This window comes from Coregonus clupeaformis, unplaced genomic scaffold, assembly GCF_020615455.1.
Source record: "Coregonus clupeaformis isolate EN_2021a unplaced genomic scaffold, ASM2061545v1 scaf0765, whole genome shotgun sequence".
NCBI classification, from domain to species: Eukaryota; Metazoa; Chordata; class Actinopteri; order Salmoniformes; family Salmonidae; genus Coregonus; species Coregonus clupeaformis.
This window is the reverse complement of record NW_025534220.1, coordinates 118701-248726: the sequence shown is the minus strand read 5'-3', so window position 1 is coordinate 248726 and position 130026 is coordinate 118701. Positions and strand designations below refer to the sequence as shown.

Genomic DNA, 130026 nt, shown 5'->3' with positions numbered 1-130026 from the left:
CATTGAGCCAGGCCTTGAAAAGTGGCAAGGTCATTAACTAGGAGAATGGAAGTTGGCACTTCTCAAGGCTTTGCTGCTCGGTCTGATGGGGACTTGGAGATGATCCATCCAAATCGTGACACGACTCCTGACTAACGTTAGAGGTCAGAGAGTTGCTTTTAGACCAATCAGAAACAAGCTACTCAATCTTCCTATTTTACACAGTCTGATGTGAGATCAGAGGGGAGCGTGGAGGGGACCAGAAGTAGAAGTTGAAACCTCAGAACTTCCTGGTTGTGGTCAGCGGTTAGAGGTCAGGAGACACTGACAAAGGAGAGAGGGGGAAAAGGTTTCCCACAGCTCATTCCTGTAGTTGATGTCACACCATCCTTTGGAAAGAGCCCCATTTCCAGTTGCCTTGGCTTGGCTTGGCTTGCTACCCCAGTGCAGTAAACTGAGGTCACCCTTCAACATCAAACACATTACCAGAGTCTGTCACAGAATGCTGAAGACCGCTTTAGGGCATCAAGAAGAGTGGAGCCACACATCAAACGTTGAGCCTGATGGAAGCAGTCTACTTTAGCATACTTAGTTGTGATTGCCTGCCCCCCGCCACTCCTCATCTCAATGGCTAATCTCACCCAGGCCTTGGGTTTAATTTACTGAGTGATATGGCTCCTCCAGACAGACAAGAGCCACGGAATCACAAACATGTCGATGGAGAGGGAAGGAATACGCCTGTTCAGTCTAGACCACACCTCCAGTCAAAGGATAGCATTTAGCTTACTGTAAAGCTATTGTAACATTGAGTCCTTACAGTTCTTCCACCACTGACCACCAGGGGCTCCCCACTTAATCTATCACTAATACATAGTTGAGTCTGAAGATGACACACATTGTACAGTATAAATGAGGCCAAATTATTTGTTTTACTAGTCTCCGTTGTTCCATGAAAGTCTAATATGGATGATATATTCTCACACAAATGTCATCCGTTTCTGTAAACGGTACAAGTAGCTCTCTTGGTTTATGTTTAATGTATATGTGTATGTGTGTGAGATAGTGTTTCCATGGAGACTGACCGGGTGGGAAAAGATGCGTTTGCAGCCCCTCACGCTGTCAGCCAAGACACAGCCAATCTGTAGCTCTGCAGCAAACCTTCCCCTGAGTGTGTGCTTGTGTGTGTTTGTGTGCACGTACGTTTGTGCAATAATGTCAGAGAAAGAGAGAGCAGTAGAGGGACTGCTGTAGTCTAAATATATTGTTTCCTCTTTATTAAAACAAAACCCTATCTCTATAAAAACAATGTCCCCTGTATCTCTGAACCAGTGGAGGCTGCTGAGGGGAGGATGGTTCATAATCCAGAACGGAGCAAATGACATGGCATCAACCACCTGGAAACCATGTGTTTGATGTAATTGATACCATTCCACTAATTCCGCTCCAGCCTTTACCACGAGCCTGTCCTCCCCAATTAAGGTGCCACCAACCTCCTGTGCTCTCAAGTATATGTGTGCGTTGGTGTTGGCTATATGAGTGTGTCAGTGTGTGTTGGTGAATGTGAGAGTATTATGAGTTTTGATAAGAACACGAGGAGCTCCCATGTGAGGAAACGGTCACTTTCGGTCAGCTATCTGTCATCACTGTGGCAGACAGAACATGCTCTGATGCTATCAGCTATCACATACAAGTACATGACATTGGCAATGTCTGTCTACATTCCATGTCTACGGCTATGAAGGAATCTGAACCAACACTAAAGTCTGTTATTATTGGTTTGATCATGATAGATAAGACTGACGTTCACCTGAGCCCTAGTCAGAGCTCTCAATTCCCACTTTAATTATGCTTAATACTTTAATTCCTAAACACTCATAACACCTCAATTAAACTCTGATTGACATCTACAGTAACATTAGATCCACAAGGAACCAGCTCAATGTGATTAAATAATTTTCCTTCTCTCGCTTTTGACTCCTCCACCAAGGCAGAGTGAATGGCTATCCTCAGGGGTGTTCACCACTCAACCTCTCCCGTCAGAACAGGGCCTTTTCAGAGGCAATGCACATAGCTTCAAAGAGGAATTACTAAGGAGTGAACCACACAAAAAAAAAGCGATCATTTTATTTGTTTGAGTGTGAAGAGCCCATGTCTTCTATGATTGCCAACCCTCTCCCCCACAATAGCTGCAGCAGCAGCAGCATTATAGTTTGGCTGACTCCTGGTGATATTCAGCCCAAACTCATTCCCTTTCATTCTCCACAGCTCACACTCAGGACAGACAAGACGAGATTGAAGAGGGATTGGCACATAGGTAATGAGCCCTGAGGGGCAGTTAGAGTGATGTAAGGACCCACACGGACGCACGAACACACACTTACACACACGCCATTCTGTGTGTGTGTCGCCAGCCTGTCTACACTACCTGTATTGTGGCGTGTAAAGCAGAGCAATTGGAATCTCGGTATCAGATTGAACCGTCAGTCAGACGGGTGATGGATGGTTGAAGGGCCCACCCATCTCTGCAGGCTCCCAACAAAACACAGGCTGCAAGGATGGAGGGATGGAGGGAGGGGATGGAGGTAGAGAGGAAGGGGAGATGGAGAGATACTGATTGGCTGGGAATTAGATAAATCACAGGCCAAAGGTCAAAGGGACATCTGGAGGACCAGAACATGCCCAGAGGAAAGCAGAGCAGAGAGAGGGGGAGAGGCGAGAGCGACAGAGAGGAATTCAGCAAGCTGGAAACCACTCACTACTGCCACCTCTCACTGAGACAACCACCCACCTTCCACACAGCACATTTACTAATTAAGCCAGCTAATTAATTCTCATTTACTAATGGTACTTCCATCAAAAGAGTGAGTTCACTGGTCAGTGGGGAAAGCTTGCGATCTACTGCTGTATTACAGGGTTACAATTAAGATTTCCAGCTTGACGTGAAAATGATTAACAGGTCTGAAGACTCATTGAAATGCATGGCACATTGTGAGCATCAAACCATGAAACCATACACTGCCATGGGAGAGAGTGAGCTGCTTGTAAAACCACTGCTTTCTGTTGACATCCAGAGTATATTGTGCTTCGGGAAGTCGAATAGGATATGTTGAAAGGGTTATATAGAAACACACTTGCTGAGCCCAATGGTCTTATTCTCCGATGAGTTCAACATCAAGGCATGTTATTTTTCTATCAAATCCCAAAACGTGTTCTGACGAGTTTTCCAAAGACAAAGGAACAATCCTCCAAAGGCTTAAACGCCTGCAGATACCTTGAACAAAAATGAAATCTGGATATCTTTAATTACATTGTTTTGTATTCTAGTGAGACAACGGGAAGAGAAGGTAAGATAATGGCCCAGACAATCAATTCACACCAGAAAACAAAGGAAAAGCTCTTTGTTACATCCAGACAAAGGACTTTGTCTTCTGTTTATATGTAGATGTAATATCTGTACTGTCACTGCTGTCAGGCAATATTTAAATATGATAATGATATTGAACTGGTGAGACAGGTTCTGTTCAGCTGTACTGGGCGCTGTACCATCCAGGTCCATATCACACAGCTAATCATAAATGGCCCTGGTAACACTTCTAGCATGGAGACCTATGGCTAGGGCCACAAAGAGCAATGGCTTTTGCCCCTAACAACAGTTCTAGGATTAAATTAGCAGTGGTTAGGAACAACTTCTCACCTACTCTGACTATGTCCTCCTGTGTAGTGGAGGCCCCCCCGTCCCTCTCTATATCCAACCTCTGACCCCTGTGATGTAGTGGGAGTTCAGACAGAGAGAGGATCCTCTTACAGCCAGACGCCACACTAAAACCCACTCTTATCCCATGCATGGTGGAAGTGGAGCCATTCCCAAGGCATTATGGGGCATAAATCATGTCCTGTCCTCACCCTCAGAAAACAGCCAGCTCATCTTACTGGCTCTCTCTCTGGTGATGGAGGGAGGATGGCTCATTGTAATGGCTGGAATGGAATGGATAGAACAGTATGAAGGACATTAAACACATGGTTTCCAATTTAAACTCCAGCCTCTACTGGCCTCTCTACTGTAATACACCCCCTCTACACTACCAGGGGAGTACAGAGCCTCAGCCTGGGTATTAGTTCTGCTACACATAGCCCCTCTCCTCTCTCTCCCTGGATAATTAGTTACTGATTGCAGAGCTGTGGAAAAGCTGTAAACATCAGCAAACACACTGAGGCTTCTTAATTGGAAATGGACCAAGTCACTATTATTCGAATCACAAGCAAGTCTCAAGTCACAAGGTCCAAGTCTCAAGTCACAAGGTCCGAGTCTCAAGTCAAGTCTTAAGTACAGTGATGTTTTGGGGCTGTCGCTGGGCAACACAGACTTTCAACTCCCTCCAAAGATTTTCTATGGGGTTGAGATCTGGAGACTGGCTAGGCCACTCCAGGACCTTGAAATGCTTCTTACGAAGCCACTCCTTCGTTGCCCGGGCGGTGTGTTTGGGATCATTGTCATGCTGAAAGATCCAGCCATGTTTCATCTTCAATGCCCTTGCTGATGGAAGGAGGTTTTCACTCAAAATCTCACGATACATGGCCCCATTCATTCTTTCCTTTACACGGATCAGTCGTCCTGGTCCCTTTGCAGAAAAACAGCCCCAAAAGCATGATGTTTCCACCCCCCATGCGTCACAGTAGGTATGGTGTTCTTTGGATGCAACTCAGCATTCTTTGTCCTCCAAACACGACCGAGTTGAGTTTTTACCAAAAAGTTATATTTTGGTTTCATCTGACCATATGACATTCTCCCAATCCTCTACTGGATCATCCAAATGCACTCTAGCAAACTTCAGACGGGCCTGGACATGTACTGGCTTAACATTTACATTTACGTCATTTAGCAGACGCTCTTATCCAGAGCGACTTACAAGCAGGGGGACACGTCTGGCACTGCAGGATTTGAGTCCCTGGCGGCGTAGTGTGTTACTGATGGTAGGCTTTGTTACTTTGGTCCCAGCTCTCTGCAGGTCATTCACTAGGTCCCCCCGTGTGGTTCTGGGATTTTTGCTCACCGTTCTTGTGATCATTTTGACCCCACGGGGTGAGATCTTGCGTGGAGCCCCAGATCGAGGGAGATTATCAGTGGTCTTGTAAGTCTTCCATTTCCTAATAATTGCTCCCACAGTTGATTTCTTCAAACCAAGCTGCTTACCTATTGCAGATTCAGTCTTCCCAGCCTGGTGCAGGTCTACAATTTTGTTTCTGGTGTCCTTTGACAGCTCTTTGGCCTTGGCCATAGTGGAGTTTGGAGTGTGACTGTTTGAGGTTGTGGACAGGTGTCTTTTATACTGATAACAAGTTCAAACAGGTGCCATTAATACAGAGTAACGAGTGGAGGACAGAGGAGCCTCTTAAAGAAGAAGATTACAGGTCTGTGAGAGCCAGAAATCTTGCTTGTTTGTAGGTGACCAAATACTTATTTTCCACCATAATTTGCAAATAAATTAATAAAAAATCCTACAATGTGATTTTCTGGAGAACAAACATTCTCAATATGTCTGTCATAGTTGACGTGTACCTATGATGAAAATTACAGGCCTCTCTCATCTTTTTACGTGGGAGAACTTGCACAATTGGTGGCTAAATACTTTTTTTCCCCACTGTACATCCAAAGGTACATCTCCAATTGCCTCAAATGATGTCAGAGCTTCTAAAGCCATGACATCAAGCTATTTAAAGGCACAGTCAACTTAGTGTATGTAAACTTCTGACCCACTGGAATTGTGATACAGTGAATTATAAGTGAAATAATCTGTCTGTAAACAATTGTTGGAAAAATTACTTGTGTCATGCACAAAGTAGATGTCCTAACTGACTTGCCAAAGCTATAGTTTGTTAACAAGACATTTGTGGAGTGGTTGAAAAACGAGTTTTAATGACTCCAACCTAAGTGTATGTAAACTTCCAACTTCAACTGTAGAAGGGGTCTAGTCTTGAGTCAAGTCCAAGTCGTGGCATTCTAAGACAACGTCAAGTCGAGACACGTTTTTTTTCAAGTCAAGTAAACAATTAATCTATACATACAATGACAGCAAATCTTTGTCTATTTATTGAGGCTACCAGACAGCACTTTTTATACTTTTGTCTACAACACATTTAGATTATGTAATTATAAAATAGGGACCTTGTAGCAGTCGTAAGGGCATGACATCAGCAGAAGGCAAGGCAAGTTGACGTGCTCAGTGTAGATTTATTTACAGGTCTTGGTGATCCAATGGTGAAAGCACCATATCATACAAATATACAAGTAGATTCACCAAATATACACATCCCAAAAGAAATAGCTTCTGTATTATGCATAACCTGTCCTATCTGAACAGACACAGGTAGCGGGCAAGACTACGCAGCCTCCCTTGAGAAACCAAATCGAATCCATCTAACAGGAGCTCAAACAGGTATATATAAGCACTTGACCACTCCCAGGACCATACAATTACCCAATTGGCAATTACAACCAATAAACTGGTTCTACAATGTAAAAGGCAATTTCCACATCCATTGTTACTTTAGTACATTCGTTTTAATCAGACTTAATTATTACTAATTCAATCACCATTCATACATGGAACAATCATTTATCTTATTCATCCAAAGCATGGCGTGCAGGCCACGTAGCCTATTTCTATGTGCACTGAGGCACGCTCGCTCCTATTACGCACAACCAGAATGACAGAGACATAGGACACAGACAAACGGAACTCGGACATAACCCGGGAAATATGAACAAAGGAAGCCATACATTGAATTAAATAAACAGAACTTCTACCTCATGAGTCTTGCGCACATTCATGTGCATAATGAACTTTGCGCCCACTCAGAGGGTAAGGAATGGTAAGGTAAATGAAAATGGATCGTATCAAACATGAAACAGAAATGTCTAAGTGTTGCAATAAACGGTACGGGACGGAATGATGAAACGCTAGCAAATATTATAGGATTAGATGGAATATAGGTTTAGCACATATGCATTTTAACCTGTGAAAGCAAGAGAACAAAGCATTCTCCACTGGGGGGAGTATGGAGAGCTCAAGTGGAGAGACGAGCCTATGGTGCGTCCTCGCCACAGTAATAATTCATTTTAACAAATTACAAATGCAAGCTTCATAAGTAATTGATCAATTTCAAGCAATTTTGACATACCAAATGACCAGTAGGCCTATACTAGGTCTAATTGTTGCTTGATGCCCCATTGCTGGTGAGCTTGCAAAGTAAACAGTCAATATGCTTGATTAACAAACTATATTTGGAGCTGCATATTTATCATGGCAATCCTCTCCCTAAAATGTGCTGTTTGCGCTGCACCCGATCCTATAGCTGTACAGGAAATCAGTAATCTGTTCACTAGCGCACCCGACCTTTGTTGATTGACAGTTTGCTGGTCCAATCAGAGGGCCAAGTGTGCGTTTCACTAGCCAATCTGTTGCATGTTTTTTTTGCAAGGGCGATGCTGCGGCTACTGTCTCAGGCTGTGTGGAGCGTAATCTACGGAGATTGTGCCACAAAATGAGTGACAAAAAAAACATAAACCCTGGCCAGATAATTTTAAGTCATCAGTCTCAAGTCAAAGTCGAGTCTCGAGTCTCCAAGTCAAAGTTATTTTATTTTCTATCAAGTCGAGTCTCAAGTCATCAAATTCGTGTCTCGAGTCCACAACTCTGGAAATAGGGTTATTATTTGGTCACAGAGCATTATAAAAGCAAGGTCAGACACTTTGTGGTACATAGATGTTCTCACCAAAATGAAGAGAAGTAAACTTGGGGATTTCAATGGGTTCTTAATCAAGGGTTTGGTAGTATGAGCTATAAAGAGCAGTGGGCAGGGGGATGCTTGCCTTGGAACACTTATGTCTATGTTGACAGTAGCATTAGGGGTCACCTACACTTCCAATTACCCATTCAGAAGGCAATTCAGCGGCATTAAAAGTAATGAGCCTTCGTCCACACAACCTGGACTGGTGCTAGTGATTTTCTGCCATATATAATCCAGATGGAAAAGGGCAGTTACTACAGAGATAATGTGAACCGTCAAACTGATTAAAAAATATACTGTAGAGCTGATCAATCACTTCCTCCTCACTCAATGAGGTCACACATATATAACTGTCTGTTACTGTTTTCACATGTTGTCATAGTGAATGGAATGTTGTCTTACAACTGTATGGTATGTAGTCACCCACGCAATTTGTCATTTCTCAACTTCAACAGACAGTTCACCAGTACAGTACCCTATCAGGGAACAGGATGAAGAGGAAGATGAGCAATGGAAATTAGATATGGAGATGGCAAGAGAGAGGCAAGGAGACATTGTTGATGAGGGACATTGGATGAGGGTCTCCGATGGTGTTGGGATGGACAGACAGGACAGGGACAATAAGACCCACCATGGTGGTGCTGGTCACAGCCAGTGTGTCCAGGGGAGTGCTGGGCTGGCTGGGGGCAGAGCGGGGGGGTGACTCCACCCCCTCCAGCAGGGCCAGGGGAGGACTGTGGTTGAGCTGGCCGACAGGAGGGGGCCACGGCAGGTCCTTGATCACTTTAATCTCTACTGCAGGCAGCCCAGGTCACCAGGACGGAGCAAGAGGGAAGGAGGGGAAGAGAGAGAGGTAGAGGCAGAGAGATAGCGATAAGAGAAAGAACGCGAGAGCGAGGCAGAGAGAGATAGGCATAGAGAGGCAGAGAAAGATCGAGATAAAGAGAGAGAGAGAGATGAGGGGGAAAGGGGAAAACAGAAGAGAACAGAGTAAGAGAAATGAAGGACAGTAGCATCCCATGCAGGTACAGGTCAGGTTAGTATAGCACAGCACAGCACAGTCAATGGAACAGCAGGGAACACCAGGAGAGAGCAGGACTGAAAAGGAAGGAATATTAGTTGACCTGAGAGAGACAGACTCTGCTCTTCGACCTCTCCACTTTGCCTCTACGTGTTTCTTTGATGTTTTACAAGGAGTCAACCAGGGGAATTTTCAACTGCAGGTCAGAGTCATTAATTACGCTCTGGATTTCGCAGGGATAGTGGCTGAAGAGAGCTACTAATGAGGTTTTTAAAACACAAAATCAAAGACCCGAGTGGACCTGAGCATGACTTGGCTAGTGTGAAAAGCCTCACGGACAACATAAGCTCTGGTATGGCTCATAACAGAGTTAGAAAGTCTGAAACTGCCTTCATAATAAGAGGGGCAATATACAAGATTCTCTACTGGAGCCAAACACAGTGGAATCCTTTGTAATGGTGGGGGGCACCCGGCAGACCTAGCCCCTCAGTAAATGTATCGCTCATGTCCAGATGGGGGTATTACCAGAGTATATCGAGTGCTGGTGCGCCGTCCCATCTTTCACCGGGAATGGCCCCCGTGTTTAATAGCACAGGAGGCTCGATAAATAAGGGGATGAGAAGGGGAGTGCATTTCCCTATCCACCAGGGAGCTGCGGTTCTGTTTGCTGCAGTGGCTAATAAAGAAACATGGAGCACCGGACTGGCTGTGCAGGAGGGAGTTCTACAGCCAGGAATGACATGTTGCCTGTCAAGTCCCATCGTTCTCTGGATAAATGAATAGAGTCCTGATGTTATGTTTCATCATTGAATTTCCCTCATAAAATAGTAGTAGCAGGAAGATGCATTGTAGAAAGAAGAAAAGAACACATCACACAATGGCTAACTCAAAAACATTCCGATCAAACCATCATCTCATTCAACCCCTATTCCAAGATATCCTTTCGTATCCTCATGCCAAGTAAGCCATTCATTTAGAATCACCCACCTCAGGCAATGGAGTGACTGTTATTTCCATTGCTGATGAAAAAAGAAAAGCTGGGAGTTTGTTGACTGCCGCCTCGCTGTCGCTAGGTTTTATAGGCTGGTAAACTAGCTTTTCTTCTGTGAGCTGAACGGACACATTATGAACATGTCCTTGGTCTGGCCTGCAGGAAATAGCTGGGGTGCAGAACATGCTGATGAGGAGGGGGGGAATCAGCTCAGCAGATGAAGAGGGAAACCAGAGAATATTCAGTTGGACAAGCAATTAAAGACCTCAGCCTTAGTGCCGTGGTGGCAGGGTGAGAGTAATGTGGCTGCAGGACTGTTGATATGACAAGGGCTCACATGAGGAGTCCTCGCCATGAATTGTGTCCTCGGAATGAAGTGTCTTTAATGGTATCCTCACAAAGGATGGTGTCCTTTCACTATGACAGCCAATAGGAGAGAGTGTTATCCCTGGTTCTCAGACAAAGGCAAATGAGACAGAGATATAGGGTTAGGACAGAGGTTAGAGCTCTAGCAGCTAATATATTAACTTCCTGCCTTGGGATCCCTCACCGCTGAGCGATTATAAGTCTAATTCTCATTTCAAATTCCAGGTTAGCATGTAATTGTTTTGGGAGTAGCAGGCATTGCGGTGTTATGCAGCCTTGCTCTGAGGATGAAAAGCCAATTCTTACAGGTCGGTCTCAGCTTAGCTCAGCTCTGCTCAGATGCACAGTGCAATAATGAGGTGAGCTGTCACACAGCTACTTCTAAAAGGAAGGTAAACTGATTCAAGTGACAGAATTACAGTGGCAGTCTTCAAACCTCCAGTTGTTTGATTTTTCCCTTACCCTATAACCTGTTTCAATTTGCTGTCAGCCCAAAGGCCTTTTCGGAATAAATCTTGGATTGGATGTTATGTTGCGGCATGGATGAGTGCATCTTAAGGCCTCGACACGTTGCTCTGAGACACTGTGTGAAGTGACCTGCCTGGGAGCAGAGGGTGACAATTCTTTATCCTCATTTGTCAGGCTGAGGTGATGAGAGAGGCTGAAACACAGCGGAGAATGCACAGAGCCATTTTGTAGTTTGAGTCTGCACTCTATCCACAGCCTATCCAAGTCACACATACTGCACAAAACTGTGTGCCAGATAGAAATGTCTGTGTGTATGACTGGGCTGGCACAGACAGACGTCAGGTCCTTTAGTTGGCACTGCCTCACCAGTGACGTGTCCCCACGGTGATCCATGTGTTTTGCTTTGGGAAGAGGTGAATCATTGGTAGAAGGTTGTTCTCTCACTCAGTAGGACATCCCGTGGGACTCAGTGACAGTGGAGGTGCCTTGAGCATTAGGAGGAAGACACAGAGCCCAGCTCACCCGATTCTACCAAACCCCCAGGGTGTACTCTGCCCTACACTGTCTCTCACAGAGTCTCTCTCTCCAACTATACAGTCCATTCTACCAATTTTTTATCTCTCAGTCAGGACGAATGTTGATGTCTCGAGGGCATATTGGATGCAAGCAGCAGACCCACATGAAAAAATACTATAGTATGCTATGGTATACAGTGCATTCGGAAAGTATCCACATTTTGTTACGTTACAGCCTTATTCTAAAATTGATTAAATGTTTTTATTTCCTCATCAATCTAAACACAATACCCCTTAATGACAAAGCAAAAACAGGTTTCAGAAAATTTTGCAAATTTATTAAAAAATAAAAAACTGAAATATTACATTTACATAAGTATTCAGACCCTTTACTCAGTACTTTGTTGAAGCACCTTTGGCAGCAATTACAGCCTTGAGTCTTCTTGGGTATGACGCTACTAGCTTGGCACACCTGTATTTGGGGAGTTTCTTCCATTCTTCTCTGCAGATCCTCTCAAGCTCTGTCAGGTTGGATGGGGAGCGTCGCTGAACAGCTATTTTCAGGTCTCTCCAGAGATGTTGGATCGGGTTCAAGTCTGGGCTCTGGCTGGGCCACTCAAGGACATTCAGAGACTTGTCCCGACTTGTCCCGAAGCCACTCTTGGCTGTGTGCTTAGGGTCGTTGTCCTGTTGGAAGGTGAACCTTCGCCCCAGTCTGAGGTCCTGAGCGCTCTGGAGCAGGTTTTCATCAAGGATCTCTCTGTACTTTGCTCCATTCATCTTTTCCTCAATCCTGACTAGTCTCCCAGTCCCTGCCGCTGAAAAACATCCCCACAGCATGATGCTGCCACCACCATGCTTCACTGTAGGGTTGGTACAAGGTTTCCTCCAGACATGACGCTTGGCATTCAGGCCAAAGAGTTCAATCTTGGTTTCATCAGACCAGAGAATCATGTTTCTCATGGTCTGAGAGTCTTTAGGTGCCTTTTGGCAAACTCCAAGCGGGCTGTCATGTGCCTTTTACTGAGGAGTGGCTTCCGTCTGGCCACGCTACCATAAAGGCTTGATTGGTGGAGTGCTGCAAAGATGGTTGTCCTTCAACTGTGGGACCTTATATAGACAGGTGTGTGCCTTTCCAAATAATGTCCAACCAATTTAATTTACCACAGGTGGACTCCAATCAAGTTGTAGAAACAGCTCAAGGATAATCAATGGAAACAGGATGCACCTGAGCTCAATTTCGAGTCTCATAGCAAAGGGTCTGAATACTTAAGTAAATAATGTATCTGTTTTTTATTATTAATAAATGTACAAACATTTCTAAAAACCTGTTTTCACTTTGTCATTATGGGGTATTGTGTGTAGATTGATGAGGGAAAATTTTTATTTAATACATTTTAGAATAAGGCTGTAACGTAACAAAATGTGGAAAAAGTCAATGGTCTGAATACTTTCCGAATGCACTGTAAATACTATAGTATTCACTGTAGTCTTTTTGCTGACTTTACTGTAGTATTCACTGTAGTGTTTTTGCAGACATCATGGTAGTGTTTTTGCGGACTAATGTCAGCAAAAACACTACAGTACTATAGTTAACTGTATACTGTAGTTAACTATAGTACAATTAACTATAGTATAAATACTGTAGTAAAAGAAAACTGTAGTACATACTATAGTAATTCATGTAGTGTTTTTGAAGATTGTTGTAAACTGTAGTATTTACTGTAGTGTTTTTGTGGACATTACTGTATTATTTACTATATTGTTTTTGTTTTATTATCTTTGACATAGAAGTGGAGTCTTTCTCCTTGAGGAAACCTACTGGAGAAATACTAAAAGAGCAAATGTTCCATAAACTGTAGGTAGGTAGTACTGAGGTCTGAACGAATAGTTCAAGCTTCTGCTCTTTTCTGTAACGTGTAGAGAACACAATATATGGTCTATAGTTGGCATGTACTTTTCTCACTTATTGGTTGCAGAAATTGGGATATGGGGGAGGGGAATGAGCAGGGTATATGCAAATTAAACACTGTAGTATATAGCAAGTATCCTTGCACAAGCCTTGGCATGTGCGAGTCATAATGGCTCATAGGAGCAGGAGCGTGAGGCAGCTTGATGGACAAGTACACCCCCTGGACAGGACACTAGTCTATCGCATGGCCTTACCCCCAATCTATCTCCTTAATGCTGAGTATCAAGCAGAGACGCATCGGGTCCAATTTTTACAGTTTTGGATTTCATTCGGTCAGGGATCAAACTCCCAACCTTCCAATCTCAGGGCGGACACTAACCACAAGGCAACTGAATTGCAGTATATACTAAAGTAAAAAATATATATAACAGTTATCCTGTTGGGCACAATCCCATTCTAAATCTACAAAGCTTCAAACATCCAACTGACTGAACATTGGCCAGAGCCAGAACTTGTTGGACTCTTAGAATATAATGGAGATGACAGGAACAGGAAGACACAATGACATAGCCTCCTGTGACGTGACATTCTGGTACTGTGTCATCTGGAGTGTTCTGTCTTGTGCCAGTCTATACTGATGACGAAGAGAGTGAGAGAGAGAGAGACAGACATTCCATAAAAACTCCAGATATTTTTTTTTTTAGAGGTCTCTACAAGAGGTATTTGTTTACCTTGTTCTTTTAATTAGGCAGCGCTACTTCATCAGTGTAAACAGCGATGCCACATAAATCACTGGCCCACTTGTGCCATTTCATTTAGTTCTGCTTAATTTGCCCTGCTAATTGCATGCATATTCAAAATAAGTTAGTAGATTGCAATGTTTATGGCGTTTATTAGGAGCTGGAGGAGAGCTCAGAAAAACAAAAATTGCTTTTGCAGATGCTCTCATATCACCATCACCAGAAACGAGTAGTTCACGGCTGATTGTGGAAGAAATCGCCAAATGCCACCTCATAGGAAATGCACGTTGTATCCATCGCATCACCATCCACCTCTCTCTATCCCTCTCTCCCAACACTTATCTGTAGTGAAGAGAATCTGTTCCTATTAAATATGAAAGTGGAGGTGAGCAAGAGAGTGATTGAGGGGAGATGACAGTGTGCCCGTTCTGCCTAGCCTCACAGCTGGCCACACAGCGGGGCTCCCAGGGCAGAGAAGAGCTACGGTCAGGCTGGCAGAGCGCCCGCTCTGTGCAGGGGGAGAGAAGGTGGGGGTTAGGGCTGGGGTGGGTGGCCAACGTGTGTGAGGGAAGATAACAACAGGCAGCGTGATGCACGTTCAAAGGCAGCGGAGACATTTGAGGCTCATGAAAGAGGCCTGTCAGGGAGGTTATCAGCATTGGAGCAGCGGAGGGGAGGCCAGACCGGTGGGGATGAAGCACTGTGGAGTGACAGGCCATCACAGAGAGAGAGAGAGAGAGCGAGAGAGACAGAGAGAACCATGTGGCCAGGGCATGGACCAGGCTCACCAACCAGTCTGTTAACTCCTCTTTAAACACACTGCAATAATCACTACTGGAATGAAACTGATTCAATTATTTACTTAAGAATAGAAGAGTTTTGTGCTTCAGATTTCTCTGGGTCATTAAGTCCTTGAAGAGTCATTAAAAACCCATAAAGCGGTGTGTGTTGCTCCTCAGGACCTGCCTCAGGGCTCTGACAGCATCTCCTGTTATCTCGCCTGCAGTAAGTTCACTGGGTTACGCTGGCTAGCAGCCAACTTAATGGCGTTTAGCAGCCAGCAACACAGGGTCTACAGATGAAGTAACACTGGCTCTCTAGCCAGAAACAATGAGGCACTACTCAGATTTCCAATGGCTGCCTGTTCAATGTCTGGATGTATTAGTGTGTGTGGTGTGCATATTGAACATGAACACACACACATACATACATACAAGTGTGTACCTGTACACACACACACACAACCCCTCACCGTACACTATCCCCCACCACACACCAACCTCTTTCACACAGAGGCTCTCTTCATATGGCCAAACTTGAATGGATCTTCCTCACTCCTCAACCCCCCGTCTCATCCATCACAAAGTCAACGCCTGAGGGAGAAGGGGGGACGAGCGGCTAGGATGAGTGATTAACCGAATGGCATGTACACAACCTCCCAAACACCCTAACAAGGGAGGGAATTTACATTCCATTGCATATCTGTCAAGAGATAACCCAACAGTGAATAATAAGCGAGGGCCTGTAAAACCAACGACATGTACTGTGTGTGTGGATGTACTAGACAGGGAGGCAGGCAGCCCCAAGCGGCGGGGACAGCTAAGGAGAGGTGGTGGTGTACATACAGGGGGCATTACAGTTCTGTCCCTTATACAGCTCTAATGAAGACAAATAGTGCTTTATTCAGATGGCATTACAGTGTTCAGCTAGGGAGAGATAAAGGTAGCTGCATTATGGTGTTTAATACCTCTTATTCACCCACTCTCCTCTATTTGCGGGGTGCATATTTCTTCATTACCCGTTAATATTCTGCGTGCTGACACTTTAATTCAACATACCAACGTCTAAATATAAACAGCATCTATGCTGGAAACCGCAGAGGAAATCTGAAGAGTGAACAATATCATTATTCATCTATGCAAATAAGAGTTTAAATGCAAATAATTTAAATTCACCAACAGAATATAAAACACATCATATACACAATATCTGAAGCTAGTGTGGAAAGTTCCTTCCTAACACACCCAATGGTCTGATGGTAACAGACGACAAGTCATTAAGGGGACAACCAGAAGAAAGGGACTGGTCATCGTCCTGACCCTTGGCCTGGGTCGATGACCTGTCCTGAGTGATCTGAGACTTCTGGCTGAGCATGAGGTACTGGCTCATTCAGCCCCCTGTCTCTATCGGCAGTCGCCAGGGTCGCATAATGATGACACACTTCTTATAGTGCTCTGACAATGATGATCCAATCTTCAAACAGCCTGGATATAGAAGATAACGTGTAAGGTCTAGGTCTACCAGAGCTGTCACCTTTAAGACCTAGGTCTACCAGAGCTGTCACCTTTAAGACCTAGGTCTACCAGAGCTGTCACCTTTAAGACCTAGGTCTACCAGAGCTGTCACCTTTAAGACCTAGGTCTACCAGAGCTGTCACCTTTAAGACCTAGGTCTACCAGAGCTGTCACCTTTAAGACCTAGGTCTACCAGAGCTGTCACCTTTAAGACCTAGGTCTACCAGAGCTGTCACCTTTAAGACCTAGGTCTACCAGAGCTGTCACCTTTAAGACCTAGGTCTACCAGAGCTGTCACCTTTAAGACCTATGTCTACCAGAGCTGTCACCTTTAAGACCTAGGTCTACCAGAGCTGTCACCTTTAAGACCTAGGTCTACCAGAGCTGTCACCTTTAAGACCTAGGTCTACCAGAGCTGTCACCTTTAAGACCTAGGTCTACCAGAGCTGTCACCTTTAAGACCTAGGTCTACCAGAGCTGTCACCTTTAAGACCTATGTCTACCAGAGCTGTCACCTTTAAGACCTAGGTCTACCAGAGCTGTCACCTTTAAGACCTAGGTCTACCAGAGCTGTCACCTTTAAGACCTAGGTCTACCAGAGCTGTCACCTTTAAGACCTAGGTCTACCAGAGCTGTCACCTTTAAGACCTAGGTCTACCAGAGCTGTCACCTTTAAGACCTAGGTCTACCAGAGCTGTCACCTTTAAGACCTAGGTCTACCAGAGCTGTCACCTTTAAGACCTATGTCTACCAGAGCTGTCACCTTTAAGACCTAGGTCTACCAGAGCTGTCACCTTTAAGACCTAGGTCTACCAGAGCTGTCACCTTTAAGACCTAGGTCTACCAGAGCTGTCACCTTTAAGACCTAGCTCTACCAGAGCTGTCACCTTTAAGACCTAGGTCTACCAGAGCTGTCACCTTTAAGACCTAGGTCTACCAGAGCTGTCACCTTTAAGACCTAGGTCTACCAGAGCTGTCACCTTTAAGACCTAGCTCTACCAGAGCTGTCACCTTTAAGACCTAGGTCTACCAGAGCTGTCACCTTTAAGACCTAGGTCTACCAGAGCTGTCACCTTTAAGACCTAGGTCTACCAGAGCTGTCACCTTTAAGACCTAGCTCTACCAGAGCTGTCACCTTTAAGACCTAGGTCTACCAGAGCTGTCACCTTTAAGACCTAGGTCTACCAGAGCTGTCACCTTTAAGACCTAGGTCTACCAGAGCTGTCACCTTTAAGACCTAGGTCTACCAGAGCTGTCACCTTTAAGACCTAGGTCTACCAGAGCTGTCACCTTTAAGACCTAGGTCTATAGACAGTGTTAGAGCTGAGGCCCTTTTATATAAAGTTCTTGAACTTTCTCTGAGCTTTTTGATGATCAAGACGTCTGGAACAGAGCCAGTCGCAACCAGTTCTTCACACGCTGAGAGAAAGAGAGAAGGGAGGCGTTCTTCTTTCAGAAAGCTCTGTTTAATGACAGATTGTCAGAGGAGAAGTCTCTCTCTCCACCAAACACTGGGATATCATTATGGGCTGAATGGAACATAAAAAGGTTGAAGACATACAATAAATCAAAGCACTTCTCCAACTCCAGTCTTCCTCTTTGAAGGACAACTTCAGCACTCTTATCTCTGTTCTCCCACAGCAGATGTCACTTTGACATCCCGAGCAAATGAAATTAATCACCATCAAAGGAAATAATATGAGAGGAGTGTTTGTAAATAGCATCCTAAATAAACTCGCCTTAGTGTTGGATAAAAGACAAAATCATGAGAGGAAAGAAATGAATGAAAGAAACCAACATCCGTTTGTCCTAACAGCTGAGAGACAGCACACATTTACTGCAGTATGAAACAGAGAAACATAGACCAAGTAAATACGGACAGAGAGAAACAGACACAGAAAGAGAGCCCAGCCCAGGTGGTGTGTGTCAGTGGTACCTGTGAGGGATTTAGAGGTGTTGTCCTTCCTTGTCTCTGGTTCTGATCCACTGCCACTTACAGAGCCCTTGTAGCTAATGCAGTCAGAACAGAGCAGAGCTGTTCAAAGAATACAAAAAAGGAAAAGAAAAAAGGAGGAAGAGGTAAAGAAAAAAACCCTTTAAAGGATTCTTTAATATTTGGTGTAGTATCGTTTCAAATCGAGGAAAGGTGTTGGTTTTTCCACCGCTCTTTTTGTTTGTTTGTGTTTGTCCTGGAACTGCCCTGTTCAGTTATGGCTGTGTTAGCTATGCTGGAGCTCTCTAAACCCCAGGTGACATTCAGTAAGACTCAGACAGAGACATTGAGACAGACAGACACATGCAAACACACACATACATGCACACATACACTGAATGACAAAAAGTATGTGGACACCTGCTTGTCGAACATCTTATTTCATAATCATGGGCATTAAAATGGAGTTGGTGCCCCCTTGCTATAACAGCCTCCACTCTTCTGGGAAGGCTTTCCACTAGATGTTGGAACATGTTGGAGCTTTACACCACTCCAGCCGACGCTTGGCATTACGCATGGATCTTAGGCCTGTGTGGGGCTGCTCCGCCACGGAAATTCATTTCATGAAGCTCCCGACAAACAGTTCTTCCAGAGGCAGTTTGGAACTCGGTATTGAGTGTTGCAACCGAGAACAGAAAATGTTTCTGTGAGCTTGTATGGCCTACCACTTCGCGCCTGAGCCGTTGTTGCTCCTAGACATTTCCACTTCACAATAACAGCACTTACAGTTGACTGGGGAAGCTCTAACAGGGCAGAAATGTGACGAACTGACTTGTTGGAAAGGTGGCATCCTATGACGGTGCCACGTTGAAAGTCACTGAGCTCTTCAGTAAGGCCATACTACTGCCAATGTTTGTCTATGGAGATTGGATGGCTGTGTGCTCGATTTTATACAGTACACCTGTCAGCAACGGGTGTGGCTGAAATAACCGAATCCACTAATTTGTAGCGGTGTCCACATACTTTTGCATATATAGTGTATACCGTATATGAACGCATGAGAACACGCAAACACAGTCATGCTCCCCTACCCACCATACACCATAGGTCTCTCCCAAGCTGCAGGTTGACGTTTATTGTCATGAATCTTGCCCTGGAGGCAGAACTGAGCGATTTCTGCTAGATGGGACAGCTGCAAAGTCAAAATTGGCTATATCGTAAACATTTATGAAAACTAAAATCCTAATTTAAGTTTAGGGTTAGCAGTGTGGTTAAGGTTAGGGGTAAGGTTAGGGTTATGTTTAAAATCAGATGTTACGACTTTGGTCACTAGCTGGCACAACCACACTCTGCAGAGCTGCCTCCAGGGCAAGATTCATAACAATAAATGCCAAAGACTGAACAGACACCCAGAAAAAGGCCCCACTCACCAGACCTGACACCTGCAAATTAACTTACTGTTATGCTTTACCAGAGGGGGAATGAAAAATAAGATGATAAGATACCGGAAACCATGAAAGAAGCAGTAATCACATTGGTTAGTGCTGGAAAAGGGTACCTGGGCAATTAGTGGGATGGAGAGGGACAGCAGCACAGACACAGAGTGACAGTAATGTAGGAGACGTAGAGCAGGAGGAGAGGAGTGTTACATACGTGCTCTCGTACCTGCGAAGGCCTTGGAGATGCGCTCCTTCTTCCACTCCCAGGGCTGGTCGTACTCCTCCGGGGGCCTCTCGTCATCCTGAGGCAGCCGGCTCTCTCTGGGGCAGCGGGGACGCTCGTCGTCCGAGTCCCCTCCGTTCTCCGCTGGCTCGTAGGGCGTGTCGTACAGGGGCAGCGACCTCAGTGACCCCTCCTTAGGCCCCCGGCCACCGCGGATCTCTGGCAAAGGAGAGGAGGGAGAGGAGGGGTTAGATTAAACAGACTGTCAATGTGGATGTAAAGGTAAAACCATACGAAGGGACTGTATATGTGAATATGTATGTGAACAACAATCCAAGCAACATAGAAAAAAAATAAGACAAGCTATTATCAGCAGTTTCACTTCCAAAATCAGCAGTATCACTTCCAAAATATCATTTTCTCTACATACAGCACTAAGACAGCCATGTTCCAAGGTAGACTAAATGCAGCTATCCTTGGGCAGCGAGATCCAGCTGTCTCTTTACATACCCACCCCCTGAGACCCAGGAGAGGGAGAGGAACCAGACATGGGACACCAACAGGCATGTTAATTATTGCTGTGTGGATCCTAATCAAACTCTATACCTGTCAACAGTGATTAGCATAACCAAGCAGCACACACGTGATCAGGAAAGACAGCTACAGATGCCTGTGTGTGATGGAGACAGGTCTATAGGTATCTGTGAGTATCAGCCGGTGTATGTTGATCACCGTCTGGCTTCATAATGTTAAAGCTCCAGTCTCAGACTATGACCCATAGTGAGTAGCTGTAGCTCCAGGTTTAGAACTATAAAAGAGGTGTAGCAGAGCCTCCTGTGTGCATGTTGGGAGCTGGGTGTGATGAACGCCTGCTCTAGCTGATGATGAGCTGACAGAGTGTAGAGAGAAAATAGAGATGAGCGGAGCCTGGGGCCCTGAGCACCTGTGACTGTGCCTGCCTGGCTGACTGACTGACTGGCTGTCTGCATGCAGAACTGCGTCATCATCATTACAGCTATAACCAGCCTCGCCTGGGGCCCCACACACCACGGAACAGAACAGAACGACAGGAGAATCCCCTTCCCCATCTTCTCACCTATATCTCCCTCCCTCACCCTCTTAGCGCCACTCCATTACTCTCAACATTCTCCATTCCTCTCTGCATCTCTCCCTCTCTCTCTGAGATATTTATGAACGATATAAGGCAGGGTATACATGCAAATTCTATGCAATGCTGTATAGTGTTCACACCTATCCAGTGAGCGAAGATAGCAGCCTATCATGCCCTTGAGAAGTCTCCCTCCTCTCTCTTTTCCCCCCTCTCATCCCATCTCCATGTCTTTCCAGTAGTATGAAGCCGTTAGCAACCAGCTCCCTTCCTCCTGGGCTGTATGAAGCTTTTAATAGCTAACTCCACCATAGAGTAATGCAATGTGAGGAGAATGAAATATTATGCCACACCACTGCATAATTGCTTTGAAGCCCAAGGGAGCTCTTGCGGAAAAATGAGAGAAGCATGGAGCCTAATGGAGCTACCCGGTAGGGGATGGCAGAAATCCTGTTCTAGGTAAACTCTCACCCTCTTTGATCTCACAGTTAAAAGTCTTGAATCAACAGCAATAGGAAGGAAGGAAAGGGAGGAAGGAGAAATGTGGGATGGAGAGGTGGCTGCCGGAGGACTGAGGGAGGATGGGGGGGGGAGTAGTGTTTAGGGGTTTGGTGGGGAGTAAATCTTGCTTGAAGGACCCTTTAATTGGGAGCGTGTTGCCTTGGATAAACTGCCGAAGGGGTATTAAGACTCCCCACCAGGCCTATGAACAAGGCTTATGACTACTCTGTGTGTGGTTGGGAGGGGGCAGATTTGAGGCTGGGAGGGGGGCTGCGGAAACCGGCAAGAGCCTTCTGACACGTTGCCTCAGTGTTATCCCAGCAGGACTGCATCCCTCCCTCCTCCCCTGCCTCTCCACCTCCCTCTCGCCTTCCTTCTTCCCCTCTCGCTCTTCATCCCTCCCTCCCTCCGCGTTGAGGCATGCTTTGTGAGCGGGGTGGGGTAACATCTGTCTGTGTAGATTACCGTGATTAGCTTGATGGTGGAGCGGAGCTACAAGTTGTTACGCAGCTGGAGCATAGCTACCTCTACCCTCTGACATCACTGCCTCCGCTCAGGGTCAGGGGTCACCCACCACACCCCCCTCCCCTTCTCCTCCCCGGATGTGAGAGTTCCTCTCCAGATGGCACCTCCTCCTGACCTCCTTCTGTCGGTCTGAGACCACTCTCACTACTAGGTAGTCCAGAGTTGGCCTTTGACACCCTCCATTCACACAGTAGTAGACTGACTAGACTAGAGGACAGGCTGCTGTGTAGCAGACTCACTAAGGAGAACAGAGGACACATCTACAGTGAGGGAAAAAAGTATTTGATCCCCTGCTGATTTTGTATGTTTGCCCACTGACAAAGAAATGATCAGTCTATAATTTTAATGGTAGGTTTATTTGAACAGTGAGAGACAGAATAACAACAAAAACATCCAGAAAAACGCATGTCAAAAATGTTATGAATTGATTTGCATTTTGAGGGAAATAAGTATTTGACCCCCTCTCAATCAGAAATATTTCTGGCTCCCAGGTGTCTTTTATACAGGTAACGAGCTGAGATTAGGAGCACACTCTTAAAGGGAGTGCTCCTAATCTCAGCTTGTTACCTGTATAAAAGACACCTGTCCACAGAAGCAATCAATCAATCAGATGCCAAACTCTCCACCATGGCCAAGACCAAAGACCTCTCCAAGGATGTCAGGGACAATATTGTAGACCTACACAAGGCTGGAATGGGCTACAAGACCATCGCCAAGCAGCTTGGTGAGAAGGTGACAACAGTTGGTGCGATTATTCGCAAATGGAAGAAACACAAATTAACTGTCAATCTCCCTCGGCCTGGGGCTCCATGCAAGAGCTCACCTCGTGGAGTTGCAATGATCATGAAAACGGTGAGGAATCAGCCCAGAACTACACGGGAGGAACTTGTCAATGATCTCAAGGCAGCTGGGACCATAGTCACCAAGAAAACAATTGGTAACACACTACGCCGTGAAGGACTGAAATCCTGCAGCGCCCGCAAGGTCCCCCTGCTCAAGAAAGCACATATACAGGCCCGTCTGAAGTTTGCCAATGAACATCTGAATGATTCAGAGGAGAACTGGGTGAAAGTGTTGTGGTCAGATGAGACCAAAATCCAGCTCTTTGGCATCAACTCAACTCGCCGTGTTTGGAGGAGGTGGAATGCTGCCTATGACCCCAAGAACACCATCCCCACCGTCAAACATGGAGGTGGAAACATTATGCTTTGGGGGTGTTTTTCTGCTAAGGGGACAGGACACCTTCACCACATCAAAGGGACGATGGACGGGGCCATGTACCGTCAAATCTTCGGTGAGAACCTCCTTCCCTCAGCCAGGGCATTGAAAATGGGTCATTGATGGGTATTCCAGCATGACAATGACCCAAAACACACGGCCAAGGCAACAAAGGAGTGGCTCAAGAAGAAGCACATTAAGGTCCTGGAGTGGCCTAGCCAGTCTCCAGACCTTAATCCCATAGAAAATCTGTGGAGGGAGCTGAAGGTTCGAGTTGCCAAACGTCAGGCACAAAATCCCTCCTAAGATGTGTGCAAACCTGGTGGCCAACTACAAGAAATGTCTGACCTCTGTGATTGCCAACAAGGGTTTTGCAACCAAGTACTAAGTCATGTTTTGCAGAGGGGTCAAATATTTATTTCCCTCATTAAAATGCAAATCAATTTATAACATTTTTGACATGCGTTTTTCTGGATTTTTTTGTTGTTATTCTGTCTCTCACTGTTCAAATAAACCTACCATTAAAATTATAGACTGATCATGCCTTTGTCAGTGGGCAAACGTACAAAATCAGCAGGGGATCAAATACTTTTTTTCCCTCACTGTAAGTCAGGGAGATGAATAACCATGCACTGCTGACTGCACAGACAACTAAACGCTAAAGTCAAAGTCAGTTAATGCCTCAACTCAGGTTCAGAACTAGTGACAGAGATGGAGAGAGAGAGAGAGGAGAGGGAGGGGGTGAGAATGCAGAATCTTCCTTCCTTTCGCTATCGTCTCTGGTTCGTGAAGTAAAGGGATTAATTATATTGGAAAGAGATCAAGATATTGCTTGCCATAAATCCAGCGAGGCTCTTTTTCAACTTACTCAAGGAGGAGCCCTCTGGGCATATTAGCATGGCTGTACATGGGGAGCGGGTGGGAGCGGGGACGCTGCTCTGGATTAAATCAAAACTATTCTCTTAAACCAGCCTGGCAGCCAGGAGACCTGACCCATCACCTCCCTTTCCCTCCACTCGCTCTCCAACCTGACACCGTGAATACATTAGACAGGAGAGGATCTTAGAAGTTAGCTCACCACCACAGCATCTCTCTCTCGATCAAAGATCAGGGCATCATATCATCACATAAAAAAGAAAAGAGCAAACAGATATGGCTCTCTGGCTGACTATTGGCTGACTACTGCCTGGACCGCCCACTCCTATAGCTCCAGAGAGGATTTGCTACTATGAAGTGCTTGGAAGGGCTATAACAGTCTATCTTCCCTGTACTAGTGTGGGATTAAATGTGATTGACTTTACAACCCTGGAAAACAATGGAGCGAAAGTACCCAGGCTTCAAGGATTTGGTCTTTCGGCTCCTCTGAAGATTCATTCATAAAGAAATCTGATACATCGCCTACACTAGGATGTATGGTGTACTACACACTAGTTACATAGCACAGTGTGTGTTCATTGCTTTGATTGTCTGATATTCCAGAGAAAGTCAATACTATTCAGTATGCATGGGGATGAATATTGTTAGGGCAGCAGACAATAGTCTTCACTAACTAAGATTCTGCTGTCCCCCACTGAAGAGGTTAGTCAAGATGGAGTGGTACTAGAGTAATAGAAATATTGTAGCCAAATCAAGTCGCTTTAAAGCATGATGTATGGAGCCAGAAGAAAACTGCTTTCTCTTCCCAACAAGCCGTTTTTTCAGTGAAGTCTTGGCGTTCAGCTGCTTATGAATGCGAAGGAAGGCTATTGAAGACTGGCCACCTGTAACAAAGCATGCAGTCGAGCTTGTTTAGTGACAAAGAGACAGCGAGCAAGAGGTTGATGAACAAAGCTCCCGTGCCAAGCCGTGTATCTAACCGTAGCCAGCGGATTTTCTACAGCGTTTAATTTCAGTTTCTCATATCGACGTGGCCTAGCTGTGAACGCTGAGCAGAGTAGCAGACTATCAAGTGCTGGCAGTGGCACCGAGGGCTTTGAGTTATCTGCGGTCACCCAGAGGTATTGTGTGTCAGGCTGAGAGGCTGAGCGCTGGCTGACAATTGGAGGTGTATGCTCCCTGACCTATGTCGGCACACTTCAGAGATGCGCTTGGCTTAGTCTGCTGTGTGCAGGGCTGTGAGTGCTAAGAGGTCTCACTGCCTTTTGTTCCCCAGACCCCATAGAGAAAAGACACATAATGGAGTCCGTCTGGATAGAATGGAACCTGAGACTGGAATGATATGGAGGGAACATGGGCAGGGTTCAGTTAAAGAGGTAATGCATTATAACGCTTATATGTTACACCAATTTGACTATAATTTCATATATCACTCATGCTGTAGAATTACTGCAAATGATACATTGTCTTTGTCATACCCGTGGTATACGGTCTGATATACCACGGCTGTCAGCCAATCAGCATTCAGGGCTCGAACCACCCAGTTTATAATGTCTACTATCACATTCCAGGGGTGGAGTTGGAGGGGAGGAGGTAATGACAGGAGAAGCAGCTGGACCAGCTCATATCGCCATGAATCGCTCCACAAGACGGTTTTTAATGTGCTCTGCAAAATCAGATATGTCACAAATGAGCACGATTTGAACTTCAATCAACTTCATGCAACAGCCAACTACATAATATTCCATATCATATTGTGTGAATAAGTGTGTGACCTCTGTAGTCAGCCCCTCTCAGTTTTAAAGGATCTCTGTATGTAGCTGGTCACTTTTCTGGGATACAATAGGGACACTCGCTAGACGTGTAATCAGTACAAAAGAAAGAGAGTGCAATTGGAGTGGAAATGTAACAGTCTACAAAAGCAAAAAAGAAAGGGGGTAATTACCATTTATCTTTGTTCGTGTCTCTCAGAGAAGCAGAACTATATTCAATATTTCAATATTTATTTTCTTCTTTGATTCCAAATTGGGAAAAGACTTCTGAAATCGATAAGCTGTGAGTCACTGCTCCATCAATGCCTGTCTGATAAGATGTGTGTGTCTCTGTTGGTCTATCAGTCAATGTGTGTGTGTGTGTCTCTGTTGGTCTATCAGTCAATGTGTGTGTGTGTGTCTCTGTTGGTCTATCAGTCAATGTGTGTGTGTGTGTGTCTCTGTTGGTCTATCAGTCAATGTGTGTGTGTGTGTCTCTGTTGGTCTATCAGTCAATGTGTGTGTGTGTGTCTCTGTTGGTCTATCAGTCAATGTGTGCGTCTGTCCTGCCGCACAGCTACTGCGTCTCCTTTATCTGCCTCCTGCAGAAGGAACAAAAGCAGCCATGCTGTCCATCCTCCCTCTGCTCCTCACTCACACCGTGCCAAGCTTGCGGTAGGTAGCCTACTCACAGGGCCCCTGCCAGCGCCTCAGACATACTTTTGGGAAGGCTGGAGGCAGATTGAACCAAGCGTCCTATTCATTCGCAGCCTGGAGAGGAGTGAGTATTTTGGGTCTTGCTGCTCTTTCGTTGTGGTGTGTGCTTCCTTGTAAACATGCCTTGCTGCAACTGGAAGCCGTGGCCACTCGTGTCTCAGCTGAAATATTATGGAATCTTCACTTGGCAATGACTATTTGGCAATGACTATTTTGGGCAGAGAACTGCATAGCTATAGAGTCATCTGTTTACTCACAGATAGGATATAGGCATTCAGAATGATGACACATTATGCCTATCATGGAACCTATGGCTTAACCACAGCTAGTGCCATACCATGATCCTAATAGGGTGCTGGTGGAGAAAGCTAATCATAACATGGTCATTTGAATGTGGGTTGAATAAAGAATAGCGCAGGCAGTCACAAATAATATCCTCTCTTTTTTTTGCGAGTGTGTGTTTATTTTCAGCTTCCCAGGTGGCCAGAGGGAAGGTAAGAGATGCTGAGGAGGAGATGTCTTCTCCCTGAACGCACTGACATGTATATAGATTCACTACCTCAGAGAGCCACTGGCAGAGATGGGAAAGCTGGCCTGGAGATGTACACAGAGAAGAAAATAACAGAGGAGAAAATGACAGAGGAGAGAGGGGAGAGAGGAGAGAGAGAGAGGGGGGATGGGAGTTGGAGAAAGAGAAAGGGAGAGTGAGAAAGAGAGAGAATAACAGTAAAAACAGTGAAGGATTCACCATGTTCCACCAGTCCATGAGCAGCCGTCACCTAAAGGCTCAACACACCACTGATGAAAACAAATGCGGAATGACTTTTAAAGCAATATCAAGCTATCGTCTCTTCTACTAAGTTTGCCCAAAGACAAACATCTCTCCCAGCGCATGCAATTGAGTGTTTGTTGAGGTAAAAGTTCCTTTCATATCCTAAAGTACAACGCATACTATATCATCCTACAAAGGCATGAAAACAGCAACTCTTAATCCCTAAAGAACCTTTATTTTTTTTCCTCCACAGGAAGAGAAAACATATTGTATTTATTTACTGTTGTTTACCCTCAAACTGTTGATTCACGAAATACATCAGAGGACAAATAAAACCCAGCAGGGTTCACACAGCACTCACTGTCCAATGTAACACACTGCTGTACTCTACTCCACAGCTTTTCATCTAAAATCCTAACATCACAATCCATCCAGCACCACCAGAAACCACTGTCAGGTCAAATCCCCAATACAATACAGATAAGCCAAAATGAAGAGTCCAATTATTATGAAAGGATTGTTAGGCTTATTACCAAGCAACGGCACCAATCAGTAATTAGCTCTGGGGTTAAGCATGGGATGATGTATTGAATGTCAGAAGTAGCGTTTCATGGTGGGGAAGACAACACAACAGAAAAGCACTGATCCACTGATGCTTCCCTGGCCTGTTTAACAGTCTGTCCCTATCCCCCTTTATGCAAATGACCATCCAGTCTCCGGCCACAGCATGGACAGCAGCATTGATTCCTACGCGGGGCACAGCGGCGATTACAGCTCGTTAGGACTGTGGTGAAGGCTCATTAACATGAGATGGATGGGATCCTGGGCTTGGAAAGGTGCCCTGTTTAGTCTACCTACATCAGGGTTCCTCAAATGGCATCCCGCGGGCCGTGGTTTTATTTGGCCCCCCATGTTTTCTGAGCAAAACTTTGTTTTTTTACATTGTTGGACATAAAAGACTGTAAAAACACCAGGAATTCAGCTCCAAGTGATTTTAACTTTGGAAATCTGTTCCCAAGTATTCCCTTGCATAATAGAGAGATACATATGATCGTATACAAATGTAAGCGGTTTGAAATGATTATGTTTTAGTCAAATATTATATCTGTTTGGGATTATTGCGGTCAATTTGCAGTCTACAAATTATTTGTAATTATGTTCCGGCCCCCCGACCATCCGCTCAAGAAAAAAAATTGTCTTCCGGCTACCTGACATACACACCCGCAGCCATACAACCGCCAGATAGACTGTACTGTACATCACAATATGGACAAAACAGTAGCAGGTACTGTGGAACCCTGACTTATGTTTTTCACTGGGTTCATTGCTGTTGATTTGCTTGCCTCCTCCACGTCAAAAGGGATTACATTTTGATGTCAGTGAAAAGCTAAGAAGCACTGAGCTGGGTTTACAGGGATGGAGAAACCAGGACTTATAGAATCAGTGACAGCCAGTCTGAGCTCTGAGGCAGCCTTCCTGCCACCACACTCTGTGGGCTCTACAGTTGCTGGAGCAATTTTGTGAAATTCTCCATTCTGAGTAGCTGCAGGGGCTGCCTGCCAATCTCTCTGTGTCTATTGTTCCTGAGCTGAGATAAGACTGGCTCAGGATTAGAGGAGAGTGCACCCAGAGTTCAGCTCCTGTGAGAAGGAAGGAGGAGGCTGGGCTGGGACCAGGGAGCAGAGTGGAGGAGAGTAGAGGAGTGGAGGAGCAGAGGAGTAGCCCATGGCTGAGAGCAGTGCGAAGGCCAGTTGTGGTTTTGCTTGCTAATCTTTCCCTGTGATCAGCCAGTGGAGGACACGAGGCCGGATGATGACACGTGGACGTTGCTGTGATGAATAGCCACTCGACCCCCCCCCCGGGGGTCAACAGCCCATTAGTGGTGACGGCCGGGTCTCCAGCAACAGTCAGCCAGTCGTCCCCCCCCCCCCCACAAAATAGAGAAAGAGCGTGGTTGGGAGGATGAGGGAGAGGTCTCTTCTAGCCCCAATCTCTAAACACTTCCTTTGACAACCATCTGCATCGTTCAGAGCCAAATTAACCCAAACCCCAGCTGGACTCTAAATGGGAGTCTCTCTCTCTTTGTCTCTGGCTGTGGCCAGGAAATGGCTATTCTTTAGCAATTGGCAAATGAAATATCTTTCTCCTTATTGTGCGTTAATCCGATAATCTCTGCCTCCAGCACAACAAAGCAGGCAGCAGCGGAGAAATCTGTGGGATATTAAGCTTCATCACCTCGGTACTGTGGTGAGCAGACAGACTGAGAGACAGACAGACCAACAGAGAGATAGAGAGACAGTGTTGTCCTCCTCAGGCTGCCTGTCTCTCATTAGTCTAGAAGCATGTGGAAACGCTGCCACTCTTTACACTCTCACAATCACACACCCGCTGCTAGTACCCGTGGCAACAGGAGGAACAGAACCACGCCACCACCTTTCTTGCTGACCTCCAGTCAGCTCTAATAATATGTACCTCAGTTATAATGGCCCATACACACCACATGAGGAACTGAAAATAGACCACTACCACAGACATTCCGGAATTCATGCCATTTCTGAATGATATTTCTCATGCTAGCGCACTCATTGTCCACAATAACATTGGGACCGAATTGTAACAAGTCAGAAAAGTAACATCAGTGTCTTGCTCATTAGGTCACACCATAGCGATACGTTTTAATGTTCGTAACAGAAAACGAAAGAGAGCATTTCTGTCTGTTTCAGAGCTTTTTCTTGCATTTTACCTACTGAACACAGGCCACTTCAACATTTGGGTCCATAATGAATCATCAGTGAACCAGAAAACAGGAGCAGTTGAACCCTGGGAGGCAGATATGAATCCTGGTCAACACAATGCATGGTATTGATCTCTCCCATTTATTGGAAAAGGCTCTTAGTACACAACCAGTCAACAGTGAGACCTGTTTACCAATACTTCCCCTGTAGATAGATAGAGGACATGGACGCCCTCAGGGGAACATGCATTAACAGAGCTCTCTGACAACGCAAATAGTTACACAGCCAGCCATTCAGTCAATGACCTCACTCTCCCAGCCCTGTGTAGGCTGAGTCGACCTTCAGCATGTCATTTAAATACAGTGGAGGTGGATTACCACGGTAAGCTTCTTGCTGTGTTTACATCATGATGTGATCTCCTTTGCCCTTCCCTATGGCGGTATCAAACAAAACATGACCGCCAACCGATGAAACAGTAGGATACAACTTTAACAGTCTTTCTGGAAGCAGAGAAAGTGAAGCATTCTCTGTGTGTTCAGCAAGTCCTGTTAGACTCACAGATAACCCCTGCTACACTTCATAGGGTTCTGTATCTGTCTGTTCTAGATTATAGCTCTGGCACCTCTTCATCAAACAGTGGACCATATCACCTTCATCTCTATAAATGATACATAACATGCTGCCAGTCAAATGGCTCTCCTTCCATGTTGTTATATCTCCCGAGTGGCGCAGTGGTCTAAGGCACTGTATTGCAGTGCTAGCTGTGCCACTAGAGATCCTGGTTCGAATCCAGGCTCTGTCGTAGCCGGCCGTGACCGGGAGACCCATGGGGCGGCGCACAATTGGCCCAGCGTCGTCCAGGATAGGGGAGGGAATGGCCGGCAGGGATGTAGCTCAGTTGGTTGAGCATGGCGTTTGCAACGCCAGGGTTGTGGGTTCATTTCCCACGGGGGGCCAGTAAAAAAAAAAAATATATATATATATATATATATATAAAAAATATATATAATGATGTATGCACTCACTAACTGTAAGTCGCTCTGGATAAGAGCGTCTGCTAAATGACTAAAATGTAAAATGTAATGTAAATGTTATTTTGGCGGCCGACCTAGACAGTTTTTTCACTGGACCCAGTGGTGGTGTTGGTGTTGTCCCCTTCTGCTCCCATGAGATCAGGCCTGGTCTGGGGAGGGCCTGGGGAGAGGCTAGCGGAGGTTGGGGAGCCAGAGCCAAGCTCCTCATCTCAGCCCTGCCTGATTGCACTTGACAGAGGAGAAAGTCTCAACCAGGACTACAGTACACAGGTGATTCACTGGTCTGGTCCATCTGTACCACCAAGCACTCATATTATCAGAGAAGGCGGTAGATAAGCGTGGTCCCAGCATAACACGAATGATGCCACACAAGTAAGAGAAAGGCATTGTAATCACAGAGGATAAGAAACTACAAGAAAATCACTGACTGATGTTGATAATAATCAGAGAGCTTTAGGGCTTTTAGATTGCGTGGGGAAAATACATTCATCAGTTACTGCTGTAACTCCCTCCTGAGGAGCAAATCAAACAAAAACAATTAAAAGGAGGAATGGGTTTTTCTTTTGAAAAGTAGTGAAAGCAATTCAGGACTTCCGACAGTCACTCATGAATGAATAACATTTTGTTATTGTTCTCCTTGGTGAGAGACCATAACACAGTGACTTAGTTTGTTTTTTAAATCAGCTTGGGAATGGAGATTGAGAAGACAATTGAGTAGACAACATCATGTCAGTCAAGTTCATAAAGGATGCCTACCCCCAGATGAACCTCCTTCCTCCTCCCACTTACATATTCACTCTATTTTCATATTGATGGGATGAGAACATAAAAGAGAGCTCATTTCCCTTAATGAGAAAAACACAAAGCAAAAGTCAGGAAAAGTAAACAACAAAATGCTAATGGCCCCTGAGGGTTCTCTATGCACAGAATGTGCTCTTCTTGTAAACAAAAGTCATCAACCAACAAATACCAGGCAAGTCCTATGTAAATATGAACATTTAACTTTACTTTTACCAAATGAAATAGTATAGGCTAGACCTAACCCTTCACTATACTGTTTTAGTTGGTGTGACATAATGCATGTTTGTATAGTTCAATATACATTATAAGTGCAGGAGCAGTCCAGAGGTAGTCGATTGATGGGCTTGAGTACTGTACAGTCCAAATGACAGGGATTCTAGCTAAAGATTTGTCTTATTCCTCTGTGACCTGGGTCAAATCACTTATTGTCATCGCTGTCATGCCAATCAGAGCCCCAAATGGAAAAGTCGTTTTCATTAGCATATTTAATTCAGCAGCCCAGAAATTCATAGCTCTGCTAGGAAATGGGTTCTCACTCTTCGTTTCCTATATTAAGATAGAGCAGGAATCTCATCTAACACCACAGAACTATAGTTAGACATTCACACCCACATTTCCTATGAATTACATTAATACAGGCGGTATAAAGCAGAGCAGACTTTACATTCACAAAGGCACTGTTAATCATGGAGGTGTGCCTTAGCATATTTTTTTATCCATTTAGTAATAGGATATGTCAAAAATTATAACTTTATCATTATTCTAGTATCATATAAATCCTACTAAGGCTGTAATAATGAGCTAACAGAGTGTAGAAGCTATAGTATTGCAACAGTCTGCCTGCCATGCCATGCTAAACCCCATGCTTGTGTTTTACGATGCCTCTGCGCCTAGCTGGCTGGGCACCAGGGCTGTGGCTGCAGCCTGCCACGTGGGCCTTGTCCTCCATACTACAGCAGGAGGCTGGAGCTCTGCATGGAGGAGGGCTCTGCCATTCATCAGTCAGCACACCATTGACTTTTATAGCCCAGCTCCCAAAAAAACACCTCTAATGAAAGTTTGGGCCATTTGGGTCGGGTCGACTCTGTTCCGCTCTGCTGGCATGTTGTTTTGGAAAGGCAATGTCACTCGCCACACTCATTAACATCAGCCACATCCATTACCATCAGGCTTCTGAGTCACGTGGTGTTGAAACATCTGTCCCCTTAGAGGACCAATGAATCACATTACAATAAAACAGAAACCCTATCAATAAACATGGATGATGCTGAGTGAATAACCTCTGTCTCATCCATTCCTGCCAATGTGGAAAAACACTGAGGGAGATGGGAAGAATGGGACACAATCCATGTGGAGATGTAACTTCAATGATATCATGGAGGTTGTTAATGATGCCATTCATGGGTAGAATCCGGTAGCGCCATAGGTCAGGACCTTATTTTTATTTAATATTTTTATGCTATTATTAATATCATTATTATAATTGTTTTAGGGGTAGATCAGATTTAATATTGCAGATATATATATATACATACATACATACATACATACATACATACACATACACACATATAAATACATATTCCTATTATTTTTTAAATATATTTTCCTTTATTACTTTCCAACCCCACCACCCCTCCCCTAATTGGAGTAAACTAGTGAAAAACAATGCTTAGGTCAGGACCTGTTAGTGAATAGTATTTACATTTACATTTTAGTCATTTAGCAGACGCTCTTAATCTCATTGGAAGTCATCCTACTTCTGTATGCAGTCAGTAACACACACATCCCTAACCGGTCTCAGCCACTGCAGCTGTCACTGGGGTAAATATATGCATCCATTAGAAAACGTACTCTCTGAAGAATGCTGACCTGACAAACTGAATCAGAATCAATGGTCTGATTGCAGTGTAAACCTGTCATTGAGACTGAACATGTAGAGCAGTCAGGAGGGAGAGCAGTAGATGGAGCTGATCAGGAATGGACTGGAACTGCAGTCAACAATGACAGAGACTTATCAAAAGACTTTGAGAAAAGAGATGGTAAACTGAAGGGAGTTACAGTGAGGGAAAAAAGTATTTGATCCCCTCCTGATTTTGTACGTTTGCCCACTGACAAATAAATTATCAGTCTATAATTTTAATGGTAGGTTTATTTGAACAGTAAGAGACAGAATACCAACCAACACTCTTAAAGGGAGTGCTCCTAATCTCAGTTTGTTACCTGTATAAAAGACACCTGTCCACAGAAGCAATCAATCATATTCCAAACTCTCCACCATGGCCAAGACCAAAGAGCTCTCCAAGGATGTCAGGAACAAGATTGTAGACATTTACATTTTAGTCATTTAGCAGACGCTCTTATCCAGAGCGACTTACAGTTAGTGCATACATTATTATTTTTTTCATACCCCCTGTAGGAATCGAACCCACAACCCTGGCATTGCAAACACCATGCTCTATCAACTGAGCTACATCCCTGCCGGCCATTCCCTCCCCTACCCTGGACGACGCTGGGCCAATTGCACACCGCCCCATGGGCCTGGATTCGAACCAGGATCTCTAGTGGCACAGCTAGCACTGCGATGAAGTGCCTTAGACCACTGCGCCACTCGGTAGACCTACACAAGACTGGAATGGGCTACAAGACCATCGCCAAGCAGCTTGGTGAGAAGGTGACAACAGTTGGTGTGGTTATTCGCAAATAGAAGAAACACAAAAGAACTGTCAATCTCCCTCTGCCTGGGGCTCCATGCAAGATCTCACCTCGTGGAGTTGCAATGATCATGAGAACAGTGAGGAATCAGCCCAGAACTACACGGGAGGATCTTGTCAATGATCTCAAGGCAGCTGGGACCATAGTCACCAAGAAAACAATTGGTAACACACTATGCCGTGAAGGACTGAAATCCTGCAGCACCTGCAAGGTCCCCCTGCTCAAGAAAGCACATATACAGGCCCGTCTGAAGTTTGCCAATGAACATCTGAATGATTCAGAGGAGAACTGGGTGAAAGTGTTGTGGTCAGATGAGACCAAAATCCAGCTCTTTGGCATCAACTCAACTCGCCGTGTTTGGAGGAGGAGGAATGCTGCCTATGACCCCAAGAACACCATCCCCACTGTCAAACATAGAGGTGGAAACATTATGCTTTGGGGGTGTTTTTCTGCTAAGGGGACAGGACAACTTCACCGCATCAAAGGGATGATGGACGGGGCCATGTACCGTCAAATCTTGGGTGAGAACCTCCTTCCCTCAGCCAGGGCATTGAAAATGGGTCATGGATGGGTATTCCAGCATGACAATGACCCAAAACACACGGCCAAGGCAACAAAGGAGTGGCTCAAGAAGAAGCACATTAAGGTCCTGAAGTGGCCTAGCCAGTCTCCAGACCTTAATCCCATAGAAAATCTGTGGAGGGAGCTGAAGGTTCGAGTTGCCAAACGTCAGCCTCAAAACATTAATGACTTGGAGAAGATCTGCAAAGAGGAGTGGGACAAAATCCCTCCTGAGATGTGTGCAAACCTGGTGGCCAACTATAAGAAACATCTGACCTCTGTGATTGCCAACAAGGGTTTTGCAACCAAGTACTAAGTAATGTTTTGCAGAGGGGTCAAATACTTATTTCCCTCATTAAAATGCAAATCAATTTACAACATTTTTGACATGCGTTTTTCTGGATTTTTTTTGTTGTTATTCTGTCTCTCACTGTTCAAATAAACCTACCATTAAAATTATAGACTGATCATGTCTTTGTCAGTGGGCAAACGTACAAAATCAGCGGGGATCAAATACTTTTTTCCCTCACTGTATGTACCCAATCAGATCTCTCTCTCTCTCCCACCGTATACACTGTTTGTAGCAGCAGTACAATCATCCTCCATGTAGTTTAGCCCACTCCATCACTTCAACAGGAATGTCTCTATCTGTGCCAAACTGCCTTTCACAAAACGTAAATACAAGCAGAACAAAAAGAAAGAAAGGATGAATAGAGTTTTGGTTGAGAGAGTACGGTGGTTGTATTTTGGACTTATGCTTGCATGTTGTGTAAGTTGAGTAAGGGAATGCAAATGTTGATTGAAGCCGTCTGCTGCCTACGTCATGATACGAACAGAATACCACATGACATGATACTACACACACCCTATCATATTATTTCATAATAAACAAACCTAAATACACACACACACACACACACACACACACACACACACACACACTTCACCTCAGATGATAAACCCTTCCATTAGAGAGTTCTAAAATACCATGTCATTGCCCTGGTGTCCTGACCTCAGAGAGGCAGGCTGTATCTGCTACTCGCCTGGTATTCAGTGAATGAGAGGAGTGGCAGATGGAGGGGGTGTTTTGGATTCCTCACCACTAGGTCTGTACTGTGGGCATCTATTCTCAGCTGGCCAAGGTCCCGGTGAAACGCCCCCACTACAACCACAGCTGGAAAGGCAAACACACTTGCAATCACACAATCTTGGTGCACACACACACACCCTCCCCATTTCTCCACCCACAGTGTGCCAGGGGTGGGCTGACAAGACCCATCCCGCTCAGAGCTGCTTACTAACACATTCTTCTACCTGCTATCTCCCTCCTTCCTTCATTCCCTCATTCATACTCCCTCGTTCATCTATTTTCTTCGGGGGATGCAATGAATTCCATACTGGTGAGGTGGCAAATTATTTTATATTCCTAATCAGAGCAGAGTGGTATGTACAGTTGTGCTTCTAACTATAGACCAATGTAATCCTAACTATGTTCTCTCATTCCATTAATGTATAAACCACATTTCACTGTGAGAACGCCTCAAGTAGCAGAGAGGATTTTTTTAAAAATAGAAATATAAAAAGTAGCAGAATGCAGTACTAAGGAAGCTCTGTGTGCCTGGTAGCATGTGCTTTTGATTCATGGCGAGTAATGGAGGCAAGCAACACTGAAGCATGCATGAGAGCACCAGCTGTTCCAGACGACTGTGTGATCACACTCTCCGTAGCCGATGTGAGCAAGACCTTTAAACAGGTCAACATTTCCAAGGCCGCAGGGCCAGACAATTACCAGGGCGTGTACTCAGAGAATGCGAGGACCAACTGGCAAGTTGTCTTCACTGACATTTTCAACCTCTCCCTGACCGACTCTGTAATACAGTGAGGGAAAAAAGTATTTGATCCCCTGCTGATTTTGTACGTTTGCCCACTGACAAAGAAATGATCCGTCTATAATTTTAATGGTAGGTTTATTTGAACAGTGAGAGACAGAATAACAACAAAAAAATCCAGAAAAACATGTCAAAAATGTTATAAATTGATTTGCATTTTAATGAGGGAAATAAGTATTTGACCCCCTCTCAATCAGAAAGATTTCTGGCTCCCAGGTGTCTTTTATACAGGCAACGAGCTGAGATTAGGAGCACACTCTTAAAGGGAGTGCTCCTAATCTCAGCTTGTTACCTGTATAAAACACACCTGTCCACAGAATCAATCAATCAATCAGATTCCAAATTCTCCACCATGGCCAAGACCAAAGAGCTCTCCAAGGATGTCAGGGACAAGATTGTAGACCTACACAAGGCTGGAATGGGCTACAAGACCATCGCCAAGCAGCTTGGTGCGATTATTTGCAAATGGAAGAAACACAAATTAACTGTCAATCTCCCTCGGCCTGGGGCTCCATGCAAGATCTCACCTCGTTGAGTTGCAATGATCATGAGAACGGTGAGGAATCATCCCAGAACTACACAGGAGGATCTTGTCAATGATCTCAAGGCAGCTGGGACCATAGTCACCAAGAAAACAATTGGTAACACACTACGCCGTGAAGGACTGAAATCCTGCAGCGCCCGCAAGGTCCCCCTGCTCAAGAAAGTACATATACAGGCCCGTCTGAAGTTTGCCAATGAACATCTGAATGATTCAGAGGAAAACTGGGTGAAAGTGTTGTGGTCAGATGAGACCAAAATCGAGCTCTTTGGCATCAACTCAACTCGCCGTGTTTGGAAGAGAAGGAATGCTGCCTATGACCCCAAGAACACCATCCCCAACGTCAAACATGGAGGAGGAACATTATGCTTTGGGGGTGTTTTTCTGCTAAAGGGACAGGACATTGAAAATGGGTCGTGGATGGGTATTCCAGCATGACAATGACCCAAACCACACGGCCAAGGCAACAAAGGAGTGACTCAAGAAGAAGCACATTAAGGTCCTGGAGTGGCCTAGCCAGTCTCCAGACCTTAATCCCATAGAAAATCTGTGGAGGGAGCTGAAGGTTCGAGTTGCCAAACGTCAGGCTCGAAACCTTAATGACTTGGAGAAGATCTGCAAAGAGGAGTGGGACAAAATCCCTCCTGAGATGTGTGCAAACCTGGTGGCCAACTACAAGAAACGTCTGACCTCAGTGATTGCCAACAAGGGTTTTGCCACCAAGTACTAAGTCATGTTTTGCAGAGGGGTCAAATACTTATTTCCCTCATTAAAATGCAAATCAATTTATAACATTTTTGACATGCGTTTTTCTGGATTTATTTTATTTTATTCTGTCTCTCACTGTTCAAATAAACCTACCATTAAAATTATAGACTGATCATGTCAATGTCAGTGGGCAAAGGTACAAAATCAGCAAGGGATCAAATACTTTTTTCCCCTCACTGTACCTGCATGTTTCAAGCAGACCACCATAGTCCCTGTGCCCAAGAATGCGAAGGTAACCTATCTAAATGACTACCGCCGGTAGCCATGAAGTGCTTTGAAAGGCTGGTCATGGCTCACATCAACACCATCATCCCAGAAACCCTAGACACTCCAATTCGCATTCCGCCTCAACAGATCCACATATGACGCAATCTCCGTTCGCACTCCACAAAAGGAACACCTATGTGAGAATGCTGTTCATTGACTATAGCTCAGCGTTCAACACCATATTGCCCACAAAGCTCATCACTAAGCTAAGGATCCTGGGACTAAACACCTCCCTCTGTAACTAGATCCTGGACTTCCTGACGGGCAGCCCCCAGGTGGTAAGGGTAGGCAACAACACATCTGCCACGGTGATCCTCAACACCGGGGCCCCTCAGGGGTGCGTGCTTAGTCCCCTCCTGTACTCCCTGTTCACCCACAACTGCGTGGCCAAGCACGACTCCAACACCATCTTTAAGTTTGCTGACGACACAACAGTGGTAGGCTTGATCACAGACAACGATGAGACAGCCTATAGAGAGGAGGTCAGAGACCTGGCAGTGTGGTGCCAGGACAACAACCTCTCCCTCAATGTGAGTATGAGAAAGGAGATGATCGTGGACTACAGGAAAAGGAGCACGGAACAGGCCCCCATTAACATCGACATGGCTGTAGTGGAGCACGTCGAGAGTTTCAAGTTCCTTGGTGTCCACATCACCAACAAACTATCATGGTCCAAAACACCAAGACAGTCGTGAAGAGGGCACAACAACACCTTTTCCCCCTCAGGAGACTGAAAAGATTTGGCATGGGTCCCCAGATCCTCAAAAAGTTATACAGTTGCACCATCGAGAGCATCCTGACTGGTTGCATCACCTCCTGGTATGGCAACTGCTCGGCATCCAACCGTAACGCGCTACAGAGGGTAGTGCGTACGGCCCAATACATCACTAGGGCCAAGCTTCCTGCCATCCAGGACTTATATACTAGGCGGTGTCAGAGGAAGGCCCAAAAAATGGTTAAAGACTCCAGTCACCCAAGTCATAGACTGTTCTCTCTGCTACCGCACGGCAACCGGTACTTTACTTTACTGACTTTATTGTCGCCGTGGGGAAATGTTGTTGCAGTGTCATGTACACGTTTAAAGTGCCGTTTTAAATACAAAACAAATTGACAATACAACTTCCATAACAGTTACATACCAATAAAAAGAGACTAGCCTGCTGGCCTTCCTGGGTCGATAGGACATTAGCCCGAGCTATTTAGGAGGGATATTACACCTGGCACAAATGATTGTCTAGTTCTGTTTTTCCTACAGAGGGGTGCCCTATACCTGCACCCAGAGGGGAGTAGTTCAAAGTCCGGGTACAGGGGGTGGCTTGGGTCTAAAATGATTTTGTGAGTCTTGCGGAGGGCCCTGACCTTAAAGATCTCATTCAAGTCTGTCTGTTTGACTCCAAGTACCTTGCTTGCTGTGGTGATAATCCTTCTCAGCATTTTCCTCTGGCTGACAGTGGCATTGCCAAACCAACAAACAATACAAAACGTTAAAATACCCTTAATGAAAGATTTGTAAAACAGAGTCAGTATAGTACAATCAACATTAAAAGATCCCAGCTTTTTGAGAAAGTACAGTCGGTTGACTCTTTCTGTACATTTACTCCACTGAAGCTTATTGTCCAAGAGGACACCCAGATATTTGTATTCCTCTACAATCTCTATGTTCTGACCTCTGATAGATGTTGCAGAGGTAGGTGTTGTCCGCTTCCTGAAGTCTATGCACATGTCTTTGGTCTTGTTGGTATTGAGGACCAAGTATGATTCGTCACACCACTCTACAAAGTAATCTAGGACCGGGCCATGGTGTTCCTCATCATCATGCAGTGTCATCAGCGAACTTAACGAGGTGTCTGTCAGGATGGGAACTAGTACAACTATTAGTGTACAAGATGTACAGGAGTGGGGACAAAACACATCCCTGAGGAGAGCCTGTGTTGGTGGTGCGTATGTCCGACACGTGGGGACCTACTTTGACCCACTGTGACCTCTGGCTCAGGAAGTCCAACAGCCACAAAACCAGCCCCCCATCTAAGGAGAAGTCCCTAATCAGTCTCTGTGCCAGAATGTAAGGCTGGATTGTGTTGAAGGCAGAAGAAAAGTTAACAAACAGAACCCTGACATGGGACTTGGCGCCCTCTAGATGTCTATAGACCATGTTGAGGAGAGGAAGAATGGCATCAACTCTTCTGCTGGGCTGATAGGCAAACTGAAACAGGTCGAGGAGCTTCTGGGTGGCACTGAGAATATGACTTTTCACAATTTTCTCAAAGCATTTCATTACTAAGGATGTCAAGGCAACAGGGCGGTAGTCATTCAGCACAGAGGGATTAGATGCTTTAGGAATGGGTAAAATTATTGCGTTTTTCCACAATACTGGCACATGTTGCTGGTTGAGCGAGGATTGGAAAATGTCTAAAAACACCAGCCAATTGTTCAGCACAGTGCTTTAACACTTATTTTGTCTGGGCCTGGGCTTTTGTGTGCAATACATCCCTTGAACAACTTCAAAACATCAGCCTGTTTAACAACAACCCTCTCAAACATATGTAATGATGCTTCCATGTACCGGAGCGCCAAGTCTAGGTCCAAAAGTCTCCTTAACAGCTTCTACCCCCAAGCTATAAGACTGTTGGAACAATTAATAAAATGGCCACCTGGACTATTTACATTGACCCCCCCCCCCCTTTGTTTTTAACACTGCTGCTACTCGCTGTTTATTATCTATGCATAGTCACTTTACCCCTACCTACATGTACAAATTACCTCGACTAACCTGTACCCCCGCACATTGACTCGGTACCGGTACCCTCTGTATATAGCCTCGTTATTATTGTTATGTAATTTCATTGTGTTACTTTTTATTTTTTTACTTTAGTTTAGTAAATATTTTCTTAACTCTATTTATTGAACTGCATTGTTGGTTAAGGGCTTGTAAGTAAGCATTTCATGGTAAGGTCTGTTGTATTCGGCACGTGACAAATACAATTTAAAATTTGATTTGAGTATGTATGACAGTGAATGTGCTTACTAGAGTGCAGTTTTCACATGAAGGTGTAGGTGTGTGTGGTGTGTGTGTCTGTAGAGTGGGCTGGGCCTCCAGTCCTGTGGGTGTGTAGATGAAAGACTCCACTGACTTCTTGCACTTCCTGCTGAGACACAGGAAGCTCCCAGATTCCTGTCAGGAAGGGGAGGGGCCAAACTCAGGAATCCCAACTCAGATTCTCTCTCTGTATTCCAACAAAACCCCTGTCACCTCCTTGTTGCTCAAAGGGGCCAAAGAAAATGGTTTCTTGCACCTCTGAGTACACAGAGTTACTTTTTGTGAAACAGGTCAAACCTTTTACACAGTGTACCATGGACGTTAAATCTCACAGAGGCAGTGCAGAGTGCCCTTGCCTTTTGATTATCATACTCTCTGTGTAATGACATTTTCCTCGTGTTGTCTGAATTCCTGTGGACACACAGCAAAGGATGTGGCACCAGCAAACACAGTCGTAGCTGCTGAATGATGGCTGACCTTTCTCCAGGCAATATGTGAGACATGAAGCCTCAGGATAGATGAAAGGGAAGGACTAGAGTGGCAAATATCACTGGAAATATTGATGATTAGACCAGCCAGGGCTCGTACTGAACAATAGCATGGATCAAAAGATGTGTGGTGCAGGTCTGGGTCTGTTGTCCTCTCTACATAAAGCATTTCTTGTTCCTTTAAAATAGCCTGGTCTAAATGGCTGTCTCGTTGGATTCCCACTGCACATTAATAACCTTCATTAGCTATTCAGGGTCCATTTGAACAGAATGAAGACTGAAAATCTGATACACTCACATGGACCATGTAATGCAAACAGTGCAATTCAATTAAGGCAATGGCATTTGATCACTCTGAATAAAGAGGGTGGCTCGGTCTAAAAGGCACATTTATCACCATCAAGGACTGTCCTGTGACAACGGGGGAATTAGGTCTCCTGACTGTTTCCAAGAAGTGACGCATCACAGCTTCCTAGAAATATGAGACATGAAGCTGATTAGAAGCAGTACGTGCCTTTCCTAGAGAAGTAGTTACACATCATAAGATAACGGAGATTACTTCTACTTTTTACTGTTTCCTCATTGAGGGGGACCAAGAGGGTTAGCAAAGCCCTTCACACCATCGTAGATCCTGTAGTCTCATGACTGAGAGAAGGAGGAGTCTATCTACATTTCCTTTTCAAGCCAGACCTAAGACTAGTTTCAGATTCATCACAACCGTTTTGTCATTGTACAAAGACAAAAAAGGAACAATCATATTTTGTCTCCACTCCAGATTCAATTTGTACTGATGGAGACAGTGCCAGTAGAAAGAAGGTCGGGAGAAAGATAGTGAGAGAGAGAGAGAAGATTGAGAGAGTTAGAGAAAGAGTCACAGAGAGAAAGGGAGGGAGAGAGAGGGAGGGAGAAGGAGAGAGAGCAGCCCTCCATATTGAGCAGTCATCTGCCAATTGACCCACTGGCTCCCATTCTGGACTGTGACTGTGGCCCTCAGCTGCTCTCAACAGTACACAGGCACACAAGGGGATCTTGGGTAATTTGGTTGCTTGTTTGGATAATCCACCATCTGCCATACTGTGGGCTCTCAAACTACACACCAAACCAAACCAAACCATATGAGGACAGATTACAATGAAGCCGGTTCAAAACAAACAGAAATAACAGAAGAACATTCATCTGTAGGAAAACAATTATATGAACACAGTGGGTTTAGAGACTTAGCTACAAGACACAATGATAACTAGCTCTCATACTGTCCTCTGTAGCTCAGTTGGTAGAGCACAGCGCTTGTAACGGCAGGGTAGTGGGTTCGATCCCCGGGACCACCCATACACAAAAAAAAAAAATTTATGCACGCATGACTGTAAGTCGCTTAGGATAAAAGCATCTGCTAAATGGCATATTATTATTACTGTAATAGCTGTATAGTTTAATACAGTCATAAGTGAGCTCCTGTTATGAGAGACTGGGCTGTCTGCTTAATAAGCTTATTTCACCATGTCATTATATCAGTATAGGACATGTGTATCAGTGTGATCCAACAGCTCGCTCTCTGTATGTTGAGGCCAATAACACTCCTCCGTCTCTTTTACAAGCAGCATGTCACATAGTTAAAGATGGGAAGTCTATATGAAGATCTCTCTCTCTCTCAAGAACTCTTTACAGCCTGCCGTCACTCAGTCAGTCAGCCGCTGCTAATTTCACACCCTGCAAAAGTGCCAATTAAAGGTGTATAACATTATTGCTAAATATAGAAGGTGCACTCACTGGAGCTGCTCTTCTTCCATCTGATAAAAATGACAATTATGCTTGTGGGTTTCCTGTGACAGGAAGACATGGCTGCCTGCCAGGATGGAATCACCAGTGGAGGGAGTGATACCCTGGTATTGTTAGCTCCTTTCACTCATGTCACTATCCTTCACTATCCTATCCCCAATTAACATGAACATGTCCTCTCCCACAGGGTTTCTGGAGCAGTATGGAACATGCATGCAGGCAGACACACACAGGTCCAATGCAACCTTACTAAAAGGATATTTGGAAACCCGCTGCAGAATTGCAGGAAGTCAAACATTGCTGGTGAGTTTAAAATGTGTCACTGTAGTGTGACTGTTAAGTGAAGTAGTACGCTGCAGTATCAATTCTGAAACGTAGAGAGCTTTGATCCCATCATTTCCACTGGGCCTAGTTATAGAGATCCTGTTTGCCCACCCATCTATCCATTACTGACTGTAGACAATTAACACAGCCTGTCTCTTTAAATCCATCCCCTTTTATCATCAAACACTACCTTCATCCTTTGATAATGTATAACAGCTTCAAACTTCTACTGATGATCAGGAGAAAAACCAGATGAATTAGTCAGAGCAGTTTAATGGAACTAAGTATGTATAATGAGTAGAAAGTAGGTATATGGTGGCTCAATAAAAGGGTAGCTAGGCCTCCCGAGTGGCGCAGTGGTCTAAGGCACTGCATTGCGGTGCTTGAGGCGTCACTACAGATCCGGGTTCGATCCTGGGCTGTGTTGCAGCCGACTGCGACCGAGAGACCCATGAGGCGATGCACAATTGTCCGGGTTAGGGGAGGGTTTGGCCGGCCAGGATGTCCTTGTCCCATCGCTCTCTAGCAACTCCTGTGGCGTGCTGGGCACATGCACGTTTCCTCCAACACATTGGTGCGGCTGGCTTCCGAGTTAAGCGTGTAGTGTGTCAAGAAGCAGTGTGGCTTGGCAGGGTCGTGTTTCCGAGGACGCATGGCTCTCGACCTTCGCCTCTCCCGAGTCCGTACGGGAGTTGCAGCGATGGTACAAGACTGTAACTACCAATTGGATAATAGTAAAAAGTACTTTAAAAAATAAAAATAAAATAAAGGGTAGCTAAGCAACCTTGCCAAACCCAGTCATTTTTCTCGTCAACTCAGCGATCTCACCACAGAATTACATTGTGGATTATCATACCATGGGAAAATCCATCTCAAACTTCCACTCTGCAATTCAGCGGTCATATATCATGAATCATACGTTTGATTTGTTGCTTGTTTATGCCCGGAGTCAGTGATACCAGTCACATGGGAAGCTTCACCTTTTGAATGATTGGATTTTTAAGTGACCTTTAAGAATTCAGGAAATAACGTTAGGATTCAGAATAACCTTGTGGGAGTGCAAATGAAAGCAAGGAAATAATACTGAATGATCAAGGATCGAAGAGGGTCCGTGTGAGAGGGAGAGAGGCTAAAGGTAAGAGCAGACGTCCACCAGACAGCTAGCCTTTCATCTTCCATCCTCCCAAGACTATGTGCTATGACCCAGGGACAGAGGGCCAGGGACGTGACACACACACTTCCAGTTCATAACGCTATACATGAGGTCGTCCCTCCTTCTCCTCTATTGTGTTCCATTCTATATACGCTGTGGCTGAGAGCACTCTGTTCCTGGGAAGTGTGCTTTCAAAGAAGGCTTTGAAGTGTTCTTGAAAGTCCCCATGAGAGGGCAGGGAGGTACAGTATTGTCTAAAAGAAGGAAGTGATCTGTCCCAGTCACAGGTCAGTCCTGTGAATTAGCCTGGAGATGATGACAGCACAGGGGCTGAGGGGTGAGTAATTGGGAAGGAGGGTGGAGGGAGGAGGGTGTTGCCGGGCCGCCTGGCTGAGCACCACAGTACAGCCACCAAGACCAGTCATGGAGAACACCATGTAGCCACAACCTCAATCTAATGACGACATTTAATAATATGTCTAGAGAAATTCTGGTCATTTTTTATGACAGCTGCATCTAAAACAGGTATTTGAGTAATTAAATTTACATTTTCAGAAAGTTTGATGTGTTTGAGTGATGATTGAGTTTAGAGGGCTTGGCTAGCACTGTAGGCTACTTCAGGGACTAATTTAACACAGCTTGGACCAGTGCAGAATGAGCATCTGCAGAATAATACTAACGCAATCTCCTGAATGCTGGAGTGCAAATTGCTGTAATGAAGCTATTTCATTACCGAGACGACAAGCATTGCTGAATAAACAGGAAAAACAACTCGTAGTTCTTCATGAGCCATATGTGGAGGTGCTTTGGCAAAGAGTGCCGCAGTGTTCACAACACTGATGACAGGAGGGACACAGAGGATGTCTACTAGAGTGGAATAACGTGCTGCTCCAACATCCCCCTATCCTACAACGTCATTAACGCAATGTAATGCACAGTAGGGGTGGGAGTTTGCCAATATTTCAAAAATGCAGATACTGGATTAAGGCTAGATACTGTATTCATATGTTCCAAGACATAGAGATTTGAAGTATTTATTTATTTTTTATTTCACCTTTATTTAACCAGGTAAGCCAGTTGAGAACAAGTTCTCATTTACAACTGCGACCTGGCCAAGATAAAGCAAAGCAGTGCGATAAAAACAACAACACAGAGTTACATATGGGGTAAAACAAAACATAAAATCAGAAATACAACAGAAAATATATATACAGAGTGTGCAAATGTAGCAAGTTATGGAGGTAAGGCAAAAAATAGGCTATAGTGCAAAATATTTACAATTAGTATTAACACTGGAATGATAGATGTGCAAGAGATGATTAGACTCCCGAGTGGCGCAGTGGTCTAAGGCACTGCATCGCAGTGCTAGCTGTGCCACTAGAGATCCTGGTTCGAGTCCAGGCTCTGTCGCAGCCGGCCGCGACCGGGAGACCCATGGGCGGCGCACAATTGGTCCAATGTAGGGGAGGGTTTGGCCGGCAGGGATGTGGGTTCGTTTCCCACGGGGGGCCAGTATGAAAAAGAAAAACACGAAAACAAAACATGTATGCATTCACTAACTGTAAGTCGCTCTGGATAAGAGTGTCTGCTAAATGACGTAAATGTATGATGTGCAAATAGAGATACTAGGGTGCAAATGAGCAAAATAAATAACAATATGGGGATGAGGTAGTTGAGTGGGCTAATTTCAGATGGGCTGTGTACAGGTGCAGTGATCGGTAAGCTGCTCTGACAACTGATGCTTAATGTTAGTGAGGGAGATAAGAGTCTCCAGCTTCAGAGATTTTTGCAGTTCGTTCCAGTCATTGGCAGCAGAGAACTGGAAGGAATGGCGGCCAAAGGAGGTGTTGGCTTTGGGGATGACCAGTGAGATATACCTGCTGGAGCGCATACTACGGGTGGGTGTTGCTATGGTGACCAATGAGCTAAGATAAGGCGGGGATTTGCCTAGCAGTGATTTATAAATGGCCTGGAGCCAGTGGGTTTGGTGCCGAATATGTAGTGAGGACCAGCCAACAAGAGCGTACAGGTCACAGTGGTGGTTAGTATATGGGGCTTTGGTGACAAAACGGATGGCACTGTGATAGACTACATCCAATTTGCTGAGTAGAGTGTTGGAGGCTATTTTGTAAATGACATCGCCGAAGTCAAGGATGGGTAGGATAGTCAGTTTTACGAGAGAATGTTTGGCAGCATGAGTGAAGGAGGCTTTGTTTTGCGAAATAGGAAGCCGATTCTAGATTTAACTTTGGATTGGAGATGCTTAATGTGAGTCTGGAAGGAGAGTTTACAGTCTAACCAGACATCTAGGTATTTGTAGTTGTCCACATACTCTAGGTCAGACCCGTCGAGAGTAGTGATTCTAGTCGGGTGGGCGGGTGCCAGCAGCGTTCGATTGAAGAGCATGCATTTAGTTTTACTTGTGTTTAAGAGCAGTTGGAGGCTACGGAAGGAGGGTTGTATGGCATTGAAGCTCGTTTGGAGGTTTGTTAACACAGTGTCCAATGAAGGGCCAGATGTATACAAAATGGTGTTGTCTGCGTAGAGGTGGATCTGAGAATCACCAGCAGCAAGAGCGACATCATTGATATACACAGAGAAAAGAGTCGGCCCAAGAATTGAACCCTGTGGCACCCCCATAGAGACTGCCATAGGTCCAGACAACAGGCCCTCCGATTTGACACATTGAACTCTATCTGAGAAGTAGTTGATGAACCAGGCAAGGCAGTCATTTGAGAAACCAAGGCTATTTAGTCTGCCAATAAGAATGCGGTGGTTGGCAGAGTCGAAAGCCTTGGCCAGGTCGATGAAGACGGCTGCACAGTACTGTCTATTATCGATCACGGTTATAATATCATAGTGTCACCTCTTGCTCCTAATCCTTTGCTTTACCATAAACACTAACAGAGATGCACCCAATTCTGTCATCTGAATAACATGACATGGTTTGACCTAACATAACCTCAGCATCTACACAATGGACTTCAGCTACGAGACGCCAATCACGTCATCTAGTTAGGGAACACTATAGTTTTGAGAAAGTTCACCTACACCTCTGTAGAGAAAAGTAGCCTGTCCAGACACATTAGTTAGGTATAATATATCTACTGCAGTGTGCTGGATCATTTCCTCTGTGTGTAGATAGATACTTCCCAGCAGGCAGCTGAAACGCTGCTAATGCTTATAAAAATAAACTGACTTCCTCAGCATGAAACAAAGCCAAGGTTTCTTCTTAAGACAGGAAGCTAAAATAATTGAAAAGCCCCAAACTTCTGACATGTCTAAAATACACTCACACAGCACACGATAGAGGTAGATTCGTGACTCCAGAACTCCAACAGATGTCCTTTGATAATTCAACAGAGAAAGCATCCTTCATCTATCCGTTCAAGCTAAAGTACACATTGAAAAAAGCCCATGTTATATGCTGGGTTTGGGGACTTTGCTGAGAGAAGAAAATAGGCATGAAAAGCTGGCCCACTTACAACACGTCTTACAAGAAGCTAGGTTTGAACAGAGGCCAAGTGAGCCTTAAAAGTGTACAATAATTTCCTTATGGTGGGTGAATGCAGTTCATACACTATGTTCAGATGGATGTAAACGACATCTATAAAGAGGTGTGAGACGTGTGTAACTTGTAATTTTGTGAAATTGAGGCAGCCCCTTTTCCTTGAGCTCTGACAATGACAAAGGATATGCCAGGCATTCACAAGAGTGATGGCGTTGAGTTTGACATCTGAGGGAGAAAGATTGTCAGCCAATTTAACCCGCTAGCAGGAAGCAATCCACATGGTTGAGCTAAAAGGAGAAAGGGACATGTCTGACTGACATTTTGTGCAGAAAGACTCAGAATGACAGCCTTGGGACCAAATATGAACAGCTAAAACTATGTGAGTATTTTTCCATCTGTATAAGTAGCATGAGTATGACTCATAGAGCGAAACAAGTGTTCAAGATTACGAAAGCGATACATTCCCTCTATGATATTAGCTACTATTGTTCTCGGTAATACTACAGATATGCTCATTTTCATGCAGTGAATCACTTGAAGAATGACAAAATCAGCACAGAGTCATGCTCTCTAGACTTGTCATAATGACTTGTCTCCTGACATTCATTAAGTGACATGCTGATTTTCCTCCTCCTTCAATTGGGCCTAATTGACTGCTTTTAAAAGCCAAGCTAGTTCCTCTATTAGGACAAAGCAGATGGCTAATTGCATCAGAAATGAAAAAGTGTGTGCGTCGGCTCTGTTGATTGCGGTAATGGACTTGGGCAGCTTGTCTCATCCGAGCTGCCATCCCAATCAGACTGATGGAAACCAGACTGTGGTGTGGCTGGTCACACAAGCCGTCTTTTCTCCCCATCTCACTCCTAATGATCCTACTGCACACATTACACCATTCTGTCCAACACTGAAGAATTATGTTCATTCACTAAGAAATGGGAAGCGCGAAACAGTTCTGTGTGCTAAGAGAGGAAATGAGTGACAATCAAAATGCAATGCAAAATCAAAAGGCACCCTTCGGTTATGTTAATTGCAGTTGCATTTTTATGTCTTAGAATTATGAGGGGAATATCACTTATTTGGCTGTCATCACTTAGTCTATTTGCAGTTTCAGTAGACTGATTGTTCCGATGGGTCTGTAGAAGAATCTGACTAGGAGACCAACAGGAGGGCTAGCGTCCACACTCCACAGGGTAGGTCTCTACTAGGTTAAACGTCTGACTGGTGCCTGTGGGCTTCTTATTCACATGCCAGGGACTGAGGGTGACCTCCTGATCCCCATGCCACCTGCAGCTCTCTGGGAGCAGACAAGCTGCTCTCCCCTCCCAGCACCTCCTAATCAGAGTAGATGAGCATCATGGAGGAGAGGACTGGCACTGACTATACATACACACACACACACACTCATCAATCATTATCGTTTAAACTAGAATAGAACACCATGAGGTTCAATGGAGGGAACCATGGGAAATTAGAACCCACTTCTGACAAAGTCCCTCTCAAGCCATTTTGGGCCGAGGACTTTACTTCAATGGGCACAGTGCTGGTAGTATGCTTTATGAGTAGTCCAACATGAATACATCCACAGACTCTGTTGATATCCATGATTCTGTTTTTAACGAGCCATAAATAATGTTATTGGTGTGAATTCAACAATCAAAATGCACTGGTAGAGTTTGTGGGTTAGGTGAATTATATTGCATCCTGGTTAAAGACCTAGACTTTCCCTTCAAAATAGTTAATAGTTCTGCTTTACAAGCCAATAAAAGAGAATGTAAATATTCCCGTTGTGGGAAAGAAGAGTTTAATCAGGAACACATTTCCCTCTTTGGGCAGAACGGTTGGTAGAGCTGTAGTGGAATGAGCAATACCAGTGAGGCTGACTGAGGACAGCCTATCATTTCCCCAAATGAGTCTGCTTTTATCTGTCAGCTTCATGGAGTTTAAACAGTGATTAGGTCCAGAGACCCAACTCTGTGACACATCTCAATTAGACAATCCTCACCCAGATGATGTTAAAACCCACTAATTCTTTGTTTTGCCAGCAGGGGACACGGGTCGCTGCTTCTCTCCCCTCCATACGAGTTCAGGCTCCAAGAGAGCAGAAACTCAATCTAATTCATTTCAACTAATCTCAGCTCTCCGTTTTGTTTGGGATCCTATTGTTCATTCAGAGCACCTGGCCACAGTCATAAAGCGCATTAAAATGTCATTTTCACTGTAATAAAATACGAAACATTTTAATTAAATGTCAATTCACTGGATAGGTGCGTGTCATTAGAATGTTAAGTAGATGGGATTGTGTTGCTTCTCTCAGACACAGTAATTGGAGTTTTAATTGACCAGGGGTTGATGCTGCTGAAGGATGGAGGGAAGGCCAGGGTAATGACAGTACCTTCCTTCCACTGCACTCTTCTCTCTGTCCAAGGCCTCTTAACATCCCACTTCAATTACCCCTCTGAGGCTGGCCTAAAGAGCATTAATCTAGAGAAGAAATATATTTCTGCTCTAGACATACTAGCTAGAGAAATATCTTTCTAAATACAGCCACGTGTCGTACAAAGTTTAGAGGGGATTCAGAGGACATGTGTAGATTAGTGTCATTTGGAGGCTCTAGGCTGTGATGTGTAGCATTACACTGTCAGTTCCATGTTGTAATTTTGTGGCAAAGTCAGTGAAAAGGTGATTTATCAGTCAGTTGAGGGTTGTGCTTTTTTGCTTCATGACCGAAATGTTTTCCGTGGCATACGTCTCGGTGAAGCAGAGCTGATAACATGCTATGGTTTTCAAGTTGGCTTTACAAGCACTTCAACAGAGCTGGCAAGGGCAAACTTTCCCAGATATGAAGCCATTGTTCCTTTAGGCAGCACTCTGGAGCAGATCTACTGTGTTGGTTTGGGGTCAATGCCAGCTGCTGCATTCGGAATGGAGAGTTTGAAGAGTTGAATACATATTTTCTTTGTGTTGACAGGTGTGATAGACAGTGTACCTCTCACAGTTGGAGAGCTGAGAGCTCAGGTTAGAAACGTTTCAGAGAGAACAGGAAGACAGGAAGACATCAGGAAGACATCAACACCAAAGACTCTGCAATGCAGCTCCTCAGGAGTCTGCTACAGTAGGGATGGTTTCAGGCAGGGAAAACTAGTTTCACTCTCCCTCTCTGTGTGTAATGTACCTAGCAGTACACACAGAGAGATACGTGAGAAAAAGTAGGCAATCATTAACAAGAGAGACCACAAAGCATTTTGTACTCTTTTTCAATGGTTACAATGCTTCCTTGTTTTTGCAATGACCATGACATGTAAAGCTACAAAAGGACTACTATCTAAATTGTGTTTATCAATCTCAAACACATCAATCACATACAGCTTCCCTCCAAGACAAACACACAGAAATAAAACATGAAAATGTAAGGTCAGGTGACTGCAGCTCAGCAGAGAAGACTATGAATATACGAAGTGAGGGGAGCTGCTGCCTGGCCAAGCAGCTGACATAAGGACACCGCATGTTTGGCCAAGTAAGGTAGGGATGTGCAGACCATGTGCTCTCTCTCACACAGAGCAGCAGGAATGAGTGTGTGTGTGTGTGTGTGTGTGGTAAATAGCTTTGTAATCTCACACCATCTTCTGCTTGTGGGACCTACCTTGAGTCTCAACTGCTGTACTTTGTCTGCTTATGGACATTATCATAGGGAAGCTAGTCAACATTCTAACCCACTTCCTCCAATGTTGATATTTTCCTGAGACAATGAAACTCAAGGCCAGAGGTATTAGGAATAGTCTTAGAAGACTGCAATTCAGCCCCATCAGCACACTGTCTGAATCATAATATCTGAGCCTGTTGATCTGAGAGAGACAGACAGCCGTGTCAGGTACTGAGCCCTGTATACTGAAACAAAGAGGGAGAGACAGGAGAAAAAGCTGGGCATCTGCCCACTTGCCCCCATTTCACATCTGAACCCTACCTTTCCCCACCTCCCTTTCTTTAGAATACTGCCAACTTTTCAGCAAGGCAAGCATTTTCCTCCCCTGCACTTTGCATCCCTATGCAACTCTGATTCAACACTTTGCAGGAGCCGCCTTTAGCTCGCTTAGAAGATTTGAATTATGCATTAACTACTGATCAAAGACAACTAATAGGCAGCTCAGCCTTTTGACTTTGCCAAGGCTCTTATAACCTTGTAGGCCCCCGTTTTCTCCTGAATAAATCATGTCTCTGTTGGATCTCATGTGACTGCTGTCCGGTGTTGTGTGTAGAGACTGATAGGACTGCTGCGTGGATTACCGTCTACACTAAAGACACCTGCCCCTCTGGTTTCTCTGGAGCTCTCTGTCTGCAGCCCTGCACTAGCTACCGTACCCACATCCCAGAAGACCTGATAGCCATCAGCTGCTCCAGATCCTGTGCCACTCCGGTCATGCTGCCAGTATCCGGGAAACCCTATTAGTGCACATCAGACAGTGTGTTGGCAGAGATATAGAGCTCAGGTCAGGATATACCTGGAAGACCATTGCAGGCATGGTTTGGACTCTAAAAGCCAACGTGGATGGGAGGTTATTCTGAGAAGGAAAAGGCTGGATGGATACATCCAATATTGTGGAACAGATGCTTTGGTTTGTTATCAGTATTAGTTAGGCCCATACTTGTGTTACAGCGTTATGCGTCAAACACTCAAAATGTGTCCTAAAATGTACTTTAATTGCAACACCTGTCATCTCCACTCACACTAGCTACTTACACTGATAAATACACAGAATACATACACATCCCTAGGGAACCTGACAAGATAAATGTGAACACAAACACATTACAAGAACACATAATGCAGCTCTAGCTTTTCTACCACTCATACATACCCAATATTCTGCATTCACTGCACCATGGTTCAATGTTCCTGTTGTTTAGGTTTTTACACAAGGGAGCAATTTATTGCACATTATTTCAGCAGCTACTGTTCACGTCCACATAAAGCGCCTCTGGCAATGTAACTCTGTTAAGGTTGAAAATAAGTACCTCACCAGAATCATTACAGGAACTTTAGAGACAGGCTGTATGTCAAACTCTCCTCTTTCACATTGTTTTAAGAACCTGACCTATTTCCTCTGACTTCCCTGTGCATTTCGTTTTCCTTCCCCTGGTACATTTCCGTGCTATCACAGAACGGGGACCTGAATAGAAATGGGAGTTTTCACCCCGGATCTCCTTTTCAATTAAACTACCGCTTGCCAGAAGAGGTCCAGCGCTTATGTAATCACAAGAACAGGGAAGGTACGTGGCACAGAGAGACACAGACAGACAGAGACAGAGAGAGATAAATGAAAAGAGTGCGAGTGGAAGGGAGGGAGGGCCGGTCCTTAGATGTGTCTGGCTCTGTCTGACTCTGTGAGTGTGCTTCCTTTATCAGGAAGCCGAGGGGGGCGGGTGCCTCTGCCTCTACCCGCCTGGGCCTACAGTCTCTATTGACATCCTCACTGACACAGGGACTCAGTCGCCTCGCCTCAAGCCTCCACACAGCCCAGTAATGGTGCCATTCAGCTGGTTAATAAACACTCTGCCCACCTGACGTCACAGCCCCATGCATTTCAATGGCCACGCAGATGGATCCCTTACAACAGTCACAGTTTCCATCTCCTCACGGCTATGGAGGCCAGGCGGGGAGATGTGAGTGAGATAAAAGTTGGCCACGGCTGGAAAACTCTGAGAAAACGTTGATAAATATAGGACAATATTGATCTCTCCAGGGAGCAGGAGGGGCTAGAGTGGAAATACACAACAAAGGAGATCCAATAGGCCTGCAAATATACTGCAGTAGCTGGATGTAGACAAACCCTCCTCTTCTTCCACCCCCATCCTCAAAATACACAGCCTCTGCTTAAAATAGTAGGTCATCCAGCCTTATTCAGGCTTGAGGCTGAAGACTGGAGACAAGAGTGGTGGTTTGTTACAGTGTAGAGCATCAGCATTCACGTCCCAGAGAGTCCAATTACAGTACTCTGCAATGCTTTTGCATGTTCCTTAGATTGGTAAGGGACTATAACCTAGACATGTCTGCACTAACAAATACGGGCAACCCTCTTTGTTGAACGCCAAAATAGATAAATCTATATGAAAAACAAGTTACATTTATCACAATGATAAACTGAAAAGAGTAACTTCCCTAACCTAAAATGTCTAAGAAGTGAGTCATGCCTGAAATTTCCAAGAACGGTAGTGCCATAGAGCTGAGACATAGACATGTCACTGTGGGTTGGCTACAGTACAGTGGCTGTCTAATCCCTCCACGCACACACAACACATTGCCTTTGCTGTTAGCCTGCGGTACTCTGCATAACCACTACCTCCATGAAGAAATATTCCCCCCTGAACAACCACACTGACTGGATCTCCAGTCTAGTGGGAGAGCTAGCAGGAGTTGCTGTTGCCGGAGAGAACAAGCTTCTAAGTATTCTGTGTGTTTTTCAAGTAATAAGGAGGTGGTCCAGTATGGAGGGAGGGGTAGCTTTACTGTAGAGAGGGAGTATACAAGTCCTATCTTTGAAATAGCTTTAAGTAAAGTTATTGAGTAGAATTTGGGCAGAACTGTGAATGACAATTTCACGCCGTATCACTACTCATCAAAACCCCTTCCCACCCAAACCCTCCCAAAGTCCTCCACCACAGAGCTGCTATCATCCCTATTCTGACGTGGCTGTAATCTCCTAGCCAGTCTCCCTGCGTGCTTACTCACACTAAACAACACAATGGTGTTTATGTCCTTCAAACTGGTGAGACACATGAGAACGTTTAACAACCCTTCGCTGAGGTCGTATTCGGACAAGCACGCAAAAGACAACATCTGGAGGAAGATGTCACAAAATTAGAACACCGATACTGATATCAAAGAAACATGGAGAAAAGGATGAAGTAGACGAGGGGCTGCCCCTGGTGTGTGTCCCACTGATTGTTCGACAACTGGATTGGCTTCATGTTCAAGTGAAACATCGTCAGACCGACACTATTAATATGCCAGATACGGTATGTACTCGTGTACAGTGTGGGTGTTTGTGCACCTATGTTTACAGGCGTTGTTAGAACATGTGACATTTGCAACTTTCCTGGATGGGATAAATTGTGTGTGGGAAATATTTAGTGCCTGTGTTGTTATCATACTGATTAGCAGGGTTAGTTCAAACATCTGAAAACAGTCACTGTGGTGTGTGTGCTAATTCGATTGAGATGTTCATGAAATCAGTTATTTTTAGTAAGCACTTTAACTCAAAAGGAGCCCATGGAGATATTTTTAAGATTGCTTGCAATGTATTCGCCATCTGCTTGTAGGTGATGGAGGGGGAGGCCCCTCTCACCAACACCCAACACACCCTTGCTCTCTGTCCTGCAACTCCATCAACCACCATATCCCAAACTCAGCTCCAATGGCTGGAAGAGAAAGACTGCTGAGGATCCTTTGGACACTGGCATTATGCAGCAGGTGACTTAAAGAAACGTCAGGAGTTACAAACAGCAGCGGTGTCCAGCAAAGGCTGTCTACGACGTCATGGTACCATGGACGGTGTCTATTCCTGCTGATCAATGTCTCCCGTTTTTCAGGGACATGACGATGTACAGTGGCTTGCGAAAGTATTCACCCCCCTTGGCATTTTTCCTATTTTGTTGCCTTACAACCTGGAATTAAAATGGGGGTTCGTATCATTTGATTTGCACAACATGCCTACCACTTTGAAGATGCAAAATATTTTTTCTTGTGAAACAAACAAGAAATAAGAAAAAAAACAGAAAACTTGAGCGTGCATAACTATTCACCCCCCCAAAGTCAATACTTTGTAGAGCCACCTTTTGCAGCAATTACAGCTGCAAGTCTCTTGGGGTATGTCTCTACAAGCTTGGCACATCTAGCCACTGGGATTTTTGCCCATTCATCAAGGCAAAACTGCTCCAGCTCCTTCAAGTTGGATGGATTCCGCTGGTGTACAGCAATCTTTAAGTCATACCACAGATTCTCAATTGGATTGAGGTCTAGGCCATTCCAAGACATTTAAATGTTTCCCCTTAAACCACACAAGTGTTGCTTTAGCAGTATGCTTAGGGTCATTGTCCTGCTGGAAGGTGAACCTCCGTCCCAGTCTCAAATCTCTGGAAGACTGAAACAGGTTTCCCTCAAGAATTTGCGCCAGATATATTGTTTTCCTTGATGGCCAAAAAGCTCAATTTTAGTCTAATCTGACCAGAGTACCTTCTTCCATATGTTTGGGGAGTCTCCCACATGGCTTTTGGCGAACACCAAACACGTTTGCTGATTTTCTTCTTTAAGCAATGGCTTTTTTCTGGCCACTCTTCCGTAAAGCCCAGCTCTGCGCAGTGTACGGCTTAAAGTGATCCTATAGACAGATACTCCAATCTCCGCTGTGGAGCTTTGAGGCTCCTTCAGGGTTATCTTTGGTCTCTTTGTTGCCCCTCTGATTAATGCCCTCCTTGTCTGGTCCGTGAGTTTGGTGGGCGGCCCTCTCTTGGCAGGTTTGTTGTGGTGCCATATTTGTTAAATTTTTTAATAATGGATTTAATGGTGTTCCGTGGGATGTTCAAAGTTTCAGATTTTTTTTATAACCCAACCCTGATCTGTACTTCTCCACAACTTTGTCCCTGACCTGTTTGGAGAGCTCCTTGGTCTTCATGGTGCCGCTTGCTTGGTGGTGCCCCCTTGCTTAGTGGTGTTGCAGACTGAGATATACTGAGATCATGTGACACTTAGATTGCACACAGGTGGACTTTATTTAACTAATTATGTGACTTCTGAAGGTAATTGGTTGCACCAGATCTTAGGGGCTTCATAGCAAAGGGGGTGAATACATATGCACGCACCTCTTTTCCGTTATTTAATTTTTTTGGAATGATTTGAAACAAGGAATTTTTTTCATTTCACTTCACTTCACCAATTTGGACTATTTTGTGTATGTCCATTACATGAAATCCAAATAAAAATCCATTTAAATTACAGGTTGTAATGCAACAAAATAGGGGGGATGAATACTTTTGCAAGCCACTGTACTTTCACAGGACCATCAGTGCTCCGTCCACTCTCCAGTGAGACAGAGCCCTGTCTCACCCGAACAACTGGTGTTGTGAGCTTTTCTTATTCACACATTAGGGTGGTGACTGTATTTTATTATTTATTTTTTTTTTACATGTTTTTTATATTGATTTATTTCCTAATTCACATTACTGCTGTTTACTTTGTGTTTTCTCCCTTTCATCACACTTTTCACTTGTGTATTACATTGTTTTACACTGAACTATTTTCCTAAATCAATATCTAAAAGGTCTGCAAATGTATTTGTCTGGTTATTTATACTTAAATATAAATTAAACGACCGTTCTGAATCAGTCTCTCAGTAAACTTGTACTGCTTTTTACATGAGCTATGTAATGTCTTGAGGGTCTAGCCTCATTGTCTACAGCTGGGAAGCAATTCTCACTGATGTACCATAGCATGAAAGTCCTCATTGAAAGGCCACGACACAACACAAGGTTAGGTAAATGTCTTGAGGGTCTAGCCTCCAAAGAATATGACAAACTAAAACAACAAGGATTAAGTGACTGTCATGATGGTAGTCTAGTGAATAAGAAAAACAGCAAAACCAAGTGTGTAGCTCACAACATCAACCAGAGGAAGAGAACATATTACGTGCGCATATGTTTTCCAAACCACATGTGACGCGTGATAGCAGCATCCTGGAAAGACACTTGACCAGCTGGTGTGAGGAAGTAGTCCTTGAGGTTGTTGCACACGTCTAAAGCAACTCTGGTTGCCCTGTCTGCCGAGATGTTTCTTGGGTCCAGGAAGCTGGTGACCCCTTGTACAGCTGTCTCCACTCTCCTGGACGCAGGTCCCCAGTGGGTGCGGAGTGGTCAACAGACATGGGGTGGATGTACCATGTTGATGACTGTGTTGTCAGTGTCTGTAGTGCAAAGGTAATTGTGGAGGGCCATGCAGGCCTTCACAATGGTCTCAGCTTTCTCTGGGGCAACCTCAAGGGCTTGTCCCAGGATCCTCCATCTTGCAGCAAGGATCCCAAAGCAGTTCTCTGAAATTCTTCTTGCTCTTGAGTGGTGGTAGTTGTAGATCTTCTTGGCGTCAAGGCCAGAAGAACCTTTGAGTAAAATAAGCTTTTCCCATTAGTATTGCACAGGAACATGAAGGCTATCAAATGTGTACTGTAACAACTGTGTAGCCTATGCTTTGGACATAGGCCCTTATCCTCTTACTGGGATGCCCGATCACTTATGTGAGGCATATAATTACAATGTCTATATTGGTATAATTTTCACATCATATGTATAGTCACATGTATTTAGCGTATCTTACCTGGGTATGGTCGCATCAGGTTTACCGTCAGACGGAATGCCTCGTCTCCCACAAAGACATATGGGCTCTGTGTTTGGGTCCCCCAGCAAACACTCTGGCCTTGGTAGCGGCAGCTGGACTACAATGAGTTGGGAGCCAAACTTGCTCCCGACTATGCGCCCACGTCGATCATGGTGAAGCCCATTTTGCCAGAGGAATAAGCAACAAAATTCTCCGTCATGACATACCAGATAGCGTGGCATGCTTCCGTGACGATGGCACAAACTCGCGAGATTCCTAGCTTATAACTTACAGCGATACTTTGCTGTGTCTGCCACTCACCAAAAACCGAAGGGTCACAGACAGCCTTCCTGCAGCAATTCCAGGTGAGCTGTGAGTTCTCTCGTGCGAGATGTGAGGGGCAAGCAGCTGAAGCAAGTGGTCAAATCTGGCAACAGACATCCAAAATGTCTTTCCTCGTCAATGCTTCGCATAAGTTGGACAAGACACGTGTATTCTCCATCGTCCCCTCTTGTAGTGTTCAGTGGATGAACTTGCCATTTTCTCAGCTTTTTATTTTCTCCTCCTGAGTAGTAAGAGCAGTTCAAGCACTTGCTGTTCAAACTCTAGCAATTGGAATTCATAAAGAGACATGTTTGCTTCTGCTTCTGTGGCAAAAAAGTAGCGTCGTAAAAGAATAGAACACCAGACTAGCCTGACATGTAGCTAGCTAGAATTTGTAAACAGGCATATACAGCGGGGAGAACAAGTATTTGATACAATGCCGATTTTGCAGGTTTTCCTACTTACAAAGCATGTAGAGGTCTGTCATTTTTATCATAGGTACACTTCAACTGTGAGAGACAGAATCTAAAACAAAAATCCAGAAAATTACATTGTATGATTTAAGTAATTAATTTGCATTTTATCGCATGACATAAGTATTTGATACATCAGAAAAGCAGAACTTAATATTTGGTACAGAAACCTTTGTTTGCAATTACAGAGATCATACGTTTCCTGTAGGTCTTGACCAGGTTTGCGCACACTGCAGCAGGGATTTTGGCCCACTCCTCCATACAGACCTTCTCCAGATCCTTCAGGTTTCGGGGCTGTCGCTGGGCAATACGGACTTTCAGCTCCCTCCAAAGATTTTCTATTGGGTTCAGGTCTGGAGACTGGCTAGGCCACTCCAGGACCTTGAGATGCTTCTTACGGAGCCACTCCTTAGTTGCCCTGGCTGTGTGTTTCGGGTCGTTGTCATGCTGGAAGACCAAGCCACGACCCATCTTCAATGCTCTTACTGAGGGAAGGAGGTTGTTGGCCAAGATCTCGCGATACATGGCCCCATCCATCCTCCCCTCAATACAGTGCAGTCGTCCTGTCCCCTTTGCAGAAAAGCATCCCCAAAGAATGATGTTTCCACCTCCATGCTTCACGGTTGGGATGGTGTTCTTGGGGTTGTACTCATCCTTCTTCTTCCTCCAAACACGGCGAGTGGAGTTTAGACCAAAAATATATATTTTTGTCTCATCAGACCACATGACCTTCTCCCATTCCTCCTCTGGATCATCCAGATGGTCATTGGCAAACTTTAGACGGGACATGCGCTGGCTTGAGCAGGGGGACCTTGCGTGCGCTGCAGGATTTTAATCCATGACGGCGTAGTGTGTTACTAATGGTTTTCTTTGAGACTGTGGTCCCAGCTCTCTTCAGGTCATTGACCAGGTCCTGCTGTGTAGTTCTGGGCTGATCCCTCACCTTCCTCATGATCATTGATGCCCCACGAGGTGAGATCTTGCATGGAGCCCCAGACCGAGGGTGATTGACCGTCATCTTGAACTTCTTCCATTTTCTAATAATTGCGCCAACAGTTGTTGCCTTCTCACCAAGCTGCTTGCCCCACTGTAACACCGGCTACAGAAGTTCAAATGTCGTCGCTAGCTAGAGTAAAAAAAAAAAAAAAGAGTGCCTCGACCCCACTTGCTTGGTAAGCCACTCTGGCTCCCCAAGCCCCCTAGTGGATGTACACTACACAAGGCGGACTACCTCTATGTGTGTAATGCAATGAAAAGAGTCCTCTGCCACAAAAAAAACAACTCCACCCAGGAACATGCACGCACGTAGCTCTACGCACGTAAAACGTAATCGTATTTCCAAGAACATATGAAAGAGGAGTGGCAGCCCAGCTCTCTCCCCCAGTCTGAATCACATTAGCCCTCCTCCATCCTTCCCCGTTTCACTCCCGCTTTAAATGAAGCTTTAACTAACACACACCCTCCCTCCTCAATAAACCACACCAGATGCTGACGGATTGTCCTCAGCCTCCCAGCTGTCCCTCTGATTCTGTCACCCTCTTAAAGTTCCCTCTGATAAGCGTCCACAACTTCTGAGAAGTCCAATACGCAATCACAGACACATAAACTCAGACAAACTTGAAAAACCTTTCAGTCAAAACAAAAAAGTTTGTGGTTTTAGATATTGGAATAGGAATGTTTTGTAATCTTATCCAGTGAGGACTTGGTTGACTGTATCCGTCTTTCCCTCTCCCACTCCTTCTCTCTGTTCCATCTCTCCAAGCTGGGGAGCAGCCTGGGGACAAGCAGGCGGAGGGAAGGGAAGGGGATGCTGGGCCAAGTCTCCATGTCTCTGTGTGAGGGGCGGGGTGGCTGATGGGAGAAGAGGGCTTCATGCAGGCAGACAGTTTGTTCTGAACAGGCCAGCTGTTGGCTCCAGCTGCCCTCCACACTGCCCACTGAGTGACCAGGCCTGGGCCTGCCAGAGGAGGGCTACTGCTCCATCCCTACAGCACACATGACCAACAAAGGCTTCTTTATGGGGGCTCCATTCAGGAGGTAACTCATTCACTCCAGACCACCGCAGTGACCATATGCTCCAGCCAGGCCAGGGCTCCGGCAGTGGCCATCCTGAATTCTAACTCCCGACCGGACCACACAGTCCGGCTCAACACGACCCTGGGGCGACCCCAGCGAGGGAATACCTGAACATTTGAATTTTCCGTTGCAAAACGTTTTGCTAAAGTGTGCCCTAATGAACACGACCCTGCTGCAGCCCTGGTAGCCTTCAGGTGAGCTGTGAACCCCTGGGAGGTGTTGATGGTGTCGCAAGGCCTGGTATCTGCCCAGACATCTGTGGCCCTGTGTGGGGTAGCTAGGTCTGGGGGGGGTGACGGATGCCTCTAGGCACAGTGTGAATGTGCAGCAGACAGACAGACAGACATACAGAAATGGCTTAAGGATGTGTGGACCTCCGGACATTAGCAAGGGAATGATAATCCTCGTTCACTTTTATAATTGTCTATTCAACTAAATGTTTTACTCTCTAGTGACTCAAACCACTTTGAACAAAACAATTGTTTAGAATAGAATCGTTGAATATAAAAGGTTTTTTAAATTAACCTTCACTTGAAACTCTAATAAAAAGACTAAGAAAGCAGAGTGTGCTGCTATCACTACTGGTGATTATACAGAAGACTCTGGATCATTGAAGCATGAAGAGACATTGCATTGAGTAAACAAGTGAGTCAATCATTAATGACTTAATGATTACTAATTAATTACACTTCTAATGAACAGAAAGTTATTTATCTTTACCAGGCACACACATTATAGGAGAACCAGATAGTACTCTGTACTGTAGCAATGTCCATCACCTCACAGAGCCAAGGGAAAAACTAGCAACACACACATGCAAGGCAGCATACTGCAACACACTGCCAGCACAATGCCTACACAATCACTTAAATATGAAAACAAAAACAGACTGCCAACACATGAAGAAACACATACAGTCTATTAATACACACAAGCCTAAAGACCTACCGCACCCCCCCACCAGTCAGTCGTCTATCCACTGCCTGTCTGTTGGTTGCTGCTAACAGTGGCCACTCCAGCATAAAGCAGTCAGTCATAGGCGTGAGATTTCTCTCTGCCATCACCACATAGTGGAGATGTCCCCAGTTCAGCTTCTGTGATATTTAACGTCCAGCCTTCACTTGTGGTCCTATCTATTCCCCAGAGTTTTGTGTGCTTGCCAAGACGGCCACTGTCTGCTCCGCTCCGCACACGGACAAATATGATCCAGTCTGACAGTGCTGCTCAACGCTCCAACGTTAATGCAGAGCAGAATGTCCTCATGTTTGTCCTGTTCCAGGACTCTTCATTGTGTGTGTGTGTGTGTGTGTGTGTGCATTCAGTCCTGCTTGCTCAGCTTCCAGCTTAAGTGGGGAGGTCCCATGTCCCTTCACTCGATGACAAACCCAATAGATACTGTGTCTCTCTGATTTCACACGGCCAAACACACACACAATGACATCAAACTGAACTGTTTACAACCAATGTGGAGCGCTCACATCCACAGCGGAGGGTGGTAGACAGTATTGTTTGTTTATCATGTCTGTGTTTTGTTTATCATGTCCCCTCTCACTCCCCCTCTCTCGCTCTCTCTCCAGTGTAAAAATCAATACAGTCTCTATTTTTAGAAGTCAGAAGGTATGATCTGCCTGAGTCTGGAAGGCTCCCCAGCGGTCTGGGTCTGACGCCAACCCCCTGGGGTGGGCATACAGGGAGAGCAGAGGATCCAAAAGACGGAGAGCTGGTTTCCCCTTAGGAGCCTTCACGCTCGGTCACTTACCCCCAGCCTCTCTTCATCCACCCCACTCAGGGAAGGAGAAGCCAGGCTACAGCCATCCACGTCCACCATGACAGTCCAGTCACCAGTCATCCCCGTCACTATCAGACGAGAACAGTAGGAGATGGACACAGAGACAGAGAGACAGAGAGACAGAGACAGAGACAGAGAGAGAGAGAGAGAGAGAGAACCTGCCTACCCATGACCTGCTCCCTCCCCACAGAATCAATATGGCCAGTGACATTTCCCTGGTTTGACTGATGTGTGGCCAGTGTTGACCGTGGCCTAGAACAGGTTCATCCAGGACAGGTCACTCTGTGAGGTCCCCAGCCCACCTCCAGGAGGCTGACACTGGGCTTCAGTCTGGGCCTGGCATCCTTAATCACTTTAACCAGAAAGTCAATACTGTGCATGAGTCAATTACCCAGAGAGGGGCCTGGAACCACGTGACCTGGGAGTCTCTCCTCCCTCCCTTATCCAGACAGCCAATCTCTCAGACAGTCAAATCATTTGCAGTTTATTAGATTCCAACCAGCAGGAGATCTTTACATTAATAGAGGCATTAATAACTTATGCTGCTCCCCATGGCTGTGTCTTGCTCTCCAACCTTCATGTGTCTCTTTCTCTCTGTACTAGCAATGTAAAAAAAAAAAAACACATCGCCGCACAGTAGGGACAAATACAATGTTTGCATGGCTTGACAATCACTCTACTCTGTTATTGCCGTTTTTCCCCTCCCTCCCTCCCTCCCTCCCTCCCTCCCTCCCCCTGCCTGTTCTGGTCTAGTGGTGACAGAGTGTTGGTCCTCTCTCTCCCTCTCTCTGCTCCTGTCCCCTAATGACCCCCTCCGTCACACCTTACACAATTAACAGTCGCTGTGCAGAAAGCAATTATAGATCAGCACCACCAGCCAGGCCCGGGCAGCATGCACCTCACCACGCCGCACCGCCCGGCATGCAGGCTCACTCCACAACTATTGATTGATAAGGTGTTTGGCAAACACAGCGGAATGACTACTTGACTACTTCCTGGTCTCATTCTTGCTGGAATCAAAAGTTAAAAATGTATTAATAGGAGTCCGAATGCGATCGGACCACCATCTAATTGGCCTCCAAATAACTCTTACAGAATTTTCACGTGGATGGGGATATTGGAAATGTAATCACAGCGTACTGGATGACAATTTGTTCTTAACTAAGACAAAATAATGAATAGGTACAGCAGATCCCCTTATTGTATGGGACAGGTTTAAATGTACGTTGAGGCCATTCAATACAATAGTCATCATCAAAACAAAAGCAGTTTAAGTCAAAAGCGATTAGACTAATAAAGGAAATAGAGGAAATAACAGTGCAGGTAGATGGCCATGGAAACTGGACTATAGAGGCACAACATAGGTTAGAGGAAAAACTAAAAGAATTGGATGAACTTATTCAAGAACGATCAAGTTTAATTTATTACAAAAAGAAAGTGAATTGAATGGAAAATTGTGAAAAATGCACTACATTTTTCTTGAATATTCAACATAGAAATGCTACCAAAAAGATTAGACAGAAACTCATCCATGATTCACCAAATTATATTTTGAAAGAGGAAGCAAAATATTTTAAGCATTTTCAGTCTCCTCCATCTCCACTGAATGATGTTAACTGTAAGGATTTAACAAATGTACAAAAAGACCTGTGTGAAGGCCAACTTACAGAGGACGAACTTCTTGAGGCAATTACATTTTTTCAGTCTGGAAAAACACCAGGGCTTGATGGTATACCAGTAGATGTATATCAGACCTTTTTTGATGTACTCAAAGATCCATTATTAGCATGTTTTAATTACTCCTATAAAAATGTTAGATTTTCAGGTACTCAACAAGGTCTGATTTCATTACTACTGAAACAGGACCCATGTGGTAAGTATAAAGATCCAGTCCATTTAAAAAACTGGAGGTCTCTTACACTTCAATGTTGTGATGCGAAAGTCCTGGCAAAATGCATAGCACATAGAACAAAAAAGGTTTTACCAGATATTGTTCATCCTGATCAGACAGGCCTGGTCTTCATAGCAGATTTCGAAAAGGCATTTGACAAAATACGACTAGAATGTATATATAAATGCCTGGACTACTTTACATTTCGGTGAATCTCTTATACAATGGGTTAAAGTTATGTACAGCAACCCAAGTGTAAAATAGTAAATCATGTTTACTTCTCGGAAAGTATTGAGCTTTTAAGAGGAGTAAAACAATATCACCTGTTGTCACCATATCTATGTATTAAGGCCATCAAAATGCTAGCTTTTAAAATTAGATCCAACAAGAACATCAGGGGGTTAGAAATCCAGGGGTTAAAAACAAAAGTGTCAATGTATGCCGAAGACAAGATTTTTGTTAAGTCCGCAATCTGGATCCCTGCACAGTCTCATTGAAGATCTTGATCACTTTTCTAGCATCTATGGACTAAACCCTAATTATGACAAGTGTACCATACTACGTTTTGGATCGTTAAAAAAAATAATAATCACAACATACTCTTAAAATTAACCTTACAAATAGCAGTGTTGGGCGATTTGGAAAACCATAGTCAATCAATCAATAATATAATAATAATAATACTCATAGTAAAGGTTATCTTTAGCTCACAATCTGTGGATACCATGCGCTTAGAAAGGTTCAAAATTCATGTAAAACATCACAGCACAATTGAAAAATATATAGCACATGGAAACCAAAGGAGGGTGGTCTATGGTGATAGGTGTGATAGGCTAAGAGTGGCTGAGGGGTGGGGTTAAAGAGCTCATGTTTGGTAATGTATTATTGCTATGTGATTGCTGTATATAGCGGTGCCATGTACGTAGAATGTATATGTAGAATGTGTATATGTAGCATAAAAGCAGTAAAAACAAAAAAAGACGTGTCCTCCGAAGATAAAAACACAGCGGAATCAGGACCCAGAGATGGAGAAAACTGGTAGAGGAGAGATAGAGAGAGAGAGAGACTGAACCAAACCCCACGGCACCCACACACTAACAGTGAGGATACACTCAAATGAGTTTTCATTTAGCCTTCAGAAGTCAGTCAAACTTTCCACCGTTTAATTATGCCTGATGGAATACGCTATGAGGGGACAAAGGCCATGAATTACTAATACACACACTATGCATGATGCTATGAGTCACCGCCTATTGCCCAACTGCTCCTAGTCATTGAAATATATACACCTGCAGTAGGGTTGTGATCTCCTCTGTACTCATACAGTAGGCTTTCACTGAGCTAATTCATTAGCTAGCAGTACGCTAAGCATCTCATTGCCTTACTAGTGTGACTGGTGGCTAGTCGCTTCAAGAGGCCAGAGATATGAGACAAATGAGACATACACATGTTCATATAACGTGTGCGTGTCATTTGATGTGTTCAATGACTGGTACTGTCAGCAATAGACTGCTACATTATTTGTGTCTGTGTGCGTGCTTGCGTGTATGTGTGTGTGTGTGTGTGTGTGCGCGTGCGTGCGTATGCGTTACATGTGTTATTGCTCATTGTAGAGATGCCTATAGAGAACAGAGAAGGGTAAATGTTTAAATCTAGTTGTGTTTTCCCTGAGAGAGAGAGCAGATAACAGTGTGGTTCTGGAAGGCAAACAGAGAGAAGGTCAATACAGGATAAATGTCAGATATATTTGCTCTGGGAGGGAGAAAAGGCCTCAAGGGTTATTTTACAAGACAACAAGACTTGTATAAAGAAGTCATTCTATCACAGCAAGCCTATCACTCTCTGGCTCCTGTACAGATAGAGTGTGTGAGACTGAGTGAGTGAGTGAGTGAGTGAGTGAGTGAGTGAGTGAGTGAGTGAGTGAGTGAGTGAGTGAGGGAGAGAGAGAGAGAGAGAGAGAGAGAGAGATGGGGTGGTGGTGGAGAGAAGTACAGAGAGAGAGAAAAAGGAAGATAGTGAGCAAGAGAGAGAGGTAGAAAAGGAGTTAGAGAGAAAGAGAGGGATTGAGAGACAGGGAGAGAGGAGAAGGCTAGAGAGCTGGTTCAGGGTTATGATGACAGCTTCATCAGTGTGTTTGGACCTCAGACCCACCTCATCCAGCCCTGCTGTTAGACTGCTGTCTCAGCTGCATTACACACAGCAGACAGACAGACAAGCAGACAGACAGGCAAGCAGACAGACATGCAAGCAGGCAGGCAGGCAGACAGGTAGGTAGGTAGGTAGGTAGGCAGGCAGGCCCACTCCTTTAGGACCACTCTCCTCCTCTCTACTACAGTTCACTCAGGATACTCTCCACCACTCCAGCCCTGAGCCCCATCACACACACTGGGGGTCCCAGACACAAATGAACAAAGGGCATTCTGGGTGAAGTGAGGGGATCAAATTTGGGTTATGATAGTTAAAGGCAGCGTCTTGGGCTTAAATGGATCCAGGGATGGTATTGATCCTATTTCTTGCTTTTAGAGTGCCTATTGCAGACGGAGATGAAGTAAACGTTGCAGTAATTGTGTAGTTCTGCTTTAACGTTGGCAGAGAGCCCAGCACACTCTGAGATGTCTAGGAGAGAGTACGGTTCTGCATTACCTCCGTCTGTCTGTCCCTCTCATGGTGCTCAACAGCTGTAGCTCTCTCTAGCCCTCTCTAACACAGTCACACCTAATAAATCAAATCAAATCAAATCAAATTTTATTGGTCACACACTCTGGTGTGAGTTTTCTCTCACACCAGAGTGCCAAAAGCCCTGGTTTCCTGTGTGTGTATGCAGCTCGACCACCACCACCGCAGAAACACAGCACTCCATTCAAACCAACCAGGACAAACCAGCTCCTTCACTCAGCAGCTCAGCCTGCCAGATCTGACCAAACCGCCCCATAAAGTCAACTATCTGACTGCAGGAAACCCGCAGACTGGGATGACTGTGGGCCCATCAATATGACAGAATGGGGAAATTGATACTTGACACATCAAATGACCTGCAGCTTCTCTTTCAGACTGTTTTGTCTTTTAAAGCACTGAGTAAAGTTTTGACTGAGTAAAGTCACATTGTCTGTGAGAGGCAGGCAGGCAGGCAGGCAGGCAGGCAGGCAGGCAGGCAGGCAGGCAGGCAGGCAGGCAAGGCAGGCAGGCAGGCAGGGCAGGCTGATCAGCGGAGCTAACAGACAGAGGAGAGGCGACAGTAAATAGCAGGTGTAAATCCTGCCGGTTTCCGTCCTCTCCTCTCCTCTGCAGTGTTCTGACAGGGATTAATGGAGCCATTAATCTTAGAGAAGAAATGAATGACTTAAATGTCCACCAACCTGCGCTGGAGTCGCTGCCCGCTGCCCATCCCGCCCTGTCTCTGCCCACCCAGGCATGACGGATGGTCGCCCAGCCTGCCAACCCATCCATCCATCCCTGGCACAGTCTGCCTGCCTCACCAGCACAGCGGGGCCTCTGGCAATAGGCTACCCACCACTTCCTCTTCTCTATTCACATCCTGGTCTTACAGCTTAGCCAGCCCCAGTGTGTGAGTGTATGTGTTGTGTGAGTGCGTGTGCGTGTCCTAACAGGCCAGTGTAAATTCACAGTGCCACCAGTACCTAGTCAGGGAGAGAGGCTGCTTTTAGACCCTGTGGACAGGGAGTGAAGGGTAGGAGGAATAGAGGGGGGAGGAGGGATGGAGAAGGTAGGGCCTGTAACCAGCCGTCTGTGGTTTGGGGCTGTGGTAGAGAGAGGCCACATGATGCTAGGCTGCTGAGGGGGCATGCCTCTGGTAGGAGTGGCAAAGCACAGCTTGCAGTAGTCAGATGTGGCTTAACTCTACCCAGCAGTAAGTGAAACCAGACACAGTAGTCCAAACTAGGGCTGTTACGGTGACCGTATTACCACCATACCGGCTGTCACGAGTCATGACTACAGTCAAATCCACGTGACCATTTAGTCATGGTAACTAGGCTTATTCAAGCTCTGATGCTGCTGATGGTCATTCGTAGCCTACCAAACTTGCTAACTGCCTGGTACTCAGCACGCTATTGTTCATCTAATCACTCTGACATCAATGCAAATGTAATCGAAAATCAAATCAAACACTTCACGAGAGCCCATGAGCTTTCTATAGGCTAGGCCTACAATGTTTATTTCTCAACTTTCCTAATAATAAGCACTTTGCTTCGCTTTACAACAGGAGTATAGCCTACCTGGCTGGCATGAAAATTAACCACGGGAAAAGCGTCCTTCTTTCGCTATTTAAGTGTATAGATGACATGTCTTTTTTCCCCCTGCCCCTGTTTCGAGACAGGTGCATGATAATGGCCCATTCTAAATCAAAACTAATTTCACACATACAGTGGGGAAAAAAGTATTTAGTCAGCCACCAATTGTGCAAGTTCTCCCACTTAAAAAGATGAGAGAGGCCTGTAATTTTCATCATAGGTACACGTCAACTATGACAGACAAATTGAGATTTTTTTTCTCCAGAAAATCACATTGTAGGATTTTTAATGAATTTATTTGCAAATTATGGTGGAAAATAAGTATCTGGTCACCTACAAACAAGCAAGATTTCTGGCTCTCACAGACCTGTAACTTCTTCTTTAAGAGGCTCCTCTGTCCTCCACTCGTTACCTGTATTAATGGCACCTGTTTGAACTTGTTATCAGTATAAAAGACACCTGTCCACAACCTCAAACAGTCACACTCCAAACTCCACTATGGCCAAGACCAAAGAGCTGTCAAAGGACACCAGAAACAAAATTGTAGACCTGCACCAGGCTGGGAAGACTGAATCTGCAATAGGTAAGCAGCTTGGTTTGAAGAAATCAACTGTGGGAGCAATTATTAGGAAATGGAAGACATACAAGACCACTGATAATCTCCCTCGATCTGGGGCTCCACGCAAGATCTCACCCCGTGGGGTCAAAATTATCACAAGAACGGTGAGCAAAAATCCCAGAACCACACGGGGGACCTAGTGAATGACCTGCAGAGAGCTGGGACCAAAGTAACAAAGCCTACCATCAGTAACACACTACGCCGCCAGGGACTCAAATCCTGCAGTGCCAGACGTGTCCCCCTGCTTAAGCCAGTACATGTCCAGGCCCGTCTGAAGTTTGCTAGAGTGCATTTGGATGATCCAGAAGAGGATTGGGAGAATGTCATATGGTCAGATGAAACCAAAATAGAACTTTTTTGGTAAAAACTCAACTCGTCGTGTTTGGAGGACAAAGAATGCTGAGTTGCATCCAAAGAACACCATACCTACTGTGAAGCATGGGGGTGGAAACATCATGCTTTGGGGCTGTTTTTCTGCAAAGGGACCAGGACGACTGATCCGTGTAAAGGAAAGAATGAATGGGGCCATGTCGTGAAGCAAGGGCATTGAAGATGAAACGTGGCTGGGTCTTTCAGCATGACAATGATCCCAAACACACCGCCCGGGCAACGAAGGAGTGGCTTTGTAAGAAGCATTTCAAGGTCCTGGAGTGGCCTAGCCAGTCTCCAGATCTCAACCCCGTAGAAAATCTTTGGAGGGAGTTGAAAGTCCGTGTTGCCCAGCGACAGCCCCAAAACATCACTGCTCTAGAGGAGGTCTGCATGGAGGAATGGGCCAAAATACCAGCAACAGTGTGTGAAAACCTTGTGAAGACATACAGAAAACGTTTGACCTTTGTCATTGCCAACAAAGGGTATATAACAAAGTATTGAGAAACTTTTGTTATTGACCAAATACTTATTTTCCACCATAATTTGCAAATAAATTCATTAAAAATCCTACAATGTGATTTTCTGGATTTTTTTTTCTCATTTTGTCTGTCATAGTTGATGTGTACCTATGATGAACATTACAGGCCTCTCTCATCTTTTTAAGTGGGAGAACTTGCACAATTGGTGGCTGACTAAATACTTTTTCCCCCACTGTATATGTAAAGACAAGATTACATTAAGAATAGTCTGGTGGATCACAATATTAGCCTCACTTGTGATTGATATGGCTTTTTTCCCCCAACTTTTTCTAATCATAGTTGCACACCTCATGTAGCCTAGCCCATAGGCCTATTTGTTTTTTAAATGTTTTTGATAAGGTTTGTATCACAACTGAAGTGGCCAAATAACTTCTTAAAATTAAGGACATCCACTTTGGGGGATAGTAGATTGACATAGGCTATTGCTTTTGCTGTTCGTTAGGCCTACTCATCTTGTTGGCTGACGAAAAGTACATGTGGACAGTTCTTCTAACATCTTCAATATGCGCCTCGGAATTCGATAATAAGGACGTGCGCAGTTGGTCCCCGATGTGTCTGTCTTCACTTGTAGCCTACTTCGGAGCTGAGATGCCAGTTAGAAGGACCCGATCACGTGACGGTCATTGGTTAATAAGAATTGAGATATCTGAGAGAGCCATGTGAGTGAGAGGTGCTTCAGAGCATGGCGATTAGCAGCTGGGAGAAGTGAATTATAATTATTATATTCAGCCCAAGGGCACAACTGCCACTGGCCGCAAAAGGCATGGATTTTTTTTAGGGGGCATTACGGCCACACAAGGGGGATGCCGCCGGGAAATTCAAGGCATGATCAAGTGCTCTCTGAATGAGAGACTGATGAAATGTGTGCAGCAAAGCAGAGCTCATGCCTTTCATGTGACTGTCTTCAAATCATTAGACTATCATCATGCAGCCTTAGAATGTATTAAAAATCAAAACATATAGCACAACGTTTGTATCACAAGTAAAGTGCATAAATAACTCTAAATTAAGCAGATAGGAGGACCTATTTCTTTGTTAACTGCTCAACACAGAATAGCCTCATGTGTGCACTCCCTCATAAATAGTTTGGAGAAAATATATTTTCTATTTTGATTCAGCTATGTTCAATTGTATTCTTCATACTATAAAATATTGCCACGGAATTCTAAGCAAATCTTATCTGCTATATGAACTAGTGTAGCCCACAGCCATATGGCATAGCAAAATCAGGGCCTAACATAAGGACAACTACGAGTATGCTATTCTGTTCTTCTGAAATAGCTGAGCTATTCTGTTCTTCATATCATGTTTCTTTAGACCTGTCAACAAAACAAAAAAGATGTATGGTGATGGTGTAGGCTATATTAAATTGATTTATTTGACTTTTTACAATGTAGATGTTCCAAAGATCGGCATCAGTGGCTTGCAGGCTATGCGCGGAAGCCAGAAGATGCTAAACGTGTTTATGTTAATTACCGGTCAATTACCGTGAGACCGGCGGTTATTTGCTTGACAATCACCGGCTGACAAAATTTAATGACTGCCACAGCCCTAGTCCACACCAACAGATCCACTCTAGGCGACATTACAGGACTTGCCTTTTGAACACATGCAGGTGTAGCTGGACCTTGTGGAAATCCAAGATGTCGCTGTTGAAGGATCATTGGCTCAAGTTGCTTGTGGAAGGTATAAAAATGAATCAGGATCTAATCCACAGAACCTGATGGAAACCTACACCCTTCATTACCAAGAGACTACCACTATAATTTCACCTCTCCAACCATGGTATCTGGATTCAACGTAAATGCCATAGTGGATATTAAATGAGTGAACGGCCGTGTATAAAATCATAGAACAGCACATTGAGCCAGTAAGTGAGTGGGTGGGGCTGTGGTGTTAACGGCTTGCCTGCCAGCGCGAGACCTCTCATCTCATCAATAAGTCGCCAGTCCTTCTGCCTCGACGCCGCTCTGCCCCCCACCTCCCGCCTCCCACTCTTCCCGTTCCCTGGCCTTACTAAATTACCCCTCAGCACCAAGGCCACAGAACGGTGGACTACACAGACACAGTAACCCTTTCTACACTACAGGTCTAGTCTGAAACCAGGAAGAGAGAAAGCCTTGTATTTGTGACTGCTGTGTACTTTAAGTATCAGGTCCTCTGTACCGGCAAGACAATTATCCTGACAAGCTCTCAACATTTTGCATGACACACATCAAAAGATAGCCATGTCAAACTCTGGAGGAGAGGACAATGACTAAATAACACCATGAAATCAGAAAACAAGGAGAAGCTCAAATCCCCATTTCGATCCAATCAGAACACATCATAGTGCAAAGCTGAGAAAATCCACCTTTCAAGAGTTTACCACTGTCTGTACATGTCCAGGATATTCCTCAGGTTTCAGCTAGGAGCAAAACCAGCTTACGGGCCAAGAAATGTGCCGACACATGTACTAGCCTAGCTCTCATAGCCCTGAGTCAGTTTCCCCGCATTTGAAAAAGCTATTGGAAACCACTCTTCATAGCGCTCTTCCTTTCTCTCCCCTGTAAGTGGCCCAATAAATAAAGCCACAGGTAGGGATCTACTGTGGTGAAACACCCAGCAATGTGCAGGTATCCCAGTTTGACATATTGCCATGCCAGCAATATCTCTGGCTGTAAAACAGTGCCCTCCTCCTCCATAGAGCTGAGTGGGTAGTAGTTACCCACGCCATAGTGTGTGTGTGTGTGTGTGTGTGTGTGTGTGTGTGTGTGTGTGTGTGTGTGTGTGTGTATAGTGAGTAATTGGATTAATAACCCACAGTAGGAACCACAGCACATCTGGTAGGCACAGGATGCTCTAGTGCCAGCATTAGGAAACCTTTCCCAGCAGCACTGAGTGAGTGATTGAGCATGTTCCAGTTGGAGCTTTATTAGCAGTAGGCGAAAGCAGGTACTGACTCCCATGAGTCAGCTAGGATGGTGGAAAAAGCCAATGTTTCTGCTGTATGGGTTATTGCACAATGTCCACTAGATTACTAGGTGAGTATGACTGGGAAGTGAGGATGAAATGATCCGGACAAACTGAAAGACCCACTGTACAGTGAGGCTGCTTTGGTTGACACAGTGTGTCGTAAATTCACCACAGAGACTCAAACTATTTCACATGCGAGGGAATAGTTCTGCCATGTTCCCCAGGCCTGGGTGCTCTGTTTCCTGGCTTGGCCCTGGAGAAGCCCAGGGTTCAGTGTGGTGGTGCGTACTGGACACGGCTAACTATGTTTGCTCATCACAGCCCAGTCATGCCGGTTGTTTGCACAACGCCTCCCACACGCTGTGAGAAAGATCTCACATGGCTGGCAGATTGGGCTGGGAAGGATGGGCCCCTGTGTGTGTGTGTCTGCCCACACACTCAGGGAGTGTCACGTCTATTACTGAAGTCGTTGAGAAATGGCCTGAGGAGTACAGCCCTGCAGTATAGACCCAGCCCTCTCTGCCTGCATGGCCCTGACAGCAAGTCTCAACAAATACAACAATGTAACAGAGAGGAAAGGAGAGAGGAAAGGAGTGGAAGAGAGAGAATCCCGCAAAATATGATTCTTCAGTCTTCCGGCAGCCCCATCTGTAATTAGCTGGTGGTGGTGCTGGGGTATGTAAAGAATGGCCCAGCTGACAGCTTAGAACGCCTGTGTGTGTGTGCATGCGCGTGGGACTGTGGGGTCTGATGCACGGACTGCCCATCCACACACACACACACACACACACACACACACGCGCACCCAACAAAAATAAGCGTGGCTGAACAGCAGCTGACAGCCTGGAAACACCAGCACATTCCAACCTGTCAATGTCTCAGAGAGCCACACACACACAGAGCACATGCCTCTGCAGACGCAACACACTGCAAACACACAGAGGCAATGTGATACACAGTATCTCTACAGACTTCAGCAGGCCCTGCTATAAGCCAAGCCCGTGAAAACAGAGAGGAGATTATGGACCAGGCTTTACAGGTTAGTAAGTCGTGACATGCACCTCCAGCAGGTTCATAAATCAGATGGGCTGGGGGCACAGAGGGGGAGACTCCAGGGAGAGGGCTGGATTACACACACACACACCTCTTTCAGCGTAACCGTTAGGTAAATCCCTCTATAATAACCTACTCTTTATCCTAGGCCACACATGATACACCTCGCACTGTGTGTGTGTGTGCGCGTGTGTTTTGCACGTGTGTTTTGCACGTGTGTGTTGCACAAGTCAAACATAAGGATTATGGCATTACAAATCCAGCAAACAAATATTTCTTATTAGCCCACTTCATAATTAGTCATCATCACCATTTTATCCAAAACCCATGGAATCACAAACTAAAGACAATCTACTAAAACAAGGACTGTAATAATGTGCACTCACTCATACAGTGGTTATAATAAACAAACAATCACTTGAACAAACAACAAAAAAAGACTTTGCTCAGTGTTTTAGGCTACGCAATTATCAATCGGATTCCTAAATGCTAAACAATTAACAATTCATGATGCCATTAAATGAACAAATGTTTTTGTCTCGCCGTCTGTTGAAGACAATAGAGGTTAAAACTACTTTTCCTGCAGCAGAAGTCCAGCCATTTAAAATAAGAGGCTTGACAAGGGGAGCCAGAGAGAGAGAGACTGCATATGAAGAAAAAGTTAAAATTAAAGCAGAGTTAAGTTAGCAATATAATGTAAAGGGCTTATAGTTATCAAAGTATGTTTCTGCAGACACACTGAGCACAGGAACCAGGTCACAAGCTAGCATCAGAGGGGCATGGAAACATTCAAACCACCACACGCTCATGGCCACCATTGTCTTCTTGGTGCGACAGTGTCCTGTCCTTGTGGTTATAAGAAGGAACCGAAAAAGAACATTCAGAACAGTCTAGTGTTGGGCAAATCACGCCATAACAAACACATACTAGTAGAAGACTTTAACAGGTATAATTGGAGATGGCAGAGTTTGTCAGTGCAGGCAATGATGAATCCGATGGTGAACTCAATGAGGCATATGAAAGCCATTCTGAATGGATGAGAATGAAGACCAGAACTGCAGAAAACCACCAAGGGGTGTCTACCACCCCAGGGAGAAGACGACTGTACAGACTGGCTGCTACTCTCAATATCACCCTGCGTCTCCTCTACAGAAACTCTTTAGAGACTAGCTACATCAACATGACCAAAGTAAGATACCAGTTACAGGCTGAGAGAGATGGTCTTCAGACACAGCTCCCTGTGCTAGAGTTGAACAACCTTGGATGGAGGCGTTTTAATTCCAGTTTGTACTAAATCTCTACTGACAAGAAAAACTGGGAGGAGAGCCAACAGGACTCTCTGAGGAGAGGAGCAGACCTAGTGATCATAAACAGCAGAGAGGAACAAGTATTTGTCAACGGATTCTGGGAAGTCTGCTTGGTCTGACGGACAGAGATGAAGAGGGGGTCTGGAATTGGGTGGATGGCACACTGCTTACCACTGGGTACTGGGCGAGTGGAGAGCCTAATAGTCATCTAGGACTGGACGAGGACTGTGCTGAGCAATGGCCCAACCCTTCTTCTGTAGAGAAAAGCTGGCATGATGCACCATGCAGCGAAGTGCATTTCTGGTCCTGTGAGAAATCGGCCTAGACGTAACTAAAACTTCAAACCCAACTAAAGTTAAACTCAAGTCGCCTACTCTCGACCAGGACATCATTAACAAAGACATCAGTGCTAGTGCTTAATTACACAAATTAATAATGCAAATTAATTGTGCTTAAACATGCTCTGTCGGGTTCATTTATGGTCATGTTTATGTTCTCCTTTTGTAGTAATTTTGTGTCAAAACTGTCATTTTCAAATTGAATTAATTAAATGTTGTATTACTGTATAACTCTGAGATGTATCTCAAACATTTGTTCATGTTCGTGTGGCTGTGAGTGTGTGGCTGTGAGTGTGTGGCTGTGAGTGTGTGTGGTGTGAGAGTGTGTGGCTGTGAGTGTGTGTTGTGTGAGAAGAGACTCCGGGTTTGAGTGGTACAGACAAATTCAATCTATGGAGAAACCTGAGACTGCAGAGAGGCTGGTTTCGACAAGCAGAGAGAGAGAGAGGGGGAGGGGAGAAGCAGGGGAGAGAGAGCAATAAACCAATACTAATAGAAATGAAACACAAGTCTGATTTATCACTGATCCAGTGCCTCTAATTAATGACATACACTTTCATATGAAACTACGATTCACACGCCTCTGAAGATTTAAACAATTACAGTTGCTTTTATGTGTCGGTAAGCCCAATGCACTTAAACAGTCTATATAAATGTGCTCGGTGTGAATAAAAAACGTGCTATGACAGAAAACCATAAAAAGGATAGCTCCAGTTGTTGTTTTGGGTATTCCAGCCAGACGATGCACATCAGTGAGTCCCAGTACCACTGGACTGAGCCTGTACAGCATCACAGATACAACAGCTTCTCCTTAGTTAGCATTCACAGCAGAGCTGGGAGATGACAGAGAGAAAATCAGGCTCCGCTGTTGTTAACAATGCAGAGGGTCACACAGCCGTGGACATACCTATTTCAGCCTGGACTAGGAGAGAGAGGGAGGGGACCATTTCTGACCAGGCCTCTCTCCAATAAATCCCTCCACTGCCATACTGCAAAGGTCTGGGCAGCGGCTCGCCTCCCTCTCCTTCCTCCTCTCTCACCACAGAATTGTAGGACGCTAGCCTGACAAATATGGTCAACACTGCCAGAATCTTGGCAGGACATTGGTCAATCAGGGGGAACACAGTAATTACACTGTCCATAGACAGAATACAAGGAATGGGGCCAATACAGCCATTTCAACCATTCAGCGAATCCTGTGTGTGTGTGTGTGTGTGTGTGTGTGTGTGTGTGTGTGTGTGTAAGTGTGTGTAAGTGTGTAAATCAAAGTGTACTATTTGACACTTGCTTGATGAAACAATCAGAGTGAATCCGTCCTTCAGTGCTCTGCTAGTTTACTGTGGTTATCAACAGGATGGCAGAAGTGGGTTGAATAAATCCACAAAACAGCACCATTTCAAACGCTCCCTGACAGCTCAGTCAAAAACAACTAGAATTGGCAATCAATAGAATAAACTACAAGGAACATGCCAGAGTCTCTGAATACAGCAGAAATAGACATCACTGACAGGAAAACTGTATGATCCTTACAGCCTGGGAGCTTTATTACTCATGGCTGATATTTAAGTGTTGGATTAGTAAATGTACATTAAAAGGATCTCCGATCTGATGCAGATCTAATGATGTACATAGACATGAGCTATACACTGAGGACATTCATAAAGATATTTACTGATGTAAAGTTTATTCATGTTGTGTTATTATGTCTTACAATGTGATTGCGTGATTACTGTGTGATTGCTCGCAATCCACATTCCTATCAACCTCGTTGATTGGCAATAAAGGTTTCTGATTCAAATGCAACAAAAAAGTGCTCTATAGCAGAACCCTGTCAGGGTTATGACCCTGTTTCATTACGGTCCTCTAAGCTTCATCCACATGGGTAGGAAAGACCATAAACCAGAAGTCTCTGGTCACATTAAACCTTAATATTCAGCAGTGAGAAAAGGCCAGGGTTGAAGGTCAAACCAGTGAAACTGATGAAGACAAGAGGTTGTCAGGATGGTCATTAAGTCCTAGCTTGTCGTAAAGGTATGGAGCAGAGGAGAGATGGCGACAGTAAAGTGGTTCTGCTATTACACTGGGGAGAGAGGGCGGGTGAGGGGAGAGGGGGAAGAAGATGGAACCCAATATAAGAGAGGTCATGACCTTCTAATCTCCTGAGCCCTGACATCCCCAACGGAACAGACCACTGGTGACTGGTCCAAAGCTCCGGAATGTTCATTTAGTGAGGGAATACGCTAACCGCAAGATTCTCCTTTAAATATCTTGGATTTCTGTGCTTGTTTTCTTCATTCTTTGTTCTTTGTTGACTGCATAAACATGTTCATTTTGACAAAGTTGTGGTGAGTAGGGTTTTGCTGAATCCTAGTGTTAGCAGAGCTATTGTTGTCTCAAATCCATGTCTTCCTTCACAGCAGTACTGTTGTCACCGAACATGACTAGCTCAAAGAGGCCTGTCTTTCCTGAAGATGTATTTAACTGTGGAGGTTGTCTGCTAGTAGAATGTATTCTCTGTCCATTTGAGAGCAAAACAACTGCTTTCAATTGTATTTCTGATACCCAGCTCTCCACAGAGATCATTTGTGGTCTACTGCATCCGTCATGTAGCATGCCATGTGGTCATCTGACCTGGTTAATTAGTGGCAAGCCAACAAACATATGGTCAAGTGACATACTAATTAATTGTCAACAAAGAAGCAGCTTCCATATGCAGACATAATGAAGGCTAAGATGCATTACTAGACATGTAACCTGTAATTCCACAGAGAGGCTGAGGCTGAATGGAAGGCTAATCCAAGATACCAGAGAGAGTTGACCAACAAAAACGCCACGCTCTCCGTAGCCGATGTGAGTAAGACTTTTAAGCAGGTCAACATTCACAAGGCCGCAGGGCCAGACGGATTACCAGGATGTGTACTCCGAGCATGTGCTGACCAACTGGCAAGTGTCTTCACTGACATTTTCAACATGTCCCTGACTGAGTCTGTAATACCAACATGTTTCAAGCAGACCACCATAGTCCCTGTGCCCAAGGACTCTAAGATAACCTGCCTAAATGACTACCGACCCGTAGCACTGATGTCTGTAGCCATGAAGTGCTTTGAAAGGCTGGTCATGGCTCACATCAACAGCATTATCCCAGAAACCCTAGACCCACTCCAATTTGCATACCGCCCCAACAGATCCACAGATGATGCAATCTCTATTGCACTCCACACTGCCCTTTCCCACCTGGACAAGAGGAACACCTACTTGAGAATGCTATTCATTGACTACAGCTCAGCATTCAACACCATAGTGCCCTCTAAGCTCATCACTAAGCTAAGGATCCTGGGACTAAACACCTCCCTCTGCAACTGGATCCTGGACTTCCTGACGGGCCGCCCCCCAGGTGGTAAGGGTAGGTAACAACACATCTGCCACACTGATCCTCAACACGGGGGCCCCCTCAGGGGTGCGTGCTCAGTCCCCTCCTGTACTCTCTGTTCACCCATGACTGCATGGCCAGGCACGACTCCAACACCATCATTAAGTTTGCCGACGACACAACAGTGGTAGGCCTGATCACTGACAACGATGAGACAGCCTATAGGGAGGAGGTCAGAGACCTGGCCGTGTGGTGCCAGGACAACAACCTCTCCCTCAACGTGACTAAGACAAAGGAGATGATTGTGGACTACAGGAAAAAAAGAGGACTGAGCACGCCCCCATTCTCATCGACGGGGCTGTAGTGGAACAGGTTGAGAGCTTCAAGTTCCTTGGTGTCCACATCACCAACAAACTATCATGGTCCAAACACACCAAGACAGTCGTGAAGAGGGCACGACAAAGCCTATTCCCCCTCAGGAGACTGAAAATATTTGGCATGGGTCCTCAGATCCTCAAAAAATTCTACAGCTGCACCATCGAGAGCATCCTGACTGGTTGCATCACCGCCTGGTATGGCAACTGCTTGGCCTCCGACCACAAGGCACTACAGAGGGTAGTGCGTACGGCCCAGTACATCACTGAGGCCAAGCTTCCTGCCATCCAGGACCTCTATACCAGGCGGTGTCAGAGGAAGGCCCTCAAAATTGTCAAAGACTCCAGCCACCCTAGTCATAGACTGTTCTCCCTGCTACCGCACGGCAAGCGGTACCGGAGTGCCAAGTCTAGGTCCAAAAGACTTCTCAACAGCTTCTACCCCCAAGCCATAAGACTCCTGAACAGCTAATCATGGCTACCCGGACTATTTGCACTGCCCCCCCAACCCATTCTTTTTTACGCTGCTGCTACTCTGTTAATTATTTATGCATAGTCACTTTAACTCTACCCACATGTACATATTACTTCAACTATCTCAACTAGCCGGTGCCCCCGCACATTGACTCTGCACCGGTACCCCCCTGTATATATAGCCTCCCTACTGTTATTTTATTTTACTTCTGCTCTTTTTTTCTCAACACATTTTTTGTTGTTTTATTTTTTACTTTTTTTGTTAAAAATAAATGCACTGTTGGTTAAGGGCTGTAAGTAAGCATTTCACTGTAATGTCTGCACCTGTTGTATTCGGCGCATGTGACCAATACAATTTGATTTGATTTGATTTGAACCAGAGATGAGTTAGCGTGAGTTAGTAAGAGGTAGCGGGTAGCATTGCTTTGCCATGCTTGCTTTGCTATGCTTTGATTTGCTTCACTTTGCTCTGCTCTGCCTTGCATGTTACCTCAGAGTGACGCCTCTGCCCTCGGGCTCAGCTGGCTCCGGCTGACAGCACCCGGTTAGGGCCCCCACCCAGGGTTACGGGAAAATTTAGGGTAGACTGGGCTCTCAAACTCTGGCGGGCAGGCAGTCACTCCAATTACAAAGCCACAAGTCCTCAACGGCTGACCAGGCGGATACAAGAGTCCCATCTCCCAAACGTCTGGAAAGGCGGATGAAGGCGGTAACTGATAACTGACAAAATTGTATACACTCACTACTCACTCTGGACAACAGCGTCTGCTAAATGACTAAAATGTCAAATGTAATGTGCTGGGGGTTTGAAGACCCCAGGGGAGAACAGAGTATTGATCTACCTGCCATCATCTTCTGGGCCTCATAGGGCTCCATGTAGCCATCGTTCTCTGTGCTGGCCTGGGTCACCTTCTCTGTGTTGGCCTGGGTCCCCCCGTCCTGCTCTGCATCAAATGGGTCTGCATAGTCATCCAGGATAATGAGCTGGAGAGAGAGAGAGGGAAGGAGAAGGGGATGAGAGTAGGTGAGAAAATATTAGAATACATTTTGCTGCTCTGTTTAACACCACAACACATTCCGGAGTTACAGGGAGTTACATTGCAGAGGCAGGAGACGAGGAGACAACCTTACATGCTGGCCAGACCGTGCGTGCGTGCGTCAGCGTGTGCCATCACGCGCATGTTGATTTTTTCCTCCCACACCAGACACGATCAGGATACGCAGGTTGAAATATCAAAACGAACTCTGAACCAACTATATTAACTTGGTAACAGGTCGAAAAGTATTAAACATTTATGGCAATTTAGCTAGCTAGCTTGCTGATGCTAGCTAATTTGTCCTGGGATATAAACATTGGGTTGTTATTTTACCTGAAATGCACAAGGTCCTCTACTCCAACAATTAATTCACAGATAAATCAGTACACCAAGTTCAGGCTTCCTTCAGGCTTCTTCTTCTTTGGACTTTATATGTCGGTTGGCAACCAACTTTAAGATGCATTACCACCACCAACTGGACTGGAGTGTGGACCTCAGATCATCTTTCAATCACCCACATGGGTATATGCTCTTAAAAACCAATGAGGAGATGGGAGAGGCAGGACTTGCTGCGCGTCGAGTGTCACAAATAGAACCAAGTTCTATTTTAGCGCCTGGCCACGCAGACGAGCAGTGTGGGTGCAATGATTGAATAACATGTATGTGTACGCGACGCGTCCGGTCAGCATGTTAGGAGAGGGAGAGGAGGTGAGGTGACAGTATTAGTGATAGTACCAGGAACATGCGATCTCTACACGCCACAACACCCAGACAGAAGATGGAGAGAGAGAGAGACATAAAAAACATTCTCTTAGTCTGTGTGCCTCAGTACCACCATCTCCTCTTTAGACTTAGTGCTCCCTGCTACTGCTACGTCTAATTATACCGTGGCATTCTGGCAGTGGCTGCTTTTCAAAGAGCAGGGAGAAAAAGAGAACAGGTAAACTGTCTTAAAGAGAAACAATTCTGCAGATTTACAGGGAGTTGGCAGCGAGCCATGGCTAATTGCAGTCTTGCTCTCTTTACTAAGAATTTCTTGCAGAAGCTGGCAATTAAGTGGACATCCTGTCCTGAGCTCCAGAAATACAGCCAACTCTTAGGGTATCAAAATGACTGTCCACACAGTCACAGCATCTCTGGCCAGAGCAATTTACTGAGGCCCACGAAAACCGCTCCCCCTTCACACAGAATGATCTTCCATATAAAAAAGTAAAGATCTTGAAGTTGAAGGAGAAGACCTATCTCTCCCATCTGTCATGTTGGACAGGGACTCCAAAGAATGAGGCTCACCAGAGAGGGTTTGGACCAGAGAGGGTTTGGACCAGAGGGGTGTTGGACTGCCTACTACCAGTACCAGGCAGTGAACATACAAGGCCGATCTTCAGTTGGGACTCTAGAGAATCAATAGTGGTGCCAGTCTGTTCACCCAGCGGGCAGACAGACGGACTGGAGGAGTGGGGGTGGCTGGGTCCAAAATCTGGGAAACAACTCAATGGAGACCTACCCTGATTAAGTCGACACACACACACACACACATACACACACAAAATGCGCAGACAAGCATACTGTATACTGACAAGCACACACAGGACACATTTTCACAGACAATCACACACATGCAGTCAAGCACACACACACTCACAGGAAAGGAGTCGATTGGCACTACACTCCATGAGTCATACGTTAGCAGGAAGGGGTTTGGTTTCATTCTAAATAAGCTCTTCAGTCATCTAGTGAACAGAGCAGGGCAATCCTAGGGTGAACCAGGCTAATGCATGCCATGGCTGTGCCTCCAACTAACCAGCTGTCCTTAAGAACAACCACAGCCCTTCCTCTCCTCCACACCCTTCTCAGAAATACAGCCCACAGGGGAAGACACCTGCCAAGCCTCCCAGGCGGGGACTTTAAGGGGAATCGAGGAACCCAGTACAGTACGATCCATATCTAAAGCATTTCCCCAACTCTAGGCTTTGACACCACCTGGGAAAGCACCATCCTTCCCCTTCTGATCCAGTTTTGATTTCACTTAACAAGACAAGATATACAAAACTGAAACCTTTCAAAGTGCATAGCATTAAAGAGTGAAAAGTTCACCTTGGATTATGCAATGATGCGTAGGGTAAGAGGAGCATAGAGGAAGAAGGTAGCATGTATATGCTCCAACTGATCACCTACACAAATCGGTAGATTAGATACTAGACAGGTTTAAAAAAGCCCCTTAAAATGTGCTTCATACTGGCTACTTTGTGTTGTTATACACCGAAGGCCTGCCTCCTCCTTTTCCATCAGGTTTTGGGACATACAGTGGGGAAAAAAAGTATTTAGTCAGCCACCAATTGTGCAAGTTCTCCCACTTAAAAAGATGAGAGAGGCCTGTAATTTTCATCATAGGTACACGTCAACTATGACAGACAAATTGAGAAAAGAAAATCCAGAAAATCACATTGTAGGATTTTTAATGAATTTATTTGCAAATTATGGTGGAAAATAAGTATTTGGTCACCTACAAACAAGCAAGATTTCTGGCTCTCACAGACCTGTAACTTCTTCTTTAAGAGGCTCCTCTGTCCTCCACTCGTTACCTGTATTAATGGCACCTGTTTGAACTTGTTATCAGTATAAAAGACACCTGTCCACAACCTCAAACAGTCACACTCCAAACTCCACTATGGCCAAGACCAAAGAGCTGTCAAAGGACACCAGAAACAAAATTGTAGACCTGCACCAGGCTGGGAAGACTGAATCTGCAATAGGTAAGCAGCTTGGTTTGAAGAAATCAACTGTGGGAGCAATTATTAGGAAATGGAAGACATACAAGACCACTGATAATCTCCCTCGATCTGGGGCTCCACGCAAGATCTCATCCCGTGGGGTCAAAATGATCACAAGAACGGTGAGCAAAAATCCCAGAACCACACGGGGGGGACCTAGTGAATGACCTGCAGAGAGCTGGGACCAAAGTAACAAAGCCTACCATCAGTAACACACTACGCCAAAAGGGACTCAAATCCTGCAGTGCTAGACGTGTCCCCCTGCTTAAGCCAGTACATGTCCAGGCCCGTCTGAAGTTTGCTAGAGTGCATCCAGAAGAGGATTGGGAGAATGTCATATGGTCAGATGAAACCAAAATATAACTTTTTGGTAAAAACTCAACTCGTCGTGTTTGGAGGACAAAGAATGCTGAGTTGCATCCAAAGAACACCATACCTACTGTGAAGCATGGGAGTGAAAACATCATACTTTGGGGCTATTTTTTCTGCAAAGGACCAGGACGACTGATCCGTGTAAAGGAAAGAATGAATGGGGCCATGTATCGTGAGATTTTGAGTGAAAACCTCCTTCCATCAGCAAGGGCATTGAAGATGAAACGTGGCTGGGTCTTTCAGCATGACAATGATCCCAAACACACCGCCCGGGCAACGAAGGAGTGGCTTCGTAAGAAGAATTTCAAGGTCCTGGAGTCTCCAGATCTCAACCCCATAGAAAATCTTTGGAGGGAGTTGAAAGTCCGTGTTGCCCAGCGACAGCCCCAAAACATCACTGCTCTAGAGGAGATCTGCATGGAGGAATGGGCCAAAATACCAGCAACAGTGTGTGAAAACCTTGTGAAGACTTACAGAAAACGTTTGACCTGTGTCATTGCCAACAAAGGGTATATAACAAAGTATTGAGAAACTTTTGTTATTGACCAAATACTTATTTTCCACCATAATTTGCAAATAAATTCATAAAAAATCCTACAATGTGATTTTCTGGATTTTTTTTTCTCATTTTGTCTGTCATAGTTGACGTGTACCTATGATGAAAATTACAGGCCTCTCTCATCTTTTTAAGTGGGAGAACTTGCACAATTGGTGGCTGACTAAATACTTTTTTTCCCCACTGTAACATAACTAGGACTAGTTTGCCACAGCGTAATTATGGGTTCCTCCTCTGTTTTTCTTCTGTGATATTAAAAGAGGAATTACATCCAATGCAAACACTCTTTTGGCTTGTTTTCGTACCACAAATATTATACATCTCACACACAACTTGAATTCAATTCAGCCAGTCAGGTTACAAATGTTTCTGTCCCAGAAGTCATCAACAGTTACAAATGGCATGTATCTTTATCCCCTTCACACTATATATCACCTTGGGTCTGTTTCCATATGGATACAGTAGCACAGCCCAAACCAGATACTAAGTAATCCTGACCAAAACAAGAGATACATCACATGTATAGTGGTGGAGAGTGTACATACAGCCAGCCCAGAGCACTGGAAGCCCAGTCTGACTGAACACATTCCATATGGGAGAGAGCAAGAGAGAACCTCAGTGCATTAAGCTGCCTGTGTAGGGCAGGCAGGCAGGCAGGCAGTGTATGCCAGAAGCCATCTGTGTGTCCACGTGGTAAACACAGTGGAGAAAACCTGGCTTAGTAATTAAGGGAAACTATGCCTTATGACTGGAATGCCTTCAACCCCATACTTACTATATCTTAGTGTATATGGAAGTAGAAGATATTCGATGACTTATGTCAGTGCCCTCCTCAGAGAGGGCACAATACCTGACAGTAGGACAGTTCTACTGTACGCCACAAAGCTGTAGCTAGCTTAACGATGGATAGCCGCTGTGCCCACAAACATTATATTGGATTGTGTGGTCCTGTCATCAAACAGCAGGGACCAAAAAAGATTGATGTATTAAACGAAGTGGAAAAGAACATTGCAATCAAGCTAGACATTCTGTATATTTAGCCCTGTGACTGGTCTTCAATCATTTTTCACAGGCAGCCAGTGAAAGCTCTTTTTAGCACCTGGTAATGTTGCTGCTACTGAGAAGGAGAGAGGAGAGCCATTCTGCTTGTCCTCTGGAGCCTGAAGCTGAGGTTGATAGTGAGGCTGGTTCTGGATGGCAGGTTCCTGCCTCCCACCACCTCTCCTTATCACTTAGTACTAGCTACCCCACCATATTTTCATATTTGAGAACAATTTTTTCCGGAGATCTTAATTTGTGTCGACAGGGATTTCTCTGCCTAAGATACCAAGAAACAGTCTTAAAAACGTACAAACGAAGCAATGGAATGGACCAACTACATTCCATTTGACATTTCTCCACATCAATCTTACATTTCCATATCCATTATTCAGAGAAAGTGAATTTAGGGAAACAAGCAAACAACTCAGTCCAAATGAAAGTAAAAGTTGGCAGTTACCACACTACTTGGGTGTTGACTTTCTCCTGCCTTGGGGCCTTGGGCCACATCTAACACCAGTATTTGGGAGGAGGCGATCAATTAGTCTGAGTGTTTTTGGGAGTTACCCCTCCTCTGTGAAGGTCCTGCCACACTGCACTAATGCTAGCCAGCTGGAGGAGCAGGGGAACATGGAGAGAGGGGACCATCCCTACCTGCCTTCCCGGGGCCTCCCTGCCTGCCTGCCTGCCTGCCTGCCTCTCTGCCTGCCTGCCTCTCTGCCCGCCCGCCTCCCTCCCTGCCTGCTTCCCTGCCTGCCTCCCTCCCTCCCTCCCTGCCTGGCGGCCTGCTTGCCTGGGGACACACCATCTGCCTTCTGGCATGTCAGGTTGTGTCGGGACCATAGCCAAGCCACCACACTTGTCATGAAGTCAAATTCACCCACAGTGAGTGCAATACTGCAGTGCTTCTATTTAGGGTGCTATTCTGTATGTGAGCTTTTCTAAGCAGAGATGTAAGCTGTGAGTAGCCTCACAAAGCAACCTTGTAGGCTTATGACATCTCGTCCCCTATCACTACTCTGCAGCAGCACAGAGAGAACTTACTTAATGACTCCCAGCCTGTTGTCATGCTGAGCTACCAGGTTCACCGTGTCTTACACCTGCAGCTGCTTAGATAGCCATAGTAGGAGAAATAGCCCCGCACTGCTTAAAATACATTGCAGCTCTCAAGGAATGAAATCTATTTCGAATCAGTGTGAGCATTAGCCAATGAGGGAGAGTGTAACAGGCACCTGCCACTTGGCATTGGCATTCCACACAGTAGAGAGAGAGCTTCTGAGATTACAATTCAATTGGGCTGCAGTCCTCCATTAGAACTAGGAAAATATACAATCTTCCTTCTCCCACACCATCACATGCAGACCAAGTGGATCTAACAGCCAATTATCATATAGAACATCTGGGGCCATAAAAGGGAGAACATTGAAGTCTGAGTTTGTGGTTATCGTATAGGATGATTTTTGGCAGTATGCTGCTACGCACCAATTTATAGCTTCCCCCACGTCCAAACTCTGTTGAGTTGAGTTAACTATGCCATTCAGTCATTGACAAAATCCAACTCCTCAAGCTATAAACACAAAAAAAATGAATAATAATAAAAAGTAAACTACTGTTGAACGTACCAGATAGACACGCACGCATGCAGACACGCGGCTAATATGACAGCCAGCCCCCTGCCAGCCACCTGAGTAGCCACCTGAACGACTGGTGACAGTAATGGAATGTGGAGACGTTACACACAAATGTGACAAATGTCACAGCTGGTCCAGAAAGGATGAGGGGTGTCAGAGCTACTGGGGGCTTAAGCCTCCCCCACCTCTCCCCCTACCAGACCACCACAAGAGTCGACATGCTAGGGAAGGAGTGAGGAGGAGGAATGGAGGGAAAGGGGGGAAAAAAAGGGACTGGCGTTTGTGATTTATGTCTCCACACCACAGGGGATTTGAGCCACTGATAACCTAATACAACTCAGGGCTTGGCTGCTCGATTGAATTAGGGCATTTCAAGGGCTCTTTTTTGCTGCTATGGGTCTTTTGTTCTTAAGTTGTAAAAAATGATATCAGAACTAATGAAAGCCATCTTAGAGAGGGGGGGATAAGGAGGAGAGAGGAATAGGATGCCCAGCACATGTTTACTTTCCTGTTTAGACAAATATTCATTTAAAAAGGGAACTTGAACAACAGATATCACACAGCCTATTGTTGAATGCTGATTGTTCCAACTTATCTTGAACTATAAATACAGGATACATGCACTCAGCTCAGTTCCAGTCATCTGAAGCTAACAGCTTAGCATCAAACATTGCCACAAGGCAATTTACTAAAGCAGAACCGATTGCAACCACTGATGTTGACACAATACAGCCACTATCAATAAGATACTTCTGTGATTCAAAGATGGGAGAGGAAATCTGGTTAGGATTCAATGAAACCCTATTGTGAAGCACGATTCCAGCTGGGGGCTATATTCCTCTCACATGAGTGAAAAGACTGTATAGATGGAGCTTTCCCACAATGCAGCTCTGACGTTAATGAAACTTTATTACGCCGTATCCTAAGAGACAGGGGTTGTTGGACGGGGAATCAGCCTGTGGCTCTATGGGCCTCAACAAGGACGTGGCAGCGCCAGCCCTGAATGCCTACTTAAGAACCAGGGAAGATAGCTACTAGCTAATCAAATTATGTTTTCCATGAGCGCCCATTGTTTTCAATCAGTCGCAAGCAATAGAAGCTAGAGCAACGCTAAGTGGAGGAGAGCACTTCTCATAAGTAAAGAAAAATCATGTTTGTCTTCTTGCAGGTTAATTAATTTGTCAGCTTTGCTTTTAGCCTTATTAAAGCCCTCTCAAACTCAATGTTCCGAGGTTAAAGCATGTTTCTTGATTAGGGAAGACTGAAAAAAGAGACAAATATTGATGGCTAGAGAAGATCTGTGGAGAAACAATTTAGAGACAAAAGCACACATTATAGATAATTAGTACATGTGAAATGGTGACACTGGGTTCAAAAGAAAACATATTTAGACCTCCCTTCTCCCTAACATCGCCCAAACATGCATTTCCCCAGTCATTAATGAGGATTTAGGAAAGTGTGCAAAACATGCTACCTTAACCAGCATGCATCACTGTGGTGAGGGGATCATTTCTAGCATCTCCCTTCTTTGCACTCCAATGTGTTCAGCCATCATTCTCACGTGTCTCTCTGTCTTTCCCCCAGTCAGACATCTGTGTTGTTCAAAGCACAGCTCACACTTTTTCATGTTGACCTATTTATCAGCTGCTCCTTTAAGATTCAGACCACATAAAACAGGCTTCTTTAGATCTCTGGGCTGCTGCACATGTGGGGTGGCTTTTCACACGCCAGCCGGGAAAAGCCCACTCTTTTGGCACATGGAGAAGTGGTTTAGTGCGTCATTGATCATATACTTTGTATGGGAACCCTTCCAGACGCAACGACAGTGACGCCGATACCCTGCAACACGGGTCAGTGTTACAGCAAGAAAAACATCAGAGCTGCATTATAATGGGAGAAAAGAGAACAGCACTTGCCACTTTGCCTTGAGATAAAAGAGGTACATTACACAGCTGTGTGTGTGCAGTGTTTCCCTCCTACACTTGTGAGTGGGATATAGGCTATGCTGCAGGCAGGGCCATTCAGTCCTTACAGGAGTCAGGTTTTCCCACACACTAAGGACAGTCACACCAACACTGACACAAGGTTTAAGGGAGCGCTAAATCATACTGATCATCTGCAGAGGGATGATAAACTCATGATAATCACAGACCTAGCTTATACTGGAGATCTGTACTTTTATGGCATGTCATGCTGATGATCCCTTAAGAAAAAACTAACAGGATTTTCTGCTATGAACAATGCATTATACATCTGTAAGGATGTTTTAGCACTGCCGTTAAAAGTTAGTGACAAAGGAATGTTACTCTGCCAGTCTGCCACAGTATCAGCTTTATGGATCTCCCGAGTGGCGCAGTGGTCTAAGGCACTGCATCGCAGTGCTAGCTGTGCCACTAGAGATCCTGGTTCGAATCCAGGCTCTGTCGTAGCCGGCCGCGACCGGGAGACCCATGGGGCGGCGCACAATTGGTCCAGGGTAGGGGAGGGAATGGCCAGCAGGGATGTAGCTCAGTTGGTAGAGCATGGCGTTTGCAACGCCAGGGTTGTGGGTTCGATTCCCACGGGGGGCCAGTATGAAACAAAACCCCCCCCCAAAAAAATGTATGCATTCACTAACTGTAAGTCGCTCTGGATAAGAGCGTCTGCTAAATGACTAAAATGTAAATGTATTTTTTCTTTATCCCTGAAGTGAGACTCAAGGTTGCAAGTCGTTTCTCTGACAATGCCATATGGGTCCTCAAAATGTTACGAGGGAGTTGCTGCACAAACTTGTTCTTTATTTTGTTTTTTAAAAAGCACTTTCTATTCTCATTCCAAGGCTCTCGAAACCCGAGTGACATAAACATGTTGCATAACGCCGAGCCAAGAGGCACGCAACATGAACAGGACAGCACTTTGGACAGCAGAGCAGCAGGCTACTCACTGAGGCTGAGCCTTTTTTTTTTTCATTTCATTTGAGTTTACTGAGCCTGAACAGGTGCTTCTCTATTTCTAATGTAATATCACCTAACGTCAGGCCAGAAACCCAAGCGCAATGCTTCACCATCCTCCTAGTCTCCCAGGAATACCTGCTGTACTCTACCTTTTCTGTACAATCCCCTCTTTCATTACCTTTTTTAGCCCATCATCCCTTTCTATGAAAGAATATCTATTTTCAACTCTTTCAGTTCCCTGTGCCCCACCTTCTGCCCAGAGAACCCTTATAGCACACTGAGGACCTTGACTAGAGGGTGGCTGGCCCAGATTCAGGCGCCCTTAATATTCGACAGATATTCAAGATTAACACTTGAGGATACGCTTGACAAAATCCAATTTCCTTTCTCAGCTCTTTTCCCTCTGAAATAGATTTATGACTCTTGGAATTTAAGGAAGAGGGAGTAGTGGTTAAGTTGTGTGGAGGAATGGGCCTGTTGTTGGTCCACTAGAGGCATAAAAGGCTGAGACGCACACACACGCCTAGTGTTGTTTGGGAGAAATAAGCCTTAAGTAAAGTGTGGTTTGCTATGCTAGGGACAGAGGGGACAAAAATGACATAATTATGAAAAGTAGGACATAAAAATAACAATGGGAATCCAGTGAGCATGACCTTTTGATTTGGGTGTGTGATTTATACAGAGTAGGGAAAACAAATGGAGGCAGGCCCAGGAGCCAGCTGCACATAAACAAAGCAGGGAAGTTTGATGTGAGGAGGATGACTTGATTGCGGTCGGAAGCGACGTGGCCTCAGATAGCCTTTGTGTGGTGAGCGTGTACAGAGAATGCTGCACGTCAAACCCAACAGCTCAGACTGACAATAGAACTTGCAGGCAGGCAGGGTGGAGTCTCATATCACCTTGCCATCGCTATGGGGATTTCCACCTCCCATAACAGGAGAGGGAGAGAGGGAAGGAGTCTTTACACAGACTTCACTGCAGCCTGACCTGACTAAGAGGTCCCTAACAGAACACGACACCACAGCTATGTATTGACACAGTACAATGTCACAATCCCAATCCCTTTGCCAGTTTGCTCAAGCTGCAACATGAGGAAATATTAACCCTGCCTGGTTATATTTTAGCATGGATCAGAGTCAACATTCCCAGACTGTACGAGAGTGGCGAGCTAGCGCAGACTTGCCCAGCCCCAGTCAAAAGGGAATGTCACCAAGTTGTAAACACTTCCTGTCAGGAAGGGAGCACTTCCTTAATCCTGGAGCAACCCTCTTGTTCCTTATTTTCCATCAAACAAAAGCAGACTGTCAGTGGCCTGGTTGCTTTACCTTTGGTCCAATCACTGCACCAAGCAATTTATATGGTGGCTGAACTATATTAGGCCTACACCTAGAGACTGAGTATTAAAAACGGATATACATGTAATACAGTAGTAACTATAGGATATTATGGAAGGGAAAACAGCAGGGCAAACTCTCTAACCCTACCCCTAACAAGATCTGTGTCCTACAAAGCCCAGGAGAGACATAAGTGCCCATCCAGTCTATAATGAGAGGTTTGGCCAGTTCCCCAACGGTGCCTGTGGCTATGGAGACCATGACCCCACTGGCAGACACACACACACACACACACACTCACTCCAGCCTCAGCACCTGTCAGTGAGCACAGATAATAGGTCAGCTCCACTGTGATGGTAGGGCACAGACCTTAAAGAGCTCCACTACCTCCCAGATAGTAAATAGAGAAACAGTGTAGCTCAACTCCCCTCTACACTATATCTAAAATACCATGGGATAATTCCTATGTTCTACACACAGAAAACCCAGCATAGGTCAAATATGGCCAACTATGTGGAGAGAGCAGCAGTGTGGTGTACTCAGAGTTGAGGTTGAGGGTCGTCCTACTGTTAGCTACCAGCGGGGCGGTTAAAAATACCCGCGCTTCAAGCAGACTTTCTGTGCGTGCCCTGGATGGCATGAAACCTCAGGGCTCAATTTGTTTCCTTTTAAATCAGTGTCTGACGATGTGCACACCAACCAGGGCTTCCCTTACAGGCTGTACTACACTGTGTCATTAAACAAAACAGTGTCATGTGTCTACAGACCACTCTCATGACTACAGTGGCCAATAACTGCCTGCATACAGGGCCTGGCATTTGTGACCTGTTGGGTTCACATGAGCCATGCAGGTTGTACAGCTGAAAGCCTAGAGAAATACACAGTGGAACAGCTACAGTACCAGGATAAGCTGCTGCTAACCCTCTTTAGGTAAAAAGAGAAAATAAAATGTCTTCATGTTTCCAGATCTCAGGACTAGAATTGTACATGGGGGTTCACTCATTCAAACTTTGTCATCATGTTAAATTGGTTAATATGTCCCCCACCCAATAAAAGCAACAAAATGTTTTGTGACATACACCAGATAAGTGCAGTGAAATGTGTTGTTTTACAGGGTCAGCCATAGTAGTACAACACCCCTGGAACAAATTAGGGTTAAGTGCCTTGCTCAAGAGCACATTGACAGATTTTTCACCTTGTCAGCTTGGGTATTCAAACCAGCGACCTTTTCGTTACTGGCCCAACGCTCTAACCACTAAAAGCAGGTGAACATTCCTCTTAAACCATTGTAAAACTTCTAGTTATACACCATATGCTACTCAGTATTTTCATTCAGCTTTCAGAAAACAGTCAATTAATGTCATTATAAAGTTGTATAAAGCTCTATAAAACAGTCCACATCTACAGTATCAATGCATAATCTCTTTCCTGACCAGATCAACATTTCACAACTGAGTTTTGTCCTCATGTCATTCCTCCATGTAATCCTGTAGTGTAGTCATCTTCCCCACGCAGAATGACATCATCCTGGTGGGTTGAGGCGGGGTGCAAATAAAGTTAGCTGTGTTGGCCCAGCACCAGCAGAGCTCTGGGTTCCTTCCTCCTAAAGAGCTCTTCCAGGATTCCTGCCTGGGTCATAGGAATTTAGAAAGCATATCCTAATTAACTGATTCCCTGTGCAACTGTTAAGGACAGAATATGATACACCCATAACACACCACAGAAGGGTATTGTTGTTTGGAGAGAAAGAAAAACATGGCTACCCAGTCCACCTGGAAATGCTTGATAATCTGTTGCTGGAATACAATAGTGCCAGTTGCCAAGGCAGCTGGGATACCTTGAAGAGTTCAACAAATGGATGGCCCTCTTGGACACTTCAGAGAACAATAACATGATTGAAAACTACCCAACAGTCCTCTAACTGGACTACAAGGAGATGCTGCGCCAAAGCAATCATCTTAGACCAGGCTCAGCTGTAATTATGGGGCAGTGTATCCATAGCAACCAACAACTTGTTTTTTGATCAATCATCATAATGTGGAAAGTATTCATTTTCTTGTGAAACATACCCAGTGAACATAACAATAAATGTTTCATTGATCATCTTTAAATAAAAAGCTAAATTCTTTCCCCCGCCATGGACCTAACTAGCTTTCAATTCCACATAGTATCACTATCTAGGCTCTCTGGTCATCATTAACTCATACCTTTTATTTTTTACTGTATAGTTATTTGCATTCTTAAAACTCTGTCGAGCATTAAAGTAAAGGGTCAGCATGTTTTAACTCCTACTGTATAGACCTACTGTACTCTGTGCCTTCTACTCTGTTTGCCTGGACCAGAAATATCCCTTAAAGAATGAAAGAGACCATTTAACCTCCCATGGGTGTTACATCTGGAAATGACTTTCACAGAGCAGACAATTAAGCAGCAATACAACCCCTTTCAGGTTTGACACTTGGAAAGCAATCCCTTTCAGACTTCTTCCTTGGCGATACAGTGTAAGTAAACAGGCGTGTGTTTGTGTGGAGGTGGGTGTGGGAGGAGAAGGGCACTTCCTGTAATGCTATGACATTCAGCTAAAGCCAGCTATCAGAACCTGTCAGCTTCCATCTGATAGTAAGACAGGTATGAGACTGGCCATATGTCTAGAGACACCCATGCATCACATGATGGATTCTGGTGCCTGTGCCCGTCCACCACGAGGTGGTCAGATGCCCGGGTAGTGTTTACGTCTGACATTTCTCCTATCACTACCAGGGCTGAGAGGAGAGCAGAGTAGAAAACAGAACAACAAAGAGCTAGCAGGATGCGCTAAGAACATCCCCCTGAAGAGAGGAACTCCAGAGTAAAGGCTTTAAACAAGGCTTTAAACAAGGCTTTAAACAAGGCTTTGAGATAGTAAGGGAATGATGAGGACAGTTCAGACCACCAAGCACTGCTAATCTACAGGCCAGTCAAACAGCCTTGATTTAGCCACACACCAAGAAACTGCTGCTGGAGGGAAACAGCAGGAACACACACACTCACACAAATTCAATCAGACCATCAAACAAGATTGGAACAGAAAGACAAAGACAAAGGGACGTGAGGTAAAGCCGCAGCATGTCTATTCCATGGGAAATTAAAGAGCGTCGGTTCAAACCCCCACGCGCTGTTGAGACGCTACTCGTAAGCTAATTACACACAACTGTCCCTTCAAGGACTCGGCTAAACAACACCTGATTGGCTCACAGCATCTGCTCTGATTCCATTATCTAAGATGTGATCTGGGATGGGGAGCGTTGTGGTGGCTCAGGCAGCTGATGCCCACTTGTAGCAGTCATCATTTCAAAAGAGATGTGAAGGGGACCAACACACTCAAATATACATGTAGAGTAGAGAAACGCCATCCGTATGCAGGGAAAGAAGCAGAGAAACAAAAGAGTGAGTGAAAATTGGATTTTGAGATGAACAACCGAGATTGTCAGATGGCAATTACAGGAATTACAAATAAAAATGACAAAACAAATAAACCATGGTCTCCCTGGCTGCTAATGCATCACTTGACTTTATGAATCGCTGAGTCAGAGGCTGTTAAAAGGTACATGGAAGGAAAAGGAAATAACCATGGAATAAATCTGTCAAATCTAATGTCGCAGTTGGCTGTGGGACAGCTGCCTGTGTTGTGTTTATGATCCTATACTGCATTATTCTAGACATAGATAGTGTATGTAAACTAGCTTATGGACTCATTGAGGCCCCATTCACTCAACTGCTTCATTGGGCCATGGTGGGAACTATAACGTGGCCAGAACACTGCTGCATAGGGTATCAAGGCAAGAGTAACCCTGGTGTTAAGGACAGTTTATGAATTCATAAAGCCACACAGCAATATATTTAGTAATATGATTTTACAAGGAGACTGTTATGCACTATTACTTTTGTTTACACATTTCATAGGTTGTGCCTGTCATCACTTTCATGTGTCCTTGAGAAGTTAGTGCGGAGTAGAGTAGAGAAGGCCAGACCATGCCAGGGGGAAGAGCTGAGAGATGATGAGAGCCTTTAATTAGCTGGATAATAATTGATCATCTCCCTCTACCATGAAGGTCGTTATAAAACAGGAAAACAACACATTTCAAAATAACAACAATCAAGCTGGTGCTCTTACCTGTGGCTGGCTCCTACGTGCTCGTCGTTATAATAGAAAGCCCATCAGAATGGAAATAAATGGGGCAGGCCTAGGTCTCATGTAAATCACCATACCTTGTATCATTATGCATGAACTAAGGCTTTCACTCCCCAACCTTGCAGGGCTTTCCCCCCCCCCCACACAAAAAAAAGCTTTGGAGGGTTGAGATTAGACAAAACACTAGACGGTATAGACTCTGCTATTGGCATCACAAGCATTAGGTAAGCGGTTATATAATTAGCATCCACTAGTCAAGTAATTAAAACATCAATGGGGCTGTGGCTGTAACAAGACAGTGGTGTGGTCCTCTTTTCCTAGCTCTCTCTCCCTATAGTCAGCATTTCACTCCAGCCAGCACAATTGACCAGGCTATTAAGTTCCTGTATAGTCTCCATAAATTGTGTGGTCTAAAATAGATCATGTTCAGTTGAAGAAATGTAATTAAGATCAGAATCCTTGCATGCTTTGATATGTTGTAGGCCTAAACTAAGAATAATACATGCCTTGATGTCACTACATTCCATAATGTTACAAACTGTGAAATATCTTAATAAATAACACCCCATGTCAGAACAAGGCTGTTTGGAAATGCAGCATTATCATCAGATGAAACTGCCTGACACTCAAGGCCTGTCTACACCACCCATCATCTGTATCTGAACAGAGACAACGCATAGCGCTTTACTGAGAAACCAGCTGAAAATCATATGTCCTCACAGTAAGGGTGCAGCCAGGATTTTACACATCTAGGGTTGTTGGTAAAGGGCAATTCCACAGTAACAAGAGTGATGCTGAGAATCAGATTTTTCACTTTGACATATATGGTCAAACAAAAACCAATGATTGCAAAGTTACACAAACCATACAACTCTATGCACAAGGACTACCTTTAACAGTTGACTGAACATTTTACAAAAACACATTTACTTGCAGAACAGTGCAGTTACAAAAGTTTGATAACAGTGACAGTTTGTTTTGTTATTCCATTGAAGAACAGTCATATCATCAGCTAGCAGAGGCTAGTGCTATTATATTAGAAAATCCTCACCATGACAACCTCCAAAACTGATTTTTAAAAATTGTTGACCGTCTTCAAAAAAACAAATCCACAACAAGTGGAATACTTGTGTAATACATACAGTGTAATACCTGTTAAGCCTACTTGCTTCTACAGGTAGTTCTATTGGAAAATGAATAGGCTATTCTACATGTCTGTTCATAACCATCACACTTGGGGTCTCTCACTCTCACTACACCAATGTCAGTTGTGCATCTCAGCAGACAAACCCTACAGGAGTCTAGACAATAGCTCCTTCTGGAACAGTACCTGACAACATTACCTTGGCCTGTCTGTCCGAAAAGTCAGCATGTGTAAGGTTGAAGGCCTGTGTTGCCTAGAGATCCAACTCTATTGGAGACGGTCTCCTATCTTTATTACTTAGTCTTAGTCTAAATCCAGTCTTCTGAATCAGAATCCCCTCTAACTCACCCACCACTCACATGGATCTGATACAATTTCATCATGCTCATGTTTGAGTGCGCGAGATTTTTAAACCATGTTACAGAACAATCTGCCTGGCTGCCAGCTCCTCCAACATTATGAAAATGTATGCACTCACTAACTGTAAGTCGCTCTGGATAAGAGCGTCTGCTAAATGACTAAAATCTAAAATGTGCCCAGTGCCCATTGCAAAAAGGGGGGTTGGGGGGAGACCGAGGCAACAGTATTTTCCTGCTTGAGAATGCCTTCTCTAATTGACTACCGAGATCAAAATAAGCCCCAATTAAGAGGAGACAGCGGTAATCCGTTTAATTAGCCAACAGCAGTCAGTTGCTGTGAGGAAACAGAGTCTTCAGTTTGCCGTTATTTTAATTTCGTCAACTCTGGAACATTGTTCATCATTCAATTAAAAAAACCACTGCATTGTTGAATGTGATGACAGCTGCATACGAGAAACTACTTTCAGAAATGAAAAGACAATTTCTGAATACGCAAATCACTGTACAATTATTATATGGAGGTTTTTCAAGCTTTTAAATGGCTTGCCAATTGTCATGTTCCTTTGCTGTACGACACTGCTTACTGGCATATTTTATGACCACTACTTGAACTGAAATAGAAAAACTCCTATGGAATGGCAGGCAGGCACCCTCAACACTGAACAAACCGCACCTTACAACAGGAGGTGTGGAGAGAGGAAGTAACCTGTTTATGGGACTAAGGAATTTCATAACAGAATTGTAAATACGCAGCCTTACTTTGCATAAGGTTTTGGTTGTGCTCTACCTAAACTACTATGATCTTGTCTGACGTAGTAAGGTTGAGTAAACAAATACCTGGCAACAGGTGATTAGTTAGGGTTTCAGAGCAGGGAATAGTAGACGGAGTTATGCAGTATGGGTGTTGGCAGCGTTGAGAAATACTTCTGCACTTTTCTCTCACACATGCACACTTGTGCTTTTCCTGGGTCCTCCTCCCTGCCTGCGCTGGACGGAGAGGGATGTACATTCCTTAACATCACTGACATTGAATGTCTCAGGTTTCTTCCAATGAACCAGTGTATGTGTGTTCCTAAAAAGCAGTAGGCTTCAGGGCACATGGTGTACACTGACTGACTGCATAAGCGTCCTTGCCATCTGTCTCCGGTCCACACACTATTTCTGTTGATGACAGCGACAAAGTAGACTAGAGTACAGAGATGAGTTATAAAAGTGTAGATTTTGCTTGGTGAGCAGAGAGTTTAATGAACCTGGGTCTGGATTATTTGAAAACATGCACTTGGGCACCTTCACACAGGCCCAGTTCAAAAGGTGTGAGAGAACAGTGACATATACACCGTGTAGTTCTGCCAGTTTCAACAATCCATTCCCTGTTTGAATGTCCCCACATGATGGAACATGGTCTGATCGACTACTTTCAACAGTAACCAATGCGTTTGAATAGTGACATGTAAATGCCAACATCACAATTGAACCATCTCTTTAATTGAACCTAGGTGGATAGATTGTAATATCTTACATTTAAGGAACTGTACTGGGAAGATGGCAGACAGTGTATGGCATCGTGTGGGCGCACGGTTTGCTGATGTCAACATTGTGAACAGAGTGCCCCATGGTGGCGGTGGGGTTATGGTATGGGCAGGCATAAGCTACCGACAATTAACACAATTGCAATTTAATCTAGAGATACCATGAAGAGATCCTGAGGCCCATTGTCAAGCCATTTATCCACCTGCCACCACCTCATGTTTCAGCATGATAATGCACAGCACCATGTCACAGGGATCTGTACACACTTCCTGGAAGCTGAAAATGTCCCAGTTCTTCCATGGCCTGCATACTCACCAGAAACGTCACCCATTGAGCATGTTTGGGATGCTCTGGATCAACGTGTCCGACAGCATGTTCCAGTTCCCACCAATATCCAGCAATTTCACACAGCCATTGAAGAGGAGTGAGACAACATTGCACAATCAACTGCCTGATCAACTCAAAGATGTGTCACGCTGCATGAGGCAAATGGTGGTCACACCACATACTGACTGGTTCTGATCCACAACTCTACTTTTTTTTTAAGGTTTCTGTGACCAACAGACGCATATCTGTATTCCCAGTCAAGTGAAATCCATAGATTAGGGCCCAATGAATTTATTTCAACTGCCTGATTTCCTTATGAACAGTAACTCAGTAAAATCTTTAATTGTTGAATGTTGCATTTATATTTGTTCAGTGTAGTTCTCCCGGTTTCAATTATCCATTCCCTGTTTGAGAAAGTCCACACATGATAGAACACGGTCTGATCCACTGCTTTCAATGGTAATCAATGGGTTTGAATAGTGAAAATGTAATCGCCCACATCACAGAACTATTGAACCATCTCTTTAATTGAACCGAGGTGTATAGATTGTAATATCTTACATTTAAAAAAATCGAATTAGTCATTTAGACTTGTTCAAAGTTGTGTAGGCTATAGTGCCATAAAGGCTACAAGGTTACCGGTGTGGGATATTGGAGAGGTAGGCTCAAGGCTACACAAAATAATAAATAAAAACGTACCTTTTCTTTATTCTCATGTTCAGGTGGTGGTGAAGTGGGAGATTTAACGTTCCCTACAGCAACAGCTTGGGATATGATACCGCTGCCCGGAGTAGAGTTGCTTTTCTCGATTGTTTCCACCTTTATAAGCCGGTGCTTTGGTGACACATACTTTATGTCCGGCGACCCCACAGAGCCCAGACCAGTTCCAAACGAAATATTTCCTCCTCCCGTGTACGGGTCTTCGAAGTCCAGTTCCTTTTGTAGTTTGTAAGCAGCAAGAATGTCCGGCTGTGCGGGGCTTGGATAGAGAGAGGTGGCCCCGGAGCTTGGTTGTTGGTAGCCAGGCGTACCGGGCACAGCGGCGTGACAATGTCTGTAGTCCGGTTTCGGGGGCGCCGGAGGTGGTGCTTTGGTAGTTTTGAATCCTAGGTGTTCCTTGAACCATCTGGCCATGCTGCCAGTGCATTGCTCACAAGTCTATTGAAATATTTCGTTGCACCTTTCCTGCCACTATCCTCCTACGCGTTGTATTCCTATAGATCACCTCGACTGGCTTCTGATTGTTTCTCCAGCTCCTACTCCGTCCGTGGACACTGTGCTGACCAAGAGAATGCACTTTCTGATCTCCTGCAACTCTGACACTTTTGATCTGACAGCAAAGTCCTCTCCGCTACGCAACATGGGAGAGCGCTTGTGCAAGCGTGGGATACGCTTCCCTGTCCTCATACCTGAGAACATTCACTGCCACCTACCGGACTGATATGTTAATTTAGCCTAATAAATGCTTGGTTTTACATTAATATCCGTGAGTCGTTACATTGTCCATGTTTGTTCCCTAATAGTATGCTGTTGTAGTTGATAATTTAGTAAAAGTCCCTGATAGCCATTAACACGTGGGATTAAAAATATTTAAGAACGCGTGCAAAACACAACTGCTATCTAGTGGTAGACCTTGGTTGGGTCTTTTGCCCATTTAAAAGCAAATAAAAATATCAATTCCATACAGGCAGAGGTGATTACCATAGGCCCATATAATTGTTCCAAAATGGAAACTGTGAGCATACTAAGAACTGCATGCTCCATACCTGTGTGCCCAGTGACAGTGCCCTCTATTAAGTTAAATATAAGACAAACTATAGACTACATATCCACATAAGTAGGCCAAAAAGGCTCCTACAATGATTCATGTGGATGAGAATCATTTGAAGATACCTCCCCTAATATTATCACAATGCTCAATGAACTACAGAGAACACCCAGCTAAGGTAGGCTGCCTTTATTCAGGATCATGGAAGTTCCTTGTCCCTCTCCATTGGATCAAGTGTCCATATGTAGGCAAGACAAAGGTTTGTTCAATGACCGTGCAGTTGGACTGAAGGGTAAAATTCCTGCTCTTGTGCAAACTAGACCGCTTTCATCTCCAGATGGCCACTGAAGTCTGATCTGATTGCACATGACCAGTGAGGAGAGGTACAGGTTAATGCAGGTACTACTAGTCCCACCACAAATCCCTCCATTACTGCAAAGCCTGATACAAGTTTATCTAGACTAGAGCGTCAGGCTATCCTCCCACAACAAACTGATGGGAAAATCTGTAAGACCCAGTATTTAATAAAAACCTGAAACTTATACACTATCACGTTTTTGGAAGTTGCAGTCAGTGTGTACTTGTCTGGAACTGCATCGCCAAAGGGAAAGGAACGCTGCCGCTACCTCACTTTCCAACCAAGGTGGATGAATTGAGGAACAGACTGAAGTAGAGGGGCGATTCAGCAACACTTGGAGGACAATATAATGAATAGAACTGCATCACCACAAACAGGCAGAGCAATAGAAGCTAGCTAAATCTCTCCTAGGTCTGCTGCCCCATCAGAGGGACCTTGAGATCATGTCGTAAACACTAATTGACTTTGCAATCAGAGAGCAGACAAGTCTTATTTCCTTTAGATGGAGACGCATCACAGCAACAACCCACATTAGCAGAAGCCCAGGCTGCAGCAGTGGCTTTTTATGAAGCAATATTTAATAACTACACACCCCCAAGCAAGGAGCACAATGTGCAGCTAGGAGTTTAACCCTGAAAGGCCCCTGGGAGAGGCAGCAGCGCAATGCATTTAAGATAGATTTGTATTTTTTCGTCGCTGAAATCTTGCCATACACGTTGAAGGCAGATGGAGCAATTCCTTTTATCCCATCCAATCCCTGTTTCACTTTGATCAGCCCTCGTTTTTAGTTAAACACCCTGATGCAGGAGTCTGCTGTGGATCCCAATGTGGTGCTTATCATTTTCCAATACCATTTTAAAATCAAGACAAGCTATTGAAAACTATAGATTTATTAAAAAATGGTTTAAAAAGTGCTAAAAACATGGGGTAAATCATTTGTGTCAACAGTGAGAGTTGGATAGTTTGTTAATGTAGGCGTAAGCCCTGGTAGATGTCAGCTCTGGGAGACAGCTGACCCTGAGTAGTTTGAGGTTTTCATACTTCTGCTTGATTGACTGGAGAAAAAAAAAGGGTTTCAGTTAAACATCACTGTGGCCCTACAGTACATCACTGGGCTAAAAGTAATCTAAAGGCTGGGCTCACCAACTGTTTCATGCTGCCATCACTCAAGCGCTCCAGCATCTTGGCAATGCATTGCATCACAGGTAGCAGAGAGAGCTCTGTGTAGCCCGTGTAGTGCTGCAGGGCTGGGGTCTATGAAGCAAACATTAGGTATCAATTCACTGTTAAACTTAAACACTGTTCTGTTGACAAATTTCACTCCATAACTGTACCTTTATCCGGAGTCATAACCCCCCCAAAAAAAAATAATCAAATGATGGGTTAAAAGTGTCTAGTTTCATACACTTCACATAAGTCTAAAATATTAGTTGCTCATTACTGACCCATTCATAACCAGCAGAATCTTGAAAGATCCTGAATGATAAAGCAACAGCTGCAGCAGCGGTGAGGGATGGTGGATAGTGAACTGAGGCATAGTCCAGGAGGGTCAGCTCCAGCAGGTATTTAGCCAGCCCATAACCAACAGGCTGAAGCTGAAAGATAAGTGTACTGGCATGCAATATCATTTGTTGCCATGTGGCTCCGATCCAATGGTAACTTTTAAATAGCTGGTCAGCAAGTTCAATTAAGGAATACAAAAATAAGGTTGTCAGTTATAGCATGAAGCAAGTTGGGTGAGTTCACTTCAGGAGAGCTGTATTAAATTCAAAAACGCACCTTCCCAACCTTGGCAGCTCTCCTTAGAAAGTGAACTGGGGGTGGTCGTCCCAGTTCATAGTTCAAGGCTTTCAGAATGGTCATTTCCATCAAGCGTATCTCAGCACAGGAGTATGTGAAGTCTGTTGTATGGGCAAAGTCCTCCACCACGGGAGGAGAGATTTCCTCGTACTTGGAAGCGATGAGCATCGCAGTGACACCAACCAATTGCAGAGACTTCTTTGGCACTGGATTGTCCTGAGCAAAAAAGAAAATGGATTAAAAATATATATATAAATAACTCAAATGTATCTGACCATCAGAGGAAAAACAAGCTATACCTGGAGAAAGCGGTCAATGATCCCAACAGTCATGTAGAGGGTCTCCTGGTGCAGTCTGAACTGACTCTGGACCTGTACCAGCCAGTCAACTAGAATACTCCGCATGCTCCCTGTCACATCACACCCCTGCAGATAACATGGTTTGATAGCCATGGCAACCTGTCAGACATTGAGAAGAGAGGGGTCTGTGGCAAGACTCAGGATCATAACTAATAATGGTTAATGTAGTGAAAAGGGGAAACAGGTGTTGCCGCTTATTGGCAACCCCCCCCCCCAAAAAAAAATAATCACATTAAATGTAATTAGTCTCAGAACAAAACAAGAGATAGATGACAGAGATTTGTCCAATTTGAAAACCTCCAGGTTCCTTAGATGAGCATAAATGTCTTTCACATAGTCACTGCACAGCGAGGAGTCGCCTGCGTCTGCAGAGTCCACATCTGGGATGTTGAGCAGGGCATGTGAGAAGGCCTGTGGCACATTGAGCCCCTCGTTCCGAGTGGCCTCATGGCTCTGAGGCTCCTCAGGGGCAGCTAGAATGGGCTTGGCCTAAAGGACAACAAGATATGGAGATGTGGATGGAATTCTTTGTGAAACTGAACTACAGACAACTACTGCGCATGAACAGATGAACTCTGATTTGAGCATATTGGATTAACATGAAACATTTACATAGAAGAGTAATGCATATCCGACTACAGCCAAGCACGGCTTCAACCTTTTCTCCTGAAATCTCACCAGGTCACAGTTGCCAGCCCCAGTGTTCTCCTTGTCTTCCTTTGAAATAACAACACGGACTCTTTCAGTAGCACTCTGCTTACGTTGGGCTGGTTTGACGTGAACACCGGTCTGTTTCTCAGGAAAATAAAATGCAGATAATCATTCAAAAGTTGCACCAAAAACCAAACTGTAGTAATAAATATATTAATTGACAAAAGAGAAATATTTACATTTGTTTTAATTCCTTTGGCGTTGTTGTTCAGTTTGTTTGCTGCATTTCCCAAAGGCACCCTGGACCTCAGGCCATATGAGGTGACAGGTTTTCCTGGTAAGGAAACATTCTCCTCTGACTTGGTCTGGACCTTCAATTCAACATTTAAAAGCACAATCGTGAGTTTGTTTCAATCCAACAGTAGCCCCGTCACTTGGTTTGTTATAAAGTATATTTACAAATACTAAAATGTCAATTTATATGTTGGGTTAAGATGTGGAAGACATGAGGCATTCATAATATTCTTCAATACCCAATGGGCATAAATTAAGTGAAATATCTACTGAACAGAAGGAAATATCCTAGCTCTTGAGAACCCAAGGCCATACATAAGGGCTAGAAATATCCCAGATTGTGCCTTCACAGTAGCCAAATAAGAATGGCTAACTGTCCCAAGAAGAGACTGCCACATGTAGAATGACAACATTCTTGTACACCAGTATAACCAATGACAGTTCACTATTAGCCTACCATAAATATCAACGCATCTGTCATAACGTTACCTTTGGAACTGCACATTCTTCCTGATATGAAGGATTGGCCACTTTCACGGGCAATTTGGACCTCAAGTTGTAAGGCATTGAGACGACAGGTTTTGCAGTAATATTGGTCTCTTCTGGCATTACTTTCAGCCGCCTAAAACAGATTTTAAAACAGATCTATGGAATATTTGTCGTTCTACAAAACACGCTGTACCCGCCCATCAACAATGTTGATGGAAACCCATAGGCTAATCAGTGACCTGGACTCAGGGGTAGACATAACGATATATAGTAAATCTGTCTCCATCCATTTAGTAAGATATGTTACATTTAATTTTGGATATATTAAAATTGTGGATGTCCATCCATTTCGTCTAATGTTACGTATTTGCAACACGTATGATATGTTACGAATTCCATTTTGTAGGAGTTAACATTAGCTAGGTGGCTAACGCTAATGTTAGCTAGGCTAGGGGTTAGGTTAAAGGGTTAAGGTTAGTTAACATGCTAAGTAGTTGTCAAGTAGTCAAAAAGTAGTTTCAAAGTTGCTAATTAGCTAAAATGTTAAAGTTGTCTATGATGAGATTCGAACACGCAACCTTTGGGTTGCTAGACATTCCTGCCCACCCTCCTTACAATTTTGCTTTAAGTAAGCTTATCTTATGTAATCATACCAAAGCGTAACATATCATACTAATTTGAGTGTCCCAGATTTACATTTACTATGTTACATCTATGACACCAGGCAGCAACCACTAGTAGCAAACCTTGCACTGGCAGTAACCTACTGCAGCCAATTATGTATATATAAATCATTGAGTGTAGCTTACTTACCTGCGTTATTTGAGAAGCCACAATGAATGCTAACCCTGCAAAAGAACAGAAAGAAAGCTACGTTTCAGCTCTAAATTATAACTCCACTGATATTCAATGAAATTTACAGCTGCCATGTAGCGAGTTTATGCAACAGCTGTGTTCAATGACATTGATTGTAAATGGTTAGACTCATGCTGCGTTCGTGTAACCAAGTGGGAAGTGGGAATTTACCACATACGACTGGGAAAGATCCACTTGAACGGCCCTCCAACTGGTAATTACTAGTGGGAAAGTCCTATATCGTCCTGATGCTGCGTTCAAGTGCTAGTAAACTAGGAAACTCTCAAATGTTCAATTTGCTAACTGGTTGTAGTTAGTTATACAAGTGCCGTGTTCAACAAGTCAGCAAGTCGGAGATTTCGGAGTTTTCTAATTTGTACTAGCACATGAACGTGGCATGAGCTCCCACTTCTCCCACATGCTGACCTCTGACATCACCTATTAAGGAAATTACCGCGATAATAGCATTTTCGGCAGTTAAATGCAACAACAAAACATTATTTATAAACAACAATCTATAAAAATAAAAATAAACATTTGTTAACCCTCATTTGTTTACAAGCATGATAGCTGTACTTTTAGCTTTCTGGTTTATGCAGCTGGTTGGCCATTAGCCAATTGGCGTTTCTCAACGAGTTCAAAGCACACGAAAGCATTTATGACTTCACAACTGGTAAATTCCCACCTCCCACTTTTTTATGAATGCAGCATAAATCCATCATTAAAAAAACAATTGTCTAGCGCTAAGCTATTTCAACTGCACTTTGACAAGCAGCACAATTCTGATCTTTATTCCACTAATTTGTCTTTTGACGTCAGATATTTTTCAGATCTAATTGGTGAAAAAAACAATTAGCCTGTCATCACAGGGCCAGATTACCAAACGGACATGCAGGGCACCTTCCCATGGCCCCCGACTTCAGGCCCCTGACCCATCATAATATAGTGGGCTAGGTTATGACAATTTGATCATTAATGTGATTCACAGTTTCATAGAGTATATTTTAGTATTTCAGAGATATTTTCAGAGACCCCCTATCAATCTGTAAAAACATGTTTTTGATTGCCCTATAATTTCTACCACAGTACATAATTCATGAATTACTCATAGGTTCCATGTAACACTTGAAACGTGTTATGAATGGGTTCGCATTTAGATGGTTTAAAAATTGATCAAAATGAAAATCAACGGTCATGCAGTATTGATTTATTTCAGACAGAGCCATTCTGACACACAGTTTATGCTTTTGTTTTCAGGCTCCTCTGTGAAGCCCCAGTGTTCCCACAGATGTGAAGGTAAGTGGTTGGAGAAATCAGAGGGAGATTACAATACAGAGCCTGCTTTATGTTGATAGGCTTTATATCTCCTGCTAAGAGAACACACAGGCACACACACACACACACACACACACACACACACACACACACACACACACACACACACACACACACACACACACACACACACACACACACACACACACACACACACACACACACACACACACACACACACACACACACACACTGAATATCAGACTGTTTTCCTACCTACAGTACCTTGGGTATTGTTGCTGGCAATTCAGTTTCAAGTCATGCAACAACATACTCTCATTTACCAAACTGAGCTCTTTGAGAAACATCAATAATTCATAAACATTTTTATATCAGGTAAACACTGCAGCTTACAAATCTCACTCCACGCTCCACTGGTCTGACTGCATTCATATAAAACAAGTAATGAGTACTGGGTCAAGTAAGTTACTGGCCACCAATATCTACAACTGCTAAGCCTACCCAGAGGCCACAAGGTCTTGACCAGCCTCAGCAACAGTCTCAGTCAGCTACTTATCATTCTCACTCCAAGATCTGTAACCAGCTTTAATTATATAATACAATAATGTAAGCTGCTTAGCAGATGCTTTTATCCAAAGTTACTTACTCTGCAGTGAGTACTTACATGTGTAGTATGTGTTTGTGGTCCCAGTTGGATTTGAACCCATGACCTCTGCATAGCTAGCGCCCCACTCTAAACATCAGTCATGGAGAGGAGGGTAGCATCTGGACAGTCTATATTCTCCAGCAGTCCATATTCTCCATATTCTCTGTACACAGTCTGCCTCATCAATCAAGTCAGGCGACTGAGGCTATGAATATAAACATGATATACACCTGTGGTTCCAACTTCCAACCTAGCACAACATACATAGAGAGGTAAGAGTGTCATGTCTCTTTGTCCACTGTTTCCCCAGTAAAGCATCAATATTGCAGTGCAGGTCTGCTCTAGTGTAGTTCATGTCTCTTCTTTGATCCTGCTGCATGTGGATAGGTCCCCCACGTCCGCTTTCGCTGTTTGATTGCATTGCTTTGTTTGCTATCCCATACCTGTCAATCACCGTGGAGACCAGAGAAACACAGACCATCATAAGCTAAGGGCAGAGGCAGGTGGCTCCAGCAGTTCATTCAACATCACAGTGGCTGTCACCTGCAGTCACTAGTTCCATAGAGCCACCCAGCAGGTGAGATGAAATGCAGTATTAATGTTTCTTGTTCTGTGAGGGCGGACAGGGATAGATTACTACTCTGATTCATGTGTTGTTCTCTGCCCGGGCCCAGCTGTGCATAGATATGAGGAATGAGATAAGAGTATATTCATATATAGTTTATTATGGAGTCATCTCAGATGTGTTCTATATACAATGAAAACAGGTGTTGCTTGGCTTGACCTCCTTCTTGTGAAAGTCTTTATGTGGCTTCAATGTGAAATAATGGTATCGAATTGAATTGGCTGTAGTTTGAGTGATATTCCACTAGTTAGTCAGTCTTTCTTTGTTCTCAATGTGTACTCTGTTTTCATGGGGCCACATCACAGTGCCAATGCATTATTTTAGGTGGACCGTCTGAGATGCAGACCGTTCTGACCCAATGACTCAAGGCAGGGCCCACAATATCCGTCTCTCAGTTTGTCTCTCAGCCCTGTCAGTCTTTTATCCCATTTGACCTGATGGCTTATTCACATTTATGAAGGCCAGCTGGTTAATGGGAGTCTATATTTAGATACTGCTCTGATTATGGTTATTAATCTTTTTCTCACCACTATCTGTGAGATTCAGTATGCTCCAGAGGCACATAATGTTCTAATAACAGAATCCTCTCCCATCTTCAATAAGGCTCCTCTCTTGAAGATTTGCGTGAGAAATCTCCCTCACAGTCAAATATTATTCCTGAGCCTCTCTGCAATCTAAAATGCTTAAGATGTTTGCTTTTTGAAGTGATAATGCCATATGTAAGACCTAAGTAGAACACTAGGACTACCTGCTGGGATGGCCTACTTTTTCTTGGGGGTATTTGGGTGCTTCTCAAACACCTTCTAAAATCATATAGGCCTATCATATGAAAGGAGTACAGATCATAAAACAGTGTTATTTTAAGGTAGAATCCGCAGGGTGACTCACTTAGGGAGGTGGCTCTCCATTTGCTTGTGTGACGTTGTGTAGGTTTGACTCTCCGTCTGCCGCAGCTCATCCTCCCCCAGCATCACTCTCAGTTCTGGTTGTCTTATGATCCCATTGCATCTCATTGGTATTGGTCTCTCTCTCTCTCTCTCTCTCTCTCTCTCTCTCTCTCTCTCTCTCTCTCTCTCTCTCTCTCTCTCTCTCTCTCTCTCTCTCTCTCTCTCTCTCTCTCTCTCTCTCTCTCTCTCTCTCTCTCTCTCTCTCTCTCTCTCTCTCTCTCTCTCTCTCTCTCTCTCTCTCTCTCTCTCTCTCTCTCTCTCTCTCTCTCTCTCTCTCTCTCTCTCTCTCTCTCTCTCTCTCTCTCTCTCTCTCTCTCTCTCTCTCTCTCTCTCTCTCTCTCTCTCTCTCTCTCTCTCTCTCTCTCTCTCTCTCTCTCTCTCTCTCTCTCTCTCTCTCTCTCTCTCTCTCTCTCTCTCTCTCAAGATGTGTCTCCCTATTTACTGATCATCGTGCCACTAGATGTGTGCCAGGCCTCTGTTCTCTCTGGCACATGGAACACAGAAGATGACATGTTACCTATTGAACCCTCCTAAGTATGTCACCCATTTCCACAGCATTCAGACAGCAGACATATCTCCCTGTCAGTAGTTTCTCAGCTGTGTGGTTTACAGGCTAGCAAAAAATGGAGCATTGGGAAATGTGGTATCTGTGTTTCTGAAGAGCTGAAATTAAAAGTACAGTGGTCCATATGAATATGAACTGCTCCAAGAAGTCCAAGGCTCTTAGATGTACTCTGCATCTATCTTTGGAGAGAGAACATTGACCTGGCTTGAGTGACCTGAGTGTAACTCTTGGCTGATGCTACCATGTGTCTGTGTATTTCTGTGGGAGCTCCTGATGCAGCTGTGATGCTGATGGTCCACAGCCCTGCCTCCCCACTCATCCTGACACAGTCAATAGCCACTGACAAATGAAAGTTTACAGGCAGCTCAGATCTCTCACTCTTCTGTTCTGTTCCGCCTCCTTGCACGTCCTCTAATGCACGGCTGGTACGCATCACCATATTTACACACCATACGGGGGTCACAGCTCTGCTCATCTCTTTGAACCTGCTAATGGACTAGCTAGCTTTGCATAATCTCCATCACTAGTTTTTTACTCTCTCTCTCTCTCCCGTGCTCATATCAACAAAATTATCATTATGTTGGTCATGCCACACCTTGAGCACAATTTAATTTATTCAGAAGCGCAATTATCAAAGTCAGAATTGCTGTTGGGTTGGTTAGATTCATATTGATTGTAATGCAAGACAGACACTGTGATGAAGTGAATATTCCTCTTCCTCTTCCTCCTCATTTTCTTTCAGCTTAATTCGCTGTAATGCATTTTTATGATGGCAAACTGTAGGTAAACTCAACTGTGTCTTTTGTATGATCAGGTCAAACTGTCAGTCTTTATCGCCAGTCTGTACACACTCACAGCAGAGTTACAGCACCACCAGCCAATCTGAGAGGTTAGCTTTGTTCTGGGGGATGCAGGAAAAGGATTTAGTGTAATGGATGCTCTTATGGAAAGCCGTAGAGGGCCACTATGGAGTGTCTCAGGGGGCCTTTCTAGGAAATGGGCTCCAGCTTCTGCAGTTTTGGGGCAACAAAAAATGAGAAATGTGACCCTGTTGTTTTGTCTCAGTCGTATAGCTGTTATTGTCATGCTAATGCATCTGCAGTGTCTCTGCACGTGCCACGGCGGACTGGGCTGATTGGGGTCTTCAAATGGTGTTGATATCAAAAGCCATTAAAAGAGAGAGTGCAGTACTTCCCATTCCCTTGAGACTGAGATCTCTTCACCCTAATGTCAACCTATTACCTTCCCTGAGTGTGCTTCTGTTGGGATGGAGGCTGGAGTGAGGAATGGGGTATTCATGTCTCTGGTGCTGCTGAGACATGCAGACCATCCCCATCCAGCCCCTCCCATCAGTCCCCACGTGGGTGTGAGGCTGACAGGACGATGGCAGAGCCAGTGATAAGCAGACATGGAGAAAGCAGCATCAGAATTGACACAAGTTTGGAAGGCTTTCAAGCCCCTTTAGAATTAAGTTAGCTTTTTGGTTAAGACCAAATACTCTACCTAAGCAATATCTGACAAATTATGTAAACATTATGTGAGAGAAAAAAAACATTTGGATTTTGGAATGTTTGTAACTGTGAGGGTGGCCACAGGGGGTTAGGGATCGCTTACTCTGGTCTGTGATCTTATTAATTATATATGGATTTCTCACTTGTGTTTTAATGTCCTGGTTGACTGATTCTCAGGAATCTTTAGTATACTATCAATACCTTGTTTGTCTTTTAATTGCATATTGATTCAGTGCATTTAATGAGGCTGTTAGTCTTATTTTTTTAGGCAAAACCTCCAGTTAGACTGAAAGTAGACAATTGCAATCTTCGTTTTCCTTCCAAGGTAAATTAAAACATTGATAACCCTCCTGATAGAGAAATAAGTTGATTCTTAACGCTATGAAACAGTCCCTATTTGATGCTGCCAGAAGAAATTTGAGACATTTGCTATAACTTGCCCTCATTTTCCTGTCCAAAGTTCTAGAGAATTAAAAGTGTTGAAAACATTTGTGTTGAGATTTCATGAGCCACTAAACATCAACCAGCAGGCTTCTTGAGTATCTCTACCACCTTTCCAGACAAATTAGACACAGCCTAGTAGTATTCAACGGGCCTCACCCATGGGAAATTATCAAGGCAACGTGCTTCTCATCCCAGTTTTGTGTTCCAAGGAAGAGACTTAAAAATGAAGTTCTGAGACCCCATCTAAAGACGAGTGCTCAGTAATCACCCAGCCGTGAATGATAAATAAGTCATTTCCTTGCGGGTTTGTCAACGCACGGGAGCGGATCCCTGAGACTCGATAGAAGCGTCGTTTTTTGGAGGGAAGATTAGTTGCTGAGGATGATGGATGTGTGAAGTGTGATCCGGGAGACGGGGGATGTCGGGGATGTCCGGGCCGCTTGGTGGCTGATGGCTCGCCACTAGCGACCACAACGACAGGCTCATTACACACACAGCACAGGCTACACTTTTTATCTTATGACTTGCACAGCAGATAGGTGATTTCACTAGTCCTGCTCAATTTAACACCAACTATCACGGGCCACCCATTAGATAGAAACACATTTACACCTACACTACCAGTCAAAAGTCTGGACACACCAACTCATTCAAGGGTTTTTTACATTGCAGAATAATAGTGAAGACATCAAAACTATGAAATAACATGTATGGAATTATGTATCAGTTGTGTTGTGACAAGGTACAGTGCCTTGCAACAGTATTCATCCCCCTTGGTGTTTTTCCTATTTTGTTGCATTACAACCTGTAATTTAAATTGATTTGTATTTGGATTTCATGTAATGGACATACACAAAATAGTCCAAATTTTGAAGTAAAATGAAAAAAAACTTGTTTCAAAAAATTCTAAAATATAAATAACGGAAAAGAGGTGCGTACATATGTATTCACCCCCTTTGCTATGAAGCCCCTAAATAAGATCTGGTGCAACCAATTACCTTCAGAAGTCACATAATTAGTTAAGTAAAGTCAACCTGTGTGCAATCTAAGTGTCACATGATCTGTCACATGATCTCAGTATATATACACCTGTTCTGAAAGGCCCCAGAGTCTGCAACACCACTAAGCAAGGGGCACCACCAAGCAAGCGGCATCATGAAGACCAAGGAGCTCTCCAAACAGGTCAGGGACAAAGTTGTGGAGAAGTACAGATCAGGGTTGGGATATAAAACAATATCCGAAACTTTGAACATCCCACGGAGCACCATTAAATCCATTATTAAAAAATGGAAAGAATATGGCACCACAACAAACCTGCCAAGAGAGGGCCGCCCACCAAAACTCACGGACCAGGCAAGGAGGGCATTAATCAGAGAGGCAACAAAGAGACCAAAGATAACCCTGAAGGAGCTGCAAAGCTCCGCAGCGGAGATTGGAATATCTGTCCATAGGACCACTTTAAGCCGTACACTCCACAGAGCTAGGCGTTACTGAAGAGTGGCCAGAAAAAAGCCATTGCTTAAAGAAAAAAATAAGCAAACATAATGTTCACCAAAAGCCATGTGGGAGACTCCCCAAACATATGGAAGAAGGTACTCTGGTCAGATGAGACTAAAATTGAGCTTTTTGGCCATCAAGGAAAATGCTATGTCTGGCGCAAACCCAACACCTCTCATCACCCCGAGAACACCATCCCCACAGTGAAGCATGGTGGTGGCAGCATCATGCTGTGGGGATGTTATTCATCTGCAGGGATTGGGAAACTGGTCAGAATTGAAAGAATGATGGATGGCGCTAAATGATGGGGTGAATAGTTATGCACACTCAAGTTTTCTATTTTTTTGTCTTATCTCTTGTTTGTTTCACAATATAAAATATTTTGCATCTTCAAAGTGGTAGGCATATTGTATATATCAAATGATACAAACCCCCCAAACATCCATTTTAATTCCAGGTTGAAAGGCAACAAAATAGGAAAAATGCCAAGGGGGGTGAATACTTTCGCAAACCACTGTATACAGAAGATAGCCCTATTTGGTAAAAGACCAAGTCCATATTATGGCAAGAACAGCTCAAATAAGCAAAGAGAAACGACAGTCCATCATTACTTTAAGACATGAAGGTCAGTCAATACGGAACATTTCAAGAACTTTGAACGTTTCTTCAAGTGCAGTCTCAAAAACTATCAAGCGTTAGATGAAACTGGCTCTCATGAGGACCGCCACAGGAATGGAAGACCCAGAGTTACCTCTGCTGCAGAGGATAAGTTCATTAGAGTTACCAGCCTCAGAAATTGCAGCCCAAATAAATGCTTCACAGAGTTCAAGTCACAGACACATCTCAATGTCAACTGTTCAGAGGGTACTGTGTGAATCAGGCCTTCATAGTCGAGTTCCTGCCAAGAAACCACTACTAAAGGACACCAATAAGAAGAAGAGACCTGCTTGGGCCAAGAAACACGAGCAATGTACATTAGACCGATGGAAATCTGTCCTTTGGTCTGGAGTCCAAATTTGAGATTTTTGGTTCCAACCGCTGTGTCTTTGTGAGACACGGTGTAGGTGAACGGATGATCTCCGCATGTATAGTTCCCACCATAAAGCATGGAGGAGGAGGTGTTATGGTGTGGGGGTGCTTTGCTGGTGATGCTGTCTGTGATTTATTTAGAATTCAAGGCATACTTAACCAGCATGGCTACCACAGCATTCTGCAGCAATACGCCACTCCATCTGGTTTGGGCTTAGTGGGACTATCATTTGTTTTTTAACAGGACAATGACCCAACACATCTCCAGGCTGTGTAAGAGCTATTTTACCAAGAAGGAGAGTGATGGAGTGCTGCATCAGATGACCTGGCCTCCACAATCCCCCGACCTCAACCCAATTGAGATGTTTTGGGATGAGTTGGACGGCAGAGTGAAGGAAAAGCAGCCAACAAGTGCTCAGCATATGTGGGAACTCCTTCAAGACCGTTGGAAAAGCATTCCAGGTGAAGCTGGTTGAGAGAATGCCAAGATTGTGAAAGGCAAAGGGTGGCTATTTGAAGAATCTCAAATCTCAAATATATTTTGATTTGTTTAACACTTTTTTGGTTACTTCATGATTCCATATGTGTTATTTCATAGTTTTGATGTCTTCACTATTAATGTACAATGTAAAAATAAAGAAAAACCTTTGACTGGTACTGTAGATTTGAAAATGTGTTAAAATTTCAAGTGGAAAAATGATGTACCTTCCTGATCCTTTATATCTGATGGCATGTCATGTGTAGAATGCAAAGCAGGATGTTTGCCAAGTGTGCGGTAGATAATGTAAAATAAGGGTTTTAAACCATACGATTTTATGCTTCACTGAACACACTCTGTTACTCTCATTTCCAAATTAAATGGGCTCCAATTATGTTACAAAAGCTAGCATTTACAGCAGTTTATACAGATGTGCAATAAAAGAGTAGCCACTGATATGGTAACATTGAGAATGAAAGTGTGTTGCTGTAAGACAGTGTGCTGCTTATGCAGTGAGGAAACTTACCCCATCAATTAATCTCTGGCAACTCAGGAACCTCTCAAAGGAACATAGCCAGTATCTTTTTAGGACTATCGTCTTTACTTCCAGAATCTCTAGAGAGTCTTTGGATCAGAGAGTGGAAACCTGTTTTGTGGTGGAGTAAAGGCATTATTTCTGGGAAACTTTGAGATGAACCAGGCACCTTTTCTTGATGACTGTAATCCAGAGGCAGTGACCTGTGTCTAACTGCTGACCCTCACCGATCTGAGAGTATTTCCTCAGCAGGCTATTAAATCTCAGGTTCCTACTGAGAGAGAGACTGCGACAGAGAGACAGAGAGACAGAGAGACAGAGAGACAGAGACAGAGAGAGAGAGAGAGAGAGAGAGAGAGAGAGAGAGAGAGAGAGAGAGAGAGAGAGAGAGAGAGAGAGAGAGAGAGAGAGAGAGAGAGAGAGAGAGAGAGAGAGAGAGAGAGAGAGAACACTTTGAGGCAGTGAGCTTCAGTGCTGGATAGAACCCTCTGACGAAAGGGTTCTACCTGGAACCAAAAAGCGTTATTCAAAGGGTTCTCCTATGAGGACAGCCGAAGAACCCTTTTAGTTTCAAGATAGCACCTTTTTATCTAAGAGTGTACAAGACAAAGGGTGAAGACGATATGACAAAGAGCATAGCCAACTACGCCAGTTGATTGGTAAAAAGTTGTTGGTAGACTGAGTAAAACCTATTTCTATACTGTTTATGTGTGGGTTCCCGTTTAGTCACACATTTAGTCCTCTTTCCTCACTGCAAACAAGATCTAGTTTTACTAGGGAACAGCCATCTCAGCCACAGCTTGCAGCATTTATTAGATGTGTGCAGTCTACAGAGCTCCAGGCAGTTCTCACAAGTGACTGAGCTTTGCCTCAGACTCACATCTCCCTCTGAATACTGACTAGCGGCTGCTGTAATTCTAGGCCTGTTACACTGATAGCCCCAGTCGGAGGATACCTGAACATTTTCTATGTCAGCACTCTGACTTTCATAGTTACAGTTTAAAATTGTACCCATTTTTCTCTTACAAGTGCTTTTCCATAGAGGAGCCCAAGCGTAGAAATGTCTTCCTGTTAAAGTGTCAGAAGCTGTGTATAAAACGCACCTGCAGAGAATCCTTTCATGTAATTACATCACGTATTCCACCTATTATAGCTAATTACAGCAGCAGACATTCTGGATTTTACTAAAGGTAATGTGTGACTTTACATAATAATAACCCATGGTAAAGTATGTGAGGAAAAGAGCAAGATGAAGACCACAAATGTGTGTTGACTGGCTTGACCTTCACACAAGACAGTTAGACAGACCGTTACACAGACAGAAGGACAAAAACATGTCCTCTTCCCCCAGGAACTAATCTATGTGACAGACAGTTCCCCATACTGTAGTTCTGTGAGAACATTGTCTGAACCGCCACTATTAAACACTCAAACAGTCCTCCAGGGAGAGAGAGCGAGAGTGAGATAGAGTGAGAGAGAGAGAGAGAGAGTGTGAGAGAGAGAGAGAGAGTGAGAGAGAGCCTGTTTGCTTGTTTGTTTATCCAGCACCAACTAACCCCATGATTATGTCCATATAGTATGCCCTCCATAGGGAGCATAGAACCTTTACTGTACTCAGTAGAATCCTCCAATGCCCTTGAGAACAGAGCTACCCTGCTGTCCTGAGGACACAGCCCCCATCCTCTCTGAGTGAGCACAATTAGCACTCAATAAAAATGAGCCCCAAGGGAGCTATCCATGCACAATATATTTAATTGAACTAAATGATATAAGGGGATAAATTAAATGTGAGTAATACTGAGCTTCCCGGAAAAAGAGTTCAATCATACACTATTATAAAGGCACAGTCGTTTGCTTTTGAACATTCATCAGATAATGGGTCCAAGCATTGAGGACAGAGTGGGGAATTATACGGCCACTCTCTCTGACAATGGCCTGTGTGTCTGTCTGCATGTTAATGTACTCTCTTTCTCTATGTGTCAGACTGTACCTGGTCCGCTCAGCTTCCCTCAGCCCGCCCTGCTCTCTCCACTCTACTGACAGACCATCACAAAGGTCATGACCTTTCCAGACAGGGCACTGGCCTGTTGATCCACTGCTACACTGTGAGTTGACCGCACTGCACCTGCTAGGAGTGCACAGCACACACGCACGCACGGACGGACGCACACACACACACACACACGGATTTGCTCACATGTGCATGCATGGAAACAAATCCACACATTTTCACACTCAAATACACTCTGCATTGTTAAACAGCAGAGGACAGAGCGAGATAGAAGTAGAGAGATAACTCTGTCTAACCCATAGTTCACCAGCCAGGTCACAATGCGTCTCACACCACTCTGTGTCTCTGTGTTCACCTTCATTACTCTCATCTGAGGACATATCATCAGCCCTGGGCCTGCTGCCCTGGCCACCACCCTGCTTCCACCTCTCCCTCCCTGTGAGCTCCTCATGCTTTCTCAATCTCACACCACCAGCCCTTCCCACTCTAGCTACAAAGCTGTCTGATGGGACCCAAATCAAATCAAATAAAATGTGATTAGTCACATGCGCTGAATACAACAGGTGTAGACCTTACTGTGAAATGCTTACTTACAAGCCCTTAACCAACAATGCAGTTCAAGAAAGAGTTAAGAAAATATTTACTAAATAAACAAAATAAAAAATAAAATAAAAAAGTAACACAATAAAATAACAATAACGAGGCTATATGCAGGGGGTACTCACTGTACCCATATTAACACCTACACTCCTCTCAAGGTAGTATACCATTTATGTGTGTGTGTGTGTGTGTCAGACCCAGTCCACTGCAGTTAGAGGTGCTGAAGCAGGGAGAGTTTAAGTCACCCTAACAATAATACGATATAGGTGTCAGACAGCCATTTTCTATCCACTTAAGGTTTATTTTTAGAGCTCTACTACCAGATCAATAGTCTAGCTTTGGTATGATTTACATTGTCCACATCTGAGTCTAGTGTGAGGTCCTGTTCATCGGTGATGGGGTCGTTGTATACGAAGAGCTCCATTTAAAAGACTGATCAAATACTTTACTTAACAGCAGAGGATGTTAGTGTCTATTAGTATGTACAGTATATTGACTTGTGAGTCATTCTGGACAGTCGTCAGCTAAATGGGTTAATGTAGGCCTACTATAAGCCTTAATTTACATGCTGAGAATGATGTAAATTCTGCTTGGGACAAATTATTTAGCTGTAGTTAATGGTTTGTCCTTATTACAGAAAATGTATTTTCTGCTCTTATTCCAGGTCAGTGCACCTACCATCTGCTACTTGTCTCATACATCAAGTTTAATGACTTTTTCATTACGAATTCAACACACGCAAACTAACAACGGTTATCAAAATTGTTAAAAGGTTTTAAACACAATTCTAAGAAATGCAATAGTTGGAAAATGGATGAAGATACTCCAACCTTTTTGAATTTTTATATACCATCAGATATTGACTGAATTATAGCACATAAAACATTTTACTGGCATGGACAAATAATGAATAGAGTTAATGGATTTTGGTGGGAATTCAGATATTACATTTATTGTAAAATGTCAACAACAAAAAATCTTTGAATGCACTCATATATAAATGTTCTTATTGTATCAGTTTTTTTATATATATATTTTGTTTTAAAATCAAGAAAATTATACAGTATGTGCCTAATTTGCATAAACACACAGGTGTATTTGCATATATAAATACATTAACATAATGGGGTGGAACAGGGCTTCAACCACCAAACACTACCCTACCAGCACTCACTTGCACTGTCAAGACTGCCTCATTAATTACTGTTGTTGTCACGTTCTCTTGCATAATTCAACAAGTGTGTCAATAGCAGGATACCCTCGGATAAAAAATCGAAACGCTTGGCTCTAGACTACACCTATCTAAACATACTTTACATTGTTTGCAAGATCAGACATAATATCACTATGTTCTCAGTGTTCGTTTTCGAAAGTTGCTTTCATTTCAACGCATCTAATTTGTAAACATTTCAAGTAGAAGAAATTATTACTTTTTTCAATTCCACAAAAAAAATGAACACACATCAAAATAAAGTTATCTTTCTTCTCTTTCTTGTGATGTGAGCGTCGAAACGGTGCGTTAAACCCTGTCGAAGCTTTGCATTCTTATAAATGCAATGAAAAGCCAATGTATTCCATTGAGCCCATATCAGCCATTATGGGGTTTGTTTGACAGGTCATTACAAACTTTTCCGCGGTCGTAACGTTAACGGGAAAAAACTACAGGCACAAGCAAGATTATGAAAGAGTCACAGGAGCAAAATTAAAGAAATCAATCCAAGTGGATTTTGCTCCATTCAAACCAGTGGAGGCTCCTCAGATGAGGAAGAGGAGAACCATCCTCCTCAGTGAGTTTCATACAAATGTAAATAATGAAACATAAAAAAAAAAAAAAATATACTAAATGTATTCACGTCACCAAATAATTGATTAAAACACACTGTTTTGCAATGAAGGTCTACAGTAGCCTCAACAGCACTCTATAGGGTAGCACCATTGTGTAGCCGGAGAACACCTAGTTTCTGTCCTCTTCTGGGTACATTGACTTCAATACAAAACCTAGGAGGCTCATGGTTATCACGCCCTTCCATAGACTTACACAGTAATTATGACGACTTCCGGAGGACGTCCTCCAACCTATCAGAGCTCTTGCACTATGAACTGACATGTTGTCGACCCAATCAAAGGATCAGATAATTAATCTAGTACTGAAAGCATAAGATACAGGGGACTAGCACAGCAGTGCATAACATGTGGTGAGTAGTTGACTCAAAGAGAGAGAAAGACAATAGTTTAACAGTTTTTAACAATTTAATTTCTTCAGAAATGAAGGAGAAGAAAGAGAAAGAGAGAGAGAGCTAGCTATATTTTGTTGTATTTTTTTCACTTTCACTTAGCTAGTTTACCCTACTCAAACAGAGAGGTATGCTATGTTAGCTAGCTGGCTATGGCTATCCAACACTGGAACACTTCCAAGTCAAGGCAGGCTTTTGGTTTTATTAATTTATTGCCACCAGGGCCTACCTGCTTGCTGACTGTACTGCATGATTGTAGCGGGTTTACTAACGCTTTAGTTCTAGTAGCTAAGTTGACTGTGGTGTTAGTTAATATGTTGACAATGATGTAGACCGTGTGTAGCAGTTAGCGGTTTACGATATTAAGGTTTGGCTTGGAAAGGTTTTTTCGCCTGGTCACAGACAGCTGATGTGTTGTGCACAAGCGAAGGGAAAATGTGAGAGGAGGAGATCGCGTAGATGCGAGAAGGAATTATACAATGAGAAAAGTGAGCATGCTGTTTGTATGTGGCTGCTATGAAAGTGGACTGTGTTTACATGTGATCAGGGGTGTATTCATTTAGCTGTAATATTTTCATTCCGCCGATTCTGTTTGAATTTCTTTTTAAATGGAAGCCAATTGAAAGAAACTCTGATAAACATACCTGCATTTGTCCAATAGAAACTCTTGTTTGCAACTGTTGGACTAATGATTACACCTTAGATCAGCTAGATGCAGGCAAGAGTGTGCAAGGTGGTATTGAATGTGTCACTGTCTGCCACCTTGATTACTCACATTTTATCTCGACCTGTGCACCTACGTTGTAAACTGCTATTCATAGGCTAGGTTGTAGCAACCTCATGATGGGGTATAGGGAAAATTATAGTGTCATGTAGTAGCCTAAACCTAACGATGTTACATTGAGCTGGGTGAATGGAACATGAATGACAATCATCCATTATGCTGTAATAGAAATAAGGCCATGCTCTTTAAAAAAAAATATTGCCCTCCCTCATCTTAAACGGCACAGACCGCCACTGGCTCAAATACAGGAAATAGATGGCTGAAAAAGACAGATCCTCAGGTGGGCGCAGCATTCGCATTGCTACGCAAACACACACACGCACAATTAGCACGTGCACACACACAGACCAAAAGATGTGGAGTGAGATACCACAGTAACATTGTGTCTTTGATTTCATCACCTCCAAAGCCCTGCCAAAGCCCCGCTGCGTCTCACGCTGCGTCCCTCCACCTTTCCCCACCCTGTCACAGGCGAGAGAGGAATACAAATGCCCCCATCCCTGAAGCACAGCCCAGCCCCCCTCCCACTCTCTCCCACAGCCCACACCGCCCCCTGCTTCCCGCCCTCAACCTGCCTCCCTCCATCCCTGACTGCTCACTGCTCTCTTCCAAGGACAGGCAAAGACATCCCCCTTGGTGAGAGGAGAGTGATTTCAACCTACACAGACTTGACGGAGCACACAGCTCGGAGGGCGGATGGTGGTGGTGGAGGGGTTGTGTGATTGAGACTTAAATGCATATGTTTGACTCCCCCCATTGCACCACAGAGACACTTCATACTGAAAGCCATCCATATTGGCCATTCTGCATTAGTGACTTCTTTCAGACACTCTAAGGTCACTTTTCAGGAATGTGTGTATGTGTGTGTGTGTGTGTGTGTGTGTGTCTATGCATGCTTGCCTCTGTCTGGGTGCGTCAGACAGCCAGATATTCCTGGACAGGGCACGTATGGGCTTTATGACCCTCGTCTATGAAGTGATTCGGCTCCAGAAGGACAAAGCTGAGAGAGGTGATTAAAAAGCTGAATGGAATGTCACACCTAATGGATACAGAGAGGGAGCCACAGGAAATAGAAAAGGAGAGGGAGAGGGAAAAAGAGAGAGGGGAAAAAAAGGGAAGAAGAGAGAGGGAGAGGGAAAAAGAGAGGAAACGGGAACATAATAGAGGTAGTGTAAAGAGGTGATGGAGTGTGTGTGTGTGTGTGTGTGTGTGTGTGTGTGTGTGTGTGGTGGTAAAATTGGGGTATGAGTGAGTAAAAACCTTGGTTCCCCCAATTCCAGGTGTAATTACCAGACCTGGTGATGGGAGGTAAGTGAAGCTGACACAAGCCTCCTGCTCTGTAATACTCTGCCTCATACCTCACAGACCACCACACTACAGTACAGACAGCCAAGGACACATGGACACACAGGGCTCCATATGCCTCCCCATTTCAACAGACAATATAACAGACAATAGATATTTGAGGAGGAGGTCTTTAAGCAAAGCGAGTGACAAAGTTAACACAGTTTCATAAGAAACATAGACAGTGTACTGTTTCCAGCTCGAAAGGAGACACTGATATTAGATTCAAACTGTGTTTGGGTGGTATGTATTGTAAGTATGAGACATCACAGGGAGGGCATTAGAGATGTGTCTAGTTTGCTATCTCTCTCACCCAAGACCACGTGGGCTAGCTGGTCCCTCTGTGTGACTCCTCATTGTCTTGTCTGCTCATGATAGTTCCGGTCTGTGGCATTTGAAATGTGGTGTGCAGAGTGGTGTCTAAATGCAGGCAGACATGTTTTATTGCATGACCTTCTCCGCAGACATTCCCATCTCCCCTCCTATTTCACTCCATTGTTTCCTCTCTCACCCCCTCTCTCCCTCACCCCCTCTCCTCCTCCCCTCCCTACCTCTGCTTAGACAACACTGAGGCGCTGTTGGTTGGAGGTTTGCAAAAACGCACACACACACACACACACATTCACGTCCAGTTGGTGGTGTGGTGCGGTGCAGTCAGAAGAGCAGACGGCTGGCCTGCTGTAGTCTGGACCTCTCCGTGCCCTGGGGGAAGGGGGGTATGAAAGAGAGCCGAGGTGGGCAGGCACAGCCAGTGGAGCCAGGAGGAAAATAAACATATTATATTCCCTTTATGAAAAATACATGAAATAAATACTGAAATACATGACTGCAGACTGTTTGTACATGACGTGTGTGAATGGAGAAAGATTACATTCTGGCTATGCCCTTCATATGAGGCATATCCCTCTGTTTGAACTGGTCTCTCTTTGGTCTCTGTAACCAGTGAGGGAAGAATCACAGGGGGTCTGGCACCAGGGTATATGACTGAGCTAGACACACAGCTTGTATGTCTCAGATCTGGTGTTGGCAACTGCACTCTTAGAAAAAAGGGTTCCAAAAGGTTCTGCGGCTGTCCCCATAGGATAACCTTTTTTGGTTCCAGGAAGAACTCTTTTGGGTTCCATATAGAACCAAAAGGGGTTCTTCAAAGGGTTCTCCTATAGGGACAGCCGAATAACCCTTTTTTTTAACCCTTATTTTACCAGGTAAGTTGACTGAGAACACATTCTCATTTACAGCAACAACCTGGGGAATAATTACAGGGGAGACGAATGAACTAATTGGAAGCTGGAGATGATTAGGTGGCCATGATGGTATGAGGGCCAGATTGGGAATTAGCCAGGACAACAGGGTTAACACCCCTACTCTTACAATAAGTGCCATGGCATCTTTAGTGACCACAGAGAGTCAGGACACCCGTGTAACTTCCCATCCGAAAGATGGCACCCTACACAGGGCAATGTCCCCAATCATTGTTTTTAGACCAGAGGAAAGAGTGCCTCCTACCGGCCCTTCAACACCACTTCCGGCAGCATCTGGTTTCCCATCCAGGGACCGACCAGAACTAACGCTGCTTAACTTCAGAGGCAAGCCAGCAGTAGGATGCAAGGTGGTATGCTGCTGGATAGCACCTTTTTTCTAAGAGAGGGGCTCTTTGTCCCTGTTTCTTCTCTGTTAAGGAGATAAGTCTTATATAATATATTAGGCAGGTGGAGGAACAGCAACTGCACCTGCATGTACAGCATGTGTATGCAGACACCACCTACAGTGGGGAAAAAAAGTATTTAGTCAGCCACCAATTGTGCAAGTTGTCCCACTTAAAAAGATGAGAGAGGCCTGTAATTTTCATCATAGGTACACGTCAACTATGACAGACAAAATGAGAGAAAAAAAATCCAGAAAATCACATTGTAGGATTTTTAATGAATTTATTTGCAAATTATGGTGGAAAATAAGTATTTGGTCAATAACAAAAGTTTCTCAATACTTTGTTATATACCCTTTGTTGGCAATGACACAGGTCAAACGTTTTCTGTAAGTCTTCACAAGGTTTTCACACACTGTTGCTGGTATTTTGGCCCATTCCTCCATGCAGATCTCCTCTAGAGCAGTGATGTTTTGGGGCTGTCGCTGGGCAACACGGACTTTCAACTCCCTCCAAAGATTTTCTATGGGGTTGAGATCTGGAGACTGGCTAGGCCACTCCAGGACCTTGAAATGCTTCATACGAAGCCACTCCTTCGTTGCCCGGGCGGTGTGTTTGGGATCATTGTCATGCTGAAAGACCCAGCCACGTTTCATCTTCAATGCTCTTGCTGATGGAAGGAGGTTTTCACTCAAAATCTCACGATACATGGCCCCATTCATTCTTTCCTTTACACGGATCAGTCGTCCTGGTCCCTTTGCAGAAAAACAGCCCCAAAGCATGATGTTTCCACCCCCATGCTTCACAGTAGGTATGGTGTTCTTTGGATGCAACTCAGCATTCTTTGTCCTCCAAACACGACGAGTTGAGTTTTTACCAAAAAGTTATATTTTGGTTTCATCTGACCATATGACATTCTCCCAATCCTCTTCTGGATCATCAAAATGCACTCTAGCAAACTTCAGACGGGCCTGGACATGTACTGGCTTAAGCAGGGGGACACGTCTGACACTGCAGGATTTGAGTCCCTGGCGGCGTAGTGTGTTACTGATGGTAGGCTTTGTTACTTTGGTCCCAGCTCTCTGCAGGTCATTCACTAGGTCCCCCCGTGTGGTTCTGGGATTTTTGCTCACCGTTCTTGTGATCATTTTGAGGTTGTGGACAGGTGTCTTTTATACTGATAACAAGTTCAAACAGGTGCCATTAATACAGGTAACGAGTGGAGGACAGAGGAGCCTCTTAAAGAAGAAGTTACAGGTCTGTGAGAGCCAGAAATCTTGCTTGTTTGTAGGTGACCAAATACTTATTTTCCATCCATTATTTGCAAATAAATTCATTAAAAATCCTACAATGTGATTTTCTGGATTTCTTTTTCTCAATTTGTCCGTCATAGTTGACGTGTACCTATGATGAAAATTACAGGCCTCTCTCATCTTTTTAAGTGGGAGAACTTGCACAATTGGTGGCTGACTAAATACTTTTTTCCCCCACTGTACCTGGCTGTGTCACTGTGGGCTGTTACATACAGGTGGACATTCTGCATGTTGAGTAGACCCGTTCAATGCACCTAACCCATTCCAACCTCCATCATCTTCCATTCTTTCAAGCCAACACCGGGACAATGTAAATAAGTTATTTTGTGTTGATCTGGTTAGCATGCTAGTACCTGTATGAAATATAATCAGAGTAACAGCATATCAGCTAAAAAAGGAGTCAACAGTTGATTTAGTTGAGCGAATTGGTTTTCGTCATTCAATGGCCAGTTCTCCTAATAGATTTAACCATCTTATCCTCCAGAGCGTCAGCATTTCTACCTAGGCAGGCACACCCAGCCATTCCCAACAGGTCAGCAGGTTGCTGTTTTATAATCAATTTAGACTTTGGACCATGGAGAGTTGGATGTTCTGTAGAAAAGTGATTCCCAAAGTGACTGTTACTGTTATATTGCAAGGAGGGCAATCAATTTATCATCCTCCTGACTACAGGGAGATGGTTGCTCTAAAGGTTATAAGCCCAGGATAGTGAGACATTGGGCTAGACTGAGAGGTAGCTTCCTGCTTTTTCCCTTGTGTGCTGTGCAACTACCTCCCATTGTCCCCACTCAGATCTCCATTACGGATCCACGCCCTTGACTGCTTCAGTCTCATTACGAGCCACTCCAGACAGCCATCAAATCTTCAGGTCTGTGGCCCATACTAACCCCTATACACCTTATCTTCTGGTGGGAAAATTGAAATGTCATTATCCTCACAGGCTGCTCTGAAAGATTGATATTGCTTCATGTCACACAACAACGAGGGGCAAGGGGAAGATATGAACAGAACAGAGGCTCAGCTTCCACTTAAAACCTTTCTCAACACAGAGACCAAGTGGATCTGTGGAAATAAAGCAGGGATAATGGATGCAGAGAACGACATACTGTATGAATTAAACACAAAACATTAAATTTTCCCATTAGAACAAGACAAGTGATGCAGTATTTCTGGGAACTGATCAATATCAAATCGAAGCAGGGCATACAAAGGACTTTCATTGCATTGATTCAGTCCAGTGGAATAAAGCCCATCCCATTGGATAACGAGTGATGTAATGTATGCTTTGGCAGGGCCTATCAATAATGATATATATATATTCGTCAAAGCCTTCTGTACCCTTTTATTTATTTTTATTAAGCCCTTCCTTTTTATTAGCAATCTCATAAATGTGACTCTTTGAAATTGGCAATTGATTAAACAGTCAGGGCATCAGGTTTTTAATCTGGCGTAAAAGCCCATTCAGAATTTATAAATCAGCTTGCATGCATGATGATGTCATCAGCAACATCAGAGGACGGCGTCACCTTTCTTCACATAAGTGCAGTGTAATTAACTCTGCCTATGTATTCTAAGATTAGTAAGGTAGCAATTATCTGGGGATCGATAATCTAACACCCTTGGTAAATGATATGTACATGTATGCTTCCTTCTGTCTCCTTTAATCACTGGGCCCCAAAGTCATCTCACCATCCCAAAGACAGAGCAGGTCCCTCTCCATCTTCCTCTGCTGCTCTACTCTATAGGCCTGGCACTCTCTTCCCTCTCCCTCTCCCTCTCCCTACCTGAGGAAGAACACATAGCAATGGTCACTCCTCTGCACCAGGAGAGAGAGAGAGGGAGAGCTTTCTGTTAATCATCACACCGGCACATGCCCACACATATATACAGTTGAAGTCGGAAGTTTACATACACCTTAGCCAAATACATTTAAACTCAGTTTTTCACAATTCCTGACATTTAATCCTAGTAAAAATTCCCTGTCTTAGGTCAGTTAAGATCACCACTTTATTTTAAGAATGTGAAATGTCAGAATAATAATAGAGAGAATGATTTATTTCAGCTTTTATTTCTTTCATCACATTCCCAGTGGGTCAGAAGTTTGGTAGCATTGCCTTTAAATTGTTTAACTTGGGTCAAACGATTCGGGTAGCCTTCCACAAGCTTCCCACAATAAGTTGGGTGAATTTTGGCCCATTCCTCCTGACAGAGCTGGTGTAACTGAGTCAGGTTTGTAGTCCTCCTTGCTCACACACGCTTTTTCAGTTCTGCCCACAAATGTTCTATAGTATTGATGTCAGGGCTTTGTGATGGCCACTCCAATACCTTGACTTTGTTGTCCTTAAGCCATTTTGCCACAACTTTGGAAGTATGCGTGGGGTCATTGTCCATTTGGAAGACCCATTTGCGACCAAGCTTTAACTTCCTGACTGATGTCTTGAGATGTTGCTTCAATATATCCACATAATTTTCCTTCCTCATGATGCCATCTATTTTGTGAAGTGCACATGTCCCTCCTGCAGCAAAGCACCCCCACAGCATGATGCTGCCACCCCCGTGCTTCACGTTGGGATGGTGTTCTTCGGCTTGCAAGCGACCCCCTTTTTCCTCCAAACATAACGATGGTCATTATGGCCAAACAGTTCTATTTTTGTTTCATCAGACCAGAGGACATTTCTCCAAAAAGTATGATCTTTGTCCCCATGTGCAGTTGCAAACCATAGTCTGGCTTTTTTATGGTGGTTTTGGCGCAGTGGCTTCTTCCTTGCTGAGCGGCCTTTCAGGTTATGTCAATATAGGACTCGTTTTACTGTGGATATAGATACGTTTGTACCTGTTTCCTCCAGCATCTTCACAAGGTCCTTTGCTGTTGTTCTGGGATTGATTTGCACTTTTTGCACCAAAGTACGTTCATCTCTAGGAGAGAGAACGTGTCTCCTTCCTGAGCGGTATGACTGCTGCGTGGTCCCATAGTGTTTATACTTGCATACTATTGTTTGTACAGATGAACGTGGTACTTTCAGGCGTTTGGAAATTGCTCCCAAGGATGAACCAGACTTGTGGAGGTCTACAATTTTTATTCTGAGGTCTTGGCTGATTTCTTTTGATTTTCCCATGATGTCAAGCAAAGAGGCACTGAGTTTGAAGGTAGGCCTTGAAATACATCCACAGGTACACCTCCAATTGACTCAAATGATGTCAATTAGCCTATCAGAAGCTTCTAAAGCCATGACATCATTTTCTGGAATTTTCCAAGCTGTTTAAAGGCACAGTCAACTTGCTGTATGTAAACTTCTGACTCACTGGAATCGTGATACAGTGAATTATAAGTGAAATAATCTGTCTGTAAACAATTGTTGGAAAAGTTACTTGTGTCATGCACAAAGTAGATGTCCTAACCGACTTGCCAAAACTATAGTTTGTTAACAAGAAATTTGTGGAGTGGTT

At 44.3% G+C, this 130026-nt stretch overlaps 2 protein-coding genes across 4 annotated transcripts; both read right to left on the bottom strand.

Annotated features, from left to right (window-relative positions):
- Positions 1 to 8398: 8398 nt before the first annotated feature.
- Positions 8399 to 101881, bottom strand: LOC121582279 (SH2 domain-containing adapter protein D-like; the record flags this gene model as incomplete). The annotated part of the gene is made up of 5 exons (XM_045216645.1): positions 101201 to 101881; positions 82141 to 82282; positions 19673 to 19888; positions 18011 to 18109; positions 8399 to 8562 (listed from the first exon to the last, which is right to left on the bottom strand). Coding segments are annotated over exons 1-5 (1056 nt in total), but the record flags the coding sequence as incomplete, so codon positions are not given.
- A 1618-nt stretch (positions 101882 to 103499) lies between these two features.
- Positions 103500 to 107278, bottom strand: LOC121582280 (G2/mitotic-specific cyclin-B1). Of its 3 annotated transcripts, XM_041897982.2 has the most exons (11): positions 107247 to 107278; positions 107034 to 107068; positions 106221 to 106353; positions 105677 to 105808; positions 105465 to 105581; positions 105084 to 105275; positions 104727 to 104885; positions 104407 to 104643; positions 104073 to 104222; positions 103771 to 103881; positions 103500 to 103682 (listed from the first exon to the last, which is right to left on the bottom strand). In XM_041897982.2, the coding sequence occupies exons 3-11, from the start codon at positions 106338 to 106340 to the stop codon at positions 103569 to 103571; spliced, it is 1332 nt and encodes a 443-aa protein (XP_041753916.2). In that variant the 5' UTR covers positions 106341 to 106353; positions 107034 to 107068; positions 107247 to 107278; the 3' UTR covers positions 103500 to 103568. The 3 variants fall into 3 exon arrangements, with proteins under 3 accessions (XP_041753916.2, XP_045072579.1, XP_041753917.2); XM_045216644.1 differs by lacking the exon at positions 107247 to 107278 and having other exon boundaries at positions 107034 to 107179; XM_041897983.2 differs by lacking the exon at positions 107247 to 107278 and having other exon boundaries at positions 105465 to 105575; positions 107034 to 107177.
- Positions 107279 to 130026: the final 22748 nt, after the last annotated feature.

Coding starts and splice junctions, on each gene's coding strand:
- LOC121582280 (XM_041897982.2), bottom strand. CDS start 106,340: ATGCCAGAAGAGACCAATATTACTGCAAAACCTGTCGTCTCAATGCCT. Junction 105,276..105,464: donor GGGCTGGCAACTGTGACCTG/GTGAGATTTCAG, acceptor GTTGTCCTTTAG/GCCAAGCCCATTCTAGCTGC. Junction 104,223..104,406: donor GAGCTGCCAAGGTTGGGAAG/GTGCGTTTTTGA, acceptor CTTATCTTTCAG/CTTCAGCCTGTTGGTTATGG.